Raw genomic sequence first — 144,179 nt, 5'->3', positions numbered from 1 at the left:
AAACCAAAGGGTTGCAGTCCCAAAAATAACACAAAACACAGACACAATACCAATACAGACACGTCTCTGGACAGTGATTGCTCTAGGTGCAGGTAATGTGATTAGAGAGTGGTGCTTGCCTGTTTACAGGTGTAGTGCAGGTTTAGCGCTGGCTTGAAGTGGCTGCTACCGGGTTTCTATTAGCTATCTGGCAAAGACAAATATACACAGTTACACAAAACAAACAAAACACTTCACTCACGATTTACAAAATAATCACTACCTTTCTTGGTCCTAGTCAAAGGGAACCGATTGCTGGGGCCATTTTCCCTAAATACCTCTGTCACGCCCTCTTGCGGTGGTGGGGCCAATCACATCTCCTCAAATCCGTGACTGACACATCGCCTACCGCATTAATGCAATGACTTCTGGTATCGTTTTACTGTTCCCATTATTATTTTTTATATTATATATTTCAAAATTAAAATGTTCCAAAATAAAAAATTGTGATCAAATCTAGAAGAGAAAACTACATTTTGTCAATTCTGCAATTATAGAATAGGGTGGTAGCTCCTTTTTTTAATGATAGAATGTAAGTCACTATTTTACAGTATTTCACAGGGGTGTCCCCCCAATCTCATATGTATTGTAATTGTAAGTGTGCAGGGATAGAAGTGGACATGTTGTGAAAACACATTTCTAACACTCAGAAAGTGAACAGACAATGCTTAAAATACTTTTGATGTCCAATATGTACGTTTTTGCTTTAAAAATGCATTCCTGACAACAAGAAAGAAGGAACATATTTTTATAGCGATTGTTAGGAAGTTATTTTTAGTCCCCTAAAAATGAGGCAGAGTAAAAGCTTATACTTGTGTTTTACTCATTTGGAAATACCACTGCACTCATTACAGATACTCATATATATTTGTTACTCAGCACATCTGTAGTATTTAAAAGCCTAAGACCCCTTATAACATATGCGTATTTACTGAAGAAGTAATACATACATTTTTATGTAGTGTCAATCCTATTTACAGTTTAATGTACCCACATAAAAGCAACATATAGTTATATAACAAGGTCAATAATGTCCCTATTATCTTTCATATATTTATTTGCCACTTGTATGTTTTCTTTTTTAAAATGTTACACTTTGATTTGATATATTATTGACTAACATTTTATTTTTCATTTATCACATTCTAGTAGCTTCTCCATTCAGTTCACTTGTTATGCCTTATTGGGTACCGACTAATTGAATTATTGATAGTTTTACGCACCTGAATATAAATAGCCCACACCTCTTGCAAACTGAATGGCTATCCTGGGGTTTTGTGTCTATCAGTCCTTTGTTGTGGTTGTTTGTGCAGGAGTTGGAACACAAGAGTAACAGAAGGAAGTGAAACAAGTCTGTACACTGACTTTCCTGACGATAAGTATTCGGCTGACATACAAAGAGTATATACAATGAGCCGGTTTGATCGTCGCACAAAGTGTCTAAACTGGTTGGTTTGTCTTGATCACTCCTTGGCCTTGCCCACAGCTGACAGTTCAACCAAATTTCTTTTGTCCTGTCAAGGGTGATTGACTGGCTTCCTCCCTTTCTGCTTTCTTGAGGGAGAAGAAACTCACCCGTCTCCTGTTTCTCATCTCAGTCTTCTAGAATTGCCTGTGCAGAAATCCCAGTTCGTGATTACCTCTAACCAAAAGATGGGAAAAGAAAAAAAATATAAACTTGGAAGTTTCTCAAATGATTTCAAACCGTGCATTTCTAGATTCTAGATGTTGCAAAGGCATGCATCAGTCTCTCTGTGTCTTGTAGTGAAAGGAGTGTCTTATTTTGGAAATAATCTCATATTTGGAGAGCAACTAAAGTGTCTTTTTTTCATCTTAGAAATATTTCCAAAATAAGACATTCTCTTTCACTACAAGACACAGAGAGACTGGTGCATGCCTTTGTAACATCTAGAATTGATTATTGTAATTGTCTATTCTCCGGCATTCCAAGTCAAGTTTTATCCCGTTTGGAACTTGTACAAAATGCTGCTGCCAGGATTTTAACTAAAACAAGAAAGTATGACCACATTACATCAGCATTGGCAGCCTTACACTGGCTTCCAGTTTGGGTTCAGGCTGATTTTAAGCTTCTGCTCATAACCTACAAAGCCTTACATGATCTGGCTCCCTCTTGCCTGAATGATCTAATTCCATATGTTTCTAGGTGGCCTCTCCCATCCCAGGATGCCAGGCTGCTCACTAGTCCCAAAATTTTAAAAACTAGTATTGATGGCAGCGCTTTCAGTTACAGGGCCCCTAAAAATTATGGAAAAATTTGCCCATTTCTGTAACGGAAGCACCAACTGTAGCAGCTTTTAAAACAAGACTGAAGACACATTTTTATTATCTATCTTAAAATGATCGTTTTATTTTATCGTCTATGGATTTATTGTTTCGCTGCTCTTGTTTTTATTTATATGTTTTATCTACTTATTTATGCATTTAATTTCATTGCATTCTTATTATTTTATTGATCTGGTTTGTATTTACATCTGTTTTATCTATTTATTTATGCATTTCTGTATTTTCGTTATTGTATTTTCTGTTTTAGTCATATAAAGCGCTTTGAGGCATTCCTTTTGTGAAAGGCGCTATATTAAATGCCGATTGATTGAGTTCAGTATCCAGCCCTACCCTCATTTGATTACATTTAGGGGGGCCGTAAATCGTAGTTCTAGTCAGACAATTTGTTTAGCTGTTTCTTTTTTGTAATTTATTTAACTTCGACAATCTTGATTTGACTGTTGAATAGGGCGGTGCACTGCATGTTTATTCTGTGTAATTTATTAATAGAACTGACCAATGTATTCTGAAGAGCTGAGTTAATAATATAACCCTAAGTAAGAGGACCACTGTTGGAGCTAGGGTTTTCTAGGTCCGAATGCAAACATAGTAAGCATGATAAATTTCTTTATAAAAGACGGTTTACTGAAGGAGTGATCACAGGTCACCACTGCAATAAGAAATCATAAGCAGTACAGCTACCTGGTAGGTGTTGGATAGGAGTGAAATTCTCAACATAAAAGTGCAGGTACACATGTGCTGGGTGGAGTAGATTATTATTATTTTTTTTTTTTCTTACACATAAACATTAAAAACAAATATAAACAATTTGACTGCCAATAAATAAATACTTCTAAAAGGTAGATATTGGTACACAATATTTTTTTTTTTAATACAAATAAACCTTAAAATACCTGATAAATTATAACCATTTCACCATAAACAAAGAAGCTGAAAATACTGAAAGTGTTGTACTCTCTCCATGTATCACTCAGTCAAGTATTGGAATATGACACTTAAGTTAAACCTTAAATGATAAGCATTAAGAAATATTTCACTAGGTAGTAACTACTGTAGAGAAGGAGTTTTGTTTCAAGATATCCTAGAAAAGGTGTGTAAGACAATTTTTTCTGTACTTTTCTGTACCAGATTTTTAATTCATATCACATAAATTCACTTATGTCTTTTGCCTTATTTCTAAATGTTTCTCATTAAAAAAATAATACAGCAGCTCCTCTCAGATATCTACTGGATCTTAATTCCCAGGCCCTTCTAATAATTTGGGGACAAAAATCAGGTGTTAGATTTCCTTTTTTATCAGTACTGCTTTGACAACAGGTCAAACTTAGTAGGTTAATCAATCATATACATTTATATGAATTGATACAATACCGAAGTTAAAGTACATTACTAACGTATTGAAATTCAGTAAATACAAAAACTACTTTCACTTCCCTGTTCCAATCACATGCTGCACAATTCCCAGATAAATCTAACAAAAGCATAACTATCTGTAATGCCGTTATATCATAATATTGTATTGTAGTGTTCAAGGTATATTTGTATTTGGACTAGTTTAAGATTGAATTCAAAATCATGTAGAACCCACCTCTGTTGAAATAATCAGACTGGGCATGCTTCTAGTGAATATAAAGGAAGAGTTTTATTAGAAATAAAACTAAATAAAGGAAAAATTAAAGGTGCAACAACTAAACTAGAGTAATACAGAAAGGAAGAATGAACTAAACTAAACAGTACAGAAAAGGAAATATAAACGACACCCCACTTCCCAATAGTTAACTAGCAATCAGAAGCAATCTATGGGAGATTCCCTTAAAGGTTACAACTGCATACCTGACAGTTATTTAAGACAAAGGTCTTAACAGGGGTATCGTTAGTACACAAATATGTAATTTAGTTAATATTTGATAATCAAAGCATCGTTAAATCATTATCATATATATATATATGTTTTGGTTCAGAAGGCAATTTTTATTCTTGCGATATAAAGACGCTCTTTGCATCCAGACAACCTCATCAAGTCACCTAAATTTGGATTCTAGCTTTAAGTGCAGAATAATAATTGCCTTCTAAAACTCACATCAATTTGTATAAATCATATGCAACAAATAATTACTATAGTGTTCAACTCAAAGCATGAATTGAACGCAATAATACTTTTCTTAAATTCTACCTAAAACAAAACGTTTACTTTAAGGTCTACTTATTCCCGAGTTCATAAGAGGATAATACAAACACTACATGTTGAATACTTAACAGACTCTTTGCTGCCTCCTTCAGCTGATCTGTGTCTTCAACAAACAGGTACTCATGCTCTCCTGTTGCCAGAGGAAAAGTCCAGATTCTAGTTTGTGTTTCCTTCGCCTTTCGTCTCCACTTCAGGGTAAGAAGGAAAATGTTTTTGCAAAAACAAGAGTCATTAACTATTTAGGTATTCCACTGAAACAGCAACTCCTCCACAAAATGTGCACTCTTCATCCGGGTATATCTCAGATATTCCACCGCAGATTCCGGCATTACCAGCTAATACAAGACTGAATTTATTTCAAATATTCATCCAACTCTTTCTCCGGTGATCAGTCAGGCTAAATTAGAGATGTAATCACAAGAACTTTTAGAATTTTAGACATCTTACGCTGTAGACTCCCACACCAAGGCACACACTAGAGTAGTTATCTTGTATCTGATTCTCTGAAAATGGTTTATCTGTTCAAGCCGGTCGCAAGCTGGGTCTTAAGATTGTCAACGTTCAGAGACTTGTTATGCGCGTCAAGAGCCTTGAGTTTCGTGTTGGGAGCACTGTTTGAATGTCGTGCTTGTCCTTTTGTAAGCCCTGGTGATTGGATAGTTTGTTTATTTTGGGCTGTTCCTGAGCGTAGTGTTTTCCCATTGGCTGTTCTCGTTCCGAACTGTCCCAATGTTCTCAAATGGTCTGCTGTTTCGAACCTGTCGGATGGAGTTATGAGATGGACTGTTTTCTTTCCGAGGTGTCAAAGCCTTCAAAACCATCTGGTTTGTACCCTCTGCAAAACACTGCCGGTGCTACAGGATTTATTCAGTGATGGAGAAGATAAACCACTTATCCAGTATTTCTGTTACTTTCATACACTCACACTATGACCCAATCAGAAACTGTAATATTCCAAAATAATACTAGGTTGTGAAGGCCTCACACAGTAGTTCAAGTTACAGTCTTTTCTTTTGTGTATTTAGGCACAAAAAGTAGACAAGTTGGGCCCGATTCTGACTCGCTCACTTTTGTGATCCTGTATTTATGTATCCCATGCATCACTTGTCATTTGAGAAACTGGCGCGCAAGTTCTGACAAGGTGGTAAATTGGTGCAAGGCAAAACACGTTGTGATATGTATTTCTAATATCTATCACCTACTGGGAGGCGGGGCACACACATAGATTTTTGTCTTTGAATTCATGTGGAGCAATGCTCGTTTACATAAAGAAAATATTTCTTGTTGGTTAACCAAGCACAAAGCAAAATGAATGGTTTAATAATGGCACCAATGCTGCCAAATAACTTCTTGTGATCTTGCTACCAAGAAATGATGTCATCATCCATTGGTTCATTTCGAGAATATTTTAATGGGTTTATTTGCTGTGACGAGACTGTTTTCCATCAGAATGCAAGTGGACTGTGTAAGAGTGGATCGAATGCATGCATGTTGAATGAAAAGCTGATCAAATGTGTCCTGCTACCCATTACCAGCATCAAAATAAGTTCTGGCAGAATTTCACCCGTGGTATTGGGTAATATTTTGCTTAGGTATTTCTGGTCAAGGTACTGCTGAACAGTCACATCACCAGACAGGTGTTATTTCTGTGCATGGGTCTTTCCCATCTACAGTATCTTAAATTAAAAAGATTAGTCTATAACACTAACAGTTTTTTTTTTCCCCCAATAAAGCTGAAGCTTACTTGCAGTCACTGTCATCAGCTGCTGTAACATGTTGCAATGTGAACTAATAACTATTCTGAACCAGTTTTATACAGATTATTTGTTCAAGGTGGTGCACAAAATATGGTAACAAAACTCAAATAAGGATAAAACCACATATCTTACTTTTTGGACCTGCTATCTCAAAACAGCCAAATTCCTCTGTATTTATTCAAAACCAACCTTATCCAGAAAAATAAGAAACAAAATAATTTTTACAGTTGGGCTTGTTATTTTGTACATATGTGATAGCACTATTTATGGCTGCTTGGGAATGCCTTTTAAAGGTTTGGATGATATATTTTTTATTTTACTAAACAAACATGTTTTGAATTAACATAGGATATGTGTGAAAGCAAACAAGTGTTAATTTTAACATGTTTTTAGAATGTGTGCATACCATGCTTTACCATATTGTTATGGATCACTATATCCTTAAACCACAATCCACAAAAAAAAAATAAATAAATAAATAAATACATATAAAAATTTAGATTTATATAATAAAGTTCATATGTTTGTGGAATGTTATCTGCTACTATTTGACAGGAATGATTGCATTCAGAAGTCAAATCAACAAAATGGCAACCACAAATTTACTGGCATGTGTTTGATACTATATCAGCAATATTTTGGACACAAATGTAACAAGAGATGTGATTGACTTTAAATGTATTCAAAAACAATGCCAAAAAAATTAACAGTATGAATTCCTACTATTGATCATAAATGGTAAGAAGAACACAAGGTAAAAGAGGGCTCGTTTTATGAGCATCATGGTGAATGCAGAACACGTTCTCTGCTGCAACACAAACCGAACTTGAATGTTTTTGATACAAGTCAGAAGCAATTGTTTATCTATTCGTTTTAGTTTCTCGTTCACTCTCCCATGTACCACCTCGCTGTACACCCAACCCCGAATGAGTGATCCGTGCCTCTTTATATACAGCTGTGCTGGCACTTGTTTGCTAATTAATCGTTTAATTGAGTCCAGCACAGTCTGCACGAGAACTAATTGTGCAACACCCACGCCCAAATACAACTATACATTTTAAAACTGCTACCTAACCCAAACTAAAAATAAACCAAATACACCCAGTGACAGGGGGTACACAGTCACGGGCGTATTTCAAGATATTTCACGATCAAAATTAATATTTTTTAAAGCAGAAACAATGTTGTGACTTTCATTTTTCTCTAGTTATTATACAATAACTGTTCCTAAATATTGAAATGCTTACCTAAAAAGCAATTAATGCTAAATTGTAGAAATTTTCATTGTTATGTCCACCTTTTAAAGAGATTCCATTTTCGCCATGAGTGAATTATCAAACAAAATAAAAACATAAATGAATGTAAAAATAACAAGACATGTGATCTTTCTTTAGCAGAATAGTTTTCGATCTTTGATGCAGCTGGTGTCTTTTTCTTTGAAGACGTTTTAGAGAAATTGTGCAGCTATATGCATTTCCTAAATGCAGTGTAGCAGGTAGTACGTCAGTAACTCTTGCTGCATTTATGTTTAAGTGATAAAAAGTATATTTACACTATTCTTTAAAAAATGGAGAACTACATATTACACGGCAATGAGTACATTTATTGGAAATTGTGAAAACCATGAAAAAAATACAGCCGGCATTATTGTATCTGTTTTTTATAAAGCCAAAAAGGGTAAAATTGTTCTTTATTTTTGCACGTGGTAAAATCTTACAAAAAAAGCATTTATTTTTTTAATTTAACATTTCAGTTTTGTTTTTGTTGGTAAAATGTTACAACGACCAATGGTTACCAGTGTGCAGTATTTATTATTGAAAATAATACAAAATTGCTCGGTAGACACCAAAGCATCTGTGAGAAGGAAACACAAATGGTAATAATATTTATTTTTAAGATTCCCGAAGTCCGCTGCCCAAAAGTCCTACCAGAAGGTGCTTCCTGCAGAACAGAGCACTGACATTTTATCAAGAGTAGAAGTAGCAGCAAAACTAAAATGGTTAATCTAATATTTGTGTATTACCATAAAAAATGATGTATAAGTTGATTTTCTAGGCATTTTTGCAGGGCCCTTAAAAGGGGGGGAGAGATTAACCTTTTGCGGTCCTATGTTGGACCAGGTCCGACGTTACAATTTTCCTTTTCTGGTCCAATCTCGGACCCTGTCCAGCATTATCAAAAAGACATTAAGCACAGGTCTCTAGTAGTTTTTTCTCTGGAAAAAGATGAGAAAACCTTTCAATGGCTGAGTGAGACCGACAGAAGCCAGGAAAAAAAAAAAAAAAAAAAAAACACAGGGTGGATCTGAACAATACACAGAAGCCCTGCAAAACAGACCTAACACGGGCTTAAAAAAACAAGATAGCTGCTTCCGCATCAAGTGTTTAGGGATTATTACGGACATTTGCAGAGCTTTATAGTAACAAAATAATGATTTGGATCACATTATTGAGGAGTTTAGTGATAAAACGAGTGATCAGGGGAGGATTTATCAGTATGCACATCTAGAAAGAGGTATGTGACAAATACAGTGAAAAAGTGGTGGGGCTTGGCTGGCTTGGCACAGTGGCCTGTATTTTAAATTGATTAAAATGACTGCAGCGCTTAAAAGAAGGTGAACTTTATTAATAATACTACAATTTTCAAATGCTGCAATATTTTATTATATGATTTATGACATTTTATTTTCTGTAATACGGTAGCCTCCCTGTATATAGCAGCGTGTGTGGCTAACCTACTTTGACTACAATTATCGGTGATAGTTACCGAGAGCCTATTAGGTGGGAGTTGGAAGGTCAAGGGAGTACTGTACCAGCGAATCAGGAGTGTGCATTGGTTGTTAAGGGACAGGACAATGCTGGTGTGGCAGTTTAATCCAAGAGTGTGACGTAGATGTTTTTCTCCACAAAAAATGACCTCAGAATATTTGATTTCTGTAAAGACTACAATATATCCTACTCGGTTATTTTTTACTCACTGTAACTTGCTTGTTTGTAATTTCTCTGCAAGAGAAACCAAAACTAAATCTTCTCATAGTGGTGGATATTAAGAACAATGTTTTTATTTACACGGGATTGAGTACGGGAATTACAATTGAACTAAAAACAAAACAACAAAACCATGTATAAGAACTTCAGAAGGAATGCTGTTCTGTACATAGTTTATCTTGCATTTTCTTACAGAACTGTACTACCATAAAATTAAATGTGCTTACTATGTGTGTGTAGATTAGATTGTAATGTACATGCTAGATTGAGGCTCCTGTGTCTTCGGGGGCATTACATGTACATAGTCAGTGTTGCATGTTTATTTGTTTACTATGTGTGTGTTTTTTTTAGGGGGGGCGGGGATACCGTAATGTTTTTTTATTGATAGCTGCGTTTATTCAAGGGCGGCATCTATTATAAAGCTGATATATGACTGCTGTGTCAATAAGAGGACATCGTTAATTCAAGGGCGGCCTCTATCATAAAGCTGATATATGACTGCGGTGTCAACAAGAGGACGTCTTTAATTCGAGGGCGGTGCTAAATCGAGTAATATGGTATTGCTGTGAAAGAATATCCAAAAGTTTTACTTTGGCATTGTATGAACCATTGTTTGGAATTAAGTGTTGGAGACACTGCTGATGAAGTGACAGGAATTAATCACTTTCAAATATTTTTGGACAAGTTATATTACTACTATCATTCTTCTGCAATGATGTGTACAGTCAGCAAAACCATGGGGTTCAGTCCTGAAATAATAATAACAAACACACACTTTAAGAAACCTATGTGTTCACCAGTCCAACAGTGAGTGCTCCGGGTGCAAGTGCTGTTGTGAATGTGAAGTGAGTGCTTTACAGTGGTACAGGGCAGTCCGAGTTTAATGCTGGCTAGACAGCGACTACTCCCAGATCTTTAGCCATCTACAATGACAAACAAGACACAGTTAAATAAACAGACACTAAACACTCATGGTTTCTCTTATTCCTCACGGTCAGTCCGTAACCATAATGGAGGAAAAGATCACTGGGGCCACTTCATCTAAATACCCTCCATCATGCTCTCTTTCGGTGGCGTGGACAATCACGTTTCCTCCAATCCGTGACTGACACATCGCCTACCACAGTAAGGCGCTAACTTCTGGTATTGTGGCTCCACCCCTTTCCTGGATGGCCGGCTTCCAACTGACCCGATCCATCCATTAGGGGGTGCACTGTTCTGGTTATACAATGCACTCACAGGTCGGGAGGGAGATTGTTGATTAGGATTTATTCACACTCTTTCACAAGGTCATAATGCATCTCTTTGTTACATTTTGATCACTTTTTTAAACTTTTAAACTGTATGGTAAATCAATCTCTGTTACATATGTGAGCAGGGGGATGATGGGAAATGTAGTTCTGAAAGGTACACGGGAAGCCATCTTGAGGCAGGGAATGCAATTTAAAAGTAAAGTGGTCAAAATGTAAAAAAAGAAATAAAATAATAAAACAATACACACACCTTACGTAAACAGTTGTAGCAACAGATGGGATCATAAAAGGTATTTATGTGCCCTCGCCTAAAAGCAGTAAATACACTTGTAGTGTCAACAGCAGATTGTGAAAGGGGATGCAGACATCTTTGGAACTGGAAAGTCTGTCACCATTGCTGTTTTATAAAATGTGTGGTCCTTCTTTTAGAGACATTTTCTCCACGTTTTTTACACCAAAAAATCACTATTTAGCGACAAGTCGGAAGACCAGAATTCAAACACCAAGACTGTTGAGAACAGCTATAAGTCCATTTAGAAAATCTTATGATGGGATTTTTATTGTTGGTAAAAAGCTTACTCTCTATACCCCTACAGCAATCATTTAAAGGTATTGTCTGTACAGATTACTTTAGAGTATAGTAGTCCATCGCATATCCACCCTGACTGTTTACCCGCCCTGGCCAGATGTATCAGCAATGACAATTATGTGTACAGTGCTAATGCAAAATGGCCACTGGAAAGTGAAACAGAGTTGTGTTTACAATTGAAACAAAAAAGTTCGAGATACTTTCACTGCCGGAAAAGGGAGTTACCAGGGAAAAAATAGCACAAGATTTTGGAACTGGAAAGAACACTGTGACAGATATAAAAAAAAGTCTGCTTCAGAGATTAAAAAGTTTTTTCCTTAGCTTTATCAATAAGGGGAACTTGCCAATACCCTCTAGTCAGATCTAGTGTGGTCAGATAATGGGCTGTACCTGGTTTGTGTATTAATTCGTCAACCGAGGAGCAATCAATTGCAATCGGATGGGTGTTTTCCTATTGTCAAAAAGAAGTACATTTACCATTAATTATACATTCATATTTTTGCAAACTTACACTGGAAACAAGTTGTTTATTGCCTTCAGATCTTAGACATATTGGCTTGTCTTAATGTATAAGTGCAATGAAACAACACAGTTTACAGTTAAACAGCTCTTTATTTGCTAATAAATAATAATAACTGGCTCTACACATTAATGCGTATCGCTCAGTTAAACCATGGGGTCCAGTCTTGAAATAATAATGCAGTAATAATAACACACAACACAGACATGATCACTTATCCAAACAGTGAGTGCTCTTTGTGCAGGTGGTGTTACACAATAATTGTGAAACAGTGGTGCAGTGTAGTCTGGGTTTGGTGCTGGTCTTTAACGACAGCTCTCAGCTAATGTTCATCTTCTAACAATGACAAACAATGACAGTTAAACAAACAAAACACGAAACACTCACAGTTATTTTATATCTGTACTCCTTTTACTGGTCAGTCAGTAACCATAATAAAGGAACAGATCACTCGGCCACATCGCTTGATATACCTTTCAGTCACACCCCCTTTGGTAGCGAGTGCAATCACGTCTCCTCCAATCCATGACTGACACATCGCCTATGGCAGTAAGGCGCTGACTTCTAGTATTGTACCTTTGCCACCTTTCTGGATGGCTGGCTTCCGACTGACCCTAGAGTGAACTGTCAAACCATCCAGTCCTGTTATACAGAGCCCTCACAGGTCAGGAGGGAGATTGTTGACAGATTAATTCACTCTCTGTCACATGAAGGCACTATCAAAATGGTTTGATTGTTTAACTTAATTTCTTTACCTTTTAATTAAGGCTTATCTGTAGTTCTAAGAGGCTCAGAGACAAGTCTTATCTACATCTTAACTACAATCACTTGACACCTCACCCTGCTTGTACTATAAATACTGTACTGATTTGTGTAGTTAATGAAACAATTACAAAATGAAAAAATACTGTCACTTGCTAATGTAAGTTATAGTGTATTTACAATGCTCAAGACCCTTAACATTAAGTGTTAACAATCTGTGGTATATTATAGATAGTATGCTTTTCATGGTGGGGTCTATTTTTTAACCATAAGTATTGCATACAGTACCTTTAGATATTTATTTAACTCAACATGAAATTATGTTTAAACAAGAACTCATTTTATTGCAGTCATCTGAACACACTTAAAAAGGAAACTCTGTTAACCCTTAAACTACTGAACAACATTCATAACAGTAAGTGTTTAGAAGATGTGAATCCACCAATTAATTAATTTAATTGAGTGCATCTTATTCTCAATTAAGTTTGTTTCTCATGATGTTACAATAACATGGATTTATTATTTTCAATAGCATAAATTACAGACTGGAGAATGTATTTATACTTGTACCTTACTGCCAATGTTTCCATAAGATTACCTTGTTTATTTTTGGTGTCAGAACATCAAAGTTACACACATATAAGTGATATTTACACATTATGTTGTTGGCTGGGTCACTGAGCTTGGCTCGATTTAAGTTTTAGTAAATCAATCATTTAATCTTAATATGAAACAAACACATTATAGACATTACAATGCACTGTATCATGTTCAGATGTTCCTTTTATGTTCCAACCATTTTCAATGCCAACAAATCACTGTCTTTACCGTTGTAATAAACAATGTGTTGGTGATAACTTTTGATAACTTCATTAAACACATTAGGTTAATCATATTGCTTACAAAGCACCAAATAAATCTTTTCTACAAGGGAATAGGCTAAATATAAATAAAATAGGGGTGAGCAGAGAACCCATTACTTATACTCATAATCGTACTTGTACTTGGAAACCAATACTTGTATGGACACTCTTACTCAGGTGATGTCACCGGGCTGAGCTAACAGCAGAAGTACTCTAAAATCAATATTAATGATTTTCATTCAGAAAGTGGCCATAAGTGCTTTATTGATTTTGAAGTTCTAATGTGCCATTTAAATTCTTGTTGTTCAAGATTTCTTTATATTTATAACCAAATTATATAGAATGTCTGTGATGGCGGTGCTGATTAATGTATACATTTGAAGTGGAGACTAGATTGCAAATCTGTAAGTTATATTTATTTGTTATGATTTTTTTTTTTTTTTTTTAGGTCAAATATAGCTTCATATTATATTTTATAGAAAATAAATAGCATTTCTTGACTGTAAAACTGCCATTCATAACACTCGGGGGCAGTATTGGCTGGGTGGATTGAGCTGTATCTTTCCATCCCCTTTTTGTAATCCTGGATTCTTATCAAGTCTTTCATTCTTCTACAGATGTCTTGCATGTGCTGCTGCTTTACAATGGTTTTGTCCATTTACGCAGTTGGTATTTGTTTCTTGATATATTGCACTCTTAGGATACTTTATCCTGCTGAGCACAAAGCCAACCATACAAGAAGAAATTTTGGTCTTATATAAGCCAGTTAACTCAAACATTTTGGAAGGATGTATTCAATTATTCAGTAATTGGAAATTCTAGCCTGTGATTGGTTCAAACCACATTATAGGAGGACAAATAGATTGCACTATTGACCTAACATGCTTACACCACCAGTCAATAGTGTCGGTTCACATTACCGTCAGTCCTGCCCCTTTTCAAAGGAACATTTTTCTCCCCTGAATTCTTCACAAGAGAAAATGGCTGAACACCGATTCTGTGACCTAACAGAAAATTAATTACAAAACATACTAAAATAGAAAGATGCTCCAAACACTAAAATGGTGATTAAAACGTCACTGTTACTGTTTTCTGACACTCTGAAATTCAAACAAATTCAACTCGACGATGTAAACAAATATGACAGGTGGGATATAAACTAGATTGTGCAGCAGTCGGCAAACCACCAGAGAAAGAGAAAAACTTTTTCTGTTATTGATTTCTGTTTATTTATTTATTTATTTATTTACTTACTTAATGGAACTGTATCAGATATATTGAAACAAAATGTATGAAGTCGTATTTACTTTCCAACCTTGCCTCATTTATTTTCTTGACTGATTCATATATTAAACATGTACTGCAGACTCAGCCATAGTGCAAAGTGCCCCTCTGGAAGACTGTTGTTACCTCCAGGGCAGTGCTCGAGCCCCCCAAAAAAGTGCTATAATGGACTATACCATTTCAACAAAATTAGCTAAGAATAACATACAGTAGAAGCCTGTTCATCCGAACAGCTTGGGGAACTTAACAATTGTTTGTATTAATGAGTTCAGATGTTTACAAAAAACAGCAATACACATACATACATTGTATTCTAAAGGTTTATTTAAAAACATTTTTCTGATAGCCCCAAACCTGAGTGTTACACTATATATGTCGTCACTCTGCAAAGCACATCTGACAGCGGTACTGAAGCGTTATATACAGTATGAGTGCAATAAATGTAAAACTGATTCAAACAAGTGAAGCACTTTCTATTTGTATGCACATACATATCAGTTCATTGCTTTCTCGTTTTTTAAAAATTTTTTAAAAAAAGATAAAAATATACAAATTGAATAGTGAAAACAAGTTTCAATACTATTCTCAAAACAGCAGGGCTGTATTCCATAGTGCTGATGATCTATAAAAACTACAGTTTTATGCTTACATTTCTGTGGATTTTCCCCCCAAAACAATGGACAGAGTGTATGACGTTTGAAATTAAGTCAGCAATAATACAGTATCACGTCATTCTTAACAGCTTGTCTGTACAATTTTAAATTCCAAATGAAATTAACTAGGGTTCTACCTGTAATCTGTAACATACGTTTCTTATCAATAAATTCATATTTACTATTTTAACTGTCTTACCTCTTCATACAATGTGAAACATTTTTACTGAATTAAAAAAAACAGAATGCAAAAGATAAACATTTGTAGCTCTAAATTGCATAACCAGCTTCCATACCTATTAAAATCTGTTACATAAATATAACAAATGAGGCATTTAGTTACTAGGGTAACTACTCTGAGACTCGGTTTTGGGTTGAAGTTAGCATCTGAGGCACGAGAAAAAAAAAGATATAAAAATGGGTATGGAATGAATGTGGTTTATTTCTTCACGCAACCCTGGGAAAACAAGGTTGTCCCCCAGCTGGGGTAGAGGTGCTGCCCCTGCTCCGTTGCCATACCAGCAACGGGACCGATACTTAACCAATGTGCCCTCCTTCCCCCTTACCTGTTTTAGGTGCCACGAGCCAGGACATCAGACCAAGTCATGCCCATCTGCAATGGAGTGTGATGCGGTAGCATGCAATCTGGCATCAGAAGTGGGTAAGCGAGGGGAAAATGGTCGGGACGGGTCTTGTATTGTCAATGTAATTTTGGGAAATGTGAAAACTCATGCATTAGTAGACACAGGGTGTGGTCATACCTTAATTAGAACGTCTCTCTTGGGCCGTGTGTTGTGGCAGCCACAAGGTCAGGTGGCTATCTCCTGTATCCATGGAGACACGGAAACATACCTCGCAGTCAAAGTATACATTGGTCCGATAAAATGTCACCTGGTAGTGTGGGTGGCGGAAAAACTACCACAACCAATTATTCTTGGTCGAGACTGGCCAAACTATAAATAATTGGTGAAATGTGGCAGACAAAAATGAAAAGAAATGATTGGCAATTTTTTTCCCTTTCAAACTGAAATGTTTTTTCTCCTGAGTTTCTTTTGGTAGGCACTAGGAAACAACTCCAAAATACATCACCATCTTTGATGTCTTGTGGCCGTGTGTAGCAAAGGTTAACAGTGTGGAGATGCAGCTGATCAATAATCAGACAAACAATGACAATCCAGGTGCAATGGTGCTTTATTTTTAAATCCAGTGGCCTGATGGCAAACAGCAGTAAACAATAAACAATGATAAGCAATACAGTGATGTGTATTGCTTTATTTATAATCCGTGGGTTGGCCCCGAAATAACAGTCCCGTTTTAATTCACCCACATGTAACACCTACACAAACACAAACACCAGTCCACAGTGTGTGTTCTATTGCTCGTAGTGAATACAGTTCTTTGTGAAACAAAGTGCAGTGATGTTGATCCGGGTTTAGTGCTGGCCTTTGGCGACAGCTCCAGATTGTGTTAGCTGTCTAAATAACAATGCAACAGTATTTTAAATAATGACAAACAAAACTAATAAAGTACTCACGGTTCACCATACAGGTTCTCCTTTTGGTAATGCAATTTAACCATTCACAAAAGTTCAGATCACATCACTTTGTCCCCTTAAAGAGCGTCAACCATGACCCCTTGGTCAATGAGTGCAGCTGCTCCTCCAATCTGCAGATGCCACACTGTTTCCGTTCCGGGTCGATGAGTTAGCGCGCCGTAGTTCCACCCCCGTTTTAGATGGCCAACTTCCACCTAACCCTGGGAATGAAACGTCAGGCCATCCAGTCCAGGGTACTCTGTTCCCTTTACACAACGCCCTTGCAGGTCGGGAGGGAGATCTAACACCAAGAATCATTCGATCTTTGTCACATTGTGCTATTGCTGCATCAACCTCAGGCAGAAAGTTGTGAGTTGTTTTAGACTCAGGACTTAGTTCTGAGGCTCAAGTATCATCAGTGGTTAAATTATCTTTTTACCATCTACGTAATATTGCCAAATACGTTCTCACCTTTTACAAAAAGTCTGAAATTCTGATTCATGCATTTGTAACATCTCAAATTGATTATTGCAATGCACTGTTGTGCGGGTTATCTTCTAAACTGGTACATTGGTTACAGTTAGTCCAGAATGCTGCTGGAAGAATATTGACTGACAAAAATAAAATGGAACACAAGTGGAACATATTACCCCTGTCCTAAAATCACTATATAATTTTAATGTTTGTATACTGTAAACAAAAGAAACGTATCACTTATATTTTAGCATCAAAAGAAACGTATCACTTATATTTGGATAAAATTCACTAGATGTGATCAAAAAATTACAAACAAATCACTCCATATGCAGTGTCCAATGAACTGTCTCACTGATTAAGTGCATGTGCTTCAGTCATTGTCACTCAAGCGTGTCATGGTCAAGGATGAATGATCGAGTGATTAACAAGAAACCAAAACCATTTTGGCAATGTAGGTCAATTATAATACCTTAATTTTTCTATATATATATATATATATAATATATATATAATATATATATATATATATTAGTATTCACCCCCCTTGGACTTTTCCACATTTTATTGTGTTACAACATGAAATCAACATGGATTTAATTCGTTTTTGTCACTGATCAGCACAAAAAAAGTCCATAATGTCAAAGTGAAACATAAAATCTACAAATTGTTCTAAATTAATTAAAATGTAAAACAGAAAATCACCGATGTTTGATGTTGTAGACGAACCTGCAGCGTTATGTGTATTATGGGATTGTGAAACCGTGTTTTGAGTAAGTGGTTAAATTTTCAAATCATTGCAACTACTAAATATTTTTCTTAAAGGCATGTCATCAGATCGTTTTGAAATTTATGTATAAGCCTCTCTCGTTTCTGTTACAGATAAAGTTTCCGTCTGTGTGGAGCCAACAGACAGACACATGGGAACAGCTCTCTGCACACCTACCCCCTCTACATTCCCCACTCTTTTTAAATTCCTAAAAGAAAATGTTACAGTTAGTAATACATATGTACAAGAGTGGGAAATAAAATGATTGCTTGGATATATTACATTGGTTTTGTTGCAGGGTATTTGTTCCTCATGATTTTTTCAGCACCTGTTAAGAATATGCTTAAATATTGTATATATTCAATCTGATGAACAATAATTGATACCTGATGTTCCAGGGATGGCCTCTTGTGTATCCACTCCAACACTATCGCTATCAATAGCACCTTCCACTGTTGCAAGCAAATTTGGTACCATTGAATTTAACTGGGCTGTAAATCTGGGGCAGATGTTGTGCAGGCTCTCCAGGCGAATGTTATTGGCATTGCGTGTCTTTACTACAGTCTCTTCCACAGATTTTTTAAATTAGCTGCTATACCTGGCCACCTCTCAGGGAAGGCAGCACTGAATCTGCTTACATGTGTGTTCCATGCATTTCTGCACTGCAGAATTGTTGTGGAATCCTTTCGGCTATCCTCCACAGTTTCAATAAAATCCTTTCTCTATGAAATTTCTCTATGTTTTTTTCACATGGATATATTATGCACATGACTACTGGCCATGATTGCCTCAGTATCACTTAGAAATTTAGCATTTCTATAGCTGAAATACATAATTAGCTTTTCTTATTGGATTTACACCTCATATAGGCTACACCTTTGCTCCAATAAACTAACGCATTTATTTTGTGTGTGAATTAAATGAGGATGAATAACCTCTTTGTTTATCCTAACGTAGCTTCATTAATTTTGGTGGTGTTTTAGGAAAATTAGATTATACATGTGAATTTGGTTTAAGAAAATGGCAAAATATTAATCTGCAATTCAGCCTTAGTATTTATTTTTGTGTATAAATACATTTCCCTAAATAATTTGCTTAAGAAAAAAAAAAAAAATTTCATTGGGATGTTGTTAGATTTCTGAAAAAAATTGGCTGAGCGCTGGCCGGGTGTGTCCTCAGTTCACTGCACACCAGTGACCCCTGTAGACTGGCTGGGCGCCTGCGGGCCTGCCTGTAAGTTGCCCGGAGCTGTGTAGTCTGACACTGTAGCTCTGAGGTGGCTGCGTGAAAAGAAAGCAGATGGCTGACGGCATACATTTTGGAGGACGCGTGTGTCTGTCTTTGTCCCTCCCAAGTCAGCACAGCGGTGGCAGCCGTGAACTGGGTTGAAATAAAAAATAATAATAATTAGGCTCTCCAAATTGGGGAGAAAATGAGAAAAAATAATTGGTGATTCTAAATTTAAAAACAACAAATCTTGTGTAAGAAAACTAACACTCTTTAGATATATAATGAGCTGAAACCAATCACTTGGCTGATGTACCAATACATAAACACCACAAATGTCTGATAAATCAAAGAAACACACACATCTGGAAGAAATGAAACATGCATGAACAAAAAATGCAAAACATGCATCAGAATGTCACCATCAACTAAGCAATGTCCTTGTTATTTTTTCATCCTTACACAATATCTCACAAGATTAAATAAAATGTGTTTCTGGTGTTTCCTATGAAGCAGTATGCACTTCATTGAAGCACTATGGAATATGCACTTCTAATAAAATCCTGCTGTGAAAAGTCTTCCTTCTGGTTTGCAAAAAGCCTAAAGAAAATCCTACCCTTTAGCAAACCGTTTAAATTATAATGACTATATTTTAGGCCCCTTTACCATTGTTGTAGATTTGGTACATTGACTTTTGTAAAGCATGCAGTAGCATGCAGTGTTTTTAAGATACATACTGTTGGAGGGATTTCTTTTTATTTTATTTTTTGTCAAAATATATGTAATGACCTTCTTTAGACCTGATTTTCAAAAATTGATGAGACCAGTACATTTATATTGAGACTATTGCATTGACAGTTTTTGTCTGAATGCAAATGTAATTTTCAAAGCTTGAGAACTGATTGAATATAAATAAAAGCAATGAGAATATTCAGACTTTTGGCTGAACTTTTTGCTTTTTTTTCTGTGTAAAAATGGTAGTATGACAATGAGCAATACATCAAATAAACTAGAAACTCCATGAAAGATTATAATAAAATATTATATGGTACTACTCAAGGCTGCAGCAATTTTTTCTTAGCAACTCAAACTGACAATAAAAATTGACCGTTGACAGCTTGAGTTCAGATTTTCGATTGGCAATCAAGAAGCTAGAATAGACCACTGCTCTATTTTAAACAATTCAGATAGATTTTTTGCATCACAGAAAATGTTTATAAGAAGTTGGATGTACGGAATATATAACATTACTCAAATTACTATAGTAGCTGCTGAAACACATTTACCCCACACAACTTAAAATTGCTTAAAATAATTTTCAATTTTCCAGTGTGCTTGTGGCAAATTTATCATCAGCAATTCAATTGTACATTTTTGTTGTCAACTGAAATTGACAACAAAAATTGCTTGTGTATTCCTAAAAGTCAGCAGACATCATCTGAGAAGGGCAACATAAGGGAGTTTTGATAATACCTGGATAGTTTGCCCAAATTGAATAACTGATTTATTAATTTACGAACGAATGAAGATGCCAGTTTCCTACATTTCAGTCACATTCTCACATAGCTTGAATGGAGGGAGCCAGGGACCAGTTAGAATTTTGTCCCTATCCCTTCAAAACAAGCAAATACAAAATAGCATTAAAACTAAATGCAAATAAGAAAGGAAATAAAATGAAAAATCATTATAAAGTAAACACAGAATGACATTTTTTTTTTAAAAACTGGGAGGTTTATACAAAAAATACTTTAAATAAATACTTTAAATCACAGTTGTCAAGGCTCAGCCATTACCATAGACACGGTATGAAGGGAAGTGGAAGCTCTGACTAGCACTTGCGCAGATGTATAATTTGGAGTGAGTCGTTTGGGAATTAAAATTGTGTTGGAAAAGAAGAGACGTTGGTTTCTAAAATGCCTAAACCGCGAATAACAACAGTGACAAAATAATGATGTGCAGATTTTGCAACTGTCGGCTGAAATGAGAGTCAAAAGATACCATCGCTAAACAGTAGTTGTTTATTCCTTTTGGGGGGAAATATGCTTTGAGAAATATGGTTTGTATTAGTATACTAATTCTTTGTTTAGGCAGTTAATTAAAGAATGGGGGACTGCACATTACTGTCACTGCTGCTAATGAAAATTATGGTAACTGAATAATTTTTCTGTGCAAGGTCTGTTTATGTCAAAATGTTATTAAAAAAAAGCAGAACATGTTTAATAAAAAAAATGCATATAGTTAAAATATGATGTATACTATACTATTATTGATACACATCTATTTGAGTTGTTTTATTAATGTGTATCTGTAATAAAACAATTTGTGAAAAATAAAGTGAAAAATTATAAAAAATATTTAAATAATTTCACGGGGCTCTATTTATTTACAATAATAATTAGTTTCTGTCTGGCTTGAATTTCCTTTTGGTTGGTAACTATCTGTGTAAAAGCTTTATAGTTTTATATATGATACGGCAAAAGTCTGGTCAATCGTAAGTTTTACAGGTAAATATTAACATTTACCAAATAAGGTGGTAAGTGTCTGTAATTGTGAAGAAATCGATTACTTTTTGGACATTTACCAGTTAATTTTATGATTTACTGAAGCTCATTGATAAATGCAGGTATATCATCGAAGAATGTATTTATTCCTGCATATAAATTGTCAATTAACAAAATAATCATTAACATCAAAGAATATATGTTGGCAACTACATAAATGTGGGAAAGCGACTAGAAATACATTCGGTCATTAGCCAGAGGCACTCGGTTATTCTTGTGATTTACCATTAAATGTTCGAAGTAAAGTGTTACTATGTTTATTTCGGACAATTACCTCATTACTTAGTAAATGTCGACATTTACCAGTAAATCGTAAGATTTGCTAATATTCAGACTTTATCGTAACATATTAACAAACATCTAAACAATGCTCATTTTCTGGGAAATAATGTTTCTGAACATGTCTAGGTGTTTAACACCCCTTAAACTTTTAATTATAGCACACTGAATGTGAGTGTGGCAGAGCAAAGCTCTGCCCTTTTAAATTGGCAGGGATGGGGTTAACTTCCCCTGCCTGCCTGGGTTTATTATGTTCAGGTGGCTGGGGTTGATTAGTTGATTAGGTTGATTAACGATCAATCAGCGCCCAGCCACCTGATATAAAAGGAGGCCTCTGCTTCTCATTTGGAGAGAAGGGAGCTGAGGAAGCAGGTTGGTGTTTGTTTTGTGGTTTTTTGAATTTTCTAAATCCAGTGAAGGCATTGCCCAGCCTGGAAACTTTATTTTTGTGAGTTTTGTTTTTGCTTTATTTGTGTTTGAGTATCTGTTATTTTGCCCTTGTGCACTTTATTTTTGTTTATTTATAATAAAATTGTTATTTTTTGAACTGCAGACTGTCTCTGGGCCTCTATCCACTCGCCAGCCTGCCACAGTGAGGTAAGATTTTTTCCAGGTGGATGGCCTGTAGCCAGTAGCTTGCAGTGTCCAGAAGATAGATAACAGGCCTGCATCTACAACATTTGAACATTTTTGTAGTTTGTAGGCATTTGAAAATGCTCTTTGATTTCAATGCCAAGAAAATGTGAATCTCATTCTATTGGAATTACTTATGCAGTTAAGTTATTATATGTCTTGTGCTGTTACATTCTAATTTCACAGAGCCTTAGAGAAATACTAAATGTTATTGGAAAGAAGCAAACTATTTGCTTGTTTATTCATATTTAATGTAGCTGTGTAGATGTTTTAAATACTGTATGATAATTACAAGTTTTGATACCTAGTAAATATTTACTTTCATAACCTTGTGAGACAGTAATTATGTAACAGGATGCAACAGTAAAACCTTTAATCTATAGCTGTTATATTTGAAAAACCTAAATATACTTCAAACCAAAACCAAAATTGGACTGACCTGATCTGGACAATCTGATAGGCTGGAAGAGTTAGAAAAAAGCCGATAAAATGTGATTATATGAAGTCAAACTCTAGGGATAGGTAAAAACAGAAGCTCACAGTAACACCATGTAGCCTATACCCATCCTTCAGCAACTGATTTTTTTTTTTTTTTTTTTTTTTTTTTTTTTTATCATCTGAGCCATGTATCCACACATACCATCAAGATATCTGCATTCTCAAGTTCAGTATTCTTCCCGGAGGTAAATCTTCAGTGTTGCATAGAACGAATATTGCGTTTTAACCATTTTGTGCACGAAAATAGCTGAAAAAAGTAGTTTTGGACACGTAATAAATATATTTAATTGAGAATGTTTTACATGTTTTTACATTGCTTCATATGGAGAAATATGGCATCCTCGTATGAGTCTATCATGCAATTGTGTCTTCCATGTGTCCCCATATAAAGACTAGGAGAGTTTTTGTATCTGTCCCCATATGAGGCCATACATGAAAGGGTTAACGTGGGAAAAGCCTGGTAATCTGCAAATTGACTATACTGCTAGCAGGAACTATTCTAGTAAATGCATTTGTCCAATATTTCAAAAATACCCTAGAAGCATCAACATGATAACATAAATAAAATAAAATGACCCTTTTTATTTGGTTGTGTGGCCTCAGGTGCATAGCTCATGCTATTATTAGATGGGTAATGCGAATAAAAAAAAAAAAAAGTACTACAGTAAAACACACAGACAAACAAAAAAACCTAAAAAACGCAGGAAGATCAGACACAGACATTTGTTTTCACAAGAATGTGTTTTTATTATAAAATTAATGCCAGCTGAAAACTTTGTTTATCCACAATGACATAGGTCCAATTATGGGCCAGAAAAAAAAATACAGCATTTAGAAGAGCCTGACATCTTTGATTTTTGCTTTTTCATTTGTCAGTTCTGTTTGTTTTTACATAATTAAATACATTTACATACTGTTACAATATACACCCACCCCTCGTTATACTATACTGCGGATTTGGATATATCACGGTCCTGGAGTTGGCTCCTCATTTTTACTGTCTAACTGTGTATGCCTTATACATAGGCACTTAGAATTACTGTTCATTATATTTTGTACTGCACATCACAAACAACGATATACAAAGCATTAATGTTGTACACACATATTGCACAATAACACAAAGCAAATTAAATTAGGGGCATTTTGAAACCTCCAAAAAAAGGAGATGACAAAAGTGCAAAAAAATTAAATGTCCAGCAGCCCAAGTGAGGAGGATGACCAAGCCCCTCAAGCAAGGCTACATATTAGCAGCCTGGAGGTGGAGAGCGAATACTTAGGTAATAAAATTAAATAAAAAAAACTCATCTGTAAGGCTTTGTCTGACCTGCTTGGCACTTGCAGTATCTGCAACCTCCACCACTGGGGCTACAAGTTTAGCATCTGCTTCCCTCAAATCCTGTAATCTTTCCTCTGTAAATTCAAATTATGAAGAGCTGTGTTATGTAAAGCACAACAAGCCAGGAGGATATTGCTAACCTTCAGAAGAGTATACTGTAGTGTTCCCCAAGAGACATCCAAACATCAGAATCACATTTAAAGGTACGGTTATACCTCTGTTCGGCAGGGGTCGTGGGGATGAGCAGCAGTGTCAGTAGTCACCGCTTCAGTGGATTCCTGTTGTCCCCTATCAACCAGCCTCTCAGACTGTCATCCCACTGAAACGCAGCTGTCATGAGCGAAGCCAGGATAGTTTGCATACACATCTGTGATGTAGTTATTGACATCACCCACTACTTGCACATTGACAGAATAGGTCCCCTTATGATTTATGTAGAGGTGCCTAGTCTGTGTTGGTGAGCGTAGCTGCGCATGTGTGCAATCAATGGCTCTCAGGACACCAGGAAGCCAATATCTCCCAAGAAAACCATGCTGTGTATTTTGTTGCAGCTCGTGAGAGACAGGGAAATGGACGAATTATTCTGCCCGGTTTACTAAAGCTGCAGGTACACCTCACACTGCACCTTATACAGCCAAGTGGATCATGTCTGCAGTGTACTGTAAAGCCATAAATATTTGCGAGCCTTTTACTATGCGTTTTCTGCATATAAAAAAAAAAAAAATTGGCACAAAATCAAATTCCACTAACAATAGATACATTGTATATTGCAACAGACAGAGAACATTTATGGACATGATTCACCAAATATTTTGGATGCAAATATTTATGGCTTTAAAGTAACCCACAATACGCTGGAATGAGCCAGTGGCATAAAATGTAGCAGGTACCCTTAGTGCTACAGGCAAACAGTGTGCTCTCCACATGTCTTCTTCCAGGTCAGCCTGAAGCAGTTGGCAGATGTCAGTGATTGCTTGTATGTTGAGGCACAATTGCTGCTTACATTTGGTGTCAGACAGGCTCAGAAAAGACAGATGACTTCTAAATATTTGGGGATGTCTCCACTCCATATTTCTTTTATTTCTCTTTTTTTGTCTCTTTTCTTTACCTGTTTCCCTGGTAGTTTCAGCTGTATTTATAGTTGACCGTGTAATTTGCGTACAGTTTAGACTTAGTTTTCACATGTCAAATGAAACACAAACTCAAAAGTCTGTTTGCCCACACATGCGCCTGATTTTGGTGCGCTAACTGTCCGCAAAAGTGTTTTGCGATTGCCTAAGGGGTAAATAGGGCCCACGGTACTTAGAAGTGAACTCTCGACTGCACTGCAACAGCATTTTCCAGTAGGATTCTGGAAAGGAGAAGCACAGGGCTCTTATACTTGGGCAGCAAACAGGGCAGTACATACATTTTGAGCCAAGAGTGAAAAAAGTGCTTAGTTAATCAGAATAGCAGAATGCAGGCAAGATCAATACAATTTGAATAGAACTTCCTCTTTCAAGGTAAAATACATAACATTATCATCTAAAAAATTTGAATATTGATTTGATTTAAGACAAAGCACTTCTCATTTACTAAGTTTTTTAGACTTTAGCAGAAGTGTGATTTTTTGTTAAAAAAAAAAAACATACATTTATCATACGTATGTATTTTATAAAAACACTGCTATGTATATTAAGTCTTTTTTTTCTATGTGATGCCAACTACGCCGTTCTGAGAATTAAAAGCATTCTAACATTTTTGCAATATTTATAGTATTTGTTGCACATGCAACACATATATAAATATGTGGTTGGGTCATTACAATGCCCAAAGTACTATAACTATAATTTATTAATTGAAATTAACCAACCTCAGTTTGAGGATAATTGTCCAATTCAGTTTGAGTTTCTTCACTTGTGGGTAGCCAGTTCCCTTTTTAGGACACAAAAAGAACATACCTGTATGTCTATGTGCCATTTAATAAACCGCCATTTTCTTAAGTGACAACTATATAAAAGCATACACAGCAAATGCATCGTTACAGGACGCAACTGTGTCAATTAGATATCAATACAGTAAAGACATGCATCTTGAACCAGAGCAAAAGCATTTTCAAATTTGTATTGATAACAAGATTTAGATGTGTTAGTATGCTGGTTTAAGACCAGATTAAAACATTCAAATTGTTGTACTATCACTATACACACTTTTTTTTCTTTCACCCTTCAGAAGAATGCTTCGTAGCCAGCAGTTATGTGCAATGTCCTTGTCCTACGCCATATGGGGCAATGCAAAAGACACTTTCTCCAGGAGTACAAGATTGCCATGAATAACACAATTTTGTATCCCCTCCTTTTATGTTCCTTCTTATGTAAACATCACATTTTGCTTACTGTCTTTTCAGACAAGTTCTTAGGGCTATGCTTATTTTTACTTTTTTTTTTATCTTCTTAAATTACGCTTTCTGGGAACTGACTTTTGCGATATGGCTGGAAAAAAAAAAAAAGTCGAAATTAAAAAATAACAAAATCAAATAATCAGAGCTCTATTCCAAAGCCAGCTTCCAGCGGCACCTGGCTACAGTATGTATCCAATATTCTAATTTTAATAGTTTGATTTGAAGCAAAACAGAAATATAAAAAGAATCAAATGAAAGTGGCGTACCTGAGTTTTTCAAGTTCATGCCTGTATTTGAGGTTGTGTTCTTTCCTGTTATTATGTGTATTATCGCTTTGGAATTTGTTGTTCTTATTCTGTCCAGAGTCTTTGGAGGTGTTTTGTCTGTAAAAAGCACAGATGCAGTTACATTTTAATATATTACAATTATTTTCTTATGTAAATTAACTCTTTTGATTCATTTACAATGTATTGTATGTATCTCTTTAGGCCCTAGTGCTTGAAATGTGGTCACTCGAAGGTTTTCTATGAACATGGCAAAAGCAGAGTGATGAAACCAACAATGTAATTCCAGTGTATTCATATGATAAAGTCTTTGTATATTTAGTATATTTTAATATGAACACTTACTCTTGCACCAGACTGGGCATCACACAAAAAATCAAACATGCTGTATCACTATTGTCATCACAAAGACATCTTGCTGCATCTCTTTTGAGACGTTTTGGTGAATTTCCCATACCATATGGAACAACCTGTCTGAAAAAAATAAAATTAAATAAGAAACAGAACCTGAGGTTAGTATAGTACTAATTGTGCCTGATGATATGCTGTCCCATAAATTGGAACTGTGATATTTGGTAGGTAAAGTCACTTTACTGTTTATTGAATTAAATCAAAGTCTATGGCACTGCTGTAGCTACTTTATGCAGACATAATTTGGATTTAATCCAGGCTAGAGTAATAAGTACTGTAATGCATGCACCGCTGCCAATGCCGGAGTGCCCCACTCTGCTATCAGCATTTGTGCTGTCAGTGTCACGATGTCTGGCGTGCCCAGCACTGTCACCACTGCTGGAGTGTTCCGCTCTGAGGGCAGCACCACTGCCACGTCTAGAGTGTCCACTGCCAGTGTTGCCAGGGCTGGAGTGCGCCGCACCGCTGCCAGCATTTCTGCTGCCAGCATTGCCATTGCTGGCCGCACGTCCACAGGAGACAACATTTCCACTGCCAGTGGTGCCACTACCAGTGTTAACACTGCTGGATTGAACCACACTGCTGCCAGCATTGCCACTGCTGGCTGCAGGTCCAGAGGAAGTAACATTTCCACTGCCAGAGTAGCCTGCACAGCTGTCAGCATTGCCGCTGCCAGCGTGGCCTTAGCAGCATTTTCGCTGACTGAATGCCTCACCCCGCTGTCAGCGGTGAGGACACCCCAGCAGAAAAAGGAGGTGAGACCTCCACCACAGCCCCAGTCACTAACCCACCCACAAGGGCCATGTGTGCAGCACACATAGGGGGAGGTGTGTGGCAGTGTGGAAGTGTGAGGCATGGGTGTGTGTGTAGGAATATTAGATGGCAGGGAGGGAGGGAGGGAGGTTAAATCCTCCCTGCAAAAACATGTGGGAATGTGGATGGAGCCATGAATTGAATAAGAGATTAAATAATGAATTAAGGCTCCAGCCACAGGTGTATAAATAGGGTGATCACGGGTGTTAGATTAGTTAGTGGTAGAGTTGATGTTGGTGAGAGGTGGAGGTTCTTGTGTTGCGTGCTGCACCATCTCGTTTGTGTATTTACATTTGTGAGTGTTTTGTAGACCTTTTGTTTTGGCCTTTGCACCTGTTATTTTGGTAATGTGTTTTGTTAGGGTTTGTTTGTGTGTTTTATTTTGTTATTAAGCGTGCACCTGAACGCTTAACCTGCAACTTGTGTGTCTGAGTCTTGCTTCCTGGTCTAAACACCATTGCCAGTTTATTTTTTATTTATTTATTTATTTAAATTGTATGCATACAACTTAATATGATGGCTTTGTGCTTTATTGTATGTTGTATAGGTATAATTCGCAATATATTTTGGTAGGTTCCAGGTTTTTTTTTTTTTTTTTTTTTTTGGTGCTCTAAGTTATTTTTTTTTGTGTACTTCTAGGGTGTTTTTTTTTAAATATTTATTATGATTTCCTAAAAGCGTTTATTTTCGGAAACTAAAAAGAAGCAGCACTCAAATACAGTAGGCTACAGTAGTTTTCGGTTTCTATAAAATAAAAGCATTTAGAATCTCACTTGAGCAACGCATAAACCTGTACATGTAGGGTTAATGTTAGACTAATACATACAATGTAACTTAACATTAGATGTCTTGTGTACCTTTAAGATTCAGGTAATGCAGAAGTGCAGTCCAATCCCATTAGATAGGTTATATAGGTGGAGCTCTTCAGTTGGCAGCAGATGGTGATTGAGGAGCTGAGTCAGTGTCAAACAAGATGTGAGAAAGAGGTGAATTTATTTAATTTGTGGTCTTTTATTGTGTTTAGAAAGGCATTAGGTATTGTAATGAATGCTGTTGAGGTGGGTGTTTTTTTGTTTCTTTTTAACCTTTGTACACATTTCTTTTTACATTTTAAGCCGGTGTTATTTAAATTGAATGATTAAAACATCAAATTTTAAGGCATAAACCCCCTCGATTTTTTCAGTTAAAAACCAATTAGTTTACATGAAGACATTCTGACCGTATTAACATGTTTCCAACCGTCCTGCTCTGATCCTCTTTAAACATGTTAATCATGTTTTATTTTGTGTTTTAAATATGTAGTTATTAGATATTAAAATATTGCAAATTTATAGCAATATATAATATTTCTTCAATTGGATGTATGCTATTAGTGTGTAGGCTATATTGGGGTCATTTTGAGGACTTGAAAGAGCCTTTGCTCTTGTATTGTGCTTGACTGTACGTGTCAAAGGATAACAGGGTGCTATCCTGAGATGTCCTGCAGTGTGTTGATGCCATACTTTCTATTTTGTGGATGAAATATCTTTGTTCTCCAGTTTTAAATAATTATTGTCTAATCCTAAAAAATGTAAACATTATGCCAGACAATTACTGTATGCAAAAAACAATTTATTTTAAATGTGTAAACAATTTTTTGGGGGACCAGGAGATGTGAATAGTCAAATTATTTTCCCAAATGGTTTCATGAGGTGGGTACATCCCTCATTAACATTTTTTAAAATGCAGTATTGCACCAATAGCCTTGCAGCCAAATAATATTTTTCAAGAACAGGCAAGGATAGCCCTCCTAGTTTACAGAGTAAGAGTCACTTTTTCTTTATTCTGGGCTGGGAACCTTCCATAGAAAATCTGCCCAACAGTGACAGCATATGTTCCACTATTGCTTCTAATTATCATATTGAATATTGGTAGCTTAAAACTTAGTTCCAATCTCCACATAATATCATTATTTAAATGCAAATAAAGATTTTCTCATCCAACTAACAGTATGATTTTTCATGGACCTGTCTCCCCAGATAATATCTATAGATCAATGTCTTCATCTTTTTAGGTGTAAAATTGACTTCACTGGCCCTGGATCTCACTGGGGACTGGGATCACAAAACCCATTGCGGAGAGGAAAATGTGCACCATTACTCAACATCGGTTAAACCTATGGAGTCCACTCACTATTTTCTGTAGGAGTCTAACCCTGGAAACAAGTAAACAAAAAAATAAAAGATGTCTTGGGAGCACTACATTTGAGTTACCAGACAGCCCGTGAAAACTGGGATTGTCACAGTTTCAGCCTTAACGTGTTCCTGTCAGAAACCGTGAAATTGTTAATCGTCCCAGTTTTGCCATTGTATTTTCTAAAAAAAAAAATTTTATTATGTACAAAACTGCATCAGTGTGCTCTACAAGTTAGCACAATAATGTATTAGGTTGTGTTGGCACCATTCATATATAAAATAAACAATTATATGGATTATCTGTTTAATCATTTTGGTTATGTGTATACCATATAAATGGTAATAGCTGATCTATTTTTTTAAAATCTGGCATTTTGTACATTTAACATGTATTGACTAGATGACAATATAAAGAAAATAATAAGTTGTTATGCTCTGCAATAAATTCACCCTATGTTTAATTTTCAAACTATTTTTGTGTCATTAGATACTATTTTAACGGCTTCAGAGTTGCTACGCCGTCAGTAAATTAAAGAAAAAGAGTTCCAGTTTTTCACTGTGGAAATCTGGACAGTGGGTAAAACTGAAGCTCTGACAGAAATTTGGTCAGACACCAAAATTTAAGCCGAACTGGACAAAACACAAAAACAGTAGGCTAAAATATATTCAGTTTTTTTCTTATATTAATTTGTTTATATTAGAACCTAAACTACATCATTCTCCTACTGTAGGCACTCAATACATGAATGAATTAAATTAGTGAAGTGCTCCTCCAGTGCTTTCTTCCACAGCAATATGTAAGAATCTATAGTTATATTAAAAACTGGAGGAATACATCAATAGCTGTCATCTTTCAATATGCCTTTAACTATACAAACAAACCAAGCTCACTTGAAAACAGCACTGTGAACCCAAACAGACTTGGTCCTGAATAAAAAAGGAAAAGAACCAAAGAAATTAACTTTAGTTCTCATCCAAATCAACTTGGTCCCGTTGCTTGCAGATAAGTGTGAAGAGCAAAGCAAGCATATTGATTCATTGTTCCAAATGAAATGAACCAAACCGAGCCTGTTTAAAATGGACCCAGTGTGAATGCAGCCCCAGATTACTTGAGGTTAATCTTATATTTGCTATCAACAGGACATCACTTGGGTATAACCTTCCTTTAAAGCTGTAAATACTGTCATTCTGGAGAGAGACTTGCTTCTGGCAGGACCATGGTGGCAACTACCACCACGTTCCTGCTCATCAATCCTCTAGAACCCTAACTGGTCAGTACTATGAGCTTTCTCATTGCCTCAAATGTTGCTGATTCAAATACATGTTCTGCCTTTTACACAAAACAGCAGAGAACCCATATACAGGGTGGTTCGAAAGTAAATTTACCACCTCAATTCACCATGCATGAATGTGGTAAACTTACTTTCTAATCACCTTGTGTGTGTGTATGAGAGCGACAAATGCCATCCCGGAGGCATTAAGCCCGGGACTGGGTCTATAAATTTTGGACTGTCCCACCCAATTAGGCCTGCGTGGTCAGCCTAATTACAACCCAGTTTCACTGTCAGTATCTAATTACATTTGGAATTTGCTTGGTCTAATACAGTTAAACAGGGGATGATCTATGTGACATTATTAAAGTAAAACTTCTTTGTTACTTGTAAAACAGTGTTGTATTTTTCAGTACCTGTCTAGATCTATATAAAATCATGTGGTAAATAATAATACAATCCACTGACTGGTCAGAAGAATAACATTTACTCTACCCCTACTGTTTTTACACTTTATACATGTGGGATAATATACTGTAGTGTAAAACCTATATTTAGCTTATGTACAGCAACAAAGTAGTGCCATGTCTGTATATGACACACTTCTGTTATGATCCCTGCAGGTGAGATGAGTTAACAAGCTTTATAACTGTTGATGCAAAGGAGCAGAGCGAGGTCCTCAGTGCATTCACAGCCTCTACCTCTTACACTTCTACACAGTACATCTACAAAAGTGTATATAGGGGCGTCAATGAAAAACAAGCATATTCACCCTTACCCTGGAGTATTGACCCATACAATGCCAATGTGGCAGAAATAAACACATTCTTTGTCCTTCAGGTTTTCACAGGAGCATCGTTTCTCCCGAAGAGGAGCTTTGTGAGTGAGTACAGTCAAAGGGACCCCCTCGGAATCAGACAAAGCAACACCAATGGACACAGAAGAAGCTGAAAAGCAAAAGAAAATAAAAAACTATTAAGAACATGCTGTAGCTTACCATTGTCTCCACTTTGTTTTAACTACCTAATAAAAAAAGATCTAAAAATGTAAACCAACTTAGAGTTGCTATAAAAAAGATGTATGATTTAGTTCATATGTAATGTGGTGCTGAGAACATTTTAGAAAGAGACATATGTTTCAGTGTTCAAAAAAATTAAAAAGTGTACACATTTTTTAAGCAATAACTCTGATTTAATTATGCCCTGCCAGTTTGATGGTATCAGTGTTAGAAAAGGATAACCGGAATTAAGTACAGCACCCTAACAATCAAAATAAACTCAACAAATTGGTTTTGTGAACACATTTTTTCTTCCCCTTCTATTAAGCTTCCTGTTTTCTATGAACTAAACGTAGAAACAGATGAAGAGGGTGAAGACCAAGTTTTACATAGCAATATAAAAAGTATTAACTATGCACATCTCTTAGGACCATTTGGAATATATAAAAAAAATCTGACCAGCTATATCCTTGAGTTATCCCATTTTGGGAAAGAATGTTTTCTTTTAGTTTGCCAAAGTTGTCATTTTATGAGTCTCAGTGCCATATTTTCTTAATTAGTTTTCCTTGTAGAAATAAAAAAATGAAATAAATGCAATTCAGTTTCTTCATTATACAAATATTTATATTTAATTTTTTGTATCAAAATGTCATCCGTTACCACTGATATCATTGTTAAGAAATTCTTCAAATTCCCAGGTGAGACTTGCTAACTTCGCTTACTGACTTACTGACTTGTTAACTTTCACACTAATAAAGTGACTAAGCTAAGGTAGTAACATGTTGGAATTTGTAAATGTTTAATATTCCTCATACCGATTGCAGCGTGAAACTCTTTTTGATGCTTCTGAATGTCTTTAACTTGTTTCCATGCAACACTGATCTCTCACACCTCTAACCAGTTTCAGATGCCGAAGTTATGTAATGTGACCCAGTAATGTGACTCTGGGTCACATTACATAACTGTTTAAAATACTATTTAAAATAGGTTTCATATAGTCACTATACTGTGGTATACACTTGTTGAGCAACAGAAGAATATAGCTTGTATGTATAGCAAGTTAACATTTGTATAACTGTTTGTTTTTTTTGTGCTTTGTTTTTCAAATGTAACCATCAGTAACAATGTTGTATTAAGATAGCCATTCCTTTAAGCATAAGGATCTTGGAGCCTTTATACTGAGACTAGGTAATAACTGAGATAGCATCCAACAACATAAGCAGTACAATTCTAAAGAGCATGTTTGAAGCATTTTGCATTACATTCCCTAGGCTGTTAAGAATATGCATCTTTCTGTAACAACATTTGGACTGTTTCATACAATAAGCCACAACTCATTTAGTAACACTTTTATGACCTGTAATAACATTTTGTATGAATTAAAACATTAAAGCATTACTAAAATGAATACATACATTAACTTATTTTTTAAACCAGCAGAGCATTTAGGTGCATGTTTATTATATTAAAATAATTGCTTTACACTATTCCATTGTCAGAGTCGCAAAAAACTATGCTCAGATATTTTATGCAAATCACGACAAATATAATAGCTTCAATGTCAAAATTTAAAAGCATGAATCCAATAATAATAATAATAATAATAAATAATAATAATAATAATATTTTACCTTCTTTTTCAAGCACTAAAACCAGTGTGGTTGTCAATAAATAAACAATGGAGAGATCCATTATGAAAACAATCAGAGGTGATTAAGTAGGCAGGTGTTACTGTCCTTGTTAAGAAAATAGTTGGCTCCTGAAGATAAAGGCTGGTATATCCAGTAGCACTGATAAATGAATGAGGCATAGGGAGGCTTCACTGCATTTTATAGGCTACTGTCTTGTCACTCAGACGGTGAATAGACTTAGTGCCTCTGATACCTCAGTCAGCACCACACCCTCCACGATATAATCCAGTCCCTCACAACAGCTCCTCATCCTCCCCCAACTGAATACCTCTGTGCTTCTATACATCCATGTACAAATGACATGAATGCACAGCAATGCATCCACAAAACAAATACTGGAAACAAAATATCTACCATATTTGATGATAATAACAATGAAACGTATATATTTAAAACTAGTATCCCCACCAGCCAACAGGGTAACATCAACTGTCATGAAAAAGCTAATATGAATACAACTGCTACCTAGTAGATTGTTGCTTGTGGCTTTGGAATTGTTTTGCTGTTACGAGGTTAAGAATGACCTAAGATGTTTACTGCAACATGATTTGCTGTTTCTGGGCTCAAAGGGCACTTGCTTTGCTCACTTTCTTCTTGACATTATTTTATTGGACTATTTGTATGAATAATGTTACTGGTTTAAAAGCGTATCCTTTGTAACAGGCCTGTTTCCAGGGTCTGTTGTTTTACTTATTGCTATTGTTTGCTATCTTTGATCTAAATTGTACTTTTACTCAACACTTGGCATCACCTAGTTACTGTACATTGTTTTTAAAGATGTATATTTCGACAACATAGGACGGATCAGACAGAGCATAGGTTTCTTTTTTTTTTACATAATATTGTTGGCTTATTATGGTTTGGAAAGAAAATGATGCCTCCTTCAAAGCAACAAATTGTTATTAAACCATACAATGCACAAATGATTGCAATTTCAGTTTGGACAAAATCAGGTGTAGTAAATAATGCAACACATTTCATTAAAGAAAGTGAGACAGGGACAAACTCACACTGGGACAGGCAGAAAAAAAGAAAAAAAAAAGATTAAGCTTTATTATAATGGTATACAGCAGAGCCATACCGATCACTGATGTCGCCCTGTGCGAGATATAAATCCAGGGGCCCTCCGCCACCCCCAGAACTTGCAGTCAGCGAATAAAAAAAAAAAAATTAAAAAAGGGCTCAGATTCTTTGTAAATGTCCAATGGAATGCACCAATAGAAACAAAGCCTAGAACCCACAAAACCCTGTGATGTTAAACAATGTTCGCTTTGATTATAAGCTTTCACAATTATTATCAGCAAATTTATAGATCTTACTAGAAACACAGGATTGATGATGAAGGCAGTGCCTGTTGTGTGCTGTTGTTTAGTTTGTCAGTTTTAGAAGTAAAACAAAACAAGGTCAGCTACTGTACTAATTTTTACTTAGTTTATTTTATAAATGTCATAACTGAATCAACACATGTTATGTGATGTGATAAAATGCAATCGCCCTTTAAAAACAAGTTGCCATGTCAAATTCAGTTCCCGATGCCGCTTGTCAGTTTCAGTAGGCTACTGTTAGCCAGAGAGCACACACAGACACAGTACAAGTAAAATATGCATCGAGAACATCAAACATTAAAAGTATTGGTGAGAAATAAACTAGGCTACTATCAAGATAAATAACAATGAAGATGGAGTGTGAGAAATGACATTTCACCCCGAGTCTAACACTGTGTATATATTTTTTTTTCTGGTATGTGGTCACATTTTTTAAACAATAGTGCAAAACAACTTCTTGGCAATACGATGCAGCCATGCTGCTCAGACCCCAACATTTTATATAAACTGAAGATAGATAAGGAAATCGCATGAGCGAAAATGCAGCTGCACACAGTGTTCAGTTTTTCAGATTGCTATCGAAAAGCATAGCACATTATCAGCAGAAAATATTTAGGGTCGGGTAACCCAAAGCACACATATTTTTTTACTTGGCCTTATTATCCGTCAGCCAATCGACCCCCCCCCCACCCCAGAGCCCTGTGCAACCGCACTGCTCGCACCCTCTGTGGTACGGCCCTGGTATAGAGCACTAGCATAGACAGTCAAGTCTCTGTAAGTATAACGCTGCACTTTATTAACAATTGATTGCTTTATTTTGAAATGGCTTGTTGTTTAGTTAATCACGTTTTCTTTTGAGCACTTATATGTATTTTATTTATTATTTATTCATGTTTGCTTTGTGCACTTGTTTGTTCATTTGATTTAAATAATTTGCATGTGTGGTAAATTAAAGTATTTTGTCACAGCCATTGCTCCCCCTTCCCTAACAAGCATGTATATTAATCAACGAGATTCACCTGTTGATCAGTCTTGGAGAGGGTTTAAAAGTCAGACTCGTACAGCTAGCAGAGCTACATAGATACTGACACTGTCTGTTTTATTTTAAAGTTAGCAATGTATTTATGTGTTTGCTATGGTTGTTTTAATTGTACCTTTTAGCAGTGCTACATAGATACTGATGCTGCTGCTGTCTGTTTTATTTTAAGTGTGCGGCACTTAATCACTACCAGGACTCCAAAGCTGCAGTGGTGTTCCAGCCCTATTTAAATCTTCTGATCTCACCAAAGCATCTTGAATCTGGAATGTGGATCTTCAACCTTGCCGCTTTGGCTTAGTTTTATGTATGGTGGAAAGATTGTATGTTACAGTTTAAACGGGAATTAAGTTTAAATGGGATCAAAATTTTAAACATCAGAATTGGGAATCGACTCTTCTTTGGATTGACTCCCACCATTAGTTATTATTTGAATGTTTCTGTTCAGCTATGGCTGTTTTATGCTGTTGTGCTGCACTCTGGGGCCAGGAGGAAGCAGACAGTAACAGTAAATCTGTCATATGTAATTGTGGTCAGCTATGGATGTGTCAGCTGGACTCGTGGGGTCCAGGGAGGAAGAACTTTGCTTACCGTTATCTCCTATACTATTCCTACTTCACACTCCAACACAATTTAATTAGTTGGGGAGCCTAAAAAAAGCCTGAATGACATAATCCAAGTGAAAATATTTTCACTGTTAGATACAGTACTTGTACCTCAGACTATGTTTGATGCTCTATTTTTTAAATGTAATCTTGACACTATGGGGGAAATGCAGGTGTCAGACCACATTGAAAAGAACAAATAGCCTATTCACAAATGTACTCATATCAGAGGCATAATTTATTTGGAGACTTTTGTTGATTTTTTTTTTTTTTTTTTTTTTTTTTTTTTTTTTGAGAATTTTTTACAACCTGCTTTTTAGAATTAAAATTCTCAAACGTGATGAAATGTGAATGTAAATATTGAGTTTGGGCACTCCAGCTAAAAAAAAAAGGTTCGCCATCCCTGACATAGTATAGTGATGCAAAGCAGAGGGACGTTTTTTTTTTTTTTCTTCTTTTTTATTTTTTTGTTTTTTTTTTTATATTTTTTTTTTTTTTAATTTTTTTTTTTTTTTTTTTTTTTGTTTAATTTTTTTAAATATTTTGTTTTTTTTTTTAATGTTTAATTTTTTTTGTTTTTTTTTTTTGTTGTTTTTTTTTGTTTTTTTGTTCTTTTTTTTTTTTTTTATTTTTTGTTTTTTAAAAAAAAAAGGTTCGCCATCCCTGACATAGTATAGTGATGCCCAACCAGAGACCGTTTTGATTTTTAAAATAACTAATCAACAAACACAATGAAACCCCCAACGAAGAAGAAGATACTGCTGTTGAGTACTTTGACTCATCTGTGTTTATTGTGGTCCCTCTTGTTTAGCTGTGGAGGATGTATTTAGTAGTTTAGAAAAGTAATAGGAATCTACAAGCAGTTTCAAAACAGGATTTCGCATTTTTAACATTTGATCCTAGAATTGTTTCATGAATTGTGTTGTGACTAAAATTTGAATTCCTGATTTGAGATGTCAGTGTATATTAGTACAGGAGTGTGAAATAGTAGTGCCCCCTGATAAATATACTTGGTGTGTAACTTGGGGTTACAGCAGATTTCCATGGGTAGAATTTAAGGGTGGATACTTTTTACTTCTGATACTTGAGTACTTTTAAGATATGATGCTTTTGTACTTTTACTCAAGCAGTTTTCTAGAAGGATAATTTGACTTTAACTTAATTACATTTTTTTTTTCTCCAAGTAACACTACTTTTTCCACACCTGGTAAACACACATATAACCACAAAAACATGAGGTGTATGTTAGATGTTTGCATACAGTGCACCCTTGCTATAACAACTCTGTTGGGGTCCAAGTCTTTTGTTCATTATATCGAAGAGTTTGTTATAACGAAAGGACAATCAAAATTAATGATAAACTGTTGGAGTAAGTTAATGAGATGAGATTATTAATAAAAATAGAATTACATGTACCTGTTCCTCTCATGTATACAATATTCTGTCTTTTCAGTATCCTGTTTGTTAAAGAATTAAAACACAGTACAAAAAGCAAAAATCCCGAATTGAAGCTGAACTTTTATTAAAAATCAATCTGACATGAAAAGTTCATCAGATCCTCAAGTTTTGTTGTTGTTGTTATTGTTGTTATTTATTGAATTTTGCTTTACCACATGGTTTCTGAACAAACCAACAGTGTTTTTTGACAACGTATATCCATGAGAGATATTCATATGTTACGCCTTTTTTCAAAACGCCGAAAAAAGCCTAAGATAGTGTTTGTTAAGTAGGTCCTTCATTTTTTAAAAGGGCTTTGATTTAAAAATGTTTGCAAATGTGAACTGAAGGTTTGCTAAGCTATCACTTCTAATCTAAATTGTTGTTTATGAATGCCATTATTTATTAATTTGTGTAGAGATAGTTTTATAGATCATACTATAGCCAAGTACATATGTGTAACCCTTTACAGTTATATTGCCCCCTAGAACCCATAAGCATCTTTTCATTCAAAAAATTTATAACATGAACAGGAAAACAATTTAGTGGCCACAGATAGACCTGGTTATGTGTTCTTCTTTCACGTTCTTTGTTCTTTGACCATATTAGGTTATTTAAATGCGTTTTTACAGCTGACATATTTTTTCATGCAAAGCATAGCTGGACAAAGAAAAGAATAGCTGCACATAAAAAAAAAAAAAAAAAAAAAATCCTTGTTTTTGGCTCCCATCACTTCTCGTTGAGTTCATATTAGTTCATATTTAGTTTTGCTAAAGCTTGCATTTGGAAGATGTAATTAAAGGCTTCTATAAGAACAAAACAATGTTTTCCTTTATTGAGAATATCTCTTGCAAAATAATTCCAATAAATTAGGAAGCTTGGGCAGTTGAAACAAATTATTATCTGGTAGCAGGAAATCTAAAAAAAAAAAAAAAAAAAAAACAAGGGTGTCACCAAATTTTTTCAAAGTACTTTAATGGTCCAAACTTAACTTCTTCTTATACAATTGATCTTTCAATTGTGAGTTAACGTTCTCAAGGTTTATTCCACCCCGTGGCCAAGTTAAAAAGTAAAAAAAGTTGTATGTCATACCTTTGTGATAATGTCTTTGGAGAAATGTTAAATGGTCACCTTCATTTACATGTGTGTGTCCGGGATCGGACTAAAAATCACTTTTTATAGATAAGTGTTCACGATAGGTTTGTAAAACACACCATAAAACAAGGCCGGTGATCAAACAATGGTTTTTTAGCCACCATTCTGCCACTTAGTTCCAGCTTCCTGCTTGCTGTGGGAAACGTAATGCAAAGTGTAGTTAAGCATAGTGAGCAGTAGTAGCTCCTGAATTTAATAAGGGTAGTGTGCACAGGGGTAGGGGTCAGGGCTGGAGGTGACACAATCTAAACATTAAGACAGAAGCTCCTGCAAGGGAGTCCGGCTCTTTTGTACACCGGTATCTATGCTATGCTGCAAAAGCAGGAGGTCCTGGGTTCATGTCTGACTTCCACCAGTGAGAAGCCCCTGTTTACAGGAAGCGAGGTTTGGCACAATATATGTGTGTGTATATATATATATATATATATATATATATATATATATATATATACACACACACACACAGTGCCTATAGAAAGTCTACACCTGCTTTCAAAATGTTCACCTTTTGTTGTCTTATAGCCTGGAATTAAAATGCATTACATTTTTTTTTTCATTTATCTACACATCCTACCCTAAAACTTCCAAGTGAAAAAATATTCTAGAAATGTGTAGAAAATGAATTAAAAAATAAAAATTGAAATAGCTTGGTTGGATAAGTGCTCACCCCCCTTGTTATAGCGATCTTAAATTAGCTCAGGTGTAACCAATCGCCTTCAAAATCACACATCAAGTGTTAAGTGGCCTCCATCTGTGTTAAATTGTAGTGAGTCACATGATTTCTGGATAAATTCAGAAGTTCCTGTAGGTTCCATCTGCTGGGTAGTGCATTTCAACCATGAGTACCAAGCACTTTCAAAAGAACTCCGGGACAAAGTTGTTAAAAGGCACAGATCAGGGGTATAAAAAAATATCAAAGGCCTTGAATATCCCTTGGAGCACTGTCAAGACAATTAATAAGAAGTGGAAGGTGTATGGCACCACCAAGGCCTTGCCTAAATCAGGCCGTCCCTCCAAACTGGAGGACCGCGCATTAAGGAGACTGATCAGAGAGGCTATCAAGAAGCCAATGGCAACTTTGAAAGAGCTACAGGCTTTTATGGCCAAGACTGGTCAAAGTGTACATGTGACAACAATATCCCAAGCCCTCCACAAATCTGGCCTGTATGGTAGGGTGGCAAGAAGGAAGCCATTACTCAAGAAAGCCCTCCTTGAATCCTGATTGAAGTAGGCAAAAGCACTCAGGAGATTCTGTAACCAAGTGGCACAAAGTTTTGTGGTCTGACAAAAATAAAATGAAACTTTTTGGCCTAAATGCAAAGAATTATGTTTGATGCAAACCCAACATACCGCATCACCAAAAGAACACTATCCCTACTGAAGCATGATGGTGGCAGCATCATGTTATGGGGATGTTGCTCATCGGCAGGGACTGGAGCATTTGTCAGGATAGAAGGTAAAATGAATGGAGCAAAGTACAGAGAAGTCCTTGAGGAAAACCTGCTGCCCTGTGCAAGAAAGCTGAAACTGGGACATAAGTTCACCTTTCAGCATGACAATGATCCAAAGCACACAGCCAAAGCTATACTGGAGTGGCTACGAAACAAAAAGGTAAATGTTCTTGTTGTGGCATAACTGAAGATTGCTGCCCATCAATGCTCCCCAAAGGAACTTGACAGGGCCTGAACAGTTTTGGTCAAATATTGCCAAATCTTGGTGTGCAAAGTTGGTAGAGACCTATCCCAACAGACTCACAGCTGTAATTGCTGCCACTAGGTGCTTCCACCCAACATTAACTCAGGGGTGTGGAGACTTATCCAACTATGATTACAGTTTTGTATTTTTAATATATAATTTTTTTCTCAAAAAAAACTTTTTTCCCCTTTAACAGTGTGGAGTCTGGTGTGTAGATAAGTGGAAAAAATCCTCATTTAAATGCATGAAACTCTGAGGCACTGACACAAGAAAAATGTGAAAAAAGTTCAAGGGGGTGTAGACTTTCTATAGGCACTGTATATTATATAAAGCCATGGCTGGCAATGGAACGAAAGAACTGCACAATCATTCTACATGTAGATTTAACATGGGTATTAGGATGGAAACAAAGGGAGCACAATTAGTTCACATGCAGATGTACCAAGATTCTAATTGAATGGTTGATTAGCAATCGAGTCTCAGTACAGCTGCATAAAAATAGTCAGTTTCACTTACTCAGGGTTGTGTGTTCGAGAGTGGAGAACAGGAGAGAGAAAGTAGGGAGTAAACTTTAAAAAGTTAAAGTAAACAATTGCTACATATGCTAGTTTAAACATGATACTTGTTTGTATTAGTGTCTTGTTTGTCTATTTAATTTGGCCAACATGCCATTTTGTTTTGTTAAGTGTGTTCTGCTTTGTTCAACCTTTAATTTTCTGTTTAAGAATAAACCGCCTTAACAGCGCAATTCACAATTCACTCATCACGCTGTGTATTTCTATTCCAGGTCTGACGGCACCAGTACAGCCAGCCTGACCACATATCAATATTAGCATTTTCAGTTATTGGATCTTCTGATAAAAACCCTGATGTTTGTTGTTGATATTGAAGAAAAAATAATGTTGTCGAATATGTCAATTTAAATTTAAATGCTTATATGACAATTGCCTCACCACATCAGCGTGATACTTTTTATGATGTCTCCACTATAACCCTAAGTCCTCAACCCCTATTGTCACACAGAACAAGAAAACCTAATGAATCTGGATATACAGCGAGCTGTATCTTATCCATTACCATAAGTACTGCTGAGAGAACCACCTGCAGAAAATTAAAGAGGTATGCGTAACCTGGCAGATTTAGTTTTTCTTTCAAGCATTCTCTGTCTTCACTGAAAGGTTTTTCACAGCTTCATGTTAAATAAAAGGAGATATGTTGCCACCTGTCTGCTATAATGTGCATTGAATGTGATCAGTCCTACAGAAGCTGCAAAACAGAAATGGAAAAGACAATGGATTGCATTGTATTAATAGTGTAGAGTGACCGGGTGTCAATGGTGGTCAGGAGGCAGAAAGGAGACTCAGGACTGAAGCCAAAATAAAAAGGTTAAACAGAAACAAGTCATGAACACAAAATGAAACAGAAAATCCCTCACCCAAATCACAGTGGGTTTTAAAATAAAAAACACAGGAACATTTATTTCTCTTCCTGTAGCAGCAAACCTCTCTTGTTCCCAGCTCCCTGGTCATCTCCCTAATGGAGCTCTGGGTTCTCCTTTTATTATCACCAATTATTCTATTTGGGAACAGCCACATTCACACATGTTTTGGCAGGGACATGAATTAACCCCATCCCTGCCAACCACCACCAAAACACACCAAGACACCCACACTATTAACAGGCAGAGCTATTGCTCTTCCACAAGTAGGTAGCCCTAAAGGAAATACTACAATACTTTTTTGCCATCAGAACACACAAAATATGTATGTTAGAAATACATTTTGCTAAGGTAATGTTATACTAAATGTGTCTGGTGATTTTGGGTGAATAATGTTATATCAGTGTAACAAATAATATACTTTATTTTATTTATATAAAACAAACTATGATTTTAGTAATATGTGCACAATAGAAAAAGATAACATGCATCACAGCTTTCATAAAAATAATCAATGCAATTATCAAGATATATTTAAGCCCCTCAGCAAGTTATTCTATAATTCTCTTCATGTTATTGTACCAGGAAATTCACCTCAACTGTATTTGTGACCAGTCAGTGGTGTATAATCTCCATAGAGGTGATGCTGACAACAGAAGAGCACATACTTCAGGGTGATTGACAATGATGGCAGATATACACATACTTCCGTAAGCATGTCAAGGGCATGCAATATAATAAATAAACTTGCATTTAAAATGGCAGAATGATTCTCAACACACTGATATCAGTGCCTATAAGCGCAATGACTGCTTTGTACTCACCACCCCAAACAATCAGTTGTAATGTAGATAGAAATCGATGGTTGTATACAGAATTTAAACCCTGAGGAGGGAATCTGAGCAACTCACTCTTCTAATTAGGGGTGTTTGTTACCTGGCAATGAGATTGGTTATCTGTACAACAAGATCAATTAGTCAGAGAAAACAGAAGGAAGAATCATTATTAACAGAATTGGAATAAATGTCAGTTTTGTGCAAATGGTACTGATGTACCCTCACGATGCAGTACAGTAAATGGTACTGATGTGCCCTCACGATGCAGTACAGTAAATGGTACTGATGTGCCCTCACGATGCAGTACAGTAAATGGTACTGATGTGCCCTCACGATGCAGTACAGTAAATGGTACTGATGTGCCCTCACGATGCAGTACAGTAAATGGTACTGATGTGCCCTCACGTTGCAGTACAGTAAATGGTACTGATGTGCCCTCAGGATGCAGTACAGTAAATGGTACTGATGTGCCCTCACGTTGCAGTAGAGTAAATGGTACTGATGTGCCCTTACGATGCAGTACAGTAAATGTGGTTGTTACACAGTTTGTTATGGCAATTCGTTTGTATTATTTGGGTATAGGCTAGGACAGGATATATTATTATTTATTTTTTATTTTATTTTTTTTTACTTTGTGAAAACTAATGGTATAAGTACAAATAAAAAACAAAACCCTGCCAGACACAATCCACCTAAACTGAAACACTTAGAAAATACTTGTCTCCTTGCTCCACTTTTATGAAAGCCAATAAGATTCCTGTGTTTGTTGCCCACTGCACTGATGTCATACCCAATGCACCTTGGCTGACCAATTCTAACTCTTAGCAATTCAGATTCTGACCAACAGCACAATTCCATCATTAATCTTTTTTTTTTCGGCTTATTAAACTCTGGTCACACAGGTTACTCCTAGCTGAGAATCAAATGTGTGTTTCACATCAGGTTACAAATAAACAATCAATCTACTTAAAACAATATAAAATCTGCCTCTGAAACCACTCAAAATGCCTCCAGAAATGTTCTGTTATTGTATCATAAATATTTTGGCCACTAGATGTCACTCTTAGATATTAATAATGTACTGTTCATGGAATCACACGTAATGGAAATATCAAAGGAAAGAAAGATAAAGATGTCATGTTAGCAAGCTACAGCTGATATGTATGATAAATAAAGTGGTGCATCAGGGACAATAAATAAAATAATTCCACGCTTCCTCTCTCCTCCACGGCCTCCATATCGAACAATGCAACAGGGAGAGCAAGATTAAGCCAAGATGTACTGACTTAAAGGGGAGTTCAGGAAACTTCACCCTGTATACTATCCATTTTTACTCTTGGCACTATACAACTGTTGTGTATATGTTTATGTGGTTGAATCTGGAGTGAATGAGTAAGTGATCATTTTGTGTATTCTGACGGGTGATCCAAAATTGCACCAAGAAAAACAATTTTGCATGCTAACATAACCTCCTCTTTCTATATAGAGTACCTTGGATCAAGTCACCTTGTGGTCTCTAGCAAAGGTTTTCCTACAAGCTTGGGGTGTTAAAGAACACATCCCTAAAATGGAATGATGCAGCTCCAGTAAAGGGAGGTTTACATTAAGGGGTTTGTTCAATTAGAAAATTAGCCTATTCTTTTTCTTGGGTGGTGATACTGTTCACTGATGAAAGCCACAGTTGGGGTTCGTAGAACATTTTACAACAACAGGTAATCCATCTGGATTGCTTCAATCACTTATTTTTAGGGATAATCTCGTTTTAAATATAGATAGGTTGTTGATGTAAAAGCAGGAGGGCTTCCCATTGCAATACAATGCTCAAAAAACCCAGCTGAGGCTTGTCTCGGCAGGATATAAGTTAATCAAACCAAGCCCTTACTTTCTTTTACCTAACAGCTTCTGAATGTGTGTTTTTCAAGTCATGGATGGATGCTCAATTCAAGTTAATTGCATCAGCTAATGGCAGAATGAATGGCAGGCTCAAAACCAGAAGCAATTCAAACTGATTTTTTTTTTAAACCTCAAAATAGTATTTCTCAGAGGTTACATTTACATTATGTACCGCATCCTGTGTCTTAGGTTGTAGCATTGTTTTTGAACAGTACGCAGAAATAACACTCTCTGTGGTTGGTGCAGATTTGCATTGTTGGATGCCAAGGAGATTAAAGTTAATGTGTTAGAAATGGCAAAGCAAGTGAAAGTGAAGTGTGTGAAGGTACATCTTGCAACCTTGGTAAAAAAGGTAGGCATAAATGGACAATTCCAATCAACTGCAGGTTTCTGAGTACAGGGCACAGAAATGCAATTCGGAAGCACCTGTAAGGTGTGTAGGGTGTGGTAACTTTATTACTTATTATAATGAATCAGACCATTCTACTTTTCAAATTACACAGTTTATTGATTAATGAAAGATTATTCTGAACAGATTATTCAAGATACAGAAACATCACAATTATTGCAACCTATTCTTCTAGTCCAGTGGTCCTCAAAGTGGTGCCCGCGGGCAAATTCGTGCCGGCGAAACCAGGCCATCTCTCCCACAGCAGCTGTTCTTAATATATATAAGAACCTATACAATAGTCAGCGTGCCTGCAAACAGCCAAATAAGATCAATTTATGCCCGTGCCCAAATTACTTTGAGGACCACTGTTCTAGTCTAAGCTTATGTATTTCTTTTTAACATTATTACCTTGCCTCACCTTGTAAAAAAAAAAAAAAAGTCAATAATAATCCTTAGTTGTTTCGAAGCCATTCGAACACGTTTAATTAACAGCTATGGTGTATGAACTGAGCTGTATGGTGTCACTGTAGTCTGCAATGGTGGTAAAAGATTTTGAAGAGTGCAGAGGCTATAGATATGAGCAGGACATTTGATGTACGCACACAACGAGGAATGAAATGCATTTTATTTTGCGGCAAAACAACGTGTAAAAAAGCCTAAATAAATAATTATTAGTATGATTTTAACGGAGGCCTCGGGTACCTCATAGCTAGAACGGCCTTGGTATAGTGAGGTCTGACACCACTTGTGTTACTGCTTTTTCTATATAAAACTATTGTGTAAGTAAACATGCAGCACATCCTCTTGTTTAAAGCGTATATAAGGACCTTTTATGTTATTGTGTTACATGTTCCCATGTGTTGCTACAACTGTTTAAGTAAGGTGTGTGTATTGTTTTAATTTTTTTATCTTTTAATTTTGACCAGATGGCTTCACATAGACCTGTGTGGACCACTCAAACTACATTTCCCATCATCCTCCTGCTCACATATGTAACTGAGATGGATTTACCAGTGAGCAGGAGGATAGTGGGAAATGTAGTTCTGAGAAATACATGAGAGGCCATCTTGGAGCTATAATAAAAACAGCCAGAGAGCACTGCAATTTAAATGTGAAAAAAAGTGGTCAAGATGTAAAAAAAAAAGAAAACAAATGTAAAAAATATACAAAGTAAAGAGAAGAAAGAAAATAAGCTGGAAAGATAATTCGAAATCCTTTTGGCCTTTGGCCTTCTTTTCTTGTAGACAGGGATTTTCTGTAAAATCTCAAAAACAGTTAAACAAAACTACACTTCAGTTGTCAAAAATGATTCAATACTGATATACTTGTAAAAGATAAACAAATTAATTGTGAATGGATGTATTACTCTTGTATTGCAGTTTAAAGAAAGTTGTACATAAATTAACCCTTAGATGGCCACATTGTGATTAACAGCCTCAGTTTTTTTTTTTTTTCTCAACTTAAAAATGGTTGCTTTGCATTACTCAAGATAACATCTCTGTGACATTTCTTTCGCAAAAGCAAACATAAAGATTTTTGGTTTAAAATATACTTGAACAGCAGAGTTTAGCCATTAAAATAACCACATATAAAGGTCATTGCTTTCATTACTGTTTCAGTATATCATTAAAACAGATCACCAATTTGCAATTTAAATTTATTATTTTTTATTTTTATTTTTTTTATATCCAATTCATGAAACAAATAAAATAAAACCATATCTGGCTACACTTATAATCATTACAGAATTACCAGTAAACTTCAGTAACATATATTTTAGTTTTCCTTTAACATGATTGTCAGGATGTGAGTGATGCAGGAATCATATAATGTCCAATCAGAGGGTGTATTTACAAAAAGGTCACAACACAGCTGATCACAACACAGCTGTTCAGCGGTCTTACAGCTATGCCCTTCCATCAAGATGGACGACTTTGGTTCCGTTCTACCATCGAGTTTTTTTTAAAAGGATAGAACATTTTAAATAAATACATAATGACTGATAATTTGTCCAAATTCTTATGTTTCAAATGAACCGTTGACGCTCACTCTATGACTGGTGTTTGAAGTGACGAGTGTGAGTGAAACTGTAGTGAACAGAGTTGTAATGATGGCTACCATGTATGGGACGACAAGTGTAAAATAAAGCACTAATGTTTTAACAGCTGTTATTTTCCCTGATTTAATGTAAATCGCACAAATTTTCCTGGATTTAACCAAAAAAAGTCCAGCTTTAGCAAAATACATAAATGTTAACAAACACATTCTTAAAAGTCGGAGTGTAACAGCAACTCTGCAGCCTACAATGCCAAATCAAATTGTTCGCTAAGAAAGGGGGGTGTATAAAAAGTGATCCCCTCCGTATTTGTCATATTAGGCAGTTCTTTTTATGGAACCTCGGCCAGATCATATTTAAACCTACCCACATTAGATTGTTTATTGTAGGGACTTTCTCTGCCTTAACTTCAAAGTTACACAAGAAATGCAATCTCTTAAATGTAACGGCAGCATTCTTATTTCACTGTATCATTCACGAGCCTAATTAATATTTACTTTCTGAGATTACAAAAATATACATTTTTAAATTGTAATAATTTTTTTTTTTTTTTTAATTTTTAAAGTTTGTTCGAAACACTGAACACTGCGTAAGCAGTGTTCCACTCAGTTGTTTAAAGCAGTGCTCCACTCCTGTGGGGTGCCAATAATGTAGCACACATTATCTATTTTTTATAATTATGTATGGATTATGCTGGGTATTTCAATTAATGAAGATGTATTCTTAACAGATGATTATAATCGATACATGATTACATTTGTTTACATTCATTGGTATTCAAGATACAGAAACATCAGTTATTGCAACCCATACTTCTAGTGGAATTCCTTACTCTAACGTCTAGTTTTGGTTTACATCTGTTTCACATTAGCTGACACAGCACTCTTCACATAGAATGAGCCTACACAGTGGAGACTCTTTCCCCATTCTAAACCTGTACTCCTGTGGGAACATTATAATATGAAACTTTCAAACACCCTAAAACCACATTAACATTGGACTCCTTCCAAATGCATATGTATACACATAATGCAAAATTCTGTGTATAGATATGCGTTGGGTTCATTTTAAACCTTACAGGTGTTTTGATAAAGAAGAGCTGGGAGAGTGAATGCAACTTCCCATTTAGAGAGATTATACCATCTGCACTGAAAATATGTTGCAAACTGAAGTGTCTGACAAATATCTTGGTGAGCTAATCGTTTTGAACATGCAGCTGACAGCCTATACCTGAAGAATGATCTTGTATGCAGAAGAGCCTTGTATCCATAATCCATCTTTTAATGATTTAACGAATCAAATGCCCTTAAGTTTTATCACTAAACCCTTTGTTCGCTAATTAAAAACTATGCGATCCATCATGGTAATTCAGCCACCTCATTTCTGACTCCAGCAGTGAGGTTAGGATGCAAATATGCCCTTTCACATATTCCTTCATTACAGACACAGATGTATCACTTTCTCGCCAGGACCTTGATTGATGCTATAAAAACAAGTTGACCTGTACCAACTGCATTGAAGGAGACTGTAAAGTACCTCAAGTAACTAGCACAATTGTTTTTATACAATTACTGTATGCTTGGAATCCAATTACGCTCTATACAGAAAATAGTTCAATAATAATATAATCTAATGAGCATGTACACTGTTGTACATTAAGATTTTGTTTTGTTCTGTTTTTTTTTTTGTATGTGCAATTATAACAGTGAACTTCTGACAACCCAACCAGCAATGGCATCTGTATACAATTATAAAAATCAGCAAAAAGCCATTGGATAGACAGACTTGTCAACAAGCCCAGGAAAATCTATATTTCTTAGTTTCCTAGTACTTGCTTGTGTACATATTTTTCTATACATTCATGAGAGTTACTGCTGATATAACAGTTCGTTATGTTTGTATAAATAGTGCCCCTGGTTTGTCCTACATTCAGGTTTAGGATGGAAAGACAATGCAGTGCAGGTTGAGGCCACAAAGCAGCTCTTTATGCACATGAAAAGGCAAACTTAATCTCTACCCTGGCACAACTATGTTGTAATGCAGTTTCCGAGACAACTCTCCAATAGCCCAGAACTAGAAGCTTAATTTCCCTAAACTTTTCGAAAAGACCACAGGCATGGCCCTTAATCCAACCAAAGCAACACCAATACAGAATTACATATAGTATTCAATTTAGCAGGGACCTCTCCCCAGATCCAATATGTCAGCGTACAAAATAAAGTGTAGAGGTACTAAAAAGAAACTAGTTATTATATATACACATACAGTGCTTATAGAAAGTCTACACCCAATTGAACTTTTTTCACATTTTGTTGTGTCAGTGCCTCAGAGTTTCATTCTTCTTCTAATTCGTTTTTAAATGATTTGATGTTTTCATGGTCACATTTTAAAAAAGGCTGTGTTTGGTAAGGGAATAATGCTGGTTTATCTGGCAGTGTGTTAACCTATAGAAAACCATCAAGACTCATTATTTAATGGCAATGCCATTTGAAGTCGATTTTGTGTTTCATTATAAGATGCAAGTATCCCTAGGAGCACATTTAAATTTTGAATAAACTATGTTATATCGTATGAATAAAGACAGACAATCAAACAGATACATACTATTTATATAAACATTGAAACATGTCTTCTTGAATTGCCTGCCCCCTCAATGTGGCAGCAGGGGAGGAATTTTCTACCACTCCAACAATAGCTTGATCACTAGAAACTTATGCCAAATTCGTGTCCAGTGATGCAATCAGGAACAGATTTTCCACCATATGTTCATTTTTATCTAAGCACGTCTGTATCAGTAGCCTTTCCTTTTCTTTTCCTTTCCTGCATTGTCATGTTTTTCTTTTTTTGTTTGTCACCTCCTCTACAGTCACTTGCCATTCAAGTGTATCCATAATATGATTTTTTTTTTTTTTTTTTTTATCATATTACCTTTTATTTGGCAGTCTAAAACTCTAAATTTACTTGAGGCTTGCTTCCTACTGACCACTGAATGCCATCTGATCTTGCTTGTCTCCCTCCTATTGTTTTATAATCCTGAAACCCCACAGAAAAAATCTAAAAACAAAACAAAACAAAAAAAAATCTCACAGTACGATAAGTTATTTCAGAAACTGTTCTGTTTATAGACTAATTTGTCACACTTTCTATTAGCCATTGAAAAATAAACTATATTTCAAATCTACACAGTTATAATGTTTACTTATGATTAGGCTAAGGAATAAGGGTTATGGTAATAAAAGGAAATAATGCAAAACTACAGCACTGCAGTATCGTATAACAATGGTAACAGTTTCTTGGTTAAAGTGAGCCCTTAACAGAATAATAAATACATTAATTTATAAATAAATAAATGAATAAATAAATAAATAGGCATGTTACACATTTTACACACAGCCTTTTTTCAAAGCCTACATTAATGGCAAGGTCTACTTTCATGTTATGTAAGCATGGTGTTGTCTTTAACCCTCTGAAGCCTGTGTGTGTCTGTGTCTGTTTTTGATTTCAAAATTAAACCCATTAGAGTAGAGGTGAAACCTTGATTTTGGAACATTTTTCACTTGTAAAAAATCTCAGTTTCTTACTGGTTTTCGAATGACCAAAAGATTTATATATATATCTATATATATATCATATATATATCTATATATATCTATATATATCTATCAGGAAATAGGTTCTTTTTAAATAATTCTATTGTCTAGATTTTTACACAACTTGTTCAGTGGTTCTTTTAGTGCGCTGTGGTACAAAAGTCTGACCATTTTTTCAACTTTTGTTATTGTCAAACTTTTATTGTAAACTTCCAGTAGCAACACATGGTTTAAAATGGTACTCGTATAATAAGACAATAATCCCATTCACCAATTAATAGGTAGCAAGATTTCAAGCAGTTAAACAATGTTCACATTAATGATGAGGGCATGTATTAAAGTGCAAATGCAACAACGCTGAAACCCAGCAATAAAGTGGAGATAGACCTTCAAAGACACAGTAACAGTAACAGTACTGTCATAAAAACAGTACCACTACCCCCACACACTAAAAGCTAGCTAAACGCCGCACAGTACTAGTAAAACTATATAGACAAATAAAACCATGCGTATACACAAACTAAAATGAAGGGGACAATAATTACAAAAGTATATCCACCGACTCGCCCTTGTCACGGGGGGGGGCGGGGGGGGGGCGGACCAAGGAAACATTGAAAAACACAAGTACATCAATTAGATTGCACTGCACCCTTGCAGGATCGGTATTTATAATGGCGGCAATACACACGTTCCCATCCTCTACATACATATATTTTTAACAAGCACATTAAGGCATTTAGAAGGAATCAATGCTTAACTTGACAGTTCCTACATCAGTGTGGCAGAGGTGGCTTTGTGGTGACACCAGGCCAGGAGGAGAATCGACACAGACATTCAGTACTGGGGTAAATGAAAGCGCTGCTTGCACGGTTTAATTAATAAATAAAACAGAACATAAACAAACTTATATAAAACAAAGCAGTCGATGGCCAAACCAAACAGACAAAACAAAGGAAACACTAAATCAAACAAGTAGCATGCTAGTTTAAAGCATGCTCCAATAACAATTGTTTCCTTTCAGTATTTGTTCTTACCTGTCTCTTTCCTCCTCTGGACAACCCACTCCGTTCAGCCAAAGCTTTTTGGCCGAGGGGTCTACTGGCTATAAATTAACTAATGTACCCCTGGACCACATTTGGCACAGGTTTTATCATATGCATGGTCAATAGCCAGTTTATCAATAATCACTCGCTATTGACCACGAATTTTCACGAACAGGTGCTCTGTGTAAAATCATTAACTAAAGTGTTCTGAACCAGACCACTGAAGCACTATAAAATATATCAGAAGTCTTACAGTACAAGAGTAGCTACTTTTTAGTTGCATAGAAAAACAGGAAATTGCCAATCCCTTTATGCCATGTAGGCTTTGAGAGAATAAGTATTTGGTTTCAATGCTATACTATTATGTCCAAGAAAATGAAGAAAGAAAAATACAGTTGTGAATTTATAAAATGATTGAAGTACAAAACCATGACTTTATAGGCATCAGAAGAATTTGGATTACACAAGCATACAAGGAATCATAGTGCTTGTTCTACATTTTTGATGGGTGTGGAAGGGATGTTGTGAACATGAAGTTGACACTAAAACTGCAACTACAAGAACCTGCTACTGCCATGGAAACCTGTTCCAAGGTGTAGTGCCCTATACAATTAAATTATTTATTTTTTTGTGTAAAATTAAATACAACCCTGTCCTCAAAAGCACTACTGTGTGGATTGTGAGGTAAAACATGGTAGGGCTAGGAAAATAAACAGACTTAGGTTAATTTGTCTCACCAACCCCTACTGGTGAGGCAGCGAACAGCCAGGCTTGACTCTAACCTCTAGGGTTCAGCTTCACAACATCAGCTGCATTGTAGCATATGGGACAGCGGGAACAAAGGTTGGCCCGTTGAGTTTTAATCCTCCTAAGTTGGTACGTGATTTGCAGTTGTCGTTTCAAACATATAAAATGAAACTGAGATGATTCGATACGTGAGTAAAGTCTTTCAAATTTTGATTTATTGTTCAGGTTTTCAACTAATGAAAAAAGAAATGTTCATTTTTGACCCTTCGCAGAGGTCAAAGGTCATGGGTAAAAATTCCATATGAACCATGACTCTATCTGTGATCCCCGAGGTGCAAGGAGCGAGTTTTTAGTTTGACTTTTTGTAGGGGTCAAAGCACATATGACTTCCTATACATGTTCCATTATAACTTTGACCATATCGGCGCGCCCTAGGAGATAAAATTTAAATGTTAATTCCAATATGGCCACCAAACCATGTGACCAATCTGCTTTCAATTTTACTTTTTTTTAACAAAAAAGCAGGGATTTTACAAAACTTAGAAAGGACCTTGTCATGAGCAAACCAACCATCTAATTGATTTTGTTTCAACGTTTTGTTTTTATAGGCCATTTGTGCGCTATATGCTTACATTGTCTAATCTCCATCTTAAGAATTTTGAAAATTGTCCAATATTTTCATGAGATCTAGCCTTGTGGCCAAACTGTGTACTTTTTCACCAAAGGACCACCAGACTGGTACTCTGCCCATAGGCATCTACCTACATATGCGTTTTCATAACTCTGTGACAAACTTTTGGTGGGAAAAAAAAATAAATTAAAAAAAATAAAATAAATAAATAAATAAATAATAAACACAGCAATAATAATAAACACAGCAATAACAATAGGCTTCCTCAGCCTTTGGCTTGGAAGCCTAATAAACATATAAAACAACAACTACAGTGCTTGAATTCTATCTTCAGTGCTCTGCATTGTCAGTGTGGGACTTGATACAGCAGGGGGCACACTGACTATGTCAGTGCTGCTGTTCACAACATAAGGCACTAACCTTGGTTACAGTTGCTAGATTGCTTTCAGCTTTTGGTATCAAATGAAATTATTTCGAATGCTACAATCATGCTGAAATTATGATACTTTTTTGTTGGCTATTTTAATCATATTTTTAAAATGTATTTAATTACAATATTTCAGCCCTAAGGTGGGGGTTGTGTATGGAACATGTTACTAAAAAGGCAACACACTGGGCTCTATTACGCAAATATGTCTGCAGCCACTTCCGCGTGGGCAAAAATGACAGCGTTAGTGAACAGTTGCGATAGCGCACAGAAACGTGATTTAGAAGTCATCTCATGAGTAGGTTAACTCACATCAAATAGCGAATCATGCGCCCAGCCAATCAAAGCACAGTGGGGGGAGTAAGGTTACAACCAATAAGGATTCAGCATTCCTTTTAAGAACACCTGTGCATCTGCTAAACGGAGGGCATTTTGAAACCAAAAAAAAAAAAGGAAGGAAGGAGACAGAAGCACAAAGAAATTTAAAATGTCCAGCAGCCCAAGTGAGGAGGATGACAAAGCCCCCCAAGCGAGGCTACGAAATAAAATAGAAGTAATCTATAAGACTTGCCTGGCACTTGCAGCACCTGCAATCTCTACCACTGGGGCTTCAAGTTCAGCATCTGCTTCTCTCAAACTATTTTTTCTTCTGTAAGTTTAACATCACGTGCACTATGGAGAGCTATGTTATGTAAAACACAACAAGCCAGGATGATATTGCTAACCTTCAGAGGAGTGTACTGTAGTGTTCCCCCAGAGCCATCCAAACATCAGAAGCACATTTTGAGGGTTCCAAATGTACAGTATGAGCACATTTAAAGCTGTAGTTATACCTCTGTTCAGCAGGCATCATGGGGTTGAGCAGCAGTGTCATTAGCCATCGCTTCACTGGATACCTGTTGTCCCCTATCAACCAGCCGCTCGCACTGTCATCCCAATGAAACACAGCTGCCACCTGCAAGTTAGTGATGATAAACAAGTCATGAGCGGAGCCGGGATTGTTTGCATACACATCTGTGACGTAGTTGTTGGCATCACACACTACTTGCACACTGACAGAATAGGTCCCCTTATGATTAATGTAGAGGTGCCTATTATGTGTTGGTCCGCGTAGCTGTACATGTGTGCAATCGATGGCTCCCACGACACCAGGAAACCCATACCTCCCAAGAAAGCCCTGCTTTGTATTATTATTATTTATTTCAATTTAAAGTGACCAATTATTTATTTGTTTGCAAACGTTGCTAAATAGTGCCCTATGTGTTACCTAAACCTTTCAAATGGATACTAACTAATAGATTGGAGAGTTTTAACTTAACCAAAGATCAGCACATTGATTAAAGAAAGGCATCTTGTAATTAATTCTAAATGTAAAGTGTTGCTTAGGATATTGTAGCAACCTTGGAACTTTTGGACTGCTGTATTGCTGCCCCTGCAGGGACTGTAAACAGTTATTTGTCTGTTCATTTGTGTGTCATTCTTGTGTATTGTGAGACCACCCACACAATTATAGGAATTTGGGGGGGTGGGGGAGTCGTTTGGGGATCTTAGTTAGGAGCGTGAATGTGTGTGTGTGTCTGCCGATGTGTTTGGGGGTAAATAGGGAAACGAGTGTGGGAGTGGTGGTAGTTGAGGCTCCCTGTGACCCCCCCTCATCTTCAGGGGCTGTGGTAGTTCCTGGGGTCAGAGTTTAGTCCGAAACAGGGGCAAAACTAAATCACTTATAGCTACCATCTGTACCAGTACCAAAACTCTGAAACTTCCTTACATCAAATGTGAAAGAAAAAAAAAAACGTAAATATCTGTTATACACAATGAGATATAAGTTGTCAAACTAAGGTAAAATTCTTCTTCTTCTTACTATTTACTTTTTTAAGAGTGGGTAGCAACTTTTCAAACAGAAAAGCTAAATAACTAATTATTAAACATTTTAAAACTAATAAACAAACAATTACCATAATGAACACTATCATAGTATGTTGCTTAAAACATAATAACACAATATTCATAATAAAGTTGAGTTCTTATTTATAAAAAGTTGCTTGATGTTGTTTACATTATCTTCAGCATATTTTAAGTGATTGAAAGCTGAAATTACTTTTTTAAAAACACACTTTTCTTATAACAATACAGTATTGGTAAGCGATAATCAGTTAGTTTGAAAACCAGGCTTTAATTACTGATAATAGGTGCACAGGCAACGATTCTATGAGAGCTGCGGGGCTCAAGCACCAATGGGAGAAAATAAGGTCCTGCACAGTGCAAATAAATCACCTGTTCTGTCAAATTATAGTGTGGATGCTTCACAAGCAGAACTGTTATTGCAGCATTTAAAAATATAAAATCCATTTATACAAAGACTCACAGCTTTCTTGAAAAGATCTGCGTTTCGGTTGTTTTTCTTTTGTATTTGTTTTGCTGTCATTAGTATTTACAGTAGATACAGCGTCCGTCAGTTTTGGCAGATTCTACTGTACTTTCTGAAGTGGTATTCTCCCACTGCTAATTAAAAAAAATAGCCACCTAGCTATTTCATCCCGAGGGCTCAACCTGCGTCATGCCTACTGTAGATGCCTGTAACCAGATCCAGACTGCCAAGCTTGATTGTATGTCTGGAGAGGACATTCATCTTATGGACTGTGGACTGCCCTTTTAACTTCCAGAATAATATGCTGAAAAAAATTAACGCCTACCAGGCTGACTGCAGTTGTACAGCTGGACTGGAAACTACCATATGAGTCAAAACAGGCTGCAAACTGGTGCTTCTCCAAAAACATTGACATTGCCACTGCTCTCATCATTGGGGCAATAGGGAAGCTTCAAGCTGTTTCCTACTATCTGGAATGCACAAGTATGGTCAAAAGCATAACCATCAAATTTAACAATGGAGTCACCCATACCTTTGAACATTTACTCTCAAAGTTTGAAATCATGTACAGAGTCTACATTGTTTGAGAGCATTTCCCAGTCACCATTCACAAATGCCAGGGTAAGACTCTAAAAAAGTTAGGCAGGATCTTTCCTTCTATGGACAAAGTTTTGTTGCACTTTCCAGAGTTACATCCTTAAGCGGTGTCCATCTTATCAACTTTTTGACCCCACCTGCATTAAGGTACCTCAAACTGCAGTTGCAGAGTACAATAGGCTCAGAGGGATTTATTGCCCTAAGTTGTTAAGCTTGAAGGAGACCAACACGCACAAGGGACACAAGGTAAAAGATTAAGTGCATTTCATTCACTGAGCCATAACTAATGTTCAGGAACAGCAAAAGCCTCAATCTTCTAAGAGAACACTTGCTGTTACACATCCATTTAGAGGCTTGAGCAACCCCAATTTGACCTCATGCTATGCAAATGCAACATTGCAGTGCCTTCTTCACTTGTAAGGATTCATTAAAACACAGCCAACAAGAGGTTATCAGGAGCTTTGTTCACAACTATGAACACTTGCCATCCACTGCATCTCTAACTACTGTGGATATTTGGCACTTCTTAGGAAAAGCCATCAATAGAGGTGAGCAGCAAGATGTTGCAGAGTTTCTCACCAAATTGTCTGACGTATCTCGCATCGTTTCAGTCACAATAAGTCTTAACATTCTACAGTGGCTTGCGAAAGTATTGACCCCCCTTGGCATTTTTCCTATTTTGTTGCCTTACAACCTGGAATTAAAATGGATTTTTATTTGGATTTCATGTAATGGACATACACAAAATAGTCCAAATTGGTGAAGTGAAATGAAAAAAATAACCTGTTTAAAAAAATTCTAAAAAATAAATAACGGAAAAGTGGTGCGTGCATATGTATTCACCCCCTTTGCTATAAGCCTCTAAATAAGATCTGGTGCAACCAATTACCTTCAAAAGTCACATAATTAGTTAAATAAAGTCCACCTGTGTGCAATCTAAGTGTCACATGATCTGTCACATGATCTCAGTATATATACACCTGTTCTGAAAGGCCCCAAAGTCTGCAACACCACTAAGCAAGGGGCACCACCAAGCAAGCGGCACCATGAAGACCAAGGAGCTCTCCAAACAGGTCAGGGACAAAGTGGAGAAGTACAGATCAGGGTTGGGTTATAAAAAAATATCCGAAACTTTGAACATCCCACGGAGCACCATTAAAGCCATTATTAAAAAATGGAAAGAATATGGCACCACAACAAACCTGGCAAGAGAGGGCCGCCCACCAAAACTCACAGACCAGGCAAGGAGGGCATTAATCAGAGAGGCAACAAAGAGACCAAAGATAACCCTGAAGGAGCTGCAAAGCTCCACAGTGGAGATTGGAGTATCTGTCCATAGGACCACTTTAAGCCGTACACTCCACAGAGCTGGGCTTTACGGAAGAATGGCCAGAAAAAAGCCATTGCTTAGAAAAAAATAAGCAAACACGTTTGGTGTTCGACAAAAGGCACGTGGGAGACTCCCCAGATATATGAAAGAAGGTACTCTGGTCAGATGAGACTAAAATTGAACTTTTTGGCCATCAAAGAAAACGTTGTGTCTGGCGCAAACCCAACACCTCTCATCACCCCGAGAACACCATCCCTACAGTGAAGCATGGTGGTGGCAGCATCATGCTGTGGGGATGTTTTTCATTGGCAGGGACTGGGAAACTGGTCAGAATTGAAGGAATGATGGATGGCACTAAATTCTTGAGGGAAACCTGTTTCAGTCTTCCAGAGATTTGAGACTGGGACGGAGGTTCACCTTCCAGCAGGACAATGACCCTAAGCATACTGCTAAAGCAACACTCAAGTGGTTTAAGGGGAAACATTTAAATGTCTTGGAATGGCCTAGTCAAAGCTCAGACCTCAATCCAATTGAGAATCTGTGGTATGACTTAAAGATTGCTGTACACCAGCGGAACCCATCCAACTTTAAGGAGCTGGAGCAGTTTTGCCTTGAAGAATGGGCAAAAATCCCAGTGGCTAGATGTGCCAAGCTTATAGATACATACCTCAAGAAACTTGCAGCTATAATTGCTGCAAAAGGTGGTTCTACAAAGTATTGACTTTGGGGGGGGGTGAATACTTATGCACGCTCAAGTTTTCTGTTTTTTTTTGTCTTATTTCTTGTTTGTTTCACAATAAAAAATATTTTGCATCTTCAAAGTGGTAGGCATGTTATGTAAATCAAATGATACAAACCCCCAAAAAATCCATTTTAATTCCAGGTTGTAAGGCAACAAAATAGGAAAAATGCCAAGGGGTCAATACTTTCACAAGCCACTGTATGCACTAGATGTAACTGCTGCTCATCAATCCGACAGGTGTTGCATGTTTACCCCCTACATGTACCTGCTGGTACAGATTCCATGTGTTTGGAAGAACTCATTTATAGAAATGACAAATGGGCAGTGATTCTTGGTAGCAAATGTAGGCAATGCAAAACTTCTCCAATCATAAAACGTGAACTTATTCAATCAGCAGGATAAATGATTGCACTCCAACTTATGCTTTGGGAAACCAAACCAGACGGGACCATTACAGAGTGACACAATGCCAAGTTTACTGCTGTGCAGAAGAGCAAAATTACTGTGGACAACAGGAATGAACAATTGGCTTCCATTATCATACACCAAGGACAGGGTGTTACTTCAGGACACTATGTGTCTCTTCTTGCTGTGGCTGCTATTGAAAAATGGGTGCATGCAAATGATTCACTCATTGAAGTCAAACCATGGCCAACAAATGCAAAGGACATGGGTATGGTCTTTTATCAAGAGATCGAATGCTTTACAAATGCCTTACATTGGCCTAAGTTCATAACACCTCTATAACAAGGAGAATGTTTTTTTTTTTTTTTCAGCATTAAAATGTGTTAGTATACTACCCTTTAGCAATGACATGCATACTGAACTGAATGTACCTTTTTAACCATTCATAACATTGTAGTTTTGTACCTACGTAAATATCAATATATCAATACCTACCAAATTAGACATATTATTTTTACCACTCATGGACATACATTTGCAACTAAAAGAATACAGTGTTTACATTTTCAATACTGCCCAAAACTCCCTTCTACCATTATTTTACTTTAAAATCTTTTCTCATTTTTCTTATATTACTCTACTTATTGCTCTCTTGTCTTGTCTGTCTATTTACCGTACACATTCTCGAATAGCTTTCCCTCGCTTTATTCATTATTTGATGATGTAAAAAAAGAAGTGATATCTATAACAAAAACATTGTCAATGTAAAAAAAAAAGAAGTTAGAAAAATGCAACAGCCAGTTAAATTGGTGATATCAAATACAAAAGCCCAAGTTAGAAGAAGCAATTGGGGCAACCTTGTCAAGCATCAAGCAAGTAGACATAATTGGAAAGGTGCTGGGGCCCAACATTCACACCATTGTTGCTTCTAACTTGGTTTCTTTTTTTCATCGCTCCACTTTACATTGAAATGCTCTTTGTACAACTTCAAGGGGATTGTGTCCATTCCCTTATCAGCTCAAAAGTCACATCTGCAACAAAAAAAAAAAATACATTGACAATGCTCAACCAAAGAAAATGCTCCAACACCCCATCCCTGGATCTGCAATGCCTGCCCCATCAACTGTCACTTCCCATACACTTACCATGCATTCTCATTATCCCTTGCACTCGTTGCCATTATTGGTCTTGTTCATCATCTTCATTGTTGGATATATAATGCTTCATGCTCTTTCAGATATTCTTGTATGTATGGGCTAAATGTCCATCCATGTATGCCTTGATCTACTCGTGCCTTACCTGCATGTTGTCCATGTGTCTTCCCAAAGCATACTTGTCTGTGCCTGTGATGACACCTCTCCCATTCCGTCTGTCTTTCTCTCTGTATTAGTGCTTGTAAGGATAACCAAAAACACTGCAGTCTGTGTTGAGCACTTTCCTTGGCACATGAGGTGTCTCAGCATCTTTATTCTGGTTACAACCCAGCTGATAAGGGAATGTAAAGTGTTTTCAATGTAAAGTGGAGCAATAAAGTGGAGAGAGCAAAAAAAGAAGCCAAGTTAGAAGCAACAATTGTGTGAATGCTGGGCCCCAGCCCTTTCCAATTGTGCCTATTTGCTTGATGCTTGACAAGGTTGCCCCAATTGCTTCTCCTAACTTGGGCTTTTGTTTGACATCACCACTTTAAACGGATGTTGCGTTTTTCTAACTTTACATTGACAATGTTTTTGTTATAGATAAAATATACCAAGCACTGTACTTAATCATTTTCTCAGTTCTCGTTACATCTATGAACCATAATTTATCATGTCACACAAATTATAGTCTGCCAATGATTATGATAATGATGACTATTATATTTGTTGTTGTTTTATTTTTATTAATATAAAATAACCTTTCCTCAGGAAGGTCAGGAAAATATTTGAGAAATAAGGTTAAAAACAGCAAGAGGTTTTAAGCAAATAAATATGAATTGGATACAGTAGTTGTTCTAAACCATTCACAGACCAGTTCAAATATCATTAATTGTCTGTTCATGATGGATTTTTTGATGGTGGAATACGCCATGAAAAGATGGAGTGTTTGCTTCATATAAATTTGAATTATTCAAACATAGCTCATTATAACATCTCTTCCAGTGCTACTCAGTAAAATAGTTATGTGTTGCCATCATGCATGTTATGTAAATCATACTGTTTTACTTGAATAACAGGCTCAAATTTACTCTTGTATACATGTAGAAATTATCTAACAGCTCTAAATACAGTTTTAAAAAGTCCATGTTAGTACAGTGTATTAGTTTTTAAGTTGATATTTATATTCCCAACTGTTAAGAGAATTAAAATAATGTATGGTCTTAACAGTGGGGTACAGATTTCTTGTTAAAATTTTTCTAAGACGCAGGTAGATGCCTACAATAACACATTTTAATTTATTTCTGTGGTAGAAACTATAGTACTGAAAGTTTTAACTAGTATTAAACATATTCTTCGTGTGGGTGAGACCATATACAGTACACACCCAGACTTTGCAGCTAAATGTTCACACCATAACAAAATTAAAAGTGATATATAGGTAGTGTAATTTTAGAGCACAACAATTTACACTGAATGATTTACTGCTTCAATAATGTATTGTTTCATATAATTGTATTATAAATCATAATAAACCAGTGATTGTCCTCCCCTAGTATTAGCATGTCTTTTAACCTTTTTCCAACGGATAGGTAAAATAGGGACAGCAGACTATCGTTTATTTGTTTTAGACTGCATTTTGGTGTAAGAGCTATTGTTTCATTTTATAAAATACTTAGCGGTAAAGTACTCAGTATGTGCTGAATTCTGTGGCCCAGGTTTTAACTTATAAGCCTACCACTTCTTGTGAGCACATACCTATACTGTACTGTATAAACTGCACTGGCTCCCTGTGAGGTATCGGGTTGACTAAAAAATTCTGCTCCTTACCTATAAGGCCTTAAATGGTGCTGCCCCTGTTTATTTGAGAGATCTATTGCAAGAGTACATTCAAGCACACAATTTAAGATCCATGGTTGATGGATGTCTTATTCAACCTAGAACTAGGCTCCGTATTATGGGAGACCGAGATTTTTGTAGTGCTGCCCCGCGACTATGGAACATGCTGCCCAGACCTGCTCAAGATTCTGGCTCTGGATATTTTTAAATCTCGCTTGAAGACACACCTTTTTAAGATAGCTTTTGCTGGTTTATTTTAACATTTGATTTGTTTTATTGAAGTGATATTTTATCTGCAAATATGTATATTGAATGTTTGTATTGTTGTTCTTGTACAGTGCTGAGAAAAACAATCTATAAATAAAATGTATTATTATTATTATTATTATTATTATTATTATTATTATTATTATTATTATTATTAAAATCACATTACTAATTGATAAATAATGTACAATGGAGACAGTTTTCTAAAACACAACACTTGACTCTTGACAATAATGTGGAAAAAGCATAATAAATAATTACATGAGAGCCTGCCTTAGGACAATTGCTATCTTCTTTACATCTGGTTCCATGTATGACTCATACTTCCTAAACAAGCCATATGTGGTTGCAGAAGATACTATAACTTGGTTTGATGCACACTGAGCTATATCCATCTGGCTGGCAGCCAAGCAAAGGTAATCAAATCCCTTCCTACCTAATATAAAGATGAATTCCCAGTACATTAATATTAAGTCACTGGCCAGCAGCTCATTTCAGACCTGTATATGAATTATTTCCACTCTGATCCTACACAATATGTCATGAAAATGTCTCAATGTATATGTGCCCTTCATAACATTTGTATTGTTTTACCATCGAAAAGTTGATTTTTGAAACTTGATCTTTCTGATTGTTGTGTATTTAAAAAGTCATAGTAATTTTGAAACTGGGACTCCAGGAGATTATTTTTACACACTGTCAACCATGCTTACAGTATAAGTATTTGGACATAAAAATAATTGCAGAACGACTGGAGTGGGGCATTATTTAACCATTTTACCCCACTTATACCCCTTACTAATCCTAAGCAAACAGAGTTGCAAGCAGAGAGAAGTTTGAAACATTTTAATTAAAAAAAAAAAATACAGAGGTTTGGGCTTATGTTGTCCTTGAATGACTGATAAAGGCATTAGCTGATATGTTTGTGTTAGTTTTACCTCTACTCATGACCTACTTGATGACACTTGAAATCTTATTAGGTATTATCCCGTTTCCCTGGCTTAACTTCTTAGAGAGGGCTGATACAGTATAGCAAAACAATTGCAATTAAAGATAACCAGTACTGTACGTGGAAACAATATTCTGAATTTATATGTGCTACAGTATCTCTGAATGAATACTTGGTTTGCCATAACACAAGGAACTGCAAGCGCCCAATGGAGAAAGGATGTTAAGAAACAAATAACTTCACAACAGTAGGTTTTCTTTTTTTTCCTGGCTTGAACCAACCAAAAAAAAAGAATGGATAAACTTCAACAATGCATAGCTACCGTTGCCATACAAAAAAAAAAAGAAGAAAAATAAATAAATCCTGACATTAATGTGTATTCTTTCTTCTTCCACCAAGTCTTGATGAAAATGTATCTAACACCTAATATACAGAGCATTTATATTAGCTCTCCTTTTTATTTGTCTTTCCCTTATTTGTTTGTTTATTTATCCACTGGCTTGTCACCATTTTGTTTATTTCCTGTTACGTTTTACCTGCAAGGTGACATTTTGCTTTCAAGCACAAACCCCTCTCCCCATCTCCACCATGCATCAGTTCCTTGTATCTGGGGATGTTGTGTCACTTTCACTTCTCATACTTTTTTCCCCCTGGTATTGGATTGGTATTATCCACATAGCTAGGATAGCAGATGCACTGGACTGATTACCTGCAGAGGGAACAGTGCATTCTCAAAGCCCATCTAACTATTGTCATCTCTTTTTGAACCTGACTGAAAAGGTTATCTATGCCAATTGTGGCATTACCTCATTGCACTCCAAAGTCTATAATTTACAAAAATTCTGAATTACTCAAAGCTGCCTGTTCAATATGTGTTAGAATGATCTTAGGCAATGAAATACTGCCAAAAAAGCCTGAAAAGCATTTCATGAAGAAATACTGTAGTATTGTATCATTAATTTGGTAAATTTCCCAGGAGAACTGGAAATAAAATATACACATGGTATACACTAGTACTGAGGTTACGGGTTTTCACTGTGTTGTATTTTCCATTTAATCAACAACACTGTCAGATCCTAATCTCATATAAATAAATGTGCAACAAATCCATTCTTTGGCAATAAAACCCTTAAAATAACTGTATTCAAGGACCTTTAAACCCCCAACCACCGCCACCATGTACTAACTCACAGCGTCATACAATGTCAAGAAAAAAGTAATATATTCCAAATATGAATCCCCTGAGCCTCTATTTGTGTTGCAATATGGTGTATTTTAGATGTATAACATATGTGCATATTTTATGTTATAAAACATATATATATATTGTAATGAATTGGCTACTGGTCTGCAATGTTTTATGCAGTCAGCTTCACAAGTCCAGTAATCTGTGGAAAATGATGTACTCCAACAACGTTTGAAATGCAAACAGGGCAGTGCCTGTATATTTATTCTCTATACCTAACTCCCCTCAGAGTACTACCTATACTTCTGCAAGAATCTAACTGGGTGGCTGATTGGTTAACGAGTGAACAAAACAATTTATTTATTTCTTTAACGTTTACGTCACGGTTCACTTCCTTTCTGCAAACTCCCCACACAATAACCCATCTGATGTTCATTTATATCATTGCCAAAACCAGACGCAGCTGATCAGGATATCTTTAATTAGTAAAAGCATTATTCAATTTAAAACTTTACTAAGATGGCGTCCTATTGCCTTCAGACACAGTAATATGGAGTGTCCTACCCTAATCCCAGGGTCCTAAAGCCTCCAAGTAATGATAGCACACTCCTTGTATATAATATATCCCCTCAGCTTAAGTATAGCATTTGTAGCTTGTTTTTCTTTAGTGGGACTGCTTGTCTTTGATCAACTGAAGATTAGTAGCCTCACTCTGCAGGCTCAGTGGTGCCAAATAATTGGAGCTTCAGAAAAACTTGTGTTTATCTTTTTTGAGTATTAATACTGCTGCTTTATATAAAAACATCTATACTTGTTAACACCTCTGAAATTCCCAATAACTTGCTTAAACAAACCATGCAAAGAAGTTGTCAATGTAGTTGTCAATGCGCCCAAATCAAGCACAGTGATTCATTTTGTCATGGGATCCTCAAATAATTATCTCAGATGTGGTGAAGTATATATTTTTAATGCAGTTTCAATTATCTCAGAAGTGGTGAAGTATATATTTTTAATGTAGTTTCAATTATCTCAGAAGTGGTGAAGTATATATTTTAATAAAAAGTATTCCATCTCAGACTACCTGGAACAATCACAAACATTTTACATGGAGCTGATGGTTTAATAATAACCAATCAGCTGAAGACCTGACATAGAAAGACAAGGCAAGGACAAACATGATGGCAGGCATCTCTGGATCAAAGTTCCTGCCAATCTGATCAATGCATACATGACAACATGACTCAGCCTTTGGGTTAGACAAACACTTTCATGTTAGCCCATGGTCCTATTCTATTAACCCCATAATGTGTGTTGTTATTATGGTTTACTCACCATACTATACTTTTTCCTTGCTGTGTTTTCAGTGTGTGGCATCAGATAGGTAATCATTTTAAAAACGATATAAACTCAAAATATGTTGCGTTTTACTTGGGGCATCGGCACCTAAATAAGCAAATTAACATGCAAAGGAGTTTTCCACTTATAATTTCTCAAGTCAAACTTACAATTTTTCAGTGAAAGCTGTTTATGCAGAGTGCATTATTAGAATTATTTTGATCGAAGCTTTAATAAGCAATTAGTCATTTGTCTGCCTGTTTTATTTCTTGCTGTTGATTGCTCATCTACTTCTTGCTAATCAGTCAAATGTATTTTAATGAAGCTGGGGTCTTACTTATTAGCTGGAATCATGCTATTCCTAAACAATGCAATCTCGCTTGCCTTTAGATATGAGTTTTCTTTTCATGACACTGCATTTAACATAAGTGTATATACAATTATCATATTTGATATTCTAGATTTATTTATTTTTTATATATTTTTTCAATTATGTACTTCTTGTTGACTGAGGTAGCGGTACTGTACTAAAATTATGCTTTTAATATTTGTGCTATGTGAGAAATAGGGGCAATACAACAAAAACAACAACAAAAAAGCAATTCCAATGCTGCTAATAAGCTTACTAGGAAATATATAATGGACCTTTAGTACATTTGTGAACCAATTTATAAAGATACAAGGGCCCCGATTTTGATAACATGGGGGCAAGCACAAAGGTAACTCTCAAAGTGATTGCGGCAGCGCTGTAGGGAGTGGTCAGATTTAGCGCCCGGCACAAACGTAATCGGACAAAATGTCTTTGCGCTACGTCAGTCAGTCAAGTGGGAGGTGAAAGCAAATAAGGTGAAAGAGGCATGGGAACAAATGGCTGCATCTATGAATGCTTCTTCGTCCGGCATCCAAAGAACTGCACAAGAGTGCCGAAACCGAGAGCGGGGGCTAGGTCAGGGGCGGTGCAAGAAATGGAGATCCTTACCATCCCCTGCAGGGGAGGCAGGACAAGTCATACACATAGTTACGCTTTGTGGAAGTAGTTGCCAGGACATTGATCTATATCTACGGTTGTCAGTAGGTAAATGCAGAGTCTCCATCATAATAATGTACTCCCTAGCAATACATGGACTCCGTTCCATGAGGAGAAATTCATTTTTTGCCATAGTGCTATCATTTCTGTCTGACTGAGAAACCTGTTTAACATTTCAAAACATTAAAATGGCCTATGATTATGTCAATTCTGTTTTTATTCATCTTTCAAAAATAGCATAATTAGGTTTTCTAAACATTTTTTTTTTAACTCGTGACTTGTGTTTTTTCTTCAGTCGTAGCCAACTGCATTGTAGTAGTTTCTGTATGTGAGTTGTATTTTATTATTTGTAGTAAAAATAATATAGGTTATGTATTAATTACTAAAAAAAGCTATAATAATATCTCACATTTAGATATTCTAATATACTTTACTGTGATCATGTGATTGTGGAGTTTTGCTTTTGTTGTCGTTGTTCCGAGATATATATATATACAGTCCCTTGCAAAAGTATTCAGATCCCTGACCAATTCTCTCATACTACTAAATTACAAATGATACATTGAAATTTCGTTCTGTTCGATATTTTATTTTAAAACTCTTAAACTCAAAATCAATTATTGTAAGCTGACATTGGTTTTATGTGGGGAAATATTTTTAAGAAAAATAAAAAACTGAAATATCTTGCTTGCATAAGTATTCAACCCCCACACATTAATATTTGGTAGAGCCACCTTTTGCTGCAATAACAGTTTTAAGTATTTTGGGGTATGTATGTACCAGCTTTGCACACAGTGTCGGAGTGATTATGGCCCATTCTTCTTGGCAGATTTGCTCCAGGTTGTTCAGGTTGGTTGGACGACGCTTGTGGACCTCAATTTTCAAATAGTGCCACAGATTCTCAATGGGACTGAGATCAAGACTTTGACTGGGCCACTGTAGGACATTCACCTTTTTGTTCTTGAGCCACTCCAATGTTGCTTTGGCCTTCTACTTGGGATCATTGTCCTGCTGAAAGGTGAATTTCCTCCCAAGCTTCGGTTTTTTAGTGGACTGAAGCAGATTCTCTTGCAGTATTTTCCTGTATTTTGCTCCATCCATTCTTCCTTCAACTGTAACAAGATGCCCAGTCCCTGCTGATGAGAAGTATCCTCACAGCATGATGCTGCCACCACAATACTTCACTGTAGGGATGGTGTGTCTTGAGGCATGGGCAGTGGTAGGCTTGCGCCACACATAGCGCTTTGAGTTTTGGCTAAAAAGCTCTATCTTGGTCTCATCTGACCACAAAACCTTTTCCCACATCACAGCTGGGTCACTCTCATCCTTTCTGGCAAACTCTAGATGTGCTTTCAGATGGTACTTTTTGAGTAATGGCTTCTTTTTTGCCACCCTCCCATACAGGCCAGTGTTATGGAGAGCTCTTGATATGGTTGACTGGTGCACCATTACTCCACTCCCAGCCACTGAACTCTGTGGCTCCTTCAAAGTGATTGTTGGCCTCTCTGTGGCTTCTCTCACAAGTCTCCTTGTTTGAGCAGTGAGTTTTGAGGGACAGCCTTTTCTGTGGCCCTATTTGAAAATTGCGGTCCACAAGCGTCGTCTAACCAACCTGAACAACCTGGAGCAAATCTGCCAAGAAGAATGGGCCAAAATGACTCTGACTCTGTGTGCAAAGCTGGTACATACATACCCCAAAAGACTTAAAGCTGTTATTGCAGCGAAAGGTGGCTCTACAAAATATTAATATGTGGGGGTTGAATACTTATGCAAGCAAGATATTTCAGTTTTTTTATTTTTCTTAAAAATATTTCCCAACATAAAACCAATGTCACTTACAATAATTGATTCTGAGTTTCAGTGTTTTAGAATATAATATCGAACAGAACAAAATTTCAGTATACCATTTGTAATTCAGTAATATGACAGAATTGGTCAGGGATCTGAATACTTTTGCAAGGGACTGTATATATATATATATATATATATATATATATATATATATATATATATATATATATATATATATACACACACACTCTTTGAGGTAATATATAATATATATATATATATATATATATATATATATATATATATATATATATATATATATATATATATAATGAAGTAATGCAGCAGATAAAATAAAAACTTGTAATAACATTTTGTATTATTCTTTTTAGATTCTGAAGCTGAGGGCCGATATGCAGAATCGCAAATTGCGTTTAGTTTAGGAATGCAACAAAGCATTCCTAAATACCCAGAAGTGTTGTGACAATAGTGACTTTTTTGTTGAGTCAACGCTCAACAGTACCGTTGAATTTAAGTATGCACACATAGCGCCGATACCGCTGTACAGTAGATAGGAGCGTATATCGGGCTTTTGTCTTCGTGTGTGGTTACGTCACCTACCAGCCCTTTTTTTCAAAAATGGCATACTTGTTACAATTACATTTCAGTGTTAGCCAATTATTATAATTTTATTATTATTATTATTATTATTATTATTATTATTATTATTATTATTATTATTATTATTATTATTAACATTGAGTAATATATAACAATAACAATTACATTACTACAAGTTTACATACTTAATTTAAAATACATGGTATTTTAGCACCATAAATCAATTGGGCAAGCCTTCGTATCATCATCATCATCATCATCATCATCATCATCATAATAATAATAAAAGCTCAAAAAGTGGATTTTTAAAAAATATCTTTACGCAAATGGTAAAAAAAAAAAAAAAAAAAAAAACTAACACACAAAATTTGTGAAAGGGGAAATGAAAGTCGTTTCAGAATGATCGTGCACACCATTCCCTTCTTTCCTTTTGCAAACATCCAGTTCATTACCTCCAATTTCACCTACATGAAGGCTACCATACTGCACATTGCCACACGTAGCTTTCTACAAATTCAAAATGGGAGTACTGGAAATCATTTAGAAATATGATGGAACATTGGCTGATATCCAGCCTATGTAACATATCTACAGTATAGTCGAAAACTGGAACTGAAGAGCACCTTAGCATGTGCTCTATGCATATTTTAGTAATTGAGATAAGACCCAATTACCATAGAATAAAACATTTGCCATTATTGAAATTGTTCTAACCTGTATGCTGTTTATTTTGTATTCAATTAGTACAGCAAATGGGGTACAACATCAATCTTAAGCAGTTTAACTGACTTTATCCTTACAATGCTAGATAAAGTATGTATGTAATGTGTTCTCTTCCTATTATCACATTCATATGCTATACATGTAGGTCTAAATATCATCTTATGTTAGCTGTATACATAACTAGGTTTCACTTTCCACTATTTAATGTCTAGAAATGCACAAAGACTCCCTTGCACTATAATTCCAATTTTACTTTTTAAATAATATACCAGATACCAGTATTATTCTGTATGTAGAGAAAAGGTCATATTTTATGTGCTTACTCTGGTCTTCAATCTGTGTAACAACAACTTTAGAGTCCTTCAATTTGCTGTTTGGTTCTAGCTGTGTAAAATTTGAGTTAAGAAAATGTGCCCTAATACTATTTGATATTTATGAAACTGTTTTAGACAGATTATGTCTTCTTTAAATGCAGGTCAGAAGAGTTTTCAAAAAACAGTCATAATATAAAGAAAGATTAGGGCCCATATATATATATATATATATATATATATATATATATATATATATATATATATATATATATCTAATTTAAAGTTATTAAAGTTGTGAAACAAAAGTACACAGAAAATAAACACATAACATGCACATTATAGTAGTTTTATTTATTTTTACCAACAACCTTTTTTTTAAATTGTACTGTAACTGATTATGCAAACCGTGTTTTACAGAATAGTTTATTTTCCACTGAACATCACAAAGGCTACCAATTTTTTTTTTTTTTTTTTTTTTTTTTTTTTTTTTTTTTTTTTTACAATTGGTGTGCTTTTTACCTTAATTTTAAAGACACTGTAATACAGTTATGTTAATTTCAGGGACCACTGACATACTGTCCATTGAGTAATTACACATTATTATATGTAATGTACATATTTACATCAGCTGGAATGTATTCCCATACTACGCAATAAATCAAGTACATAGAGCAACATGATTTGCATGAGATAAAATACCTTAAATACTTTATCATACTCCATTAAGCTTTGAAAAATGCACAACAGTACATATTGTTTTATTTAATGCTTAACAGTACCTTTTTTTTTTTTTTTTTAAACACAACTAGCACTTTGTTGTAGCGAATGGAGAAAACAGGAGACAAAAGTTATAAGCATTAAACTACCATATGCAGTTATCAACCTAATGCATAAGTGCAGCATAAGATATATTCCAATTGAAATTGCAAGTTTAGTATACATTTTGTTCCAATTAGGCAATAGTAAAACCCATGCTTGACATATAAAAGGCATCCACAACATTGAGAAAAAATTACAATTTATGAAACAGTACAATAAATATTAGTATTATATAATTGTTGCTGTACACAAAAGCAATAAAATTTTCACTCATATAAAAATATGTTTAGTGCAACCTCACAAGTATTGATACTATTTTACTTCACATCATTCAGACCCAAGTGTCCAAAAAGAAATTACATTTCTTACAAAGCAGATACACAAACTCTAAATATTTACAAATTCCTGCTTAATGTGCTTATAAGAATATAAGCAAAAAAGTAAAGAAAAGGCACAAACATCTGTACATTTAAAAGTACCAGACTGGACAATAAAGTAAGTCCATAAGCAATTTTGGTCAGGCTCATGTACTGTATAAATTAACATTATATATTTATTTTAATAAGAATAAAATCCTTAAAATAGCAAACCAAGTTATAAAAGGCATGCTATAATTTTAAACTCTACAGAAACTCTAACAAAGTTGCTTGTTTTAAATACTTTTTTGCCACTTGTATTCAGTATCAATTATATTTCCCTTTTCCCAAGACCGCTCTTTCCGAATCTTTACCTATTTTTGTGCTTGTTGGCAATTTTGTTGGGCCTTGTTGGCCTAACAGTCTTTCATCAGCACTGTTGTTGTAGAAAGCGGAATGAGCTAATGAAGTTTTTGATATACTGAGGTTGTCCTTTTCAGTGTGTGAGTCAGGCTTGGTGGCTGAAGCACAGGCCAACTCATGGCTGTCCTCTGATCCACTAAAGTGCTGAATGCCAATCTGTGCACTTTCTAAGGTTTTTTGATGGTGATCAAAAACCTTCAAAGGCATAACAGTTTCTGAGGGGGTAATGTCTTCAGAAGCAATTCTAAGAAAAGCAATGGCTTTTGTGCAAGTCTGTATGCTTTCCTCTTGCTGCTTTTCCTTTTCAATGATCTCTGCAGTTTTTTCATCCGTCTTCCAACTCGTTTCTTTCAGTGAAGGGATCAAGGGGCCTGCGGAAATCATTGACGCTGTTAGCTGAGGGGAAACAGGTTTGTCCTGTTTTGTAAAGTCTCCAGATACCTTAATATTACTTTCTGAAATAGGGTATGACACTTCACTGGTGCTTGAATCCTCAGATGCACTCTTCTGTAAAGGCAGCCTTGAAGAATGAACTAAGCCAGTCACAGAAGAAGGTACCGAATGGACCATCTGGATACCTCCAATGGGAATCATGGGGAATGGCACATGTATTTGCTGCTGGGAGTGTAGAGGAAGATGACTAAAGAGATATCCTTGATGAACCCCAGGGAACAATGGGGAGCTGAGAGGTTCATGGCTGCCTGCTTCAAAATGATCAGGCGCTTGATACACACCTTTCCCTGCACTCTGTAATCAACAAAGAGAGTTAATTAGAATTATAAACATTTCATTTCTAGTAACTGTACAGACACACACATCTTACAAATTACAGAACATGGTGGACATAGTAATTTATACCCTTCAAAAATCAACTTTCATAAAGTGAAATTCAAATCTACAAGGATACATATTTTCAAAAAATAAATAAATAACTAAATAAACAAATAAAGCTTCCACAAGACAACCCTGCAGAGGATCGTGACAGAATGCAGTTTAGTAAAAAACGGTCTTAATGCTAAGAGAGAGGACAGTTTCAAATGCAAGAAAAAAATTCCTAAATCAAAATATATTGTTTTGTAAATCTTTAATAAATCATTACTTTAATAAATCATTTGATGAATATTAGCACTTAGATGTATTATGTTAGGTTACTGATTGATAGATGGAACATGTCAATGCCGTACTTTTCTCAAATTAACTTGGGTATTTTAGTATTACAGGATTATCTACTGTAACCAGTAGTACAAATCAATTACTGTCCATGATTTTGTTCCAATTGTGTTCCAATTATGTCCTAAACTATTTATTTGAACAGTACCTAGCTTTGTTCCAAAAACATTAGCGACCTGATTAGAACATAGTACTGGACAGAAATTGGACATAGTGAATACCACCTATACCATCAATACTAGCAAGGCAAAAATAGCCTCAATAGTGTATTTAAATACACTACATGTTTAATCTGACAAAACGCTTACCGTGTCCATCTCGGACTGTGTTTTGTTTCTTTGCCCCAAAGGGGCCAATTCAGACTGCAAGTACTGCCCCAGTGACCAGGAGGTGTTGTGGTGGTGGGAGCCCCTCCTTGGCGATGCTGCTCTTATCATGGCTCTGTGTCTACTCCTAGGAGACAGTTCCCGCCTGCTGGATGAGTCCTTCCCTGGGGACATTGGCCTTCCCAAGGAGATCGGTGACAAATGTCTTCTCGGGGAGAGGTCTCTCCTTGGAGACAGCTCCCTCCTGAAAGACACCTCCCTTTTCGGCGAAAGGTGCCTCAAGGGGGAAGCATCTCGTCGTGGTAACAAGTGTCCACGGGGTGATGCAGTCCTTCTTGGTGACAAATACCGTCTTGATGTGGGTGAAGTTTCTCTATGCGGTGAAGAATCAAAGCCCGGTGATGACAGCCTAGAGGGTGACAGGTCTCTGGAAGATGAGCTGTGCTCTGGAGACAGCATGTAATCCTCATCCATTGAACTGGGCACATCTAACCTGTGCTTGTAGGGCTCACTAAAAGCACTTTGGAAACACCTCTGGTATTCTGTCACCTGTGCATCTCCACTCTTATCACTAGGTGCCATTAATTGTGTGATTTGAATACTAGGAAGGGTAACCAGGTAGCTTATGAGGGAAGGATTGCTGATTGATCCCAACATCTCCGGTGTGTTCTGTGAGGTGGCTGCAGCCGTTGCTGGCAGAGAGGAGAATCTATATGGCTGTGGGCTTGTACTTCTAGATCTTGTCTTAGGTGTTGAATCACCATCGTATTCGTCATCGTCATCATCATCATCATCGATTTCATCTCCCTCTTCTTCAGCACCTTCCGAGTCGTCGGCATCAGAGAATTGGTGATCCGCAAGAACCTCTGAGATTTCTACCTTGTCAGATTCTCTTTGGGCATCATCAGTATTATCTGAAAAAAGGTTGCATTTAATTTTATTTTTTAAATTTAAAATGTTTTCATCTTGAACCAAAAGCCTGCTTATTATTTTGAACTGAATTACTGCTAAACCAAGTTTGCTTGAGGAAAAAATGCATGCCATATGTCCAGCATTTGTTAAGCCAAGGAGGAAAATAAATATATTTAAAGTCTAAATTTGAATGCACATAGATCTCAAAGTTGGGCATATTACCCTCCCTAGATCAATTTAACAGAATATCAATGTGATTACTAATATTTTTCTTTGACTAGCCTTGCAATAGAAGTATTATACAAATAAAACTGATTTTGTAACTGAATAATATCATCAAAATGGCATCTTAAAGTGTACCATAAATGATGGATTAAATAGTTCTTCAATCCTGAAAATCTTTATAATACAGTTCTAATTATATATATACAGGGCAAACCCTGGAGTTTCTGTTTTTCATTATGCTAATTGTCCCTCAGAAACCACACAATTACAGTTTGCACAATGCAGCATTTATCACACTTTGGTTATTCTTATGTACAGTTGATTCATACCAGCTTCGTCTGCTTCCACATCATCCCCAGATGTCACAGACACACCCAGCTCAAGACATTTTTTCATATGTGCCTTAGACTTCATATGTTTGGTCAGGTTTCCTGAAACCAGAGATAAATAATTAGACTACTGAAATACAAAGGTTTAAAAAGTATTGGCACTGACATTTAATTCCAGCCAAGGTCGGTTCGAAAGTCCGTCCACCCCCCCCCCCCCCCCCCCCCCCCCCCCCCCCCCCCCCCCCCCCCCCCCCCCCACAAACCCTGTAATGACTCATTCATTATGTTTAATGGGATTCGTTAACACATGAAAACAACGCTGCCATGCAAACCTGTTCTAGTCTGCTAAATGAGGAATGTGGTTGCAATTAATGAGCTTCTAAATCTGACAATTGGAAAAGGCCAAACTGCTATTCCTGGTGAACACACCATGCAAGAAAGAAATAAAGAAAATGGCTGCATTTAAAAATACAGTGAGATAAAAAAAAAAAAAAAAAAAAAAACCAGCAGCTGTAAAAAAGAATCTTATGACAATCATTTATTTATAAATAAATGATACCTTGTGCAATATTTGTATTGACCAAACACAGTTCTGAACTTATGGAATTATTTTTAAATTAACATTTTGTTAACTGTGTTAAATACTTATATTTTCCGGTATTTTTTTTTTAAAAAATTGTTTTTATTGTAAATAACTAAACAATAAATACTAAATAAATAATAACACAACAAAGAACTTGTCAACGATCAGTAACGCACACCTCAATATGAAAGCACAATAACTGGGCTCAGTATAAAACACAGATAGTGCCTTTTCAATAAAAGCTTATTTCCCCCTATCATGTCCTTTAAAATCAGAATAATATTACTGTAAAAATCAAGAAGCAAACGAGTTGCTTATAACTAGTTTTGAAACATTTTGCTAGAGTTTTAATTCTCCCTTTCACCATTTTTAAGGTGCTATAAAAAGATGTCACTAGAAAAAATAAATGTTGCATTAGAGGGTCACTTGAGGTGTCATAAAAAAAATACATGATTATTGATGTTGTAATGCAAAAAGCCTAATTTAAAATACAGTATTTACTGCATATAGTTTTTAAAGAGCCCAATTTATCATTCATTCATTAAACATTGTTAACAAATACAACCATATTTCAGCATATTTTAAACAATAACTACTTTAATTATATTGAAAGAGTACCTTTTGTTTTGAAGGCAAAATTACAGAATTTGCACACGTAAGGTCGTACGTCAGTGTGTGTGCGGATGTGTTTTTTCAGCATGCTAGGTTTCTTGCAGCGAATTCCACACTCCTCACAAATGTACTTTCCTCTGCCTCGTCCCCTGACATAAACATAGTCCTCGTTGGATTTGTACCTGTAAAGAATGCAGCATTTTAGTGTTGCTGTCTGTGTTATTTAACCTACAGTAAGTATCAGAAAGTTACACAACACATGGGTGATTTTCAAAGATAAATAACTCGTACTGTGCTGTATGAATTTAAAGCAGTGTAAGTTAGAATATTTTTCATTTTGTACTTTTGAAAAACATGAAAAATGTACACTTTGGAATAAAAACCTTTGAAAAATCAACCGTATTTTTTTGTTTTTGTTTTAACTTTATGAAAATAAATAGTAATTGTAAGGCTTCTTTCTTTTAGGGAATGTGGAAGTCCAGTTTACATTGTATTCATTTTAAAAAATAACAGAGCTAAGAGGGAATAACACGGGAATTACTAGCCTGACGATGTAAAAGGTTAAATAAAATTTAAAAAGTTAATGGACCTTGGGGGTTATAAGTCATCCGTCCCGTCCCCGTATCTGTAGCTCCCGTTCTTTAATGGAAATAGCAGTAGAAAAAATCATCACCTACCCTCCTTCAAATATTTTTATCCGTGTAGGCTCGCTCTGCTTTGTTGATACATCCTTCTCGCCAAGACTTTCTCCTTTTTCTTTTTCCCGTGTGCCACTTCCTTTCACTTTCTTTTCAAATTTATTTACTTCCAACTGTGCAAGCTCTGGCTTCACCTGTAAAATCAAATTAAATAACTATTTTGTCTTTCACGATACTAAACGTAATTTGCTTTATACAAGTTACTATCTGACTTCAGAAACGTGTGTTTCCACTGTCACAGGTTCAATATTCTGTTTTGGCAAATCAGTTCACAGCTACTTGCTTAAAAGCCCACAAAATAGAAAAAACAGCAGTCTTCTTTACGGATGCAGTATTACAGGCAGAATTACCTTCAATAAAAAAAATGTATATTCACTAACACCAGTTTCAGTTTTTTTTGTAAACTATAACAGCAGCCACTTGATTCTGTAGTATGCTTACATTGGTCAGTAATAACATGATACAGTGAAGGGCATATTCCTTTGTAATTACAAAACAATAGAGCTGTACCGATTAATCAACAAGAGAGTTGGGTTAACTAAAAGTAACCAACACATGGGAAATGACACGAGTCGTCATAAACGGTATCACGTGGAGTAAGTTGGAACCGTTAAGTGAAAACTCAAATCTAGCTTTGGGTGTAAATTAGACTCGGAAGGAAAAGTCACTGATAAAGAAAGGGTATTCGTTTCATTTGCAAACAAAGTTTTTCATACAAAGGGAGTGTGAGTAGTTTGCAGTGTCGTTTGCAGTCATCCCACATTACTCTAACCAATTCAATTGGTCATCCTATTACTACAAAGTGCATATTAGCAAATTAATAAATACTCTAGATGGCGACTGGCATTTATTTAGCCCATACATATCTGTGAATATGTATAACAGGATTTTAAAATGAAGTTGTTTTTTTTCCCCAACAATTTTAGAGAATGCACGTGTAATTAAATTATATATAATCTTTAATTTACCAGTGCACTTTTACACAAATAATTTGTTTAAAAGAATAAATGAAATAAATGTCCGTGATCTTTGTAATTAATTTGTTAACAGAAGGGGAGAATGGCTTTTTTGTTTGTTTAATGGATTTACCGTTTGTGGCACCAATACCTGAACAGTACAGTTAATATAACAATGTATTGGAATCTGTGCATTTGTTAGATTCTTTAACATATGGAAGCTGTTTTTTGTATTTTATTTCTTTATTATTATTGATTTTGTTATTTGAATATAATGTAAAAAAATCTAAAAAGTTTCACAAGGAGCTGAAAGAAAAGAAAATCAATTATCAGTTTTCTTTCATCAATTCTGACTTAGTTCTGTGAAAAAGTTACATTTAATAAAATAAAAAATAATAAAAAAATGTTTTTAATAGACCAAATTCCCATTAGGCTTATTTATTGCTTTATTTATTTTAGATTATATTTATTTTTTAAGTACTACTGTGCAGGACAGCCGTCGTAAGATCTTTCCCTTTATAAAAAATGTGCACGGATTAATCTACCGGTAAATCAACTAATGCCCATAAATTAACCGATCAAAAATTTTAATCAAGTGTCAGCCCTAAAAAACAAGCTTCCTCTTTTTCTCTCCTTCACACACACAACTGTATATTACTGTAGCACAGGGAGCACTGAAAAAAAAAAAAAAAAATCTTACCTGATCAAAGTTCTGTTTCCATGTGATCGAGGACACCAGTTTGCTAGTCCCTGGTCTGTACAATGCCGCCATAGTGTATTTTTCTGTATCCTGTCGTTGCTTGGACCTTAAAAGGGCTAAGCTAGCCTTGGTGCTCATATTTGGTGGATTCGGATTATAAGAACTGATGCACCAAGAAGCATAAACAGAAGATATAGGAGTGGTTTGGGCATGGTTTGGTTTGGTATAATTCAGAAAGCACCAGCTAACACTTGTGGTTGTGCGAAGACTGGGAAACTGAAAAAACTGCTGGGCATCAGCAACATCCATCAGCAAAACTGTATTTCCAACAACTGCCCCACCTTGCTTAGCAGCCAGCTGCACCATCATATTAACGGGGATCTTGCTTTTCTGTTTTAACTGAGTGTCCTCCTGGATATCACTTGTTGAAGAAAATGACTGTGGACTTGAACTGATCTCTGGTACAGCATCATCAACATCTAGCTCTTCTGGTGACTCTCTCCCATCAGGTGTGTTGATTGGTATTTGCTGTGGTAGAGTTAAACTATCTCTAGTCATGCTTTCTTTGAGATGGGAAGCAGACTTAAGTGAAGGAGCTATGGATAAAATAAAATCCAGGGAAGATGGAGAAGACATTACTTCCTTAAATTCAACTGTATCTTTGTGTCTTACAAGCTCTGTTTTTTGAGACTTGGAATTATCTTGTGTCACATTTGAATTGCTGAGCTCCACTGCACTCAGTTCCTCCACAATCTGCCCATACATCTTTTCCTCCTTGACGCGTTTCTGCTGCTTCGTTTCCATGACGAGTTCTAAACTGCTTGCTGGTGACAGCATGCGCTTGCTTCCTCCAATGCTGGAAGAAGCATCTGTAGTTGAGATGCTTCCAGAGGTCAAACAAAGAGGAATTCCTGAATCTAATCTACCTGGAAGAGGTTGGGGAACTTTCCAGAGTGGATATTTAAGCAGTCCTTCAGGATGACCTAATATCTGAGATAAATGAAGTCCTATTCCTTGCATTGCACTATTGTTTGAAAAGGTGCCTTGGGAAGCATTATCACTAACCCTGCAAATCACCACTTTGGAGCTGGTGCTCTGGGCATGGGTGACCAGAATCTGTGAAACATTTGTGTACATGACACTACCATAAGATGGCACATGGGTCTGTATTCTTACAGGAACTAACATCCCTGGGAGTGAGGTTTGGGGACCTGCATTCTGAGTGGCAAAGATTGGCTGTACTTGTTGCAACAAAGCTGAACTTGTTGAGGGTGCCTTTACTGGTTGATGTCCTAGATGTTGCTGAGATGCTCGAGAAATATACTGGTATTTCTGATCACTTACACTGTTAAGGGCTTTTGTATCTACTTGTTCTTGAATCTGTTGCAGTTGGTAAGTAGAATGTGATTTGTGGTGCAGTGGTTGAAGATTAGGTTGCCTGATCTGTAATTTCTGCAGCTGTTGAGTTTGGAAGGCAAGGTGCTGTTGTATGACCCTCTGTGAGGACCTGGGATGTGATTGCCAGAATAAAGCTTGTTGAAGCGGTGAAGCAGGAAATGGGGGCAAGCTGTTGTGAAATGAAGGGTATTGCATCACTTCTTGTGCCTGCTGGTCATTCTCTGTCGGATGTTGACTGGGAAGGTAAGTAGTTTTATGGATTAGCGAGTTTCCCTCCTGTTGAGTTTCTTCACTCATGCTAAGCTGTAGTGCATGATGTAGACCTGGATTTGGTGGCATTCCTCGCTTAGATCTTGCTGAATCTCCTATAGGCCCTGAGTGAAGCCCTGGAGAAAGTGAGCCGTGCCAAGCACTATGTAGTGAATGATGTCCACCTTGTAACTGCTCAGCATGTTCTTGCTTTATGCTCTGATCTATGGCTTGATCTTGCACAGCACTTTCAGGATATACACTTAAAGATGCCTGTCGTACCAGGAAACCCCTCCTCCTCTCCCTCACAGAAGAGCTAGTATAGCAATCACCTGAAGTGGATGCAGTTGAAAGATAGCCATAGTCAAAAGACTTGCTGCGAACTTCTGGGACTTCTGTGGGCAGTGGACAAGGCGCTTGCTCTGAAGATGAGCGACGCATCTCCCTCTGCTGGTGCTGACTAGGAATAGCAAGGGAGTGTGCACTGCCTGGCACAGTTAAGAACTCAGACTGTTTTCCAAACTCATCTTGTTTGGTTGGGGAAATTGACTTAATGTTTTCTTCCCTGTCAAATGACATTGAGAAACTAGAGCTGTGAGACAGATTACTTTCTTGGCTCGGGCTCCTGGAAAGGCTGGTGCAGTTTGATTCAAAGCTGGATTCCCCTGAGGAATGATCCATATCAGCCAGTCGCAGGCGCTTCTTTTTCGGAGGCAGTTTCTCTGCTGGAAGCTGCGAAAGGGTTTCACTTCTCTGAGGCCACTGAAACTCCTCTACTGGTTTCTCTGGTTCTTTAATCTGAATCGCAGGTTCTTTCTCTGGTTTGTCAGGCTCCTCTGTCACTCGAATTTCAGGCACTTGAATGTTGGGTTGTCGTACCAGCCTTGGTGGCATATGATATTGTTGGTGGCTCTGAGGCAGTGTGGATGATCTCTCATCATGTTGCTGCTGTTCCATGCTTTCATGCTGAGCAGTCTCTGGGCTGTGCACTTCCTCTGTGTTTTCTGAATCTGGCTGGTCATGTGAGAGGTGTGGGAGAAGTTTATCCTGCTGGTAAGACACATGCTCAATTGATTCAGACTTTTCAAAAGAGCTAGGCCTGCTTAATGAGTTTGTGTGTTGGATGACAGAAATTACATTACCACTAGTCTTTCTATTACTGGCTTCCTTTTCAAAGTCTGAAACAAGTACCACCTCTTCAGGTGTAATGCTACCAGAAGTCAGAAGAGCACCACCAGTTTCAAAACTGTCTGATTGACTGTGTACACTAAAATGGTGAGCTTTTACACAGGGTGAACCCCTTGTAGCTTCATGATTTACAAGTTTTGAGTCATAATCTCCTGTTGACACCAGCATCTCTACGGAGGTCCCATGATCACTGCTACATTGGCCAGGGAGGTCTTCATCATCCCCAACACTCTTTTCCTTTCTTCGCTTTCTTGTTGCAGTTTCTGTGGCCTGTCTGTATTGCATTAGTTGGGTCGGGGTGAAAATTTCAGCATAAGACTCTGTTCCCACTTTAAGGCCAAAAGCATGATATTTGACATACATTTCTGGGCATGGAAGTTTCTTATGAGTTTGTAATTCTTCCCATCTTCTGTAACTTGACCCACATAGTTCACATTCGAACAAGCTCCTCTCCCCTATCTGTACTTTGTTATCTGACACAACTGGGTGGATTTCACCCTGTTTTACTCTTACAGAAGATGGAACAATATTTTTGGAGATATTTCCATAGTTCTCAGATTCTGAGTGACCCTCGTGTGCCGAAGACAGTTCAAAAGCAGCTTGTCTTCTCAGCATGCTTCGGTGTGACAAGCCTGCAGTACCAGGATAAAAGACATCATCTGAGGTTATTCTTTCATCAAATGAGTGGCTTCCTCTTACACCCTGTGGGATATTAAGATTTGATGCTGGGGTTGTTGGCATTGAATTGCTTCTTACAAGTGGCCCAGTTTCTGAGAGGGGTTCTAAAAGTTTACTTTGGCAAGAGCCTGCGGGATACTGTTTCGCATCAAGACCTGTTAGCATCGGCGATTCTGAACTCTCTCCCCTTGACAATGGGTTAGGTTTGATGGTAACCTCTGTTTCATTGTCTGTGATAAGCTGCGATGTGTGATCCTCAATTATCTTGGTTATTCCAAATTTAGAAGTAGCATCTCCAGATTTTCCTTTTATGTCCATTACAGTTGTGTCTTGGCCTTCAACTGCCATCCCTACTGTCATTCCAGTCCTGGGATTCAGTCTGTAATATTTTCCAAACATGATTTCTTCATAGGACTTAGCATTCGTATTCGGTGGACTGATTTGCTGCTCTGCACTTTCTGAACGGGAGAAGTAGCCTGAGTCTGTACTGCCTTTACTGTGAGGACTCAAGAGGTTTAAAGATTGCTCTGAATCCTGTCCTTTCTTTTCACTGAGTCTCATTGCAAGTCTTTGTTTAATGGTGTGAGATTCATCTCTGCAAACAAAAGCAGAGTTTTGAGATGCCTCTATTTCTGATAATTGTGAACATTCACTGGATGGCTGAATTCCACTTTTCGGGACTATCAGAATAGGCACTTTCATAGCGGCCACTGACAATTCCTCAGTCGATTCCGCATAGGTCAGTTCATTGCTCTTTTCCATTGTGCTTTTATCCACTTTAAATGAAATTTGGGGTATAGGGCTGTTTTCAGCACTTAAAGCAGTCTCTTCCTCTGTGTCCGTGCTTTGCTCACCATCTGAATGTACCTCTGCTTCTCCAAAAGAGGATGCTTGTTCCATGTCAGAACGAGCAGATGCAAGGTCTGAGAAAGGAACTAGTCCTGCTTTAATGGCATGGGCATGAGACTTTCTATGCTTATACAAGTTGCTCTTTGTTTTAAAAGAAAACCCACATGGAACACAAGGGTAGGGCCGTTCACCAGTGTGCGACCTAATGTGCTTTTTCAGTACACTAGGTTTGGCGCAAGCTCTTCCACAATAGTGACAGATATATTTGCCAGGTTTCTTAGATTTTTGCTCTTTCTTGTGTATTTCTTCTGGTTGCTCCATCCCTGACTGGGAATAATGGCTATAAGCAGCAGGTAAACTAGGAGATTTCCTTTGTGGGAAGACTCCCCCCTGGCTACGAGCATGCATGGAAAACAAGTCCTCTGAGGCAACAGACTGTAACTGATTAGCAAACTGCCAAGCATGTGCTTCCAGGCTGGGCTGTGATTTTGCATTTTGTAGAAATCTCTGTGGTATAGACTGTTGTGAAAAAGAATGAGGAAGCTGGTATGAGTAAGTGCTTGGGAAATGCTGTGGATACTGGTTTTCCTGAGGCTGATGGCCCACTCCGGTCGATATTTGCAGTTTCCCAGAACCATACTTTTGTGCTGACCCAGAACTGCTGCTCTGCACCGCATCACAGTGCGAGTGCCTCTTCCCCTCTGGATCTGCAAAAGTGCTTCTTTTTGTACCTGCCGTGGGTTCCGAACCCCATTTTCTGTGTAACTGATTCCTTTCTCTTGGCTCCTTTGTACTTTTTTGACCTGTAGCAGATTCGATCGGCTCCATATTATTTTTTGTAGAAATTTGCAAAGGTATGAAGAGTTAGGTTGCTCTGAACTCAGCAGACAAGTTGAGTGTGCCCTCTGTTGTGCTTTTAAATGCCTTATACTTCCATTCCCATTTTTTCTCTCTTTCCTTTTTTCTTTGCCCAGAAGTTCTTCTATATTATTTTAAAGTTTCTGTGCTTCAGATCCCTCTGTAAACTTTATTCAGCTCTTCTCACTGCTGGTACTTTAACTCAAACAGATATTAGTCACTGCAAAGCAGTACATAACTATATCTTGTTGTTTAAAGCTTATTCCTTTCATTGTGTCGTTGACATCAACCGCTTTGAGTACAATCTTGAATAATAAGTTTGTTAAGATCAGGTGATCTTTTTCTTGAAGGGTTTTCACGTCCCTGGGTTCAGCAAGTACTGAACTAAAAAACAAAACAAAAAGAAAACACATTACTTAAAATGCAGGCCAGTTAATTTTAACAATTATACAGCTATTACAGTAACTTAAATAGACTTTTGTGGAAATTTATTTTCTTCAACTGTCATCACCATGCATTTCATTACAATGTTTAATTTAACACTTTATTATTCATAATAAAAGCATAGCTTACTTATTATTGGAACTGTATTTGATAGAAGATGAATGCTGTGCTACTGTAGTTCAGTCTTCGCTCTTTAAATTTGCCTACAAGAGAAAACACAAAATTATATTACTATTCTGATGTACTGTATATTTAAAAAACAATCCAGTTTGGTTGTAGAATAAGACTTTGCGGTAGCTCTGTTTGCCAGTCCCAACAAAATTAAGGGATGCTGTACAAATTTGCTTAATTAATAAATGTTTATAATAAATAAACATGATTTAATAAAATAAATAAATAAACAACATTAGGTCTTGACAAGATTTGATCTGGCCCAACTTTCTTAACTTAGATGTTACGCGTACCATACGCATGACATTGGACTGAATCGGCCAGGACAAATATACCCTGAATGTACTTTTTAAACGAACCTGTTGAGATAATGTCTATTTTTATTTCTAAAAATGACTTACTGTACAACATTTATGTGTATAAAACTGACTGACAACACCCAGTATGATTGGGGTGAATTTAGATGATTTATGACTTTTTAAAAGCAAATTGTAGTCTGGTATTTTTTTAAGTCAACAATTTGCAGCACACTATAGCCAAACAATAAAGCACTTGCTTTTGTCCAATTATTCTACACGTTTTACTTTGGCAGTACTGTAAAGAGTTTTGATTGTTCTAGCTCAAGACGTAGTCGAAGTTGTGACTCAGTGATAGCCAATATGCCCACTCATTTCCTCAAAAGACATAAAAGGTGTAAAAATAGCCTGTCAAAGACAGCAAGTATAACGTAAGCAAGCAGATGAACGTGGGTGTTCAAATAGCGCTTTGCTGCTGAAAAGGGCAAACTATTAAGAGACCACTAGATTTCATTTGCTTTGTTCTTACTGGCACATTCTAACCATTTCTATTGTATGACAAATGACACCTGACAAGATTTACCTGCTTCTATGATTACAAAATTGACAAAATCTCCTGTGCCTTGGCTGGAACAAGGAAATAACACGATGTCTGGTAAGCAAAACTTAGGACTAAAAATAAAGGCAGAAATACCACTGATATTTATAGTTCCTGAAACATTAACTGTCATTTTTATTTCTACTGTAATCACCCATCCTTCACACAAGTTATTTGCTGAGAAATCAAAGTTTATTTATATAGCGCCCTTCATGCAGTGGTATCTCAAAGCACTTTACAGGACAAAAAGTTAAATTTATAAAAACAAACAAACAAACAAACAAACAAACAAACACAAACAAACAAACAAACAAACAAACATGTCAGATGAAAAAAGTTTAAGAAATATAAATAGCTAAGGTATAGAACTGTTTATAGGTAAATGGAAAATTTTCAGTGGTTAACTAAGGAGACACAAAACACTGCTGCCCTGTCTATCCTGTAGCGAAAAGGTTAGCAGTGAATTTGTTTCCAGAACCAAATGAGCAAATGTTTCAGTCAATGTTAATATATTATAATGCATCTAACCTGGGATACAGGCCCAATATTCTTGGCCAAAAGCATTAGTTCACCAGTGAAAATTATTTAGCTCTACCACTGTAAAATAACCAATTGGCTTAGTGATTAACATACAGTAGGTGCCTTTGGATTATAAATCTGGGCGTTTAATTCCCAGTTAGGGTGGATAGTCTAGACATGAATATAAAGGCAGTGATTGTGACTAAATCATTGAAATGAAACTCTCAGTAATCTCAAGAACCCTTCACAAATGGATAAGTAGTTACCTAGAGATGTAAAACTCGAAAGAGTGACATACAGACAAGCATCTTAAGCGGTGGATAATTACTACAGTATACTTTCCCTTAGCAATGTATTTCACAAAATACAGTGAAGGCTGAGATATCCAATATCCAAGCTAATGATACCTGGATCTCCGTCCCACTCAAGTACGATGTGTTGTCACCTCAGCTGGTCAGAAACGATATATATATATATATATATATATATATATATATATATATATATATATAAACAGGTTTCACAGAAGAACTCCAGTCAAATACGGTCTAAAAGATGTAAGATGTATTACATACTAAAAGATGTAGTGAGTGATGTATTATTGTATTTTGTGAGCCCATGAATAAATAAATGTTGAAAAGGAGAAAGCTCAATAATAACACATTACCTTGTATGGCAAACTTTTATTTTTAGCTTTGTTTTGTCTTGGTTTCTTTATTAAATCAGACACTAGGGCTTCCATTGCTGGTAACCTAGCGGCAGTGTGTATGTAAAATAAATATGTGCGCCTGTGCGGCACGTCAACACCCAATGTTCTGTGTAGGCCTTATTATTATTCAGTGATGACCCACACATGTAACAAGTCCCCCTGTTCCAGAAGGTCACAGTAAAATAATTTTGTGTAACAAAAGTCCATTATAACTAAGTTTGATTAAATCTGGGCAAGCAGGAAGAAACAGCCTTCATTCTGAAAATATACAGAAGCCGGCTATCTGTCATTCTGAAGGTACTGTAGCCAACCTAAGCATAACCAGTGGGTAAGTAAGTTGTATTACAAGATACGGTTTAAGTCTAAAGGCCGCTAAACACCAGACGTGATGCGAGTTTTCAAACCGGGCGACAAGACACTTTTGTAGCAACATGACACACCTGAAGCGATACAGACATGATGCGTGAGATTTGAAAACCGCAAGATCTATAAAACTACTCAAAACTGTTATTGATAAAACTATGCTCAAGACTGGTACATATAGGTCAACATGATGTGGAAATTATGAGTGTCTTCTCTGACAGTATTTCAACATATACGGCAATAAATCATACATACTCGGCTTATCCAGTTCCTCTAAAGTGGACTCACATATATTTACAATTGCGATGATCTTTGTCATAAAGCCCTGGTTATTTGTTCTTCCTTTAGATACGCTTTCACCCTGGTGGACACCATGCATTGAAGATGTTCTGTGATTGTTCAATTCCCTAGTTATCATGCAAGAGATGGCAAAAAATAAGGTTCAACCCTATTTATTTCTCGTTGCTCCAGTATTGCCCCCGCGTAGCCTGTCGTGGCACCTCTGGTGTGAAAGATATTTATTAAAAGTATAGGTTATATTCATTTTGTCACATCGCATCTGGTGTGTAGGGGCCTTTAGGGTGGGACTATTTAGGCCCAGTAGGGATAATTAGATGCTCTAGATATAAATTTAATTTAATATTAAGAAAGCTGATTCAATTGGCCATAAATAACACAGCCTGCTTTGGTGCCAGCCATGGCAACAACCTCTCCTTAAAAAGAACAGCCCTTTCAGTCATGCAGTAGTCTTGTCAGCTACTGTATCAGGATAGTTGGTTATTTTATTCTCTTTACTGTAGCTTCCTAAGCTATCTCAAGCCAATCCTGGTATAAAGACTACTGCAACATACAGTAACAACAGTATTCAATGTACTTTTACATTGACATTTACAATCTCATGTACTATCAGGCTTAAGCAATATGCAGCAATGTGGCAAAGTGGCTTGCAGTGTACAGGTGCAGGAGTGATGCAGTGTTTAATTGGGAGAACAGATAATTATAATCCACTCAGAACTGTTTTTTTTTTTTTTTTTTATTATAATCCTGGTCTAGTGACCAAACTATAATTCCATGCAATACACAACAATGTGTAATGCACTGGAATAAATAAACAGGTTGCAGTCCCAAATAATAAACACAGTCAATAGTACATGCACAATACACAAACACGATCACCAGTCCTGGGTAGATGCAGCAGTGCTCGTGGTGCAAAATACAATTAAACGTGGTAACAAGTGAAGCGATGTCCAGGTTTGTGCTGGCCTCTGGTTACAGCTCCAGACGTGTTTAGACGTCTACTAAACAACAAGTAACAGCCAGAGACAAGACAAAACAAACAAAACACCTAGGCAAAATATAACACAGGTCCATCCGGTCGACTCCTTAACCAAAACGAAGGAACAGATTACGTCGCTTCATCCCCTTCTTGTACCGTCACACATGACCCCTTGGTAAACGGTTGTAGCGGCTCCTCCAATCCCCGGCTGCCACATTGTTTCCTTTCCAAGTCGATGAGTTAGTGCACCGAAGCTCCATCCCCTTTCTAGATGACTGACTTATTTTTAACCTGGGAATTAATTGTCAGGTCAAACAGTCCAGGGTACTCTGTTCACGTTACTTAGCACCCCCACAGGTCACGAGGGAGATTTACCACCAAAGATCATTCTATTTCTGTCACAAGCACCATCTTCAGTTTTACAAAAACCTGAAAGACCCTTTAAGAGTCTTTCCTTTTTCTATTTTTAAAATAAAACCAGAAGTGCAGCAGCTGTGTTGGCTTCCAGTAAGTTCATTATGCAATGCTATTGCTCATGTTAAGTCAAGATGCTCGTAACATTTAAAAATGGCACAGAGTTCTGTGCGCGCAGTCTTTTTATACCCTTGGGGGCGGGCATGACTGAGCAGCTTTGATATACATTATTCAGGTTTCGCATCTTTAGGAGGTAAATACCCATTCGGTAAATACCCACTTGAAAGGGAACTATTGTAATGCATCCTTACAACACCTGCTCTGTAATTCACATGAAGGCTTTGGACAGAATGTTTGAAATGGATGACATTCCTATAAAAAGAGAAATCACACTGCAGCTAGTGGAGATCTCTGTATGACTCAGACTAATTATATAAGACAAAACATCATATGAACAGAATATCCATTCAGACAGGCTCATTTGGTTTCCATAGGTCCACTCCAACCATTACAGTCAAAGAAAATAATACCCCCCCCCTCCCATTCATCTGCTGTAAAGTATGTGAGATTTGGTCTATGGTTTGTTTTTCAACAAAATTACATATTAATGGTAGGTACAGCCTTTTGTAAACAAAAGTATTAGGCTAGTAATGATCTGGTCAGAGGTAGGAAGCGCTTTGCCACAGGCGTCACTTGTCCTACAGACTGACGCACATTACTTATAAGTACGACTCAACCATATAAAAGTGTTTTTTTTAAAGGCCAGTAATTTACATACACAGAAAATATTATACATGATATTCATAATTAACAGATGTTTCTATGCAGGCAAACCCCAGTTCCGAGTGTATAGTTCTGTATGCATATATAAAAATCTACATAAAGTATATGATGAGAAATACCCTTGAGATACACATATGGGTATACATTTTACCCACTAATAGCAGAGTTGTTTTTTATTTAACCCATTAAAAGCCTTGTTTACATGGTTTAAAAAAAAAAAGAAAATAAACAATTTAGGTCTCAAACAGGACCTAAATGTTTTTTGTTTTTTTTCACTTACCCAAAATCACGAACATTTAAACTGTATGATTTAAAACTGCCGTTTTGATTCTGGGGGCATATCTAGATGAGATCTTAGAGTGAAATCAACAACTGGCACTGTTAAAACTTGGGGAGTAAGAAACGTGTTAAATTGTTCTATTCTGCATACAACACTGACCTAGCATTGTATAAATTACAACAGTTGTTGTACAATGGGTTGTAGAAAGTAGCAACGGTATTATAGTACATCTCTACATATCTTTTCTCCTGCATCATTATTCATTAAAAAAAAAAAAAAAAAAAAAAAAAAAAAAAAAAAAAAACTCCTTAATTAAACCTTTATTTATTTATTTTTTTGTATAATATTCTGATTAATTGCCAGCTATATAGATTTCCCCGGATCACACACCACAATATTTGGACCCTGTAAAATTGTTCGTATGCCATTATTTCCTTACAGCCTGCTTTAACTATTTTTCATATGGTTTTATATTGGGCTAAGGCTCTTTAGGCAACTTGTAAAATGGTTTGGCTATGCACATTTTCTGGATGCATCAGTCAAACTGTTTGAGAGTCAACCCCTTAGAGTTCTAAATCAACTTCTAATTAGAAATCCTATATATAAGTAGGACAAAGAGTACTGAATGTATCATGCAATAGGGGCAACATTTGACTTCCAGTTCAAGCAATATAATTACTGTTAAATATATATTTTTACTCTGAGCAAAAATTGAGTAAAAATTAAAGGAGCACTTACTACTAGTGCAAATAAAATGGTATAGTAGAAACTCAATTTTAAAGGAACTGTATCAGTTGTTTTAGAGTTGCTTCAAGCAGGTCAGTATTTTTATTAACTTGTGGATTACAAGACCATTCCATTGTGAAAGTAGATTTGTCGATGTATGCATGCGTGTGTGGGGGTGTGTGTGTGGGTGGGTGTCAGCTTTGGTATGGCACAAGTATATGGTCCAGGGTTGAGGCATACACAATTTTGATAAAATTTGTAAAGGCTTACATTTGTATTTTTTTAGAGGGTGTTACTCCAGAGGGGGAGCAGGGCAGATTAGTTTTAGCCTGCTTGATGCTTGATGCTCTGCACCCACAGCTAGTGTTGCCAAGTCTCATGAGAAAAAGCCATTGCCATTCAAAACAAGCCCAACACAAGCCCAACCCATTTCAGAAGTGCAGCTACAGTCAATCACCAAAACCACTCCTACAACCATTTTTTAACTGTTGAAGTCATGTCACCTATTGCAAAAAAAACCAGCGAAAATTAAAGTGACTCTCAATAAAAACTAGCCCAATTCTGTTTATTATAAGCAGACTTGGCAACTGTGTCCACAGCCTTTTAAATGTAGCTACATACTGTACAATGTGTAATACAGATGCTTGGCTGCAACACCCCTTGTGTACACGTGTACCGAAAAGCTAACCATCTTGGAAAGTGGATGTATGCTCCTACATTCTGACATAATATTGTATCTAAAAATGGTCCCTGTACCATGGCCCTGTGTTCACTGCTCTAAGGTGGCTCAAAATACTTTCTTATCCTTGTTACACCAGGTTAATACTGTTAATTATTAATAATTGTTAATTATTAATAATGTTTGTGTAATAAACATGCACATACGCACTTTAACTGCACTTTCTAGCCTCTAAGTCTCATGCTTATGACTTCTCATTGCAACTGTGAACCATACAACATTTTTATTGTACTTTTTCTCTACCCGTCAGCTTCACAGCTGTTGTTGTTTACATGTTTACACTCACCCTATATAAAAGCAGAAAAAAAAACGAAAAAAAAAAACTTCATGGTCAAGCTTGAAACCATTACTGAGCTAGCCTTCATTAAATTTTCCACAACATTGTACAGAAATGTCAGGAAACAGCTGAACTGGTGCTGATTCGTTGTTTTTATCACTGGAACCATGGCCCACTTGACTATACTCCATTTACTCTACATGGCATTTCTAAAGTACTTTTGTACTTTATGAGCTAGCTTGAACTTTATATAAACATAACATTTGTGACCAGTTGTAAAGCCATGTAACTTTAGGAAAAAGATTGTTTCCTAAAAACATCTCAGCTGTGTCTATCTTGGACTGAACTTAATACAGCTTTAGGTCTGCAGGCAATTTACATCTGTCAATCTGAAAGCAAATTTTATTCTATAAAAACCTGACGAAAGGCTTGCAGCATTTTTATTACACCATGTGGATACAAATCTATCAAACAGGGCATTGTACATTTCTGGCTAAAACAAGTGGAACAGTATACCTCATAACTTCAAGTATGTAACCGCTGAAATTCTATAAAGTGAAGGGCAAAACAGAGTGCAACCATCTGGAGTGTACTGAAAGGTCCAAACAACTGCCAGTGCACGTGTCTGTAACCCCTGTAGAAATAAAACAGCATGCGGTACACAAGTTACACCTAACTGTATGCAACTTTCAAAGGCAGCACGAAACATATTAGGAATCTAAAAGCAAAATCTTACATTCTCCACACACTTCACCCATTCAATAATATAACTAAGAAGGGAAGTTTTGTAACCCAGGACTGGGTGTAGGGCTAGTGCAAGTATCAAGCCCTGCTACATTAACAGTACAAGACTATGCTCTTTTCAGTTTTGGAAAGAAGTACAAGGCATAAGCCCAACAACAAAGATATGCACCAGACAGTGTATCGAGAGGATCCTCATCTATCTGCACTGTTCTTTGTTGACACTGACAGACCCAGGTCACAGATACTGAGAGTGAAACAGACGTGAAAATCTTAAGTAAATGCAATTCAACAGTCATTTACCTCCCATATACAACATAATATATGAGATAACCATATGTAGGCTACAGGTACTTATGTGCAGAACTGGTTTGTCATAGACATTTGCCAACAAATTGCCTAAAAGAAATATTTTACTTTATCAGTTTTGTTCACAGTAAATAAAGTAAGTTATTATTAATATTAGCTTAGCTCATCTTCTGTGTGGGAATTTAAATTAAGCATCCCACGTCCTTTTTAATGCATTACATAATATAATTGCACCCACTCAAATGAACTGATCTCTGAATTGTAATCTGTTTAATAACATAACCCAATATTTGCAATGTTTCACCAAAAAATGAAAATTGTGACTTGTTAAATGCAAACACTTTACCACAGTTAATAGAACCAGACGTGTCAGTAGAAACTTAATCCTTCTGGTAGATTGTTAATGAAATTTGTGTACAGTACATACACAACTAAATCAGATGAGTATGGTTGTTTACAGTAGTTTGTTTCATAATAGGAGGTATGAATCGGGCTGTGTGGCTCTTTCGAACAATTAGATTTCTGCTTTCCTCACCAACTGTTCTTATCCTCAAAGAGCATTACCCAGGTAGCTCTCAAACTCAGCAACAACTTACTACATTTATTTGAATTTCAATGCAAGAGGCTGCACTGTGTAATGAACTCACAACCTTAACATGAACAGGGTCAGCTAGAGTAGCATCTTCTGTACAGTATCTTTTTGTCAAACCAAAAGCAAAGACTGGATGGGGGTTGAAATCAGGACAGCCCTTTTGCCAGGGTCCAAGATAACATATACCTCAAGGGAAAACACAAGACAAAAATAAGCCTCCAGGATGCAAAATATGTATTTAAATGCTATGTGTTATTTTCACGCTGTCACTATAAGCAAAACAAACAACCCATGTGTTATTCGAGATGTACCTGGATTTAGTACCAAGGTTACATATTCTCTCCCAGACTGCTCTACATTGATTCAGTTTAAAAGAGCAATCAAATTCAATGATGGCCATTTAATGTGGTGCTTTATAAAGCATGTCCCTGCTGTAATTCCTTTACCATTACTGAACAATTACTATGCCATCCAATATAATTTGAAAGACTAATGGAGAGCCACTGGCTGGGCTGATGATGTTACTAAAAGCAATACCTTTAATTTGTTTCAGTCTCTGCATCACTAAAACCAGGATTAAAAATAGCCCATCTAATGCTCTATTTTTTCAATAACAATTTCATATAAATGAGATTCGATACATATGACCTTTTCAGAACTGTCAGATTTACCTTTGGCAGTCTAAACAATAAAATAATTTCCAGGAATTTGCTATGGTTTGTTGATTGCTGAAAGAAAAACAGTATTAGAGAAACATTTACTGAACCAACAGTTATCTTAGGTAGCCTCTTTGGATTCTCCTGACATGATAGACTTTTTCAACTGAGCTGAAATTAAGAGCAGATAAGACTTCTAAGTCATGTTTCCATCAGTCCAAAAACTCAGTCTCACATTGTTCCAGTACCAAACACACAAGGTAAAAAAATAAAAACATTTTAAAAACTTTATAAAATTATACTTTATGAATGAATTCAGCTATCTCCAATATATTCCTGGTTGTATAATAAAATCACAGCCCTCTGTTCTGCCCAAATGCAACCCGTACTTTAAAACCTGCATTTAGTGGCTGGCACATTGAAGTTTCATTACTTCCTGCATCAGAGCCCATTTTAAGACACTGAAATTAGTTACCACATTAAACGAAGTTTAGTTACCTAGTTATCATTCTACAAAGTGAATTATCATGACATCGGTAAGAACTTGACCAAGCTATTTCTTAGTATCTTGACAAATACAGTTAGTATATACCAACTTTAGTTATTGGAATAACAGGTTTTTGCAACAAGTGTCTCCATTTTTCCAAAAAACCCAAGGTGACGTGCAGTTTCCATTTCACTCAACATCACACTTTCTCAGCAGAATAAATTCCAGCACTGGGTTAAACTACATGAGTTTTATGAAACTAGTACTTTCAGTGTCACGTAATTCATAAGAGAGATAGATACTGAAGCTGTACATGTATAGTATATAATACTTTTTCACACACTCTATGCATTTTTTTCCTTAATAAAAAACAAGCAAAACCAAGAAAAAATAACACTAAAAATATATAATTAACATATTTAGCTCACTGACTGAAGTGTGACCAAATGAACTGATGTCTTTAAATCAGAGTTCAATTGAGTACAAACAAGTTTAACAAGGATATCTGGCATGTGGAAATTGATTTGCAATTGATCCAGTTCATGGGAGAAGAATGTTGGACTGGGTACAGCTTTATACAGGGCTTTCTTTTTTATGACAGACGGCCACCTAAGCAGATATCATAGATTTTTTTGTGACTTTTCTATTCCAACAACAACTCCCATTGATAAGGTAAACTTGGATACACATCATTTCAACAACAGGGTAAAACTGAACAAGATTTTTTTTACACACATTATTTGATATACAGGTAGAGCTTCATAAGGTGTAAAGCTCTTTTAAAAAAAATAAAAAAAAGTAAGGAATGTTTAACCCAATAGGTTGATCTAGAACAGAGTTTCTCAAACTGTATGGGTCCTGGATCCCTGTTCATGGAGAAGGACAACTTGTGACGCTCCAATTGTCAAGTTACCAAAAGTCAAGAAAAAGTACAACATCACAAATAATGTTATATTTATCTATCTATAAAATTTTCATCTCTACAGGCCTCTGTTTGAATCAGGTCATAAGTGAAATTAAGTTTGGAGATATCAGCTAAGTCCTCAGTGGGCAGCAGTCCAAATCATAAACTCACCTGGACCATTGACAAAACTGGAAGTGTGTTGCATTACTTGCTGTGAAGATACCAAGGACTAAACATTAACAGTTGTCACTCATGTCAGAACTACCAGGAAAGCACATAGTGCATAGTATCTGCCCATCATTTTAGAATAAAAGTCATTATGTTTAATAGCACAACAATGTATTGTGTCTTGAATTCACATTATTCTTCAGGAGTGAATGAAAAACAGTTCCTGACAAATGGAATCCAAAGCAGGCAACAACCCATCACTGTGTCTTTTATTTTGCTTATTTTCCCATTTCTACAGAAATATAAACTACAGTACAGCCAATACAATTTCAAAACAAACTTGACACAAGAACATAAAAGATCACAACTATTAACAAATGTATTAGTATTTACCTACAGTAGCACAACAAAATATAGCATTACAGTGTTTAGGGGTATGGAATAGATGAAAGTTTAATTACAGATTTTTAGCTGTAGTTTGCGCATATATAGAAAACACACATGCAAAACACAAAAAAAGAAGTTGACAGCTAAATTTGGCAAGCCTGACATGCAGTAATTATAACTGGCTAGGAATAGGGCACGAGATAACAACCGTGACCTCAGCTCACAACCAGAGCAGCCTTGGTACTTAATTTACTGTATACAATCCCCATGACAGCAGACATATTACAAAAATTAAAAACAATTATGATTAATACAATGTGTCTAAAACCGATAGGCCACTGAGTTAATTCATCCCAGATGACCCTGCTGCACATGACACCAGCCAGACTGTACCCTAACAACCTGAACAGGTAGTCTGTCTGTCTGCAAAAGTTAGCTTGGAGGAACTCTCGAGTGAGAATAATAGATGCACTGGCTTTTATTTTGTTGCACATGCTACTACCTGACTGGAAAGAATTAAGATTATAATTTTGAAACTGCAGGAAAAAATGTAAACATACTACCAAGCTTCAGGATAGATCGGAGTTGCCTGAAACACTTCATAATGTTGAAAAAGTACTGAAAGTTTTTTAAGTCATCTGGGAAGACAGGACAGGTCCAATACACCTTACAGGCATTGTTACAACTTATATGGACGTGATACTGGCTCATTAATAAAAACTAAAACAACTAGGCTGGCCGATATTGCTATAGTAAACATACAGGATATCACTTATACAGTTAATCAACAAACACAAAATAAGCACGGCTTATCAGTTAAAACACATCAGTGCTAAAGTACTGCGTCAGTGGGTTTAAGACTAAACACCCCTCACCAGTGTTTACCTGTTTCCTTGTTCAAAAAATAAAAGCTTTCAGACCAGTCACTGGCCACTTTACTCACCTGTACACTGAAACCATAGTAACAGTACTTGTCATATGCACCTGCACTAGAAGTTAGGGACTTCAGTTCTGAACATACTACCCTTTCAGGGGGACAAACACAACTGCCATTACTGTAATATACTGCTGTTTATCTGCTGCAAAGCAGACTGTTGTTGTTGAAAATGTATTGCATTATTTATGCATGTATTTATTTATTTATTTATTTACTGAAAAAGGCCTCATTATGATGAGGGTCCTAGCATGACAGCAGCAGACATAAACAAGCATCATAACACTAAAACAGCCCCTATCACAAAAACACAGGAGCTCAGGATTACACAGTGTGATTTCAAATCAACCAGTTGCAGACTTCCATTTATAGGGATCCACAACATATTTCAAACACAGATTTTAAAAAACGCAGAAGTGATGTTCATTGACTGTGTAATACAGACTTGGTGCCTTTGGTTTCATTAGAGGATTGGTTTTTGCAGAAGTATGAAAAGAAAATTCACATACTTGAAGTCAGCCCCCTAATAAAATATTTGTAACACGTACATTTATAGGACAGTTAGAATAGTATACTCAAAGCAGAAATCTATAGCAAGGGAAAAAAAGATTCTGAGGACAGTAACCTGTATGTTTCAAATACATTTAAATATATCTATAAAATGAAGGCAGCAAAATACAAACGCTGAGTCAAAATTATTTGAATATTCTTTTAAAATGAACATTTGAAAATTCCTTTTTTTTTTGTTTAGCTGTAAAAGGTGACTAACATAGCACTGTATTACAGTTCAGTGTTAAACAAAAAAAAAAAAAAAAAAAAAAACCTGAATCTCTTTACCACTTAATGTTCTTCTATCGTAAACCCAAAAGCAAATATAAAACACCAGCACATGCTGATGAAATGTCTTAGCTACACCAAATGCGGTAGTTGTGTCTATGACATCACACTTTGTATTGTTCTCTTTCCCATGACAGCAAAATTGCGACTCATATTACTATCCGCGATTACAGGGAATTACTTAAGTAAGTTTCCTTATGGGACATAATCTTTTATTTCAATTATCCTAAGATTACATTTAATATAGTTTAAAAAAAAAAAAAGAGCCATACATGCCCAGACTTGTTCTCAGGAACTGCAAAAAAAAAAAAATAACATAGTTATTGATCTTGTGAGAACAAATTTAGACATATTGTTTCTCCCAAAGGAAACACAATATATTGACATCTGACAACTCATATGAATACGACTAGATATGAGCCACAGTTACAGTAATATTCTTAATTATACAACAAAGGGCTAATCTTATTGACATGTCACTTTGGTCGACAGTAAAATTAATACCCCATCTGTTTAATTTTTCTCATATGTCACAGACACATTTTTATAACTTTTTTGCAGGAACATGCGAAGATACATGCTTCACAACTAAGCTAATATTCTGAGAGATAAAATGGGACCTTTATGCTTTTATAATTGAACGACTTGAACAACAGCGCACACAGAGCACTGTATGAGTCCCTGTTTTATATAATCCCTCTGTGAATCTGATGATTGACGCTGGGGTCGAAAAGTCAGAGGGCTCTGGGTGCCCAACACTAAAACACTTTATCAAAGATGGCAGAGGGCCAGGAAATACAATACATTTGCATAATACTCCCTTTATTTTCACAGCAGTCTGCTTTTCTTCATTATCAAATTGTCTACTGTAAAACCCAACTTCAGGATGCATGAATATGTAACAATTAAGATTAACAAAAATAAATAATATTTCTCAAAATCACTTACTGTTGAACGCTTAATGATTTTTTGCAAAAGTACAACATCGCTTAAGAATAAAGATATGCCTCATCAACTAGATTCTTAATGTAAAAATGTGTGAACTATTTTTGGTGATGATCCCTCATGTTTATTGGCCTTCTTTCTGTTATGCACGTTCTCTAGATAAACACACCCATGAATCAAAAAGTCTTCACTGTGGAGTGATTTGAAACTAAAGACCCTAAATTGGGAGAAGAGCACTTAAATGTAATTCCAGTTTTGAATTTTTATTATGGCGCAGCTATCCTTTTAATGTCTTTTAAAAAACACCAAATAACTGAACAAACATAAACTGTGATAAAGATTATTGATGTTTTGGGCAGTTTTAGCATAAGATAATTGCAAATTTATCTTATTCACTTTTTTTATTGTTGTAATTTTGTTAAAGCTACTAAAACAGTGTCGCTGATTCTTGCACGGATTTGTGCAGCTTTGTTGCGGAACAGGAGACGAAAGCTTGTGTTTACATTGAGGAGGAGAGCGTCCGTTCCATGAAGAGAACTACTACAGAAAACCCTTCCACTCCAGACAGTGCTTGTGAAGGCATTGTCCAGCCGAGGCCGTTTGAAAAGACTGTTTGAAGAGGTATAGAGTATAGAGAGGGTTGGCGTAGAGTAGTACGTTCCTGGAGTGGGACATTCCTTTTAGTGGGACTAGCGCTAGCCATTAGTGTGATAAACTTGTATTTTTAGCTTTGTTTTCTTTTGTTTTCTTTACTAAATATGAGTATCCTATCCTAGTGGCAGCACCTGTGTTGTAATTAAATCTGCGCTCCTGTGTGTCAACACCTAATGCTCTGTGTCTAAGTATTATTCAGTGATGACTTGTGTAACGTCGGCCAGTTACACTTACTCAGAGAAAGTATACGTGCAAATTAAAAACGAAAGACACACCTTGTATAAAGCCTGTTGTTGAAAGTATGTGACAAACAATGTTATACCAGAAATATCTTGCTTCATGTGTGCTTTCTCCAAACAATGTTGGAAAGGGTTGGGTTATTAAGGGTTATTAAATGTTGGCACTAATTCATTTATAGCAGGTCGCAACTGATACAACTATCAGCGTTTGATAAAACCGTTTAAGTAGGTCAGAAATACTCTAGGTATTGCCCAGCGTATCAAGCTGACTATAATACGGAATTAAGTTGCTTTCTGAAGTGTCTGTGTTTCACTAAACTATATCTCACATGTGCTGTCATTTCTCTGATTTTACATTCACTGTGATGGAACACAGAAAATGTATAACTTCGTAGTACCATCTTCTGAATAATTAGTAATATAAGAGAAAACCCCAGGAAGTGACTAGAATATGAATCTGCACCAAAGGCACAAAGGTATCACCTGATTAATGAGCATACAGTGAAGTGGGGATTAACTTTGTTTCACCTCTTATGGTTTAATTATTAACTAATGTTTACATATGCATCTCAATTACAAAGAAACACCACTCTCCTATAAGAGGGAGAACAAATGACTGTGTTAAAGGTTAGCGGATGAAAGTGGAAATATATAGTACATAGTTCCATCTCAGGAAACTACCAATGTTCCACCTGTCTATATGAGCAGTTTTAACGTTTTGTTTTGTTTCCCCCCCCCAGTTACAGGGAAACATTTCCCACTGGCATGATTAAATACAATATGGTGGGATCTTTTTTTTAATTTTTTTTTTAACAAAATATAAAAATGCAGATGCAATTTCTTTTTTACTAGTGTAATTTACATAAGAGCACTTTTCATAAACAAAACAATACTGTAGCATTGATGTGCCCATTGAAATTTAATAACTCACACCTTTCTATTTCCCTTCCCTGTATGAAAATGTTTAATATCTAAACAGACAACCATTATCTACAAGAAACACAAGACTGAACACACAGTTCTACCAAACGTTTCCAGCAGATGTGGAGTTTCCGTGCTTAGCCTTGTGACCAAAAGGAATGTAAAGATCTTATAATGTACCACAAATGTTTCCATTCCTGCTGTGTACACATCCCATTATCAATTTTATATGAAAGTAGAAAATTCCTCGAAATAAAACTATACTGTAACCCAAAGGGCTGCCAATTTACATGTTCTAGAATACCTTAATCAGTGGCTGCAGGGCTAGACCTTACCTCCAGACTTCTGAAGGGGGCCCTTTGATACTCTTTTAATTGTAATATAAAATAGCTGTTTAGTACTGTAACTGTGCACGTAATAATAAGGGGTTAAAAAATCCCTGTAGGCAATTTTCAACTTTAGGTTAAATTTCACAAAGTTTTTGGAAAATTTTCAAACTTTATTCTGTCCATAAGCAACTTTAGGCAACACAATTGGCTCGTTGTGATATTTCTTTGGTATGCACAGTACACTGACCTTGAAATTCATATAACACAGGACAATGTCTTCAAAGGTAGACAACTTTCTGTCACTGACAACACAGTTCAAGGTGGTTTTTTGTTTGTTTTGGTTCTTGGAAATACCCTATCTTGGAGTAAAAAGCTTTGACAATCTTGCCCATTGTATGCTCAATCTGTTTGTTTTCATGTTGCCGAGTTCATCAGCTAAATTAGTTCAACATAACCAAGAAGCTGTTTGTTTGTGTTCTAAATAAATGAACAACACCATAGCATAGAAAAATAAAAAATAAATAAAAAATGCAAATTTCCTGCACATTGATGGACTGGTATATTTAGCAGTCTCAATGTATATGTGTATGTATGTTCTTACCCCTAACGCTTTTTTAGTTAAACCTTTCCCCTTTAATAAGCTGCCTAACAAGGCTTGGAACCTTGTTGTCCCCTCCCCCTACCTCCCCCCCCTCCCCCTACAGCTGGGGGCAAGGCCCCTTCCCTTGTTGTCGCCCCCCCCTCCCCCTTCCCCCCCCCCTCCCCTTCCCCTTCCCCTTCCCCTTCCCTTCCCCTTCCCTCCCCCTTCTCCCTCAGTGAGGATTGCTGTTTGTTGTTGCACAACAGCTGTCAGAAGCCATCACTGAGTCTGTAAAGCTGCTGAATGTATATGTATGTTGGTAACAGAGGCTACTACATTGTTTATTTATTAAAGCTGAAATATGTTGACTTCTGTGAAGATGGTATTGGCAAGTTCACTGTCATATCTCTTACCTTAGACTTTGTGGGCTATATAGTATGAATTGGCTGCAGTGGACATTTGAGTGCTGTTGAGGCTTTCCAATACAGTGTTAGAACTGCAGATCCAATTGTCAGTGTTTTTAAAAAATATCACCAATAAACATAAAACATAATATTTGGTTTACAAGGATGCCCTGTAACAAGACAGAAAATCCAAAATAGCTTTAGGTGACGTCATTTGAAAGCATGTACACTAAATCAAACAGCAACCTTGAGTGTTGGAAACTTGTTTAACCTTTAACAGCATTAATTAAAAAGTTTCCAAGGTTCTTCTATCATCATATACTGTTTGACAATAGACATGTTGGGGTAGATTTTGAAAGGTGACTACATTTTAGTCAAACACCAAAGTTACACAACTTCTTAGACGAATATACATTTTCGTCGAGATTTTCAAAAATGACTTGGATGAATGACGTTCGTCGATGTCTGAGTTTACTATTGGTGGCATAGATGCCCACCCTCTCTCATAGGTTAGCATCAGAGTTAGACGTCAAGAAAAGGGAGTGATTATCAGATATTTAGACATTAGTCAGCTAGCTGTCTATGTAAATTATTTTTGCATATTACAATGTATGCAGATCAACTGGAAGTGACGCGTTTCATCTAGGTTTTAGACATTGCAACTCAAAGTTAAGTGCCCGCCTCTCTCGCTACCGAAGGAAAGGGAGCTGACAAACCCAATACAGTCAAAATATAAGCATCAGATGAGAAAGGCGAATGCTCTGCTCAAAAGGTAGCCAGATGCAGCCTCAGAAAAACCAAATACACATGTAATGTGTTTTTCATTTAGTAATGACTATTTTAATTGAGACAACTTTGTTTTGTTATTAGATAAATATCATTTCATTTACGATACTCTTCATGTATTTAAAAAAAAAAAAAAAAAAAAAAAAAAGCATCACACCTTGCATGAAACACTATTGAATTTTTAAAGTACAGTATGTTTTTCCCCCATGCAATAGGGACAGAGAAAATACATTTGTGTTATAGTGCAACTTAATTTGAATGAAAACATTTTGGTATGCTGTACTTATAATTTACTTAAAACCTTTTGAATGTCTGTTACTGCTCAGACTTTACTTGAGGACTTTCTCGTGCTTACTGATCGCATTATCAACACGGTACTCTTCTGATTTTTCCACGTTTATTTCCTGTAATAAAAACAGGTGATGAAGTGTTGAGAAAACACAGAAAATGTGAATTTGGAGATTATAAATTAACGTATAATCCCTTATGACAAGAATTCTACGGTAAATATTATACAACACTACAGAACAAAGTAGTACAAACAGAAATACTATACAATAAATGTACAGTAAATATAAATGTAAATATAAATGTAAATAAATGTTCACAAACATTACAACACACCTGTCTCCTGTCGTCAACTCTCATCTCTTTCCACTCTCAGCTTTCCACTGTGTTCTTGCAAGTGACAGGCACCTTTTTGTAGATGTGCTCTACACGCAGGTCGAGCAGGTCTAACTTTAGACACCTAAATGGCTGTTTAGACACAGTCTACATGATTGAAAATCACACGTAAATATGGTAATGAGCTAAAATCTGACCAGGCACCGATAGACGGGGCAGGGCGTCTAAGGGCATGAACGTGGGAATTTAGACGCTTTAGAAAATCGCTCTTACACAAGACCCCCATCAAAATCTAAAAAGCTGAGAGTTACACCTGTCTAAAGTCCTTAGTCGCCTTTGAAATCTACCCCATTCTGTAGTTAATTTTTTACAGAGAGTGAGCCTCCAAAATTCAATACTATTCATTTTCAGGCACATCATTACTTTGTTTTACATTATAAACAACCACTATAAACAGTCTGCATGGAAAGCTATATAAATTATTCTTTAATCTACTTGTTTTCACTGCAGTGCAAAACCCTGCATACCAACATGTGAAGTACATTAATGTATGCACAGTCTCACAAGATAAGTTCAAACTGTGTCAAGCAGACCTCATATACAAAGGAAACCGAATATAATTGTATACTTCTGTGCACCTTTTCAGAACTTACATTACAACAACTTCATATAAGATTTGGAAACAGGGTCAGGTAAAGTGCAGCTTCAGTAGAACAACAAAATATTCAATTTTGAAATTCAGCAACAGCAGTTTTAAAATATGTATGTTGATATTGCTGGCTAGGATGACCTTTATAACTGTAAAATACACAGGGCCAGATTTGTCAAGGCCTTTAAAATAAAACAATTAAACACACAAAATAAAACAACATATAACTAGTAAGGTTAATTTAGGACTAAAAAGTGTTTCTATGTTGTTTGTAACTAGTTATTTATCATGCTGTTTAATTTCTCTTTCACAAAAATTGTGCAATTTGATTTAGGTGTTGACAAACCCGGCCACGGACTTTCTATTCTGACACTAAAGTTCTGAAACACTATTGGTGGCAAATACTAACGAATACCACTGGAATTCGTTATTAATCTTTTGCCATCATTTAAGTATTAACTATGTAAAAAATACTACAAGAAATTGCTTGACAAACACTTCAACTAGTAGTCTTATAAAGAAATGTATTTGGTAGTCGTGATTTTGTGAAAGTCTTTCACCAAGGTTTCACCTGCCTATCTGTGAAATGTACTATAAACACTGTTTGTGCTCTTTCAATGCTCACGATCTACAGTCGCTGACAATTGTACCAACAATGCCTGCCACTACCTGCTGGCAGCCAAGATTTAAAAACACTGCACTGCAAACAAGATGCATGTTCTTACCACATCAGTTACTGATGCGTGAGACTCAGCTTAAATCTACCTTAAGTAAGGGCAAAGGTTCAAAAGAGGAGTCGGGATATTGTAAAATCAGCCTCATGCAGCAAATTTTATAAAAAAATAAAAAAAAAAAATTCAAATAGTTTATTCAGCCAAGTGTAAATGGAGTAAACAGAGGGTGTGAAAGCAGCTAAAAAGGCATTACTATTGATATGAACTCATCCACCGCATACAGTTTAGAAAATAAAGTGACTAACTAAAAACTAAACAATATGATTTACTGAAATAGGGCTCTCTCCATTTCACAAACCTTTAACTGATCCTTAACTAACCACCATTTTAATGAAATAAGGAGGGTTTGGTATCCACAAAACACCCTTGATGAGATTTTCAAGTTTTTACTCCAGTGTCAAATCACTCGGTAACCTTAAGGAACATTTTCAAAGGCTGTTCAAGTTAAAGAATGATTGCTCTTTTGCGCCTCACAGTGAGATTCAGCTAAGCTTTTGATGTTAAATCATTCAATAATGCAGTCGTTAGTTTAGTGCACCTCCAACACCTATTACAAGTGTTTAAAATGCATGTGCTTCAAAAGGAAAAAGAAAGCTTGGCACGTCATTGTAAACCTTACAGTAATAATGAAGCACAATCCGGACGGAAAATGCACCACAGTGTTTTACTTTATTGTTTGAGAATATACTTTACACCCACATAAAAAAAACCTGTTTTTCAAAAATGTGCTGAATTTACAGTGTTGTTGAAAAAATAAGTGTTAAGAGTTCCTATGAGATGTAGTGACTGGTTATAATCACCCTCAGACTGAAGCTGGTAAGATCACATTGATATTATTTAATATTTTCATGAGCAACAACTTTTAGTGCATGTAGATAAGGAACTGCAACAGAAACACATTTGAAACCTGGCCTTACTCTCATAATATATCAAATCCTACAAGAGGCTAGTCCAAACAATGCTTCTTTTGCTGAATATAAATTTTGATGTATAGTGAAGTCTTGTGTAACTGTGAGTGTGCTGCTGTCATGAACGGACATCTGTTTGAGATCTGGAAGCACGACAGATTTTCATTGTCCACCTTACTGGCTAGAACAAGAGTCTAATTTATTGTCAATAATAACATTAACAATTAGGGGTGATCGATGGATCAGTTATTGATCATATGCCCTTAAATTTTCTGAGTTTCGATTACATATTGGTGAATCAATGCATCAAATTAGAACACGGTTTGCATTAAAACCTTGAGTGTGTGAGAGTGCACTTCTTTTAGTGCAAGTACGGTAGATTAGAGCGTTGCTAGGATACACACTTTAGGCCTCTACATTCACGTTGGACATGCCAAATCAGAAGTAGGCTTTTTTGTATTCGCATTTTCTTGATTTAAAAGTTAAGGCAATATGTTTTTTTTTTTTTTTTTTTTTTTTTTTTTAGTTTTTTTTTTTTTTTAAATCTATTAAATGTACCGATTACTATCTTTTGTTTCAAAGCATGTTGTGTTTGGATTATATGGCAATATTATATAGAATAAACTGAATTTAGTGCAAAAGTTAAATTAGTCTGGATTTGTGAGATTAGTTCAAATGTTTTGCTTTGCTTTTGGCCATGAAATACTAACAGTAATAAATAACCACATTTCTAATTTGAATATAAAGTTGTGCCTTTTTGTTTAACTATTATGCACAACGGCATTTTTAGTTATTGAATCTTATCTTAAAAAAAAAACAACCTAATGTTTGGTCTTTATTTTGAAAAATAAAACGTCAATGCATCGATTATCGTTGATAAATGCCTATACGATAATCATTTCCGAAATTAGGGTGCCGATTGTACAAATAGTAACATTAATAATAACAAATGTCTTTCCTGCTCATGTGGACCAAGAGTCTGAAAAGCCCAAGTTTTTAAAAAAAAATAAAAAAATAGTTTATTGTGGCCTAAGGTCATCAAAATGTGCCTTTTTTGCCATTTCAGACACACTCTTGTGGTGCACATGTTACACAGCACTACACAAAAGATATCTAAATATATCTTAGAACCCTTTTCTCCACAGCATGCGGTTTATGTATCATCAACCACAAATGGAAAAAGAAATTGAGAATTTGATCTTGAATTAATTGGCTAAAGCACAACTGAGTTGTGACTTTAGGAGGGTGACATGCTCTGGAAGATGTTATGCTTTCCCCTTGGCTTGCGGAGAATCGTCCTCGCAGAGGTGAGACCAAATCCATCGGCCTCCAAGGCTGGGAAGCAAGCATTACTTCCCCCCAAGGGGAAAATGAAGAGAATAATAGAGGATACATTTGAGAAGGCGAACCCCGACTAACAAGGAACGCCTATGATTTGGGAGTTCGAGACCTCCGAGACAGAGCTATGCAGGGTGACAGGAATTCTGAAAGAGAAGGAAATGAACATGCAAAGGGGCCAGAGAAGAACACTGGTATAGATGAAAGCAAATTTGTTAGTAAAGAATAAAAGGGTTTCCCCTTGGCACAGGGAGAGCCGTCCTCTCAGAGGGGGACCCCTCTCAGAGGTAACAACAACCCAACTGGGCGTCCAAGGTTGGACAGCATACATCCTGGCCCCAAGGGGAACAAGTGATAGAAAACAGAGATTTGAGAAAAGTGCAGGCCTGCCCTCTGGCTCAGAGAGATACCACCCTCCCGAAAGTGAGAGTGAACAGATTGGCTTCCAAGGCTGGGGAGTATGTATGCTGCCCCCAGGGGAAACTGAAATGATAGAGATTAGAGAGAGTTTACATAGGCCAGTTTACATGTGTGATTATTTCACATGAATTAACATTACACATGAAACTTGGCAGGGAAAGCTTGTGAAAAAGTGTCCCAAAAAACGGTCTCGTGAAAGTGTCCATTTCTTGTGACATTCCAGGAAAAGCCTGTGAAATCAACACCCACTTACACAAGTAAAACACGATTTTCTCGTTAAAATGTTAATTAGCTAGTTCAAGTCCTTTCCTAAAGCTGCTATAAAAGTCACGTCAGAATACGTAAGTTACCATTGTCCAAAGATGACAGCAGGGAAGTTAATGTTTTGTTTGCAGTATTTCCTTTAGCTGACTCATGTTGCGATAACCCCACTTTTTTTCTCCATCTTCCGTAGAACTTTGCATAATGCTAATCATAAACGGATCTAAATATGTTTGTAAAGTATCATACAGATTGTACTGACCAAGTTTCCGTTTAAAACTATTACTCAAAATGTTTAAACAACTGTCATTGTAAAGTACTGTACTACTAAGTACTATGCTTAAATGTGTTTAACTATACTCCCATGTGATTTCTCCTAGTTACTTATGTCTGAGCAAAACCCGTGTCCATCCTCCACTTAAGTCCATTGGAGTGATGAAGGGGCTCGGGTGTTAATATCCATAAGAGAAGAGGATATGATGAGATAGATTGATACAATGCACAACACGAACATTGTTTAAACTATTCCCAAAATAAAATGTGGTGTGGAATTTTTGGAACTTATTTCTTAGGCAGCAACACTACTTAATATTCCAATTCTTTATTTAGCAGAAGCAGGCATACAAGTACAGCACAAATGAGGATGCTATATTTGGTATAACAAAACAAGCTTATGAAATAAAAATGTGATACAAAATAAAAGTACACTATCGGGTTACAAAGATAAAGATAGCTGTGCATCTCTAATAGAAGGACCCTCTTCATATCGCTGTTTTACCACTGTTGCTAGATGCTGAGGTAGCTGTTCCTCTGCTTACCTGAGCACCTCCTTGCAGTCCTGGCACAGACTGTACGGGACACAGCAGGCTGTAATAATTGAGGAACAAGCTCGTGGTTCACTTCAGTACGTTTCAGTAGTTTTCACCCCCTCCCGTGCAAGAACCCAAATGCCTGTTCAACAACCACTTGGATTTGGCCCAACTATTTATTAATAAAGATCTAACAACGCCCCTCCAACACACACACACACACACACACACACACACACACACACACACACACACTCAGACAGATGATGTGTGAAAAGCAGTGTGGGCGACAACACTAAAACATAGTATTAAAAAAGCCAGCACTATCCATCAGCAAATCAGATCTTTAATAACCATTTACGTCAAACATGACGACACATGGATTCTTTCTCGTGAAACTTTTCTCTGCTCATGTAAACAGTATTTTGGAGACTTTCACAGTTAACAGAACGAGAATCTAAATGGGTCGTCAGCATGGCTAATTTAAATCTGAACCCCTTCCCCCTCCCCTGCATTTCCATAGCGTTCAGGGAAAAGTAGGCGTTCCAAAGGGAAATGAGAGGCTTTACATGTAAACACAAAAAGGCACAATGGTTTACTCACGAGAAATAGATGTCTCGAGAAAAGCAAACACTCAAGTAAGCGTCAGGTTTTTTTAGTTTTTTTTATATTATTAATGACTAATCTCAGCCGATGAACGGAGAGGAAACTCCCTCTTAATTGGGAGGAAACCTCTGGTGGTCTCAGCGGAGAGATGGCCCCCACTCCAGGCACACTAGCAATATTATATTGGGCCAAATAAATATCAGGAAGTGTTATTATTTAATATATATGGTGTGTGTGTGTTTCGTTCCCCCCCATAGGGGACGTATCAGATATTACTGAATAGGCACAGATATTACACAAAAAAAAGAAATCAAATACATATAGTCAAAAATAACTGATCACCAAAATCTGATAAGACTGGAGAATTTCACTCTTGGGGCAAGGGTGACCTCTAGTGGCAAACCGGCAACTGCTCGACTTGCGACAGTGAGCTTGTGGCTTAAGGCTTCAGTTGGGAATTTATGGCTACTGCTGAAGGAGAGAAAGAATATTGCTGAATAGACTGCCTGGTCAAGGTGCAGCAGCTTGCATAGGGAGCATTATAAAATAGAATGAGATGACATGAGCGGGAAATATTGGCAGCTGCAGTGCCGGGCGAGCTGGAGAAATAAAGAATAGGACAATCCAGATGTCTGAACCAACCATTCCATCATACGATCCCATGATTCAAAGCAGGTATCCATGATTCAATGCATGTAACACTAAAGGCGCCATTATTGGAGCCAACTCAGAGGTGTGGGTAACAAGCACTGCCACTCCATAATTATTGTCGACAGAACGAGAACAGTCGTGAGCATAAGGGAAGCTGTGGTAAACAGGTCAGTGGGGCCGAGCTGGCAGCCCGGGATTGTACAAACAAGTAAACACATCAAAACTCAGAGCAAGCAGGGTACAACAATCAATCCCATGATTCAGTGTGCTTATCACTACGGAGCCCATGCAGAGGTGGAGGTAAACGAAGCATTGGATAGACAGCAGATGAAATGAAATTTTGAAAGACAACTTATTACCAAAATTACATAGAGAATTATTGGAAGGTGTCGTGAATACATGCTGCCATAATTAATGTAGACAGAACCACCGTAGTCGTGATGATAATGTAAACACAGAGGGTGACTAACAGAAGACAGAGCAGGGCAGAGCGTACACGGACACTGTGAAGCCGAGAGGGCATGGCAGAGCCTACCAAACAACCGCATATAAATTAAAACAAACTAAGGGAGCCACTGCTATAAAAATTTCTCACAACCAAAGCACAGAAAAGTGTAACCATGTAACCAAAACTGACTGACCAATATATTAAGCATACCATGTTGTAGTATAAAAAATTAGATAAATGTACAGTACAGAATGTAAGAAATGGACCTGGATTGCAGTTTTGAAAAAAGTGTTGCAGTTCTATATTAATAAAGAAATTACTGGTTACAACAACAGGCACCAAGCAGGACATTCAACCATCAGCCAACCCCTTAGTGAAACATTTCGATACTGTCAGGTAATGTGGCAATCAAAAGGCAATCATTTTGTAATACCTTTGAGGACAATTAGCCTGCAATTTTTGAGGGCAAAGCAGTCTGCCAAGATGGCTTCTGGGCAGCTCTATGATTTAATGCAAATATAGACAGTTGTTGTGGTGAGCCTGTTTTGTTACAGCAGTTTCAAAGACAGAGAAAGGTTAAGGTCATGTACTGCAGTTCCCTGTCACAACCATGTAAAAAGAGGGTAACAGAAAAAATCATGTCTGAACAATCTTTGAAATAAGAACCTCACACACAACCATGGACTATTTAATCACTTTATTTGAAGTGACAATCAAACAAGACACATACATGTACTGTAAATAAATATAAACCAACATTTAATAATGGCAAACCTGTAGCTGAACCTATCCTGTTAACTAGAGAACCAATAAACCATTCAGTAACCCATGTATAGTAATGAGGGGAACAAGAGAGGTGCATTTCTGTGTGTGTGTGTCTATGCAGCTGTAAATGGGAAAGGGTTTGCACACTTGTCAATGAAACAGGCACTCGTTCTGCTGCCATCAGATACTACTACCATTTTGAAGAAGAAAAAAAAAAGCAACACTGTTCTGAAGACTCAGCCTGGAGGCTGTAGGGGGTGATAAAATTCATAGCCAAGGGAACTCATTTCAAGGTCGTACTAATCTCACGACAGGGTTTCCTGCCCTTGCAAGTGAATGGAGGGAATTATAAATGCAGAGCAGTCAGGAGATAAGCTTTGCAGAAACAATGCACACCTTTGATCCAAAGGGAGAGACGATACACATAAACCATTAAAGCAGGAACCTGAAGCATTTCCTTGTGTTATCAAAAGTATCCTTCATTCAGACAACAAGTTATTACAGCGGGATACAAAATAACCCTTCAGCACACAACTGAGTGCAGTTTTTAGATTTCACTCCATTCATAGTAATTTAATATGTATGTCATTTTAACCATTAAACAGGAAAAATCTGCAAAATAAAAAAGGATGTCTAATGAATTCACTGAATCCCAAAATTAAACATATTGTGTACTATTAATACAAACAACATACTGTACAATTTAAAATATACTGTATATGTCACAGCTTACCAGGATATTGGTAACATATTAGGAAAAGCCAAAACCTATTTAGGGCCAGGTGGAAGTAAACTTGTCTGTTTCATTTCAACATAAAGCTTTTTTATGCTGATGCCTGGGTAATGCCTGTAGTTGTTGAGCAGAACACATATCGGAATAGCAGCCAGACATACTGCATCACTCAAACGCTAATAAAACCTGCAGGCTGCAGTGCATAAAGTAAAAAAAAAATATTAGTTACAATCAATCACGTGCACACACACACACACACACACACACACACATACACACAAATACAGGACCTTCAACTTATGTACAGTGCAAACTAAAAATGTAAAACAAATAAACAAATCATCCATCAGTGTTACCACTGAAATATGTAGAAATGAAACGAGCCAATGCATTCCATTTAGAAACAGAAACTTGTTTGTTTTTAACAAGGAAATCACCAATCAGCAAATGTCTTACTCTTAACCTGCCTTCATCAGCACCCCAGTCCCACATCTCCAGTCATTCGCAGCATTCCACAGCCTGGAAATTCCTGTTGTCCATTCTCTGAGGTCACTAATAAAGCTAAACAGCAGCCGCAACTCCCATCAATCATAAGGCACTCACTGACAGAGGGTATGCTAGGAGACCTACTGATGTAAGCTAGTCACCAGAGAAAATACCCACTGGTGACGCATATCCAGGAACAAAAATAGCTACAGGGCCCCCAAAGGGATTATTCAACAGCCCACATTTAGAGATACTTCCAGCAGCCCAGCAATCAACTTACTGTGCTTTGATGGCTGGGAAGGGTTTATTATTATTATTATTATTATTATTATTATTATTATTATTATTATTATAATAATAATATAATAATAATAATAATGTCATTTATTCACTTACAGAGACTATGAGGTGAACTATGAATCAACTGCTGCAGAGTCACTTACAATAAGACCTTGGTTTTATGTGTCACCCGAAGGACGGAACACAAGGAGGTTAAGTGACTTGTTCAGGGTCACGCACAGTGAGTCAGTGGCTGAGCGAGGATTAGAACCGGGGACGTCCTTATATCAAGCCCTTTTCTTTAACACCTGGACCACTGAGCCTCCTTTTTTAAAAAGTTTACATTTTCCCCTCAGCAGATACAACCACAAATACAGGGGTTGTATGAATAACTGTAGTTAGGATAAATTACAGATTGTTTGGTACATTTATACATTGCACAAAATGAACTGTGAGGCAAAATAAAACCACTGTCTATTGGTAAAAAACACAGCATGTGCATTGTTTAGCCTAAGATGGGGATTACAAAACTGTAACGTCCCCCTAAAAATAGTACAGAAGTTTAATCGCTACAAAACCTATTAGCGATGTGCTATCCCTATCATAATCAAGAGCCTTAGTGCAGTGACCTGACTTGCAGACTGATACTCGTTCACAGCTTTCTTTTCACTTAATGTGACTTTCGTGGGATGCACGACTGGAATTGTCCACATACTGAAAGGATTTTCAAAAGAAACTGCCTGAGATCAAAATGTTGATTCTTGGGTAGTCCTACACACACATAAAAAAAGTGCAAAACATATACGAATTTGAATCCTTCTTACAATCTTCAGTTAACCCTCCGTTGCCCAGCGTCCAACATATTTGGCATTGAGAAAACAGGTACTGCACAGGTATGGGAACATACCCAGGGCAGTAAAGGGTTAAGGGCGAAAGAAGAAAAAATGATGTTAAATATAATTTATTTAAAAATTAAAGTAAATCCACCATCTTATATTTTCAGTATTCTACTAGGAAACAAGTTTATGCCACTTTCCATCAGTATCATAAAATCAGCCTTGTTGTTCCAATATGAAATTGATCGGCCATCAGTTTCACCTGACATCACACAAAAGGTCACAGATCGCATGTATCTATCAAGTTTGTGTAGTTTGTGTATCACTTATAAACTGAATCACCAATCCAATATAACTTATTCACAGCTTGCCTTCTGTTCCTTCAGGTCAGTCCCAGTGGCAGACGGAAATGTGACATTATGTAGGTTGTTTTTTTTGTTTTTTTTTGTTTTTGTTTTTAAGGTGCATTTACTGCTTTCAATTATCATATGCTTTCATACATTTATATATTTTTTTAATCCAATCTAAAAATTAGATCATATTTATAATTTGTGATTGTATTCACCTTTAAAATAACGTCATTAATCAAAATATGCTTTGAAATGGTCACAGAAACAAAATAAATAATTTAATTAGATGGTAGGTTTGGGTCATTTGGTAAAACATATTTATTATTATTATTATTTATTATTATTATTATTATTATTATTATTATATTATTATTATTATTATTGAGCCATGATCATTGTAATTGCACCTTGTAGATTTTTAGTTGTTACTTGAATTATGGGTATTTTGTATCTCTGCCAAAAATATTGTACTATCAGTACTGCTAACTCTAAAGGTGTATTTTATCACACAACAAGGACTCGTTTAATACACAGTGAAAGTGCATTGCCATCTGACATGCTGCCAAGTGCATAGAAACTCATGGGTACAGGTTTTGCTAGCAACCTGCAATTCAATCATACGTCTCCTTGCATTACCTTGTTTTAGACTCAGAAAAAAAAAAAAAGTTAGAATAATAGATTTGCTCAGTAGATCAATGTATATAAAAAAATTGATCTGTTCTGGCTGGAACTAAAACAAAAGGTCAAGAAAAGGTAATCAACCAACATTTGGGGACTCAGGTAGTTCATTTCTGAATATGGGTGCATATTTGTGACAGGAATAAGTATTCCATTCATCAGCTTAATGTCTGTACAGTTACATAGGCTGTTCATAGATTTTTCCCACCCAATGTTCTGAACCAAAGCGATGTATCTACTACACTGTACTTCCTGTCAGTCAAATGTTTGTTCTTGACATTTTCCAAATACATAACTGGGGAAACTGTCAGGGATTCTCATAAAACGGACATTTTCATGTAGCTGTAGATTAGTAACATTTAAATTAGCTTGCAATTCCAAAGTGGTCACCTCTGGTTGCCCCTTCTGCCCTCACCTCTCTCCATTGCTGATGTTTCCGGCTTACTGTTGAAATCAACTACTGCCATGTGCCCCCTGGACCCCTGGCCAACTAACCTTGTCCGTCTCTATGCTTCTGAATTTGCTCCCACCATTATGTACACTCTCAACCTGTCCCTGGACTGGCTCGGTTCCTGCAGCCCTTTAGCTTGGCTGAGTTACGCCAGTACTCTTGACCAGGCTGCCTTATCTAATTTCCATCCCATCTCCAATTTCCCTTTTCCCTCAAAAACTCTTGAAAGGGTTGTAACTAGTCAGCTGATGAAACATCTCACGGACAACAATCTGCTTGAATCTCTACAGTCTGGTTTCTGGCCGCATCACAGTACTGAAACTGCTCTGCTCTGGATAGTGAATGATCTCTTGCTCAATCCTGATGCTGGTGCTTCTTCTGTGCTTGTCCTTCTTGACCTAATAGCTGCTTTTGACACCATAGATCATGGCATTCTTCTTGACCGCCTTCAGAAGTATGCTGAGATCTCTGGAACCTGTCTCTCCTGGATGTCCTCTTACCTATCCAGACGCAAGCAGTCTGTTTTCTACGCTGGATGCAATGGAGTTGCAAACCCAGTCTGTGGTGTCGAAGGATCTGTTCTTGGACCCCTTCTCCTCAATATTTACATGCTTCCCTTGGGTCACCTCAACCGCCAACACAGCCTCATGTTTCACTCCTATGCTGATGACACCCAGCTCTACTTAAAACTTGACCCTGGTAGCCCCACTGCCATGGTCTAGCTCTCGGCATGCATTTAAGACATCGAGGTCTGAATGTATGCCAATTTTCTTCAGCTGAACACTAGCAAATCTGAACTCCTTCTAGTAGGATCTAAAACTCAACTTAAGAATCGAAATATAGCTGCCCTGAACCTCGGAAACTGTCTGCTGCTGCCTTCCCCAACAGTACAAAGCCTTGGTGTACTTGACAGCAACCTCTCCTTTGATGCCCACATCTCCTCTGTGGTCAAATCTTCCTTCTACCATCTTCGAAACATCTCCAAAGTCCGTACCTACCTTTCCCTCCCGGATGCGGAGAAAGTTTGTCATGCATTTGTCTCCTCTCGACTTGACTACAGCAACTCTCTATATGGTGGTCTCCCGGCACGCCCAATAAACCTAGTTCAGAATGTCGCTGCCAGGAACCTTAGCAAATGTAAAAAATGTGACCACATCGCCCTGTCTTGCCCAGCTGCACTGGCTACCTGTAAAGTCCAAGCCTGAGATCTGCTTTTAGCTGCTGTGCTGTTGCTACTATTTCATGAATTATGCTACTATCATATATTATGCACTTTCCACTGTATTTACCCCTTTGCGGTCCAACATCACAATTCACTCTTTCCAGTCCAATGTCGGGATCTGTCCGACATCTTCAAAAAGGCATCAAGCAAAGATCTCTAGTCATTTTTCTCTGGAAAAAGTTGAGAAAAACCTCAATGGCCAAGTGAGACCGACAAGAGCCAAGAGAAGCAGAAAAAAAAGGGTGTGGATCTGAGCAATACACATAGCCCCTGCACCACAGAGATAACACGGACATAAACAAAGAAGATCCAGTGCTCAAAAAATACCACAGATAATTTTAGAGTTTTTTGAGATGTTATAGTAATAAAATAATGACTTTGATCATATTATTGAGGAGTTTGATGATACAATGAGTGATCAGGAGACGATTGCACAACTACACTGAACAAAAATATAAACGCAACATGCAACAATTTCAAAGATTTTACTGAGATACAGTTCATATAAGGAAATCAGTCAATTGAAATAAATTCATTAAGCCCTAATCTATGGATTTCACGTGACTGGGAAAAAAAGATATGCACCTGTTGGTTACAGATACCTTTAAAAAAAAAAAAAAAAAGGTAGGGGGGTGGATCAGAAAACCAGTATCTGGTGTGACCGCCATTTGCCTCATGAAGCACGACATATCTCCTTCGCATAGAGTTGATCAGGCTGTTGATTGTGGCCTGTGGAATATTGTCCCACTCCTCTTCAATGGCTGTGCGAAGTTGCTGGATATTGGCGGGAACTGAAACACGCTGTCATATACATAGATCTAGAGCATTCCCAAACATGCTCAATGGGTGACATGTCTGGTGAGTATGCAGGCCATGGAAGAACTGGGACATTTTCAGCTTCATTATCATGCTGAAACATGACTTGATGGTGGCGGATGAATGGCATGACAATGGGCTCAGGATCTCGTCACGGTATTTCTGTGCATTCAAATTGCCATCGATAAAATGCAATTTTGTTCGTTGTCCGTAGCTTATGCCTGCCCATACCATAACCCCACCACCACCATGGGGCACTCTGTTCACAACGTTGACATCAGCAAACCGCTCGTCCACACAACTCCATACACACTTTCTGCCATCTGCCCGGTACAGTTGAAACCGGGATTCATCCGTGAAGAGCACACTTCTCCAGCGTGCCAGTGGCCACTGAAGGTGAGCATTTGCCCACTGAAGTCGGTTAAGACACTAGTGAGGACAATGAGCATGCAGATGAGCTTCCCTGAGAAGGTTTCTGACAGTTTGTGCAGAAATTCTTCGGTTGTGCAAACCCACAGTTTCATCAGCTTGCATGTTACAATTTGCATGTTACAATTGTAGGTTTGCTTTGGGTCAGGAAAACATTAAGTTAGAGTAGAGGTCTTTTCACAAAGAGCTTGTCATGTCCAAGAATATTTTTTACACCAAAGGCATCAATCAGTCTGAAATACTGTCACTGAACACAACATTTGTATATTTTTCAGCACTAAGTACTGTAAGAGTAGTACTATTAAATCAGTCAGTCAACCTTTATTTTATATAACTCATTTCAGAGTGGACCACCATCATAATGCGCTTTACAAAATGCAGTAACAAGAAGAAAATCTATAATACTTTAAATACAGAGAAATGCATAATGCATTACATGATGTACAGTAAAAAATAATGCATAATACAGTAACCCTTAGCGGTCCATCTATTCAGTAGCTGTCAGGTCCAATTTTTATTTTCACATGTCCTGTTTATTTTACACATGCTTTTTAAAAGTATTTTTTTTCACAGTAAAACAGGTTTAAAAGGCCCTGCATATCAATAGGACACTCAGTACTGCATCTCCAGCCAAGTCCCACCTCTTGTTTGCTGTATTTTTCACATACTACTTCATACACTGAACAAAAATATAAACGCAAGATAAAAGATCCCAGAAATTTTCCATACGCACAAAAAGCTTATTTCTCTCAAATTTTGTGCACGAATTTGTTTACATCCCTATTAGTGAGCATTTCTCCTTTGCCATGATAATCCATCCACCTGACAGGTGTGGCATATCAAGAAGCTGATTAAACAGCATGATTATTACACAGGTGCACCTTATGCTGGGGACAATAAAAGGCCACTCTAAAATGTGCAGTTTTGTCACACAACACAATGCCTCAGATGTCTCAAGTTTTGAGGGAGCGTGCAATTGGCACGCTGACTGCATAAATGTCCACCAGAGCTGTTGTCAGAGAATTGAATGTTCATTTCTCTACCATAAGCTGCCTCCAACATCGTTTTAAAGAATTTGGCAGTACGTCCAACCGGCCTCAATACCGCAGACCACGTGTAACCACGCCAGCCCAGGCCTTTGGTGTAAAAAATATTCTTGGACATGACAAGCTCTTTGTGAAAAGACCTCTACTCTAACTTAATGTTTTCCTGACCCAAAGCAAACCTACAATTGTAATATGCAAATTGACCCCTTTGCGATTAGGTGGGTGTGCACAAAACCCAGGTACTGTAGCAATTATTGACATATAGGCTAAATATCTCTTTAGCACTAGAACCTGATCCAACCTGATCTCTATACCCCTCGTCCCAGCTGCTCCTTCTTCCTCTTCTCTCCAGTGCTCTTTGGAATGGCTAGTCAGTCTGCAATAAGGCTCTCTACCTATGCCTCTCATCTCTCTCAATTTTCTGGCTCTTACAGAAACATAGATCAGCCCAAGAACACCACAACCCCAGTTGCTCTCTCCTCTCTCTCTCTCACCGCTCCTCAGGACAGGGACTTTCCTACTTTCTCCATCCTGGAACTTCTCAATCCCCTCTGCTCTCTTCTCCATCTCACTCAGCACCTTTGAATTGCATTCTCCCTGTCATCTGTTGCTTATTGTTTTCTATCGCCCCACTGGTCTACCAGCTCACTTCCTTGATGAGTCTAACCTATCACCACATCCTTTCCTACCATTTTGTTAGGTGATTTTAACACTCATCTCTCCAACTCATTCTGCTGGCATCCTCCCTCTCCTCCATTCTAATTCTCCTTGACCTCTCTGCCCTTGACACTGTCGATGAGGCTCTTCTCCTCTCATCTCTCTCTGACCTGGGGATCTCAGGCACTGCTCTTGCCTGGTTTTCCTCCTATCTTTCTAACTGCTTCTTCCACCTTTCCTGTCATGGCTCCTTGCCCCCTCTCTACAGGTGTACCTCAAGGATCTGTCCTGGGACCCATCCTCTTCTCACTCTACACCCACTTGCTAGGCACTCTCATCTCTTTTGGCTTCTCCTACCACCTTTATGCTGATGATGCCCAGACCTTCCTCTCCTTCCCCTCGTTTGACTCCCACATCTCCCGCATCTCAGAATGCCTCTCAGCTATCTCAACTTGGACGCATTCTCACCACCTCAAACTCAAACTCAAACCTCTTTAAATCTGACCTCTGCTTTCCTTCTGCTTCCTCCCCCTCCTCTTACCTCTCTATCTCAATATCCTTTGACTATCACTCTTATTCTTGACCCCACCTTCTCCTTCTCTCAACATCTCCTCCATGGCACACCCTTGCCGCTTCTTTCTTAGCAACATCTACCGAAAATGTCTTTCTCACTACTTTTTACACTCATCTCTTGGTCCAAGCTATTGTACTCTCCAGATTGGACTACTGTAACTCACTCCTTGCTGGTCCCCCTACTTCAGCTATCTGACCCCTTCAGCTCATTCAAAGTTCTACTGCTCGTCTTCTATTCTCCCAACCTCGTTGCTCTCATGCTACCCCCCTGCTTTGCAACCTTCACTGGCTACCAATCTCTGCTCGCATTCAATTCAAGCCTTCTTGCCTGCCACTTTCTTCACCACACTGGCCTCCTCTTCCTCTACTGGTCATGCATTCCCTCCACTCTCTGTCCTCTCAAGCCGCTCCTTCTCTTTCCCAGCCCCCCTGTGGTGGAACCGGAGAACTTCAGCACTGCTCTGTCTCTCACCGCCTTCCACCACCTCCTCAAGACCCACCTGTTTAGACTGCACTGTAGATCTCTTCATCTACCCATCCTACTATGCACTGGACTTGCTTGACCTAAACACTATGTTCCAGACCCTTACCTAATGCACTATCCTTCCACTACTATTATGTCATTGTAGATATAACTTGTTGTAATCCTAACTTGTTGCTTCCTAGTTCATACTGTATTTTAGTTATTCTGTTGCACTTACTGTAAAAGTACGGTATTTAAATATTAAGATTACATTGTAACCCTGTACTGCCCTGTAAGTCACTTTGGATAAAGGCATCTGCCAAATAAATAAATAAATTCTACTACTACTACTACTACTACTAATAATAATAATAATAATAATAATAATAATAATAATAATAATAATAATAATAATAATGCTAAAATTGCATATAGAAGCCTAAATACATTAATCAAAGTAATAGGAATGTTAAACAAAGGTAAGCTCGGTTCACTTTAACCTCCACATCTATACATATTCACTTGCGGGATTTATATGATTTAACTTCATTCAACAACATACCAGTATATGCAACTTCTCTGTTTCTTAATAACTTCCTTGTAGTCCCTAAATCCAGCTACTGTAGAAAGCCTATTTTTATTATATAATTTTAATGTACATAGCTCTCAGTAGCAGAGGTTCAGCAGCATTTCCCACAGTAAATTTTGATGAGCTGAAATTGCTTGCAGCAACTGTTTCTCCTCCAGCTGGTCCCTGTGGCTTTTTCATCTACTGTATCTGTGTTGGACTGATTTGACTTACTGACTGGCATCACTCCTAAAGCACTCCTTTAAGACTATAGTCTAGCCATATCAACCAAGCTGTGGGACAGTAATCCAAACTTAAAATCCTAAAAATAAGATGTTCTCTGCAAACACATGTTGAAAATAGTTAAGAAATGCGTGTGCTTAAGATATTGTAATAGATATTAGATTAGATCAACAAATATTAATAGATAATGATATAGATACTGTGTGACACATCTAGGTCAACTCCTGACAGACAAATGTTTGTGATATCAGTTCATGCTAGTGTTTCTTCTACAGAAGGCAAGAAACTCTGCTTTAGGAGTTTTCAATATTACACCCCTATATGCTTCAAGTTATACTTTTTCAGAATACCACAGTTTAACTGGTTCCAAATATCCTGCATAATCTCTACTGTTTAGAAAACATCATCAAACAATATTACAGTACATAGCAGCACACTTTCTTTTGATATAGTAGTTGCTGCTCATGAACTTGCTGCAGAATTGCACACATGCAAAATGTCTCTTCCTGTCTTCTTGCCAGAGGCACCAACTGCAAAAGCCCACAGTTGGCTGCACAATTGTATGGGGTGTCACAATAAAAAAATTAAGTACTTCTAACTATGAAGTGATTGCAAATATTAAAGAAAGATGTGTTCAGACCCCACACTGATTTTAAATGGTACACTTGTTAAATATTTTCTAGGGTACTTGAGAGGCATGGGAAAGGTAAAAGGTGCCTTATTTATTTTGTTTTTGTACATGGTGCAATGGTAACTAGAAAAGAATGAAAATACAGGTACCTTATGTTAATTTGTACAGATTCCGCAACATCCTATTATGTTGCATTTAGTCATCCGAGAATAGCCTTGAAATAAAAATACACAGAGAAGGTATTTTGCTCTGTAAATACACAGAGCACAATCAGGATCCATACACCACAGACACATCTTGCACACACAGCTGCATCTGGCTGTGTTTTGACCAAAAAAAAAGACTTCTATTGAAGAGAGCTAATAGCATTCCTGGGACTCGCAAGCTTTTTTTGAAATCGTGCATTATTATGCACAGGTATGAAGTAACAGTATAGTGTACAGTAATTTGCCAGATTTATGAAATAGGAGCAGTAAGCTGTTGTATGATTTAATTAATCTATTTATTAGCTTGGAACAAAAACAGACTGATACGAAAAGACCACTATTTAATAAGAAAAGAATGTGAATGAATAAATGGCTTGACTTGTTCTGAATGACTGGTTTCTTTGATCTACTGTAGAGAACAGGTACAGTAGCTGCAACACTTAAATGTACAGTAATTCAGTACGCTTACAAAAAAAAAAAGTCAGTGGTTTTATGGCATGTTTTAATTTGTGAATTAGATTTTATTTAATGGTGTAATGTAGTTTTTTCATAATATTCTTACAGCTTACACAGACAGCTTTCATTTTTCATCCTCTGCAGCTGTTGTCTTCCCCCATCGGCCATCAGCCATTAGCCATACATAGACAGGTTGAGAGTTTTTTTGTGGCGATCCTCCTCTTTTCTATGTTGCCTAGTGCCAAGTTGTGGTTCAGCTACTTTACATAGCATTGCCTTGTGATGTGCTTACAAAAAAACATGCCCTGTAGATAACCAACTAGATCATTTACATTCCTATTGATTTGTAATTTGAATTCTGCTGCTTTAAAAAGAAGCCTGTTAAACCTATATATGTAGAAAATCTATGGCCTCCAGACACTTAGATCTAGGTCAGAGCTTTGCATTTATGAAAGACCACTGAGACATCATTTAATGCCAAAGTCTCTTTTACAAATGAAACTCTGCTTAGCGTGTCCATTAGGAAATGCAGATATGCTTCAAGTTTGTTTTTTTTTTATTTTTTTTATCAGCGACATGATAGTTTTGCAGCAACTTGATCATACACAGCTGAAGGGACACAGACCCAGTATGATAGATTGTAAAACTACCAGATCTATAAAACTATTACAAATTGCTACTGACAAAACTATGATCAAGACGGGTACATATTAGTCAGCATGATGTGGAAATTATGAGTGTCTTCTCTGACGGTATTTCAACATGTATGGCAATAAATCATACACACCAGGCTTATCCAGTTCTGGGTATTTTTTCGCAGAGTATTATTTTTTCCTCCACCATTTTGGATACTGCTTAACCCTGAGGGACACCAAACTGTTCTCCGATGGCTCAACTCCAAATTCCATGTGCCACTCCATTGTCACCATGGTGTCACCTGTCGTGTGAAAGACACTGAGCAAAGTATAGGTTCTATTCCTTTTGTTGCATCACTGAACATTTTCACTTGTCAGATCGCATCTGGCGTGTAGCGGCATGTACAGTGTGGAGGTTATTCCTGCTGCAGACGTATGAAAATATTTATAATGTAATACAAATGTAATAGTAAAATATTGAAAACAAAAAAATGTATATTAGCATCACCATGTACTATTAAATGCCTGTGGCAAAGTGGCTGCTGATAGTGAACAGGTGTAGAGGTGATGCAGTGAAGGAATAATCACAGGCAGAAAATTATAATCCAGTTTGAAAAAGGGTGCTTTATCTTGTAATTCCCAGTCTAGCGACCAAACAATAAACCTACTGCAATATATACTAATGTGTAAAGCATGGAGGGAAATGATATAAATGGTTTTTCAAATCAAATAACACACATTATCCGCCCCACAATAATACAATACACGATCACCAGTCCGGGTGCGTGCTGTAGTGCTCATGGTGGGTGATAACAATTCTAAACAGTGAGTGAAGTGCAGTGTTGATCCGGTTTAGTGCTGACCCAAGGCAACAGCTCTGGATACGTGCTTAACCGTCTAGTGATACACAGACAGTTACTAAACAGACATGAACAAACAAACAAAACACTCACAAATATTTTTACAACGCTTTGTCTGCATCCTCTCACGGCCCTTAGCAAACGAAAAGATTTACGATTCTCCGTCCTCTTTATGCTATCACGCGTGACCCCTTGGTAAATGATTGAAGCTGACTCTATTGCCTGCAGTTGCTACATTGTTTACCTTCCGGGTCAATACGTTCCTGCACCGGAGTCTCGCCTTCATCCAGGCTGACCGACTTCCTGACCATGGAAATGAACTGTCAGGCCAGCCCATCCAAAAACTTCCCCTTTCGCTACTTAGCACCCTCACAGGTCGGGAGAGAGATTTACAACCAGAACTCATACTTCTGCCACAATGCCTTACAAGGAAAATACATTAATCTTTCACTGGTACCTTCAGGTGCACAACCTTGAGTCTAGATCTGTAATTACTGAATTACAAATGGTACATTGAAATTTCGTTCTTTTTGATATTTTATTTTAAAACACTTAGACTCAGAATCAATTATTGTAAGGTGACATTGGTTTTATGTTGGGAAATATTTTTAAGAAAAATAAAAAACTGAAATATCTTGCTTGCATAAGTATTCAACCCCTGTGCCGTGGAAGCTCCCAGATTACACCGATGAAAGAAATTACTCTAACGAGGGCACAATTACCTTACCATTGGCCTCCACCTGTGAACCATTAAAGTTCCTGTCACATTTTCTGGATGAAAACACCACTGTTGAAGGATCATTGGTAAGGCTGTGAATCCGAAGGAAAATGAAGACCAAAGAGCATTCTACAGAAGTTAGAGATAAAGTAATACAAATGCACAGATTAGGGAAAGGGTACAAAATGATATCCAAGTGTTTGGATATCCCATTGAGCACAGTTGGATCAATAATCAGGAAGTGGAAGCTGCATCACACCACCCAGGCACTGCCAAGAAAAGGCCGTCCCTCAAAACTCAGCGCTCAAACAAAAAGGAGACTTGTGAGAGAAGCCACAGAGAGACCAACAATCACTTTGAAGGAGCTACAGAGTTCAGTGGCTGGGAGTGGAGTAATGGTGCACCTGTCAACCATATCAAGAGCTCTCCATAACACCGGCCTGTATGGGAGGGTGGCAAGAATGAAGCCGTTACTCAAAAAGTACCATATGAAAGCACATCTGGAGTTTGCCAGAAAGCATGAGAGAGACGCAGCTGCGATGTGGGAAAAGGTTTTGTGGTCAGATGAGACCAAGATAGAGCTTTTTGGCCAAAACTCAAAGCGCTATGTGTGGCGCAAACCTAACACTGCCCATGCCTCAAGACACACCATCCCTACAGTGAAGTATGCTGGTGGCAGCATCATGCTGTGGGGATGCTTCTCATCAGCAGGGACTGGGCATCTTCTTACAGTTGAAGGAAGAATGGATGGAGCAAAATACAGGAAAATACTGCAAGAGAATGCTTCAGTCTGCTAAAAGACTGAAGCTTGGGAGGAAATTCACCTTTCAACAGGACAATGATCCCAAGCACAAGGCCAAAGCAACATTGGAGTGGCTCAAGAATAAAAAGGTGAATGTCCTACAGTGGCCCAGTCAAAGTCCTGATCTCAATCCCATTGAGAATCTGTGGCACTATTTGACCACAAGCGCCGTCCAACCAACCTGAACAACCTGGAGCAAATCTGTCAAGAACAATGGGCCAAAATCTCTCCGACACTGTGTGCAAAGGTGGTACATACTTAACCCAAAAGACTTAAAGCTGTTATTGCAGAGAAAGGTGGCTCTACCAGATATTAATATGTGGGGGTTGAATACTTATGCAAGCAAGATATTTCAGTTTTTTACTTTTCTTAAAAATATTTCCCAACATAAAACCAATGTCACCTGACAATAATTGATTTTGAGTTGAGTTTCAATTCAATTTCAATGTACCATTTGTAATTCATTAATATGAGAGAATTGGTCAGGGGTCTGAATACATTTGCAAGGCAGTGTATGTGTGTGTATATATATATATATATATTCTATACTGCTATAAAACTTGGTTAATATTTAACAGGACAATGTTGGATTTTCTAGAAGAATATCCAAGGACAGATGCAGAAATGAATCATCTATTTTACAGATTATACAGCAGCAAGTTCAGTGATACATTGTGAGAAAACAGCATCAAGGCAATTGCTAAATTTAGGATCACATGAGTTCAGACTGTACTCCAAAGGTGCAACTGAAAGCTCAAGTGGAAAAATGCACATAGCCTGACAAATAATGACCAATGAGAGCAAACTTATGGCAAGCCTTTCTGAAAGAAATCTGTAAACAACTACTTTGTATAAGGTTGCTGAAAGCTTTTAAGCTCTCAGAGCAATTCAATGATTATAACACTAATATGAAACATTCCTTTCTCATTATTTATCTACTCTACAAGCAAATCGACTAGAGGAACTGTAACCAGTGAAACATGCTACAACTTTATTGTAAAATTATGATGATGATGATGATTTCTAAGTACTGTACTGTTATCTTTTGTAGTATGACTTTCCCATGTTCTCCTAAAAAAGTAAAAAGGCATACCATTTTTTCAGCAAAGCCAGTGACATGTTCAAATCAGTTGGTTCGAGCTGGAAATAAAACTGCCAAGACCAAACCTTTATCCTGTGCTTTTACAATATATCCCCTGAAATGATCTAATTAAAATTACAAATTAGTACCTGCGCCTTGCTATAAACATTTAACCACACCAAACTGTCAGAAATGTGACCTGTAAATCCAAACTGCATTATTTTTGTCCACGTTGCTACTGTATATTCTTGTTTGTGTTAATCTTTGTCAGTCGTGAATAGATTGCCCTGCACACTTTTGTTTTAGAGTTTGTGCAGGTTAGCCATATTCCTATTGATCTGCAGAGTCATAAGATCATTTTAAAGTAGCTTTCTCTCCTTACCCTCGAACCTCCTGAATATGTACACTCCTTTGTGTAACAGCATTTGCCGGCTAGGTTTGTGGTTGTTACTTAATTCTGACACGATCATATTAAAAAGCAATACCCATTTCCGGAAGGCTAAACTCCGGGGAATCTTGGCAGCTTCTCAAAATACTGGGTGCCCAACTTACTGGCATTTGGTTTTTAAAGCTCGATGTAACATATGCTGTATTTCATTGAAACTGTGTGACATTCACAACACCAATTTTCCACAATGTCATGTCATTTCTTGCTGTCATTTCAGTTCCCAATGCATACTAAAAGCTACTGCGTTTTAAATAGTTACAACAGTTAAAAGGTTAATCAGATTCTGTCCTGATGCTGCTCCATCTCGCACATGTACAAGATCGGATGATAAGAGTAAAATATTTTTTTCATGTCTTGATTAAGAGAATTAAAGAGAAAAAAAAAAAGGTCTGCACACCAAAGCAGGCGAGGTGCAAGTTCACAAGGCTGAATCAGTACACAGAAAAAGAGAACAGCACACTCAACTGTGCTCCAAAATTTTATATCTTTAATTCATAAAAAAAATCACTAACGTTTTGACACAGAAGTGCCTTCATCAGGGAGCAAAATACAAGTATAGGATTACATAGTTAAATACTATTGAGGTCATAAAAAAGCAGGTGAGTATAATTGCACATTAGTAAAATACATTCATGTGCCAATTGATCAGTTGTCTACAATGTCCCCAGAATATTGCTCCATGATCGTAAAAAAACTACAAAAATAAAATAAATGACAATCAATAAAAAAGACTTGCATAAAATTAATAAAAACTAGATTCAATATAACCCCAAAAGATAAGAAAATAACATGTTAATTACAAAATGGTACATATAAATGATACAGCAATGCACAAGGACAACGTGAAACCACTATACATTCCTGTCTTACTGTAAGTTGGCATAGATCACAAGAAGGGATTAATGTCACATTCAACATTCATTCCATTAGGAATGATAGTTTTTAAATAACAAATGAATAAAACCATCTCTTTGTAAAAGTAAAGTCTGTAAATTGCCTCCTCTCCTAGGTAGTTTAACCTTCTCTATCCCTAAATAATGAAGAGAAGAAAGTTGATGCTGGACTTCACAAATGTGAGCAGCTACTGGCTAGACTAAATTTAAACTTGTGCACCTCATTGTACTACGATGCTTAAGCTATTCCAGATTTAAGATCGCGTTTAGTTTTACCTTTACAAGATTTACCACAGGGACACTGAATTGTATAAATTACACTTTGAGTGGTACAGGAGAATACTCCCTTAATGGAGATGGCTTTTCCAATAAGTGGATGTTTAAAAGAGTGACATTTCAAAGTGCGACTGCATTGTGCACAAGAGCTACATTTGTAATTGCCATCAAGTATGGGAGCTAAAAGAGACTGAGCTGGAGTGGAGGCTGGTGGTAAATCACCTCACAAGAATGTCCCTGAAGTTACCTCCTCGTCTAGATGTCAGTAAAGGAGGTACAGCAGATGAACCAGAGACAGAACGGTCTGATTTTTTCTAAATATACCCATGTCTTTTTATAATGCCTTTTATTTTCTCCGCAAAGCGCCTAGATCATATCAATCTTATCACCAGAATCTTTAACATAGGACTGAAGTAGTTGAATAAAAGGTTTAATAAAGTAATATACAAAATTAGCAAGAGTGGAAGTCAGAGAGTCAATTCCAGCCACTATTGGTCAGCTAAAAGGGTCAATCAGATGCTTATGAGTTTTGCGAAGAGTATAACGAACTTTGGATATTTAACAACGGAATACACATATTTTTTTTTTTTCTAATTTCACCTTGATCCCAAAAAGATTTGAGAACTGAACCTATATCATTCTTGACTATTCATGTAGGATCACATTCCAAATTTAAAGAAAAAGTGGAATCTGAAAGTTTATAAATCTTCCATGTGTAGTCATTTTTATTTTGAATAACTACCCACCACCACCTTTACCTGCTGATTTAATAAGTCTTGTAAATCAATTTTTCCAACTTTTGTCAGATTGTAAAATTATCTAGTTTGATGTTTATTTTTAACTGAAACATCAACATCTTTTTCCAATAGCCTACAATAGGTTTCAAAAGAGGCCATTCTATTGCTAGAGGTACAAATGTACTTGTTCCTCTAAAAAGGTGTCTGTACTCGGGAGAGCATTTCAATAGAAGATATATTGTCAGAACCAGAGACCACAACAGGCAGATTGGAATTATTAGCAAAAAAAACTCTCAAAATGTGATTGTTCTTTTAATTAATATCTTATGAAGAATAATATATGTTCTTTTTTCCAGTTATATGCAGAAACAGTTGAATATGAAAACTAATAGTGCTGTTAAAAATGGCAGCACAAAGCCAATACCTAAATGGCGATAACATTTAAAAAAAAAAATCTCAAAATTTGTATTTTCTTATTTCTAGGCTGCTCTATATTTGCAATTGTCTGTGGTTTTAGGAGGGGTTCAACCTTCAAAAATCTATTAACGGGGTCTTCAGTGGCAGATCTAGTAAAAGCACTGCCACTTGGAGTCATGCGAGTGCAGGCTGAATAATGCTTGCGGTGATCCACATGGAGGACTAAATTGGCCTTTCAGTTCCCATCATTGAGCTTCTGCTGGTTGGGCACCCGACAAGGCCAGGAAGAGATTTCCCAAGCTGCACCTTTACCTCCAGGATTAAGAAGTTTTGTAATATCCAGTACCAAGGTTCAGCAGTTGAAAAGTCTTCACAGAAGCACTGGAGGTCTTCCTGATCAGTAAATAGGTTGCAGAGGTGAGGTCAAATCTAAATGTGTCATTTGAAATCAGACACAAAAACTGGTGTGCGCACGCAAGCATGTATGTGTGTGTGTGTGTGTTTATATAATCTGTAAAGAAGCTTTCCTAATGGTATGGTTTTCTTAAAGAATGCTTATGCCTGATATTTAAATAGGAATTATAAAAGCCTGATATTTAAATGAATAAGAAATAATACCCGCCAACTACCCAAAGAAACATAATATAAGAATTTGCACAGATAAAATAGTCTACCACAAGGTAACGCCACCCACGCTCAGCAGTTATATCCCATATTACAGTATACACCTACTCCAAAAGAGTAGATTAACAAAGCACTCACTTAGGAAGTGACTACACTTCATACACACAAAAGACCTGTACTGATTAAATATACAGTTTGGACTCAAGAAATTCATGAAAGTAATTAGATTTTTCCTTTCATAACTGCTAGAATATACAGTAAAGAAACTGATTTAAAAAAAAAAAAAGCACATGTGGCAAAATAGCCAGAATTGAATTTCTCTATTTTTTTCTTGTGGTGATACTAATACAACTGTAGCAGCAACTCAAATAAGACATGACCTATTCAGGGTTACATAGTCACTTACTGTATAATTAGCAACTCAAAGGAAATGATCACCTGACACTTACAGTAAAACAAAAATATGCTTGACTGATAAGTAAATATTATGTAAATGATCTTGGTTGAAACTGTATAGCAGCCATACCTTCAGCTGACAAACAGCAGTTAAGGAAGTGATGGTAAAGGGATCCAGTGTGACAAATAGAGAAGAGTTTAACATGTTTACTTGGCCCTCGTTGTATTTTTTTCTTCTTCTTTTTGCGGTAATGTGGTTTTGTGGCTATGGCTTTTCAATAGTAATTTAATAACATTTGAAAAAAAAAATAAGATAGTTAAACTAATTTGATGCAGTTTTTCAGGATGTTTTACACTTACTTTCAGATGAGGCCAACTTTTTATTTATTTATTTATTTAATTAATTTTAACTTCCTAATTCTGCTGCTTATTGCTGTAGTTGCCAAGGTAAACAAGAGTATCCATGACTTGACACCACAGGAACTTCTCTACCGTGCTTTCATTTTTACAGGATAAGCAAACACATTGAAGTTGACATACAAAAACAAATGAGTAGCACAGCTAAAGCTACAACCACCTGAACTATTGCATGTGCAAAGCCAGTGACTCTTTGTATCAATGTTTCGTTTCACTAATGCTATTGCAATCAATAAATATGCTTTATGGTTTTGCATACGGTAATGTGCCAAACCATAATTAATTTAAAATTTCCAGGTAAAGAAAAGAAAAAAAAAAACAAGAAGAAAATACAACAACGAAAAAAAAAGTTGTTTTGTATTTTGAAATTATATGATAGCAAGAATAGGGGGAGCAATCTTATCATTGGATAACAGGTGTTCCAACCTGTGTTCCATGCCAGCACAGCTTGGAACTTTGGCTGAATCCCTTGACAACCGGTTCACTTTGGAAGGGGGTATGGGGCTTCATTTTATAAGTGCAATAACACACCAGGTGCTCAGATATGATCAAATATCCACTGGACCATATCTGAACACTTTGTTGTGTGTTTTTGCTTTCATAAAATGGCATCCCTGGTTTTACAGTTTCAAAAGTCCAGTAAAGTATATTTAAAGTATATAAAGTATATTATACTTTAAGCCTTTCAAGTTACACATCTTAAGTAGCTGCATGTTGGCAAAATGCATTAACTTTTGACAGCCTTGGTGGGCACTATGTTACTTACACAGCATTGGCATAGTGAGAAATAAAAGGAAATATTGAAAATGATACTGGATTCTCTTGTTTGACATGGCAAATCATACCAATGTGTGCATGCAAATGATTGTATTCATACTATAGGCCTATCTAATAATACCCAGTGTCCAGGATTTTGTGTTTTGGGAGACTGGCTTGGTATTAAAATCTATGTGTCTTGGTTTTGGTTTTGTTCCCTCACTATTTCAGGTCAATCAACAAGGCATTCAAATGTTATAAACCTCATGTGGGGTGGGATTAGGTTGTGGAGAGAGTTCACAAGGAATTTAGTAAACAATATATAGAACAGTTTTGTTATTCAAGATCTATTCTCAGCTCTCCTAAAATGTTTCTACTTCACTATCTTTTGATCTATATTAAATTCATAATGTTTACATACACAACCACTTTCTCGGCTTTCCACATATCTTAAGAAGCTGTAAATCTGTAATTTAGGCACCATATTGAAATGTTCATTTTTAACTAAGAAAATAATGTCTCAGAGATGATTATGACTAAACCACATGCCAACACAATACCTTCATACAGAAGTAAAATATACCACAGAAACGATATGCTAAAAATACTACCGAACATTATATGTTCCTGGATAATTGTATCATGCCCTACTAATCCAGGCGTTCATTTCTTAAATGATCATACCATAATTACCCATACGAAGATATATCCAACTGGCTCGTTACTCTAAATGTTTACCTGATTTACAGTGCAAATACCTTTATTTGAATTAGTTATTGTTAAGTATGCATTAAAAATCTAATAGTAATACACTTTTAAGCCGGTAGGTTTTGTACTGCACCTTTAAAAAAGTGTCAAACACTAAAACATTGTGAAATCATTGAATTCTCTATATATTGGCTTCTAAATTATTTTGACACTCCTTTTGTTTGTTTTACTTTTACACAACTCAACTCATACTTGTATACATGCATATAGCTCTCTCGTTCTTTATTCTTTGTTCTGCCATTCCCCACAGCAAAGCTTCAATTTATCTTTCTCTACTCTTGTTATTTTTTGGCATTACACTGCAAAGTGAACTCTCTAGGTCCTCATTCAGCATGCTGTCGTTCCAGGTCCTCTCTGCGTTCAACTCCTGATGGATACAGTGTATGTCGCTCCCCTTTCATAACACAGTGTTTGCATTTGAGCTATGTGGGTGTGCTCAAGCATACTTTAAATATGTGCCTGCTGCTCTGTGCTTTCGGTACCAACTGGTCTGAAGTTTACCACCTGTTCTAGGAGCTTTTGCTGTACTTTTAATTAGACAAGCAGCAAATCCCCATAACCAAACATGTGTAAGGCAAGTCAAATTATCATTTAGAGATATCTCAACTTGCATTTTAAGATAAATCACTTACATATATATTTAAATGAATATGAGATATCTATAAATAAACCCATTGAGATATCTAAAAATGAAATAAACATAGCTCAAATTGATTTACAGATATGGTTAAATAATGTTTTGCTAGTATTGTACGCCAAACTGTCATTTAGACATATCTTTAAATAACTTCCTATTCATTTAGAGATCACAAAATAACTTCCTGTTCATTTAGAGAGATCTCTAAATCATTCAGAGATCACAAAATGCCTTCCTGGTCATTTAGAGATATCTCAAAATAAACAGGAAATCATTTAAAGACATCTTTAAATGACTTCCTGTGAAAATGTTGTATGTTTTGAAAATACTTCCTATCCGTTTAGATATACCTCTAAATGACTTAGAGATATCTTTAAATGAACAGGAAGTTATTTTGAGATATCTTAAAATGATTTAACTATATTTCCAAATGAACAGGAAGTTATTTAGAGATATCTCTAAATGATTTAGCGGTATCTGGAAATAATTTTGAGATATCTCTAAACATATTTTAGATATCATAACATTATTATGAGATGTACTTAAATATTTGAAGATTTCATCAAATATTTTAGAGATATCTGGAAATGATTAAGAGATATCTTAAAACATGTAGAGATCTCTAAATAATAATTTGGCTTGCCAAACATGTGCAGTGAAAACTTTGAGACGCTTGTAAAAAGTCAATTTATTTGTTTCTTTTTTAATAACCAGATAAGTATTATGCACTTGCCTAGGGAGTGAAGCTAGCCAATATATCTCCCAAACAATATTTAAACGAGTAGTGAAGTACTAGTTGTGCAATGGGTAGATCACAGTTGTCTCCGTTATCTGCTTATACAACTAGCTCTAAAACGAAACATAATTTTCTCTAACCACTGCTCTGGTAATTTCAACATCTATGTCTGTTCATTCAACTCATTTTGAAGATGAAGTAAGGGCAAAAGGAAGAGCGTTTCATTGCTTTTAAACTAAACAAGCAGAAGTGCTGAATAAGACATTTGCCTGCAGCCTATATGTACAGTAGTTACTGTGTAATGGGTATAATAAAAGCCTGATATGGAAATCCTTGCTCTCGAGTGGCCAGACTTGTTTGTTATTTTTGATATGCCACTGGAATGCAGTATTCCATTTTGCATCTAAATTTGGACATACAGTTTTCCTAATGTATGTAATGTCTGCCTGTGCTCAAATAGGAATATCCTTTGGCAATAGCCTACACCAAGATAAAAACATTATAATGAAAATTTGAATTTAAGCTTGTCTAAGGGACACTCAGTAGTGTGTACTACTATAGAATCATAGTCAAAATTTAGGGTTCTTTTGTAACCTGTGTGTGTGTGTGTGTGTGTGTGTGTGTGTGTGTGTGTGTGTGTGTGTGTGTGTGTGTGTGTGTGTGTGTGTGTGTGTGTGTGTGTGTGTGTTTTTGTTTTTTTTCTTTTCTGTATGTATTATTCTGGACAATTTTCCACTTGTCCGCTATAGGATAACTTATTCCAGATTTCTGAAATAACAGCAACTCCTGCTGAGAGATACAGGACTAGAAAAGCTAAAGCCTGGCATTAATTTTTAGTGGAAGCAGCCCAAAACTTTTAATATGAATAATAATAACTTAATTGAGTTGTTCAAATAGAGTGATTTAGCATTTTTTTAAGAAGATGCCAGCGTAATATTAATTTGTTTTATTAAACCAGAAAATGAAATATTCTCTTACACATTCTGTTAATTATAGTGATTATAGTTATAGCAACACCTGATGAAGACACACACTGTGTCAAAACACTTTGTTTCTTTCATGTTTTGTTTTAATAAATAATTAAAAGTTTCTAAAACAAAATGTAAGAGAAATCTGATGCACAGAAATTATTAGCTGTTATTATTAGTCTAAAAGAAGAGATTTGTGCGACCAACCTTGTCTTTAGGAGCATCATCTAGCAAAGTGTACATGGTTTAGGTATATGTCATTGCAGTGAACTAGTTTTGAACTCTGCAGATACATTAATATAGTCAACTAATATATATATATATATATATATATATATATATATATATATATATATATATATATATAGTTTAAAAATTTTTCCCATGATGATAGCATAGAAAAGAAAATAGTATGATAAATGGATTCAATTCTTAAAAACTATGTGTACAGAATTGATTTATCACACTCTGCATGACTAAGATGACAACCCCCCTCATTCTCAAGGATTTCAGAAAACAGAACTCCTTATTTAAAATCCCAAGTCAATGATTCAGACTTGTAGTAAAATGGATATTTCTGTCAATCAACATTGTGGGGTTTACAACAGAGCACCATTCACTTAGGTGGGCTTCAAGCAATTAATTCTCCCAGGAAAATCGGCAACATTAAAATAATTGCAGCAATATGAATTCTAGCTGTTATTCCAGTGGATTTCATTATAATTGTGCGTGACTGTTATTTTAGTGCAATGAGAAATAATATTATTTTTCTTTTCTTATATCACAATGAAATGCCATTATAAAGCATTACAAGCTGTTTGTTAATTGTATCTACAGCATAACCTGAAAATGTGACTAGCTTTTAACCTCAGGTTTGTGTCTTTGTTAATACTACTATAATCTCAAGCAGACTCAGTGAAGGACACCACAGTGCTCAGGGTTCCCATAGTAACAGTTTGTATTGCTATACACTTAAGCAGTATGTAGGGCTCTACAAAAAAAAGCAGCTAATTATAGACCCAAAAAAGGTACTCATATTTCTAACAGAATTTGTCACGTACACACTGGTGTGCACGATTAAGATACTGTAAAAGCCATAACTGTATTGCAGTGAATAATTATCTATAGGCCAATAAAAGAAAACAGTTGACATTTTTTGTACAAAAGCAGGTTTAGAAAGGCACATATATTTGCTTTAACTCTAAAATGACATTGGCATTTGTTTAATTACTGCCTGAAATGTATCTATTTATTTATATCCCTATCAAGATGTGCCTCTACACTACTGTACTGTCACAGGAACATATCCATTCCTGCACCTAGTAGTATTTGGACTCAGAAATATTGCTTGTTGACTTTCAACAAACTTTCACTGCAGGTGAAACCAAACACTTGTCAGAAATGCGCTATAGTACACATTGATTTTAGATTTCCTTTATTGTCCACCCAGTTCAGGGATTAAATCCCTGACCTCTGCATTTTAAGGATTTGCTACAATATCAGAGTAACCTCCAGCACCAATCAGTTGCTAAATACTATCCAATTTTTTTCTATTAAGAATGAGTTTCCCCACATTGTAATGTGGTTGTCATACCGGACTCAATGGCCTGTACCGGTCATATGGTACAAAATAGCACAGTGGCTATTTTAGTATACATATACAGTGCCTTGCAAAAGTATTCAGACCCTCTCACAGTTTTCACATTTTGTTGCTTTAAAGCTTGCAGTCACAACACTTTGAAGTAGTAAATAATATGTGTTATATACACAACCTATTCCACACATTCAAAAACAAAAAGAAAGAAGTACCTAGATAATTAATATGAAATAAAAATGGAAAAGTCACGATTGCATACATATTCAAACCCTTTGCTGTGGCAAACCTAAATTAATTCAGGTGCACAACATAACCTTAACAAGCCACACAATTAGTTGAATGGCCTCTGCCTGTGTGCAATATTAGTGGTTCTCATGATTTCAGAATAAAAACACCTGTTTCTGCGAGGTTAGTTCGTTAGTTAGTCAGGTAGTACATTTCAAGCAAAGACTCAACTGTGAAGACCAAGGAGTTTTCAAAGCAAGTCAGGGATAAAGCACAGATCAGGAGAAGGGTACAAAAAATATTGAAATCTCTGAATATCACTTTGAGCACAGTCTACTCAATCATCAAGAAATGGAAGGTGCATTGTACCACCCAGACACTGCATAGATCAGGCCGTCCCTCCAAACTGAGCAGCCGGACAAGGAGAAAACTGGTGAGGGATGCCACTGTGAAGCCAACAAATAGAGCTACAGAGTTCAATGGCTGAGATGGGAGAAAATATGCATCAGTCAACAATATCCAGAACACTTCACAAAAGTAGCCTGTATGGCAAGGTGGTAAGAAAAATAAGCCCTCTCTAAGCCTGCATGGAGTTTGCAACAAAGTACCTGAGTAATCCTGCAAAAATGTGGGAAAAGCTGTTGTGGTCAGACAAGACCAAATTGAAACTTTTTGGTCTAAATGCCAAATGTTACATTTGGCGCAGACCCAACACAGCACATCTCCCAGTCAACACCATCCCTACAGTCAAGCATGGTGGTGGCAGCATCATGCTATGGGGATATCTCTCCTCAGCAGGGACTGGAAAGCTTGTTAGGATTGAAGGAAAAATTGTTGGAGCAAAGTGCAGGCAAAAACTAGAGGAAAACCTGTTTCAGTCTGCTAAAGACTTAAAACTGGGGCGAAAATTCACCTTTCAGCAGGACAATGATCGAAAGCACAAGGCCAAAGCTACACTGGAGTGGCTTAAGAATAAAAAAGTGAATGTCCTTGAGTGGACCAGTCAAAGTCCTGATTTGAATCATATTGAGAATCTGTGGAAAGACTTGATAAGTGCTGTCCATAAGCGATCCCCAAGCAACTTTAGAGAGCTTGAGCAAATCTGCCAAGAAGAATGGGCACAAATTGCATCAAGCCGGTGTGCAAAGTTGGTAGAGACGTACCCAAAAAGTCTTGCGGCTGTAATTGCTGCCAAAGGTGCTTCCACCAAATATTCAGTTGACGGGTCTGAATACTTATGCAATGAACATACTGTTTTTTTCTCTTTAGTTTTTGCTGACATTTACTGTAAATATCTTACCCTTTGAAGTCTTCAGTTTGAGCATTCAAGTTTTGAATAAAATATTAAGTTTAAAAAAAATGTGTATGCATCATTTTATTTCACAAAATGGGACACCATAGGAAGGGTCTGAATACTTTTGCAAGGCACTATGTGTGTGTGTGTGTGTCATATATATATATATATATATATATATATATATATATATATATATATATATATATATATATATATATACTGATGTACTCAGGCGTCAAGGCGTCATTTTCTTTGATATAAAAATGGTGATGTCACCAGTGATTTCCATATAGAACATAATGCAAAAATCTGTACTGCAGTGCGTGTTAAGCGGCTTGTTCATCCACATTCTGCAACCTGTGACATTTACACATAGCTAAACCCAATGCCCACCCACACACTGCTGCCAAGCAATGCTACAACCTTCTGCGTAACGCTTTTGTGTTCTAGCTAGAATGTGATCCGAACTCACTCAGCTGGCAGAGCGTCAGGATGCATAAGCAGAAAGCATTTCACAACAGTAATTTCACAGTGTGATTCATTGGATTTCTTATATATATAAAAAAATAATAATAATTTAAAAAACATGCAGCAAAGTTCTGTTCCATTTTTAAAACTGTGGTGTTCGTTGTACCTGATTTGTATTTAGAAATAGAAAACACTTCTAATTACTCATTTACATTATATTAAAGCATTAGTGAGGAATCTATAGCCCCACTAAAACATATAACAAAAAAGACAACAGACACATGCATACTATTTAAAAGCACTGTAGAGAGGTACACTATAATATTATTGTATATAGTATTACATAATAATAATTAATACCTCTTAGGTGTTTCAAATACTAGCAAGCACCCTAAAACAGGCTTTACATAAATATATTTATGCAGTTCATTAAATTATCCTTCTTAACATTTCCTTTTTGCTCTGGTTCCCAATTATAACTTGTATTTCAAAGGTCTTTGCTGCTATGAATAATATACCTCTTTTTCATGGTTCTTTTCTCCTGACATGTACTGTATCATAACATTAACTCAATAGTGAAAACACAAATTTAGGTTAACTATAAAACAAATATTTGCAGGGACCCACCTCTGTGCACTGCACGGCCCCTCTCTTGGCAGTCCTAAACTAATCACAGTCCAGCATCATCTCACTGATCCTGTGTTTGAGAAAGGAGGAGCAAAAGGTCAGAATGCACAAACACAAACATACATGTAACCACACAAACACAATGACAATCACACAACAGCAGCTAACAACTTTAGTACACCTGGTCTCCCCTAGGGATGTAATTACCTGCGGAACACAGCACACAGTATCTAGATAGCAATTCAGTATGTCACAATAAACAGTATTTCTAGTCCGTGGCTGAGTTACTGTAAGGGTCAACTTTGATTCTTTTTTTTCTTTTTTTTTATTTTATTTTTATACTGTTTTTCTGTGCAAACTATGGACACCAGAATGCATTTTGAAGTAATTGTACCCACACTTAAGATATGTATCAATTATTATTATAGCACCAGTATAAAACAGATCTATAACTGAACACAGCAAAAAAAAAAGAAGCGCATCTTCCTGTTAGACACTGTTAAGCAGCAGACCTCGCTGAAACAGAAACCACTATAGGCCACTCATTTCTATCATTATTCAGCAGTATTCAAGTGGCCGATTCAAACTGCACGCAGCCTCTCACATGCCCCCTTCCCACCTGAATGTGTATCCTATGCACTATGCGAGTGATGTAGCCTCCTCGGGATAAATTATCGCCCAAGCATCCAGGTTCTCTCAGCTCTGTCGTGTGCACTGACATGCTCTGTAAAATGAGCTATTCCAATGTACTGTAACAGTGTTCGCTTCTGTCCGTCACGTCACTGGCTCATACAGAAGAAAAAAAAATCATATTTCTTCAGCATAAACACATGCATGCTGATTGGATAGCTGATTGCGAGCTGGAAACATCAATGGCACCATCAGCGCTCGCAATGGCTGCTTGCAGAGAGCCTAGATAAAAGTAGGTCTCAGCTGGCTGTGCTGCTGCAGAAGCAGAGACAGAGAGAGAGAGAGAGAGAGAGAGAGAGAGAGAGAGAGAGAGAGAAAAGACTACTACTTTCTCAGAACCGAAAGGAGGGGAGGCCATGAGTGTTTCCTGTTGTGCAGCTGAAGAAAGCGAGGACGTCACTGTATTCAAACTCCCACAGGGTGTCAGCAAGTTCAGTCAATTCCAATACAGAGAATAAAAGGGATGTTTTAGGAAGTTCACACACACAAAAAAAAAAACAAAAAAAAAACAGGAATAGTCCTTGGTGTGGCCCTGCATTAAAAACAAAGCCCTCACTATGCTCTAGTATGTTATTGACAGTAACCATACTGCAGTTTTTTGTTTTGTTTCGTTTTTGTTTTTTGTATATGCTCTCAGCAGTCAAAATGCACCAATGGTGAAAGCTGAAGCAAATAGCTATTTTATTGAGCCTTTAGGAAGGCAAGTTATTCTATATAACAGACTCGTAATTCTCCCACGATTCATTCCATCGACAGACTGTCACAATGTTGGAATTGAAAGCAGGAGACCTCTTGAATAGCAATGTATGTGAGTTACATGCATATCCAAGCATATTTACAAACAGCATATTAATTACAGAAGTCAGTAAAATTTGAAAGTAGATCATTATGAACTAATTTCATGCGGGATAACAGTTTAGAACTAATGTCCATGCGCACGTGTTCATCAGACAATTCAAAGTTGTTCCCAAAGTACCGCCTTCAACAGATCATCTGTCAGTACAGTGAAAAAGTGGATCTCCATGACCTCCTCTGACAGTATTCAAAATACTGAATGGTCACGTAAAAGAATTCATTCTAGGCTTAACTGGCCCAAACAATCAGGTGCCTGAACTCCTGAAATATCACAATTGTACAAGCAGTTCAAGGCATAGCTAAGTGTGGCATACGTATATGTACATTTAGAAGGGTACTGCCACTACAGTATGGCAATACTCATCACCCACAAGAGAAATACAGTATGTTTACAGAATAAGTAATCACATGCAGAGTACTTGAATAACAAAGGCCTTTTTTCTAAAAAAAAAAAAAAAAAAGTTTAGTTTTTTTTTTTTTTTTGCAGTCAGTTCATGCATGTCTTTTACGAAGGCAGCTTACTGTATGCTGTGTCTCCACTATTTTTACAGAAGCACCTGATAAGAGCACATCAGGATTTGAATACAGATCCTAGTCCAAGCAAAGATAGCATCAAACTTCCTCCTGTACAAACGATTTTATTAAAATGAGTTAAGAAGCGTGCAATATACTGCAGTATAGAAGACACTGTTCATTTCACTATGGGTTGCGTGATAGAACAAACAGGGATTTATTAATTTTTTTTTGTAAAATATTGTCGCAAAAAAAAAAAGAAAAAAAAAACACTAGTAAAATACACAACAAACATAAAACATGAATACACATAACTGTTTGTGACACCTATTTGCATTATAACTTTTAGAAGGAACTTTTGGTTGCAGCCATTTCTAAAGGGCAGTGATTAATGTGCCACTGTGTAGTCATTAATTACAGAAATATAATAACTAAACAAATTGCTAAAATGTTAATCCAACTTCCAAACAAAACATTACCTCAAAAAGAAGCAAAGAGCACATAGACTGCTTGGAGAAAGGCATTTAAAAAATGGAGCCAACAAAAACACAGAGTACTTGAGTTTCAGTTCCTCTACAGGTATTTTTATTTTTCTCTTCAAACAATAGCTGGTTTGCATAATGGCTTGTTTATTTCCTAATAAACATGTGGCTTGTGGAATGTTTAGGTATCGAAATTCAGATGTTCTGCAATAAAATGAACATCAAAGACATGGCGATAACCTTGTCAGTACACTTTTTCTCTTCGTTAGAAATTCACATTTACAACTGGCATTTAACAGTCAAAGTAATCTAATTTTCTCTGCAAGGTTATTATAAGGAGTCGACACTGACATAACTAAAGTAATGTGAACTGAAAACTTTGCAACAGCCAAGCCTGGAAATTGGGAATACTCAATCTTAGTTCTTACAGTGGATAATAGCAAGACTTCTCTTTTGCTACTGTAGCACACATGTGGCCCTAAATTAAATTTGGTTAAAGCCATTGAGAAAAATCTACATTAGGTTTGTTTTTGTTCCTTATTCATCTGGTAAACCATAGATATTTTCCTTAACATACATTTTGATATTCTGGGACAGTCAGCCTTTCAAAAATGTGTCAGCCAAAGTGATTTTGACTGGCTGCAGAAGAACCCGGCATCCCTTCTAATGTAACATATACTGTTAGTAATAGTCCATTTTACTACAGTTAGCATGGTTTAGACGGTTTGCCTTCCCTTTATATTAGCATATAATTGCCCTTACAGCATAGAGAGAACCACTGTTCTAGAACTGGGCAACAGGAAACCTTTTTTAATTGCCAAAACACACTTACAATATTGTATCGATCTCGGTTAAAGCATGCTAGCGCATCACACAGGGTGAGGCAATCCACACAACCCCATGCATGCTACAGTAGGATTGGTATTGTTATTATCAATAATACATGTACTTTTACTTTCCTATTAGCTGTGGGGTTAAAAAGCTGCACAGTGCTGAGCGTGATGTGGTGGTTTACTGTTAGTTCAAATGATCAAATAAATCACAATTCAGATAATTTATCAGCAGCCGTGTAGGTGACTGTACTTTGTATGCATTAGAGTATTTGATGACACACGGTCCATTTTAACCTTGCCCACTAGAAGGTCTACCTTAAAGGGAATCTCGATTTTAGGGATCAGTAGTTACATTTTATGGTACCTATTAGTCTATTTATCACACATAAGAGCACAGTCCCTTTGCTTATGAGACAAATTGCTGGTACACTACATGCCGGTATATCTGCATTTTAAAATTTATCGGCATCCCAAATTGAATATATTTGTTTCGAATGGAAGCTAATTAGCACACTCCTGAAGTTCATTATACAATGGTGTCACTAGAGTAATTTACTGTTCAGGTCAGTACTGGCTCTGGTGAGGTCTCTGCTGAGACCCTTCCTAAATGGTTAGAGTTGTTGGTAAAATGCAGTCATTTACTACAATAAACAGTAATAATTGTAATTCTCTGTATATATTAAAAATAAAAATGCATCTATTGCGATATTGATAAACTAATATACAGCAGACATTTGACAAAAAATACGGTTTATATTGTGTGTAATGAATGCACTTTCATATGTACTTATTTTTTTGGGAACCCCGTCGAGGGGGGTTCAACACAGCCTTCGGTCGTGAAATACAAGCAGTGAAAGTGAATTTGATCCCCTGTAGGGTTGTGTTTTGCAAACAGAGAACATCTGCTTTGATCACAGCCAGAGCCCCTTGTTAACCCCCTTCCTGTAGACAACGTCATGGAACATTCCCGGAACGGGCCAACGTTACACCCACCTCAACACACACACGCAATGACAGCGACAGCATACACACATTAAACCAAGAACCTACACAAATACGCGTCACCAAAAGAACGTGTGTTGCTCCTGCTCAAAATAAATAAATAAATAAATAAATAACCTTTTATGAAAGACGTTTCCCCAGTCCAAGCAGCACCCCCTTCCACTTCTCCTGTATCAGCTATGCAAATTCCTCAGGATGTTACGCAACCTTCCTAATCTGCATGCAAGCAAATGGGTATTCCCCACATATCCTTATAACATGCGTAAACATAATTAAATGCTTCTTCAATCGCCTGTCTCCGTCAAGTTATACAATGTCGTACAACAACTCTCAAAATGTTTAAATACACCACTTACCGTGTTGCTTGCAACCATACGCGGTCATCTATCCAAATAGAGAATGTCAACCTTTTCGTGAAAGCTCAAGTTTAGTTGATCGCTTCTGAACTTGACAAAATAAGGCAGCCAAAAGTGATTTTAAAACTTAAATGACAACTTTAACCTAAAACAAAAATTACTTCTTTTTTTTCTGTGGAAAACACTCCGCTCCCGGTCACCTGCGGGAGGAAACCTGTCAGTGAATTTCTCCCCTTGCGAAGTTTTGGAGAAGCCGGAGCTCAGAGGGAGTCTGTGATCAGTAGACAGAGAGGGTTATTCCTGGCACTTCCCAGAATAGAAAAAAGAGCTTGGCCGGTGACGTCATCGGATCCCCCAGCGCGTCCCAGAGTGAGGCTGAACTAGCGAAACCAGGCAAGCAGTGTGTGTACAAGTGCGTGCGAGAGAGAACTCCAACCTCGTCCTGGGCTCGTTTAATATGTGTGGG

At 36.7% G+C, this 144,179-nt stretch overlaps 1 protein-coding gene across 4 annotated transcripts; it reads right to left on the bottom strand.

Annotated features, from left to right (window-relative positions):
* Positions 1 to 71,806: 71,806 nt before the first annotated feature.
* LOC121315887 (transcription factor HIVEP2-like) lies at positions 71,807 to 143,871 on the bottom strand. 4 transcript variants are annotated; one of them, XM_041250448.1, is made up of 10 exons: positions 143,714 to 143,871; positions 138,983 to 139,052; positions 98,678 to 98,700; positions 85,369 to 85,442; positions 79,576 to 85,179; positions 77,899 to 78,053; positions 77,228 to 77,403; positions 76,027 to 76,128; positions 74,543 to 75,474; positions 71,807 to 73,811 (listed from the first exon to the last, which is right to left on the bottom strand). In XM_041250448.1, the coding sequence occupies exons 5-10, from the start codon at positions 84,763 to 84,765 to the stop codon at positions 72,969 to 72,971; spliced, it is 7,398 nt and encodes a 2,465-aa protein (XP_041106382.1). In that variant the 5' UTR covers positions 84,766 to 85,179; positions 85,369 to 85,442; positions 98,678 to 98,700; positions 138,983 to 139,052; positions 143,714 to 143,871; the 3' UTR covers positions 71,807 to 72,968. The 4 variants fall into 4 exon arrangements, with proteins under 4 accessions (XP_041106382.1, XP_041106381.1, XP_041106384.1 ...); XM_041250447.1 differs by lacking the exon at positions 98,678 to 98,700; XM_041250450.1 differs by lacking the exons at positions 98,678 to 98,700; positions 143,714 to 143,871 and adding an exon at positions 143,475 to 143,534.
* Positions 143,872 to 144,179: the final 308 nt, after the last annotated feature.

This window comes from Polyodon spathula, chromosome 5, assembly GCF_017654505.1.
Source record: "Polyodon spathula isolate WHYD16114869_AA chromosome 5, ASM1765450v1, whole genome shotgun sequence".
Lineage (NCBI taxonomy): Eukaryota > Metazoa > Chordata > Actinopteri > Acipenseriformes > Polyodontidae > Polyodon > Polyodon spathula.
This window is presented reverse-complemented; position numbering and strand designations above follow the sequence as displayed.

Excerpts from the sequence above, each read along its gene's own strand:
- LOC121315887 (XM_041250448.1), bottom strand. The coding sequence starts at position 84,765 with ATGGAGCCGATCGAATCTGCTACAGGTCAAAAAAGTACAAAGGAGCCA. Across the intron at positions 77,404-77,898 it reads ATAAAAATATTTGAAGGAGG|GTACAAATCCAACGAGGACT; the intron begins GTAGGTGATGAT and ends CATTCTTTACAG. Across the intron at positions 75,475-76,026 it reads TGTGGAAGCAGACGAAGCTG|ATAATACTGATGATGCCCAA; the intron begins GTATGAATCAAC and ends ACCTTTTTTCAG.